The sequence below is a fragment of the Podarcis tiliguerta genome (assembly GCF_965153285.1).
Source record: "Podarcis tiliguerta genome assembly, chromosome: 5".
NCBI lineage: Eukaryota > Metazoa > Chordata > Lepidosauria > Squamata > Lacertidae > Podarcis > Podarcis tiliguerta.
The window spans coordinates 21,532,566-21,662,434 of NC_139538.1; the positions used below are offsets into that span (position 1 = coordinate 21,532,566).

Sequence of the window (129,869 nt, forward strand, 5' to 3'; positions counted from 1 at the left end):
CAAATCATTAGCTCCTTACAGTGGTACCTCTGGTTAAGAACTTAATTCGTTCTGGAGGCCCATTCTTAACCTGAAACTGTTCTTAACCTGAGGTACCACTAATAGGGCCTCCCGCTGCAGCTGTGCTGCCATCACACAATTTCTGTTTTCATCCTGAAGCAAAGTTCTTAACCCGAGGTACTATTTCTGGGTTAGCAGAGTCTGTTACCTGAAGCATCTGTAATCTGAAGTGTCTGTAACCCGAGGTACCACTGCATACAGTAAGAATATATCTCTGATCATATGAGCAAGCCATCAGCTTAGATGAAACTTGTCCCACTCTGCCTTAACACACCAGGAATGTTTCTGATATGGACAATTTGCTTTAAGGAAGAATAGCAACTCTGCTTTCAAGAGACCAGTTTATCAAGCTTTCTTCCTGATTTGTTTGTGCAAAAAAACATTTCAGGGAACTCCTATGACACCAGCTCTTTATGGAGCAATTGTTTTGATATGTTTATAGGAAGATTGTACAACATCACACCAAGCAGTTATTTCCTCTGTCCCTACTTCTGTGTAAGGATTGCAGTGCAACCCATGCACGCCCCCCAAAAACACCACCCCAGGGCAAGTATATGGTAGTGCTAGCAATGAACTACAACTGAAGGGGGGGGAATGGGCTTCATTCAGGGGCAGAGTGTCTCTGGCAACCCTCCAGGTTTCTCCAATTTGTCCTCTCCCCAGGCTACACCTCCTTGGATGTTTTTGCTTGACTGGAATGTGTTCTTCGGCTGTACTAATGCCGCTTGCTCAACAACTTTTTTGTCAGGATGGTAAAGGACCCCTGGGTGGTTAAGTCCAGTCAAAGGCAACTATGGGGTTGCGGCACTCATCTTGCTTCAGGCCAAGGGAGCCAGCATTTGTCCACAGACAGCTTTCCGGGCCATGTGGCCAACATGACTAAACCACTTCTGCCACAACTGATGGGAACCATAGCGCACAGAAACGCTGTTTACCTTCCCACCGCAGTGGTACCTATCTATCTATTTGCACTGGTGTGCTTTTGAACTGCTAGGTAGGCAGGAGCTGGGACACAGCAACGGGAGCTCACTCCACAGGGATTTGAACCGCCGACCTTCTGATCAGCAAGCCCAAGAGTCTCAGTGGTTTAGACCACAGTACCACCTGCATCCCAGATGTAACCCAGAAAGGTAGGACTGACGTCCGTTGTTCCCCCTACACCACTAGTATGTCACCCTCAGCTACGAAAGCTTCACCTCTCCTGGCTGAAATAAACAACTGGAATCCAGTTAATCTGAGGCATATTCTGCTACCCAATGATAACCCTTAGGATCCTTTGCACAAGCAAGGGCTAACCTGTTCCTGGATAGCTACAAAATGTCTGCCACTAAAGACAAGGGCAATTTTGCCTAAGTGATAGTAAGAACTGCATTGCTATTTTCACACCAGATCACCTTCCTGCTACTGCAGCTCCTCAAGTGCCCCATTTATCACTTTAGTTATGCTCACAGGACCATAAATAAACGCCCCTCGTTTAATTTACAGAGCCTAGTGGAGAGCAAGGCATTTCTAAAGGGAGGCCTCCATATTTCAAGCTGACCTCAAACCTGACTCGTTTCCTGGAATGGGTAGGTGGCGACGCAGATTTTCCACAGGATGATTTACTTCTCAAATTGTTAATCTGAAGGTGGGCCTCTTTCCTTGGTGATATTTCAAATAAAAGAGTGTCAGGGAAAGTGCATGTCAGGGAATCAGGAGGGCAAACTGCAAAATTAATATGGCCTGCATATTTTGTCAGAGTTGGGCCACAGTCAGCAGTCTGGAGCAAGTCAGGAGCCAAGAACTGGGAGTCAACAGGTTCTCACACATTGTCATGGGCCAAGAGTCAGCTTCACCTGCTTAACAGCAGCCTGAAGGTGGAGAAGGTGAAGTGACTCCACCTGCATCTGATCAGCCTTCACAGAGGAGAAGGTACTGATGAGAACCAGCTGGCTCTTGCCTTCTTAAACAGAGCTCTCAGCAGCAGTCTGATGCTGGAAACAACGCCTGTAGTTCCTTGTCCTACCTTGCTGCTTCCTGTTGAACCCTCGGCTCTGCAATCATCTGGGTCCCCTGATCTCTGTACTGTCAGACTTCATATGTGGATTCTGCTCTCAAGCAAGAGTTCCTCAGAGACTCCTAGCCTCTGCTTGTTCAGCAACAGAACTGAGACGGGGCTACGACACACAGGGCTCTTCCAGACTAGCCCTTGTCCTGCTGCTTCTCCCTGAGGAAACCCAATCTTTGCTGCTGAATCAGAGCAAACATCCACCAGGGTTTCTCCAGATTGACATTGCTTCGCTAAAGAGCAGGTTTTCCCAGGGAAGGTGGCAGGGCAAGGGCAAAACCACTTAGACCTGTGCTTTCTAGACGCAGGACAGGCAGAAGTGTGGACAAGCCCACAATGTTTATCTTCTAAGCTACAGGACAACCTTGCTGACAGCTATTGGATAGAGCGTAGAAGAATTGCTGTTTGGGGGAAGGGCTGTAGCTCAGTGGTAGAACATCTCCTTCATGTGCAGAAGGTCCCAGTAAAGCTGGGTATGTATGCCCCTTGTCCGTGTCCCTGGTCAGCTTCTGCCAGTCAATGTAGACAGTAGATGGACCAATGGTCTGCCTGATTCTGTTTTGCCAATGTTTTTAGTGCTTGTGAAAGAGTAAGGGCTTTTGCAAAGGCATGGTAATAAACTTCCATTGTTCCAACTCCCCTTCTCAAAGGTAAAGGCAGGGATATCAAGAACCCTTTCCCTTTGTTTAACAAAAGAAGTGCTAAAAATATGTGCCATGGCCTGCAGCAGACTTCTTGAAGGACAGACAAATTAACCCTTTGTGGCTGCATGATTGCCAACCCATCATCATAGCAGAAAAATGCCATCGTTTCCAGGAAAGGGATCTTGTGTCCAAACCATTGTGCTAAATAATGTTTCTCATTTTGGTGCTCTGGTCTTTGAAGCTGCTTTGTGTAGTTCTTCATGCCTCCCATTCGATTTCTGGCAAGTATGGCTTTGTTCCCCCTCCAAGGCTTCCAGTCAGAGGTAGGAGGAAGGGGGTGGAAAAATCAATGTTGCATGAATCACACGCTGCATTGTAGAGATTTACTTCAGAATTGCTCCTTTTGTTTAATAACATATTGCCCGCATGCAGTGCCGATGCCAGGCTGTTTTGCACCATAGGCATCTGCCTTCCCCCCAAAAATTGTTGATTTCAATTTTCAAAAGCAAATGTCTCACAGTAAAAAATGAAAGGCAATCCTAATGGGGGGGAAAGGGGGGGGAGTTGTAATGTACTATTTACTTCAAAAGTGATAAAATTCTTCAAAATATTAAAAATAAAAGTAAAATATTATCAGGAAACAATCTCATCATCAATAATAATAATTTATTATTTATACCCCGCCCATCTGGCTGGGTTTCCCCAGCGACTCTGGATGGCTCCCAACAGAATATTAAAAACACAATAAAACATCAAACATTAAAAACTTCCCTATAAGCTATAACAAAATCTAATCTGTATAAAACTCTGCCCCTCAATGGTCAGCTCTGAGTCCTAGGCATCTGCCTAGTTGGCCTAATGATAGCACTGGCTCTGCCTGCATGATATTGGTGGTTGGTGGAAGTTCAGTACATAGAGAGTTGTCTCTGTATGGCTGTGCTTCTCAAAAGCCTAAAAACCTGAAGTCCCACATAAAAATTGCAGGGAGTCATCCTACAGGTTGGCACGCCTCAGTTTCAGCCAAAGTGTTTTTCTAGGATGCTGCCTGCACTTTAGACTAACAGCCCCATCGCTCTCCGAGAAGAGAAGGCATGTTTGCCGTGACATTATCCACACAAAGCCTTGGCTGAACGTTGAACCCTGTAATAAACAGCAGCCCTGCTCAATAAATCTCTTGATGGCCCATGGAATTAGAGAACTAGAGTAAGCTCATTAAAGCCACTCAGTTGATTATGACAGCAATTTACAGTATGTTGTGCTGGGGCTCCCGGTGGACCTCCTGCACTTTGCTGAAAGGACAATGCAATCAGTTGCAACACAGGCAGTTGAAAGAGGGGAGGAGAAAGTGGTGGATTTCTTCATGAAGCTGGTGGGGAGAGCGCGGAGTAGATTAATGCTTTGCACAGATCAGTAAATCCAGCAAACTGTTTCCTGCAAAACGTCCAGATCTTTGCTGCATGTGAAGGTGGTCAGCTCCGCTCTGCATTGCTCATGTGAAAACAAATTATTAGGTTTCAATTAAAAGATTGCACTGGGGTTTAAGTTCCCTGGTGGATGACTTGCGGCTTTTCCAGCTTGTAACACTGCTCTGATTTAGTGCTGGGCACCTGGCAAATGAAGCCTAGCTCCTTGCAAAGACCTGGCAATGGCCTTTAAGTGGGGACCATTCATGCCCCTTCCAGTAAATCCTACAAAGGTGAAAAACTGCCTTATTTTGAAATAATAGTAATTATTATTATTATTATTATTATTATTATTATTATTATTATTATTAAATTATTTTTACCCTGCCCATCTGGCTGGGTTTCCCCAGCCACTCTGGGCGGCTCCCAACAGAACATTAAAAACACAATAAAATATCAAAACTTCCCTAAACAGGGCTGCCTTCAGATGTCTTCTAAAAGTCAAACAGTTGTTTATTTCCTTGACATCTGAAGGGAGGGCGTTCCACAGGGCGGGTGCCACTAGTGAGAAGGCCCTCTGCCTGGTTCCCTGTAATCTCACTTCGTGCAGTGAGGGAACCGCCAGAAGGCCCTCGGTGCTGGACCTCAGTGTCCGGGCTGAACAATGGGGATGGAGACACTCCTTTGAGTCAGACAAATGGTCCATCTAGCTCAATATTGCCTACACCAACTGGCAGCAGCTCTCCAGGATTTCAGACACAGGTCCCTCCCAGTCCTGCCTAGAGATGCTGGGGATTGAACCTGAGACCTTTTACATACCAAACTTGAGCTCTGGCATTGAGCCACAAACTTTCCCCTGGTGCATCTGCAGTGCAAGTCTAGCCTTGTGTTTCTGAACATAGTTCCTCCCATAGCCAGTGTATTGGATTGGTGGCGGCTCAGGTGTGATGGACAGTCATCCTCATGGAGACCCAGTAACCAATCAAGGCTGGGCAGGGTGTCATCCAACCAATCAGGAATGGATGCAAAGTTAAAAGTTGGTACCCAACAGTTAAACTTTCAGATAGGGCTTAGATAGAGCCTGGAAAGGGATTAGCTGAGTGGTTAGGAATTTGCTAGGTAGAGCAACAGTGATTATTACCCTGAGGGGAAGGAAAAGATCCTAGAAAGGGCTGGGTGTGTCTTTCTAGATTATTAGAACAAATAGTCATTTTCGGAGAAGCTCAGAAACTGGTTAAGAGTGAAAGTTTTAAGTAGAATTCTCAATTCTTTCTATAAAGTGGTTTTGACTGAAACAAAGTGGTGTGCCTCATCACAGAAACCATTAAGTTTTAACTCTCATTCATAAAAATCCAGTTTTGTTTACCATGTGCCAAACATTGATCCTCTGGTTGAGGAATAAGGGGTCATAGGTTTTCATGGAAGATAAGGCTCTGAATGGTTACCAGCCATGACAGCTTTGTTCCACCTGCACTGCTGGAGGCAGCCATGCCCCCGAATACCAGTTGCTGGAAATCGCAACTGGGTAGAGTGCTCTTGCACTCAGTTCCTGCTTATGTGCTTCCCCATGGCATTTGGTTGGCCACTGCAAAAACAGGACACTGGGCGAGATGGGCCATTGAGTCTAGCAGACTCTCTATGTTCTTTGATACAGTTGACGCAGTTCAATAATATAACCCTTCCTGAAGTGTCTTTGTGGAAATGCCCATTGCCCTTAAAATATGCCTCTGTGCACACAATGGGAGACATGAATGCCATTTGGAGGAAGTCCTTGGGTGTTTGAGGAAAGTCTGGAAAAGTTCCAGACATGCATTTGCATGTCACTCAAAACTCATTCTGCCAGAATGCTCCTGGGAGCAGCATCCCACCAGCCCAGAGTCACTGCTGTCCTTTGCCAAAGTTCTGCCGAGAACAAGTGTCACGTTGCTGGGTGCATCTGAGGTCAAGAAACAGAACACCGCCTCCTGAGGCTATAGAGCACCATCAGCAGATTTCCCCTGAGTGCCTATAAGACACAGGGCCAAAACAGATGCTCACCCATATGCACTGAAACATGTTAAACCTGACCAGGCAATTTTCTTTAATGAAGTTTTGCAAACGAAAAGTCTTCATTTTGTGCCTGTTCTACAAGCCAACTTACCCATCTCTCATGTGATCATTTATTAGTGGAATTAAAGGGGGGAATTTGCAAAACATCTCACTGATTTTCCCCCCTAAAACGTGATTCCAATGCAAGTAATGCATACAAACCAGCAACACACATTTTACCTCTGCAGGTGCTCTTCGTCTGCTCTGTAAGACCAGAGCAGACCCTTCCTTGCTTGAAGGAAAATATTATGCTATCCCCCTCCACACACATTTCAAAGGTGAGAAGCTGGCTCGATCGTCTGCTGAATCTTACTCCATTACTGGCAATGAGATAGTTTCTCCTTCCATCTGAGGGCAGCAGATTAGCTGTGGGGGTGCAGAACTGGCCACATGGCATTAGAAATGGAAGAGAAATGTGTTTAAAGGTGAGCTTCCCTGATTTCCACTTTCTGATTCAATGCACAAACCAAAACTCAGCCATCCTTCCAATTTTTCACACCTCTGAATTTTGCAAAGCAGTTTCCCAGCCAAGTAGGGCATATAAAGATGCATGTACCCAGGTAAAGTGTACATTAAAAAAATGCAGATGTTCAGAAAATAATGTACAAAAATGCATTATGTTAGGGGAAATTGCTTGCACTTTGTAAATTAGGAGAAAATGGCACTAAAATGCAGGTAAAATTTTCATGAGGAACTTTCCCTGCCACTGCCCCAAAAAGCACGAGCTGATGCAGAAATGTGGAGAACTTAAAAGACTGAAAAAACAAGATGTTGAGAGAAAGTGAACCTGGGCGGTTTGTCCATGGCTAATGTGGACTGCAGTTTCCTATGTGTCTGGGTATATCCAATCAAAGAGTGGTCAGCTCACAGGGTCTGTATGCTTGGGGACCTTATTCCCATTGGCCCATCTAGCTCACTTACTATGCCTCAGATAGTGACTGATGGACCTCCAGGTGTTGGTGGGCTACAACCCCCATCATCCTTGACCGTTACCAATGCCCCCTGGGGCAGATAGATGCCCACAACATCTGGAGGGCTTCAAGCTCCCTAGCCCTAGTCTTCTTTGACTGGCAGAGGTTCTCCAGGATTTCAGGCAGGGAACCTTTCGCAGCCCTGCCTGAAGATGCCAGAGATTGGACCTAGGACTTTCTGCATGCAAAGCATGTATTCTGCTGCTGAGCTACAGCCCTGTAGCCTACAGATCCTGCAAGGCATGCACATGTGAACAGCTCATATGCCCGTATGTACAGTCCAATCATGCCATGGGGTGGGGACACCATGCACAATTCCTGTCCTCTGACTATGTGTCAAATGCATGTGCATGAAGAACATCTTCACAAGGCCAACAAAACATGGCTTTAAAGGCTGGTGATGGAAGGCACAGTCATGAGGTCTCAAGGGCTGCATCATTTAACTGGGCCTCATCTGGTGAGATGGTTAATGCAGAAACAATGCAGAAATCCCTGTTCTGCATTGTTTTGGTTCTGGAGGTAGCTGCCACGGCTTTTTGGCAAGCTCTGGAAAACAGAATGCTTCCCAGGCAAAATGCACGTGGACATGAACATAGTCCCAGCTGCCAGACAATTTGCTCCTTCTGATGAAACCATTGCAGAAAACAACCTTTACAAACAAATCAATATTGGTTTCCCTCTCTCTGAATAACTTGGCTCAACGAAGAGCAGAGGTGTATACAACGCAAGGCACATAAGGTACAAAGCATACCAGGCTGTTAGAGGTCTCAGTAAACACTGCCTCTGTTCCCTGTAATAACACCAACAGTAACAGAAATAAACGGAGCTGGGAAAACAGGCAGGGAATACTACCTCCATACCGCTGGAGAGCCAATGCTAGGGATGATGGAATGCTCCAGTCCAGCCAAAGCAGTGCTGTTATTACAACTCACTACCCTATTTTGGCTGTTTCTGCAAAAGTCTCCCAGCAACATTCCTCAGTAAATCTACCCCTCCCTCAGCAGTGGAGAGCACTGTGGGGTGGAGCTGCCCTCCCAACGATGGTGTCAGTCCTGCTTACCTGGACAGGGCTGAGGCTGGGGGGGGGGGTATAACAAAGTTGGAGCTACACTGTTGCATTGATGGGAGCTGCAGGTTGGCAGCAGCACACCCAGTGGTGTAGCCATGGAGTCCTGAGCCCACTGCCATCCCAGCTTAATTGAACCCAGGTAAGCAGCAGCATCACTGGCCTTAGGAGGGTGGCTCTGTGGCTCTGCCAAAACCCTCTCTCTTTTTAGAGCAGTACATTTATCCCCATATTTTCTAAAATGCATCTTGAACGATAAGTCATTTTGCACAATCAGTTTTGGGGAAATTCTTCTACTAGCTCATTTTCTTTAGTCATCAAGGGGTCAGCTGCAACAAGCACAGATTTCTTGGCCTGCTCATACTGGAAGCCCATGCATTTGGTGAGCATGGCAACCAATTTACCTAATTAGGAACATAGGAAGCTGCCTTATACTGAGTCAGACGACTGGTCTATCTAACTCAGTACTGTCCACATGGACTGGCAGTGGCTCTCCAGGGCTTCAGACCAGAGTCTCTCTCCTAGTCCAACCTGAGATGCCAGGGATTGAATTTAGGACCTTCTACATGCAGGACAGGTGTTCCTCTGCTGAGCTTTGGTCCTTTCCTATAGTTTGCTTTGTGCATCTTCAGGAAGAGCAGCGGCTCTGTGATAGTACATGGAAAGCTAATGCAATGGTGGCCAACTTGGTACCTTCCAGAAGTTTTGGACTACAACTCCCATCAGTCCCAGCCAGCATGGCCACTGGGCAGGAATGATGGGAGCTGTAGTCCATAACATCTGGAGGACACCATGTTGGCTACCTCTAGACTAAAGCAATTTTAGGCTGTATTAAAAGCGCCATAGTTCCTAGGTCGTGAGAAACAATCATGCCACTTTGTTCCGCACTAATTAGATCGCCTCCCCGTAACCATAAAATAGCATGAAGCAAGTTGTAAATAATTTGATTTATTGGAAAATATCAGAGGCACTCTCATGCAGTTAGTCGATACTATGCTGAGAGGGTTGGTTTTTACATGGAAAAGTCACTGATTGCATGGTTTTGAATGGCTGGCCTATTATAGGTAGAATCATAGGGGCTGGATCCTAGGAACCATGAGTCTTCCCGTCTTCTCCTTCCTGCTGCCTCCTCCATAAACACACACACCAGAAAGCCTCTCCGGAGAGAAGGAACCCTCCTGAACTACGTAGCTGGGGAGGCTGCAGCCGCTGGTGGTGGTGAGCACCTGTGGCCCCTTCCCTTGTGTGAGCAGAAATTTCTTTCCGCTTGCAGAGGGTTGGATCCAAGATATTATATGTCGTTGAGAAAATACAAAGCTCCTCCTGTTATTTTCTCAGCAAGCAATCAGCTATGCTTTATTTGTGCTATTATTCCCCAACAAGCAGAAGGGGGGGGGGGGACTTTGGTAAGGCATCTTCTTTCTCTCAGCATAGAGATGGGAAAACGTGTGCAAATAAACTAGTGGAACTGGTGACAGGCGAAAGCTTTCAAAGTTCTAATCTTCAAGAACCGTAGAGACAGTAGTGTTGTTAACTTCACTGGTGCACGAGGCAGAAGTTGGCGGTGCGCTCTTGTCGTTGGTGGCCGCTCTTCCGCCTACGATTTCTTCTGTGTTTCTTAAAGGTTTCAGCAAGATAATGTAACATTTCGGCACAAATATGCAGCCCAGCAAACCAAAGCTGGAAGCCAGGATGGCGAAGATCTCCACGGCCACTTTGAACTTCCCTCGTGTGCTTAAATAAGCAGGCACAAATGATATCCATACGATGAAGAAGACTAACATCCCGAAGGTGACGAACTTGGCTTCGTTAAAGTTATTGGGCAGCTTGCGAGCCACAAAGGCCGTGAGGAAGCTCAGGATAGCGAGGAAGACGTCAAAGCCAAACATGACACACAAGTACAGGATGGAGCCTTCGTTGCATTCGTAAATGATTTTTGTGATGGAGAACTGGGTGTTCTTGTACATGCGAGGAGGATTCAGTATCAGGTAGGCACAGACGATGCCCACTTGGGTAAGGACAGAGTTGAGGACAATGATCTTTTGGCAAATCGGCTTCACCAACATCCGCGCTTTCTCAGCAACCTTTGAGTTCATGGCCAGCTGCGTCAGGCAGAGTGTCACTGTCTTTCCCAGGACGCAAGACAGGCAGACGGAAAAACCCAAGGCTAAGGTCACCTGCCGGGACATGCAGGACCAGTCTTCTGGCTTACCAATGAAGAGGATAGAAGTCATCAAGGTTCCGACAAGAGAAAACTGAATGAGGAAGCTCAGCTCCCGGTCGTTGGCTTTCACGAGAGCTGTGTTCCTAAACTTGATATATACGCCAGTCACTGACAGGACGACGAGAGCCCCAAACACAGACAGCGCAATCAATGTCATCCCTAAAGCATCTTCGTAAGCCAAGTACTCCACCTCCTTAAGCACACATTTATTTCTCTCGTTGTTGGACCAGTAATCTTCCTCACAGCCTGTGCATTCCCTTGCATCTGGAGAAGAAAGAAACTAATTGTTTTAATAAACTAATTGTTTTTTAAAACGAATTGTTTTAAAAAATGCCATAGGGGAGCCTCAAGCCCTCTTCAGACCTCTCTCTCTATCTGGCTCTTGGAATTCTCCCAGGCCACCCCCCTCTCTGCCCCTGCTTCACACCCTAAGCCTGAGTGGAATGTGCCCTCTACTAATGCCTGGATAGCTCAGTTGGTTAGAGCGTGGTGCTGATAATGCCAAGGTTGCAGGTTTGATCCCTAATATACCGTATGTGGTTCTAAGGTGACCTGCAGCAGTTTAATATCTAGAACTATAACAGCCATTCTCAACCTTGGTTTCCCCACACATTGTTGGACTACAACGCTCATCATCTCATCATGACCACCAGTCCTGCTGGCTAGGGAAGATGGGAGTTATAGTTCAACAATGTCTGGGGACCCAAGTTTGAGAAAGGTCGACCTATAACATTAATAGTGCGGTTCTATACATATATACTCAGAAATCAGCCTATCTCCAAGAAGTTAGAGAAACTGCTTGCGTCTAGCACTGCCTTTATGAAAGCATTCCCTCCTGCAGCAAATGTGTGCACCATCGAAAACACCAGGGGTGTTTTAGGCATACTTGGAGTAAGCCCACTTAAATCAATGAACTTACGACCATTTGTTTGAAGGGGTCCAATCTGATTACGACAGTTGGATCTCACCCAAGGATTTCCCCTCTTCAGAACTATTGTTTCTTCCCCCACTCCAATATACACATTCTAGCAGATGCAATTCAATCAATTGACAAAAGCACCTTTGATTCGTTGTCCAGGATTTCCTTAACTGTGCAACAACCCAATTTATTTCTTTAAGCAAGCATAAATGTATTTTAAAGAAAAGCATAATGCCATCACCATCAACTTTTCTGGTGCCAGCCATGGCCCTCGCCCCCTTTCAGGAAAAAAAATGATTTAAAGTGTCTGCAATAAATTAAGATCAAAGGATAAGGGGGGAAATAATTCAAAACATTAAATGTAAGTGTGTGTGTGTGTGTTCAAAAAGAAATCCAAAAGAAAGAGCTCTATTGCCTAATTAGAAGTCCTCCCCCCGTGATCCTTTCCATTTCTTCAGCTCAGAGTTTCCATGTAATTAAAGTACACAGTACTGTTCTATTGAGCACTAAAACATGAATGAAAGGTGTGGATGCACACTTGGCAGCTGTTGGTGCTAGTGCCTTAATCGTGCTCGTGCAGGCATTCAGTACTCAAGTACAAAAAAGGCCAATGAGAAGTGGACCTCAGATATTCTCTTGCCAAATGACAAACTTCCTTTATTCACTGTCCTCTCAATCTGTCCTATTCAATCTTCAGCTCATACTCTCTTCCTCCCTATTCCAATGAAGCCTCAGAAGAAAAAAGGAAGGAAAGAGAAACTACAACTGTAGTGGAATATAGGATTCCAGTTTGATCCAATGCAAGACTTGGACTTGAGTTAATTTTCAGCTCTCTAGAGTCTACACCAAGGATGGGGAGCCATTCCCCCCCCCAAAAAAAAGGCTGTTAGACTTCAGCTTCCACCAGCCCCAGCCAGCATGGCCAATGCTGAGGGATGGTGGTGGTCCATTGACATCTAAAAGGTCTCAGGTTCCCCATCCTGGGTCTAGACAAATGTCCTCTTTCCCCCCATTGGCTAAAATGCTGATAGGCATCCATACCTGTTATATTACTGATCTGTCCTTCAGCACACCTTATACAATCATAACAGCATGAGGGCTTTCCTTGCAGGATCCCCTTCCGATAACCAGGTTGGCAGTTCAGATTGCATGTGGAGCGTGGACGCTGAAAGGCACAGAAAAGACCTGTTATTTCTCCTATGTATCTGTTTTTGCCATGCAACAAGGAGGTGACTATTGTGGCTGTTATATTTCCCCCTCCTCTTGGAATGATGTTAGGCCTTTCGTGGAGATACAAAATGGCAGACTGCCCACAACAGTTGCTGCTAATGCTGAAATCTTTGACGGTGGGGGGAGGGAGGAAATGAGAAGTCATGCTGGTGCCATTGCTAATGGACACCCTCAACAAACTGTTGGGGGATTTCTCCTGCCCTTGGAGAATCCCTCAGGATACAAAAATGGTGGAGAACTTGGGAGGCCATTTTTATTCAGCTACAATCACATCCATGTGTCCCGAGTTCATTAGGTGCCTAGCAATGCACCTGACTGAGAGCCTTGTTAGGTAGCTCTCAAGGAGATTCTCAACCAGGAACATTGCTAGGCACCTTTTGGACCTGAGACACAGGTCCATGAGACAAAAGTGCCAATTAATACATATCAGTAAAGGTAAAGGTACCCCTGACCATTGGGTCCAGTCGTCCACAACTCTGGGGTTGCGGCGCTCATCTCGCTCTATAGGCTGAGGGAGCCGGTGTTTGTCTGCAGACAGCTTCCAGATCATGTGGCCAGCATGACTAAGCCGCTTCTGGCGAACTAGAGCAGTGCACAGAAACGCCGTTTACCTTCCTGCCAGAGTGGTACCTATTTATCTACTTGCACTTTGATGTGCTTTTGAACTGCTAGGTGGGCAGGAGCTGGGACCAAACAATGGGAGCTCACCTCGTTGCATGGATTCGAACCGCCGACCTTCTGATCGGCAAGTCCTAGGCTCAGTGGTTTAGAACACAGCACCACCCACATCCCTAATACATATTGGTACCATTGAACAAATTTAAATGGTGGGTAGTTGTGTGGTCTCATTGGCATTGCACCTTGCAGCGAGCCCAGTTGTCTTGTGAGCAATGATGATAATAATAATAATAATAATAATAATAATAATAATAATAATAATAAAGGAAGGGTGCAGTAGATTCATGGCTCGGGCCCGTGGGTCACCCTTTACCACCACCCCTGCTCTCTGCAAGACTTTAGAGCAGCAGCTAAGTATGATAAGTAGTAATATATCCAATATATGTGCACAGTCAAGTTCTGCAAGGCAGTTTGGATTGGGAAATATAGAAATCTGCTTTATGTTGACTAGGGTTGCCATATGTCCTCTTTTTTCAGGACATGTCCTCCTTTCCAGGATAAAAATTTCTGTCTGGGTGGATTTTTTAGATTTGGCAAAATGTCTCAGATCTAAGGCACCCAGCTAAGCTAGTCTGCAGCAGAGAATCACAACAGAGCAGCATCTTAACTAGTTACACACTGTATAAATCCCGTCTCTTGTGGCTGAACTAAAAGGACACTGGCTCAGCTACAAGATCTTGGAGGAGGAGTCTGGGAGGGCAAGAGTTAACATCCCCCTGCCCTTAAGTAGAGTCTCGTACATGTTAAACAGTTTAATAAATTGTTCTGTTCACAAAATTGTGAGCATATTTACATTCACAAAGATGTGAATATGAGCCCAAATACTTTCATGTGGCAAGTGAGGGAGCAATATGTATTATTATTATTATGTTGTTGTTGTTGAACGCTTAGAACATTGCTACTAGAATATATAACAGCTTCTATAGCCTACATATGGTAGGGGTATTTAAAATTAGAGCCGTCAAAGCGATCCATAGTTAAAAGTGGAAGTTGGCAAATGTGTTCCCTTTCTTGCTCTTCAAAATATGGCAACCCTAATACTGAGTCAAACCATTGGCCCAGCTAAACTCAGTTTTGTCTGCACTGGCAAAAAGAAGAATGGCAGGTGAAAACGTTTGTATATGCAGAACTCGCAAAATTGACAGGGAGAATTCGGAACGAAACAACACACCAGTTCAGTTAAGAATGGGATAATTACAGAGCACAGTGGTACCTCGGTTTGAGAACAGTCCTGTTTACGAATGATTCTGTTTAAGAACTCTGCAAAACCGGAAGTAGTGTCCCGGTTTGAGAACTTTACCTCGGTCTAAGAATGGAATCCGAATGGTGGAAGGGCACCGGCAGCAGGAGGTCTCATTAGAGAAAGCACTCCTCCTCGGTTTAAGAACGTTATTGGTTTAAGAATGGACTTCCGGAATGGATTAAGTTCGTAAACTGAGGTACCACTGTAAACTTAATAGAACATTGTTCCCATATGAAACCTTTAACATGCTTTGACTCACTCTTGCAATATAATATGGTATAAAGAAAACAGTCAATATATCTTAAGTTAATTGTTATAACAAATGCAGGTGTTGAGAAAATGAGGGACCCACGCTGAGAGAGATGGAAGTCTTAAAGGATGGAAGAACCTTATTTTATGTACAGTGTTACCTCGGGTTACATACGCTTCAGGTTACATTCGCTTCAGGTTACAAACTCCGCTAACCCAGAAATAGTGCTTCAGGTTAAGAACTTTGCTTCAGGTTGAGAACAGAAATCGTGCTCTGGCGGCATGGCGGCAGCAGGAGGCCCCATTAGCTAAAGTGGTGCTTCAGGTTAAGAGCAGTTTCAGGTTAAGAACGGACCTCCGGAAAGAATTAAGTACTTAACCCGAGGTACCACTGTACATGTAACATTTATTTCATAGTAACATTTTACTTTTTATATAATGTATTTTTGTTAACAGATGGGTGGTATATTTTCTTTTTAATTTTGTCATATATATATATATATATATATATATATATATATATATATGGTGGGGGGAAGTTTTGTCCACACTGGCAGCATTGCCAACACCAAAACCAGGGCTTGAACCTGACACCTTCATCATGCAAAGCAGGTGCTCTACCACTGAGCTATGGTACGTCCAACAAAATGTGTGTGTGTGTTTGCTTGTGTAGACACTTGAAAAGCCTATTCAAAGGAGGTGTGGAAAGAGGGCATTATGTCTCCATCGGAGACATTATGGGACTTTTATAGCCAGAATCTTCCAGAGCAAGATAACAAGTCATTGCAGGCTCCTTGTTGCTGCAGATGCCACAAGAACAAGCCCTAACATGACACTTCCTCACTTGTGGTTTGAAAACAGTAGCCAGAATCTATAGCATTGTGGTGTTAATCTAGAAGGAAAGGGCATGTGAAGAGTCCTGAGAGTAGAATGAAGTGTGTTTTATCAAGGGACACAAATAGATGTGACACTGGTGATGGAAGATCTGTCGGTGAATTTACTGCAGTTGTTTTTAATTGAAATAGCAGCTGGAGGGGGGGGGGGAGAGAATCACACAGGGACAGTGATGGCCTGCTGGTGTTTGCCCTTCTTCTCCAGGCTGTTTTCCGAATGAACATCCTGGCCCCAGCTGCTATTTGCCCCCTGGAGAAGGAAACTCAGAGGTAACCACAGGTTTTCTGAAAATCTCACACAATCCGCTCACGGACTTCCAGCTGTCAGGCCCTGTTGCACATGCAACTTTGGCTGTCCTGCAAAGTGCACAGGCAGTGCTGGGCTCTGGATTTCCAGCAACAGCAGTGAAAATGAGCCCCACAGCTAGCATGGGATGTGAGCCTGGATCCAAACCCAATATTGTGCGTACTAGGTAGGATTGAGCCCCTTTTATTCTTGTTCCTCAAAGAGCAATTGTTAGACTTGTTTTTAAATTACTACAAACAGCCAGATTGATTATAACAAACTTTACAAACAGACAGACAGACAAACAAAAAGAGACAGGTGGAAATCCCACCAGTTGCCACATGGACTCTCAAGGGAAATCATATAAATTCTTCTGAAATTCACTTTATGTCCATTGGGGTTGTCAATCTTAGAAGGAAATATGAGAAAACCACTGAAGATGTGAAAAGTCTATAAACTACTGTATGGAACCATACATATAAGAATAGTATGGTCAAGGGAATAAACAACTATCTGACTTTTGGAAGACATCCGAAGGCAGCTCTGTTTAGGGAAGTTTTTAATGTTTGGTGTTTCATCGTGTTTTTACTATTCTGTTGGGAGGTGCCCAGAGTGGCTGGGTGGGGTGCCCAGATGGGTGGGGTACAAATAATAAATTATTATTATTATTATTATTATTATTATCATCATCATCATCATCATCATCATCATTATTCCTGTGAAATTTGTGTGAGTTGTAGTAGCATGGATGGGTAAACTAGAACAGTGGTCCACAAACTTTAATGGCCCACCACCTTCTTGGTTCCATAAGGTCATTCCCAGTGCCCCCTACTGTATAAAAAACATTATTCAGAATAGTGATTTGTATGACCCAATAAAGAAGATAACACATTATAACAGTTAATTTCACATTTAACATATTTGAAATCCAATTAAAACGATTTAGCTTAATTAATTCAACCAAAGTGATGAACTTCATCCACTGATACCAGCTTTCCCCCTGCCACCCACTTGCTTCTTAGCAACCCCCCTCCCAAGTAATTCCACACCCCCAGGGGGTGGCACCACCCATTTTGGAAATGACTGAACTAGAGGAAGGCATAGAAAATGAAATTCACTTACTGCTCCTGCTGGATTATTCCAAAATATTGAGTCGTTCTGGATATGAAAGTCCATATCGTTTTCCGTCGTCATGTTAAATGTTCCAACAGGCACAAAGGCAACTTCGCCATTCTCACCTTTTTGCCAGTTTAGAATGTCATATGAAGTATACACATCTCCCTTATCATCTATGTGTACGTCCTCTCCAAGAACCGAAAATATCATTTTATTCTTCATGTAGTACATTAGCTACAAAGCAGGAGACAAAAGTAAGGATGTGTCAAACTGACATCCAGACTGGACGACTGTAATGCTCTGAGCAAGGAGCTTCCCTTTATAGGTAGGCTGAACACTTCAACTTCTGTAAAATCCAGGCTCCAGAATTCTTGGATATGTGTGCCTGTCGGATGGGCAGGCGAGTAGGGTTCGAATCAGTGGCCCTGTGGTTACCAATTCATTTCCAGGCTCAGTTTCAAATAATAGTACTAACTTCTACTGTTTTGAAAGGGACACGGGTGGCGCTGTGGGTTAAACCACAGAGCCTAGGACTTGCCGATCACAAGGTCGGCAGTTCCAATCCCCACAATGGGGTGAGCTCCCGTTGCTCGGTCCCTGCTCCTGCCAACCTAGCAGTTCAAAAGCATGTCAAAGTGCAAGTAGATAAATAGGTACCGCTCCGGCGGGAAGGTAAAACAGCGTTTCTGTGCGATGCTCTGGTTCTTCAGAAGCGGCTTAGTCATGCTGGCCACATGACCCGGAAGCTGTACACCGGCTCCCTTGGCCAATAAAGCCCAGAGCCCAGCTCGTTGCTTTGCATTCCCCACCCAGCACACAAGCGCCAGCATCCCAGTGGCAGGATGTCCCTGTGACCCAGCCCACTAGGTAGGGGCTGGACACGTCACGTGACCTGCCATGTGACATGCCCCCGCAATGGGGGGGGGGCAAGTCTTCGCCCTTGTTTGTTGCTGAGCCATTAAGTCATTGTGCAAATGGGACACTTTCCTTGAATACAGTCCTTAATCTATGAATGACGCCTTCTGTGTCCCAGGCAATATTACTCGCTTGCTTTCTATGTTCTTATTAGGTTTGGTTTGCACAAACCTTTTAATGCCACCTCTTGTCTTTGTAGAAATGTATGAGATTTATTAGTCGACAAATGCCTGCAAAGGATTCTGGGGTCCGTTCTAAAGACCATGCTTTGTTTTCATGGGAAATGGCTTTGTGCATTTGATTGTGTTTGTGTGTTTGTACAGTGGTACCTCAGGTTACAAACACCTCGGGTTACAAACACTTTGGGTTACAGACTCCGGAAGTAGTACCTCGGGTTAAGAACTTTACCTCAGGATGAGAACAAAAATTGTGCGGCAGCAGGAGGCCCCATTAGCTAAAGTGGTACCTCAGGTTAAGAACAGTTTCAGGTTAAGAACGGACCTCCGGAACGAATTAAGTTCGTAACCAGAGGTACCACTATATGTATGCATGTATGTATGTATGTAGAGATGAGGGATATATTCAGTTCAGTTTACAATTAAAAGTGAACCTGCCTAATTTGCACTTTCTGAAACAGTACCCAAACTGAAACACAGTAGTCACACTAAAACGCTAGTGATTTTTCACAAGGACTTTAAAAAAATATACAAACTACTACAGAAATATGGAGAATGCAACAATTCTCTTTTGTCATGCAGAACATCTTATACAGAAGGTCTTGTACAGAAGATTTTGATTCTCCTGTATCCACAAGAGTTTTCTTTTGCCTGGCAGTGCACTATGGAGTGGACTGTTAAAGGTGCGCCAATTCTGCTGCCTCTCTGCTTGCTTGAAGGGGAGTCCAGATTTCAGGAAGGATGGGGCTTGCAATACCAGCTAAGAGTGTTTATTTATGCTTGAAGAACAGCAGCCTACTATATGAGGCACCTGAGAACATCTATTCCTGCAATAGCATTTCAGAGAAGTCACAGCCTTTGAGTCCAATGTGGATTTACGTGGAGGGATGCAAAATTCGGGACGCGGGTGGCGCTGTGAGTTAAACCACAGAGCCTGGAACTTGCTGATCAGAAGGTCGGCGGTTCAAATCCCCATGATGGGGTGAGCTCCTGTTGCTCGGTCCCTGCTCCTGCCAACCTAGCAGTTCGAAAGCACGAAGTGCAAGTAGATAAACAGGTACCGCTCCGGCGGGAAGGTAAACGGCGTTCTCGTGTGCTGCTCTGGTTCACCAGAAGCAGCTTAGTCATGCTGGCCACATGACCCGGAAGCTGTACGCCGGCTCCCTCGGCCAATAAAGCAAGATGAGCGCCGCAACCCCAGAGTCGGTCACGACTGGACCTAATGGTCAGGGGTCCCTTTACCTTTACCTTTATGCAAAATTCAGTGAGATTTCTCATGCGACATGTGTCCATTGGTTTCCTGGTGCTAGAATGTCTGTGTCATCAACAACTGCTTTTCGTGAATGGCTACACTTAATAATGCTGCCTGCATTTTTCTGCATTTATTTCCTTCTGATCTGTAACTCAGGATAATACTGACTAAGTGGACGGTAGTCTACAAAAGCTTATGCTATAATAATTTAATGTTCTACAAGAGTTTTCATTGTTTTAACTGCAGCAAGTCCAAAGGTGTACATCAATTTATTCAAACAGTAGCTGTCAGCGGGTCAACTTTGGAAAACATTTGGGGGGTGAATTGTAAGGTTCCCCCAAAGAGAATGGGGGTCAAAAGAGGGGAGCATTATATTGGTAAGAGGACCCAAAAGAATGTTATACATTTATATTATCTTAGCAAAACTTACAACAGCGGTGGACATGTGGGAATGTGGCTCAGTTCTGGGAGAAAATATTTGTCCAAATAAAAGCAATTACTGGACAAAATGTCTCTAAATGTCCAGGGCTGGGTCTCCTTAATCTTTTCAAGAGAGACAATATTAACTTACAGTCTAAACCTTTAATCAGTTATCTTCTACTAGAAGCCAGGCTCATAATAATGAGATACTAGAAGAATTTAAGGGGGTGTTTCATGGACAAATTGGTACAACAAAGTATGGCGAATAGCACTTGTGGGAAAACTAAACAATAAAATAAAATTTGCACAAGGCCTGAAGCATGAATACTACAGTTGTACCTTGGGTTAAGAACTTAATTCGTTCTGGAGGTCCGTTCTTAACCTGAAACTGTTCTTAACCTGAAGCACCACTTTAGCTAATGGGGCCTCCCGCTGCCGCTGCGCTGCTGCTGCACAATTTCTGTTTTCATCCTGCAGCAAATTCTTAACCTGAGGTACTATTTCTGGGTTAGCAGAGTCGGTAACCTGAAGCGTCTGTAACCTGAAGCATCTGTAACCTGAGGTACCACTGTACTTGGGGATTGAATGGCAGCTTCATTATGTATATGGCTAAAAACACATACATAAATGCCCCTACATTATAAAAAAAATTGGTTAACTTAAACTGTTTATCGGCTTCTGTGTAAATTGTAGTCTGGGAATAATAACTTATGTTATTTGATTGTTCTTTTGTATGTATTGCTTAAACACCAGCTTCTGGGTTAGGATGAATTATGTTATTATGTATATGTATGTTGTTGTTATATGTCTGAAATAAATTAATAAATTGGTGCCTACCTGCCAGGGCTCAAACTCATCTATCTTGGTACAGTCAGGGCCGGATGAAAATGGTCCATGTCCTGGTTCACAGGTGCGTAATTGCTCAAGGCCATAAGCAACAGCATATACAGCCTTGTAGACATTATAAGTTATCCTAAGTTCTGAAACATCCAGGTAGGTATTGTTAAGTTCTGCAAGATTCTCCTTTCCTGTGCACAAAACATCCGAAGCAAAATTGACTCTGTTCTCATGGCCAGTTACATTTTTTCTGTTGTCTGTGTTATACGATATGTTGGCATTCGGCCAAGTGCAGTTGAACGCAGACTGCCAAAATTCAATTGCCATGTCATCCTCAGGATCTTCACCTGGACGTACGTCGAGAAGAAATTCTTTGAGGCCTGGTATGTCACCCTTTCGTACACCAAAACCAATAGCCCCACCAAGGAGGGGGAAATATTCAGGCCTAGCGATTAAGGCTGATGTGACCCATGCTTCACTTGCTATCCAGGTTTTACTACTGATGTTGCTAACCATCATCTCTTCCAGTAAAGGATGGAAGTCAATATCAGATGAGTAGACCACAATTACCGTAGCAGTGCTGTTTTTTATAGTTTCGACAACTTTTTTTAGCTTTTCCCTGGAGTAAATTTTGGGGATTGTTTCTGAGAAAGCAATACAGGTATAGGTGTTCTCCACTTTTTCTTTAAAAGCCTTGACGCCGTATTTGCCATAATCGTCGTCAGCTGCTATTGTGCCTATCCATCTCCAGCCGAAATGGTGAACTAAGTCCGCCATTCCCTTAGACTGTACAGCGTCGCTTGGAATAGTGCGAAGATAGGTAGGGAACTGGTACTTATCAGAGAGAAGTAAAGAAGAGGAGGCGTAGCCAACCTAAAAGAAAAAGAGAGAAAAACAAGCAAGGTTGAGGCAAATGTTGCTGTCCCGTGCGCTACTGTTTTCTCTCAGCTGTTTGCTACTACTGGACATCTCTGTTGACTGAGAGCAATGGAGGCTAACAGGAGGAACTACAGTTCATTAGTAGAATGTGATTTGCATGCAAGACATGTCAAGTGCAGTTCACGTCATCTCCAGTTTAAAGGACATCAGGTAGCAGATTATGGGAAATACCTCTGCCTTAGACCCTGGAGTATCATTGCCAGTCAGAGTAGACAACACTGATATAAAGGGACAAATAGTGTTCTCTTCCTATGACCAAGTGGCTAAGGACCAGGAACTGAAGGAGCAGCAGAAAGGTCAGTAAGAGGTGGGCAGGGGTAAGGGAAACTATCATACATGTATTATCAAGTCTAGGAGGGCACTGGGAAGACAGACTGCTTGAGCCAAAGAAGGGCCAAAGAAACAGCAGGGTGATGGGAAATAACCCCACACTTCAAGTAGCTGGTTCTTGTTGAAACGAAGGAGTATGGACAGAAGAAGACTGATTTTGCTAGGATCTGTCAGGATGCCATCTAGCTTCCTTTAGACAGACACTTTGATTCAGATTCTTGCCTGTAATCAACACTGCCTCCAGAATTATCTTAACCAGGTCCTACTTCCAAAAGCTGGCCTTGCCCCTCCTTATGAGATTTTTCACCAGTGCTCCAACCTGACTTTGATCCCTGAAACTAATATTTTCTAACTTTATGTTCACAATTACAGACGACAGGGGAACTCCTGGTACAGGGGGGGGGGGGTAATAGCTTTGATGCACAGGAAACTGAGTTGGTGCTATATAAACCTTCTAAAGGGCAAGAAACTACAAGAAGGGAAGCAGCTCAAGGGAATGACTCATGGTTTCAATTGTCCCAATACTAATGCACAGAGTATGGGAAACAAGCAAGAAGAATTTTAATCTTAATACAGGATGGCAAATATGACTTAACAGACATTACTAAAACCTGGTAGGATGAGACTCATGATTGTAATGTAGAAATTGAGGGGTATAACCTGTTCAAAAGGAATAGACAAAACAGGAAGAGTGGAGGAATATTATATTTAAAGGATGTGTCCATTTATGAAGAGATCCATGACCTGGAGCTTGGAAAGCAGATTGAGAGTATATGGGCAAAAATTGTAGGAGAAATAAACAACAGTGAACCTACTGTGGGTGTCTGATACAGACCTCCAAGCCAGAGTGAAGACTTGGATGATGCCTTCCTAGGACAGACTACCAAATCTTCAAAAGGAGAGATATACTATTTATGGGAGACTTCAACTACTCCAATATCTATTGAAACAAACTCTGCCAAGAATGTAAGGTCCAACAAATTCCTCCATTGCCTCACTCACAATTTCATTTCCCAGAAAGTGGAAGGAGCAACAAGAGGATCATCTATCTTGGGTCTAGTTCTCACCAACAGGGAGGAACTGATTGACAAAGTGAAAGTACTGGGAACCTTGGGAGGAAGCGATCATGTCCTCCTGGGTTTCATTGTACACAGGCAAGGGAAAGATGAGTGTAGTCACACATGCACTCTGGACTTTAAAAAGACTGATTTCAAAAAGCTTAAGGAAATACTGGGTGAGATTCCATGGTCAGAAATACTCAAAGAGAGGGGAGTCCAAGATGGATGGGATTTTCTTAAACTTTCTACTGAAGGCACAAATACAGGTGGTTCCAACAAGAAATTGAAGTGGGAGGCATCTAAAGAAACCAATGTGGCTGCAAAAAGAGCTTACAGATGAGCTGAGATTTAAGAAGGGCATGTATAAGAAATGCAAAAAAAAAAAGAGGAAAATGTGAAGGAAAATGATACAACAGTTGCAGGAAGGTCAAGTGGGCCACAGCTCAGGCCTGCAAAAGAGATTTTTCCACAAAACAGTTCATAATAGCAAAGCAAATTAGAACTCAAAAGAAGAAAGCATTACTTCAACTCTTTTGTAGAGGGATGAGACTTGCTCCTCTGTACTTGTTTGTTTAGTAGTCGTGATTTTTGTAACTCAAGCTCAGAATGTACCGGCTTGTATTTCATAGTATTTGTATGGACTTTGCTCAGTATGTCGAATGGCAAAAATCTGCCACCCCATTCCTTGCAGAATGCAGAATGCATCGTGCAGACTGTTGCCACATGGGTTGAGAACTGACCAACCCATTCACCCTCAAGCCAAGACTCAGCCATGGGCAATTTAGAGAAATGGACCAATGAGCTAGAATGGAAGGCAAGGTAAAGAAGCTGGAGAGGCAGGACTCGCTGGCAGTTCTAATACATTGCTATTTTCCATATAACACCTTTCAAAACTTCCAGAGAGAGGGAATGTGGTTTGTTCTGGAGAATAAAGACTCCATTCCTGGCTCTGCTGCTCATGTTTTCCGTATATGAAGGATTGGGAGATTGTGGCCTTCCAGATGTTGTTGGACTCAAACTCCCAACATCCCTTACCATCAACCATGCTTACTGCGGCTGAAGGGCATTGCAATCCTGGAAAGCCATAATTTCCCCTTCCCTACAACATGTCCTTCTGATGTCAGAAGAGGACCTTCTGTTGGTTTTTTACAGTAAAAACATTATAGTGGCGGGAAACCCTGAGAGCCACATTTCCTTCTGCACAACCTTCCAGGGGCCACATGTTGGGCAGGGCCACAGGCCACAGTCAGTAGAGCAACAAATACAATTTTTACCTTGGTACAATAGGCTAGTTTCTACACACTCACACATCCCTCTCTGTCCATCTGTCCATCAGACAAGCAAGAAGCATGACCAGAGTTCAAGGACACAGTCCAGCCAGGCAGAAATACGCAAGGAAGGTAAGAAGCAAAGCTAGTGGTGGGTGTGGCCTGGGACAGGGGGTGTGGCCTGGAGAGAGTCCCAAGTGCCAGATATAGAGGCCTAGAGGGAGGCATTCAGCCCCTGGGCCTGAGGTTCTGCACCCCCGCTTTCCAGGATTCATGATACCTGAGGGAAATAGTAAAGCCCGAGGATTCTTGAGGATGCAATGGAAAGAGTCGATCCACCAGCTCCAACGACTGCTGCTAGAGGAGCACCGGTGCTGCATCGGAACACAGGGGTTGTTTCATTCTGCCCAGTGAGGAAAGCCAAGGAGTTCTCAACCGTCTTGGACATTGTATAGCATGTGTCGTAGATCTGGTAACCCAGCTTGATGCCTGGCAGAAGATCCTCATCCTTGTTTATGACGTTTATGGCGTGTATCATGGCTTTGACCCAGCGGTAACCCCGGAAATTAAACCTGCAAAGAAGAAGAATATGAAGGCATGCAGGACTTTCTCTGAAAGAAAAGAAAAATACTAAAAGGAAAGCTGCATCCTCCACATTCACCAGAGGTTGTTCATACTGGTGAGTACTGCGGTAGAAGAAGCAACCTCCACAAATGGGGCCAGAATGGGGTGAGGTGGAAGAAGGCTCCCAGCAAGTACCGTATTTTTTGCTCTATAAGACTCACTTTTTCCCTCCTAAAAAGTAAGGGGAAATGTGTGTGCGTCTTATGGAGCGAATGCAGGCTGCGCAGCTATCCCAGAAGCCAGAACAGCAAGAGGGATTGCTGCTTTCACAGCGCAGTGATCCCTCTTGCTGTTCTGACTTCTGAGATTCAGAATATTTTTTTCTTGTTTTCCTCCTCCAAAAACTAGGTGTGTCTTGTGATCTGGTGCGTCTTATAGAGCGAAAAATACGGTAATTGCCCACTCCCATTGCTGAACCCCATGGTTACTTCAAGGATAAGCACTTTCTGCATACAAATTGTAGCAAATCACTGAATCATGTGTTCCAGGGATGGGGAACTGTGGCCTTCAGGATGTTGTTGAACTACAACACCCAACATCTCAGGCCATTGGACAAGCTGGCTAGGGCTAATAGGTGTTGGAGTCCATCCCTGCTATGCTGGCACTTAAAACCAGGCTGAAATCCTAAGCATCCTTACTCAGAAGTTCACTTCATCGAAATCAAGACGATTCATTTAAGAGAAAGTATCTTTATAGAGGGACGCGGGTGGCGCTGTGGTCTAAACCACAGAGCCTAGGGCTTGCCAATCAGAAGGTCAGCAGTTTGAATCCCTGCAACTGAGTGAGCTCCCGTTGCTGTGTCCCAACTCCTGCCAACCTAGCAGTTCGAAAGCATGTCAAAGTGCAAGTAGATAAATAGGTACTGCTCCGGCGGGAAGGTAAACGGCATTTCTGTGTGCTGGTTCGCCAGAAGCAGCTTAGTCATGCTGGCCACATGACCACTGTCTGCGGACAAACGTCGTTTCCCTCACCCAGTAAAGCGAGATGAGCACCACAACCCCAGAGTCGTCTGCAGCTGGACTTAACGGTCAGGGGTCCCTTTACCTTTTATATTTATAGAATAGGAGCATTAATGTGAAATACAGTACACTGATTTCTCTACTCCATAAATCTAATCAACTAAACCCAATCAACTAAAATTCATTTAACCAAATGATAGTCCTATTTCTCAGCATGTAGCAAAGTAAGCCAGGACTATTACTCCATGTTGCAGATGTGTGCTGAGGCGAGGCTTTAACCATTGAGACCTTGCTCATGCATAATTCTAACCACTACGTTACACCAGCTCTCACCTACATCTTTAGGTTTCTTCATGCTGGTGCATAGAGTCTATGCCATAGACACACTGCATCTTTAAAGCCTATTCAAAGCCTGTTCTTTCTCTCAAAGAATTCTGGGCCCTGTAGTTTAACCCCACCCCAGTTACAATTCCCTAAGCCTTAACAAACTACAGTTACCAGAATTCTTTGAGAGAAAGAATGTGCTCTGAATGTGCTTTAAAGGTATAGTGCAATTCTTCCCAAATTTGGGCGGGGGGGGGCACTGTCTCCTTGGTTCCATAAATTCATCCCCAGTGCCCCCCTAGCCTATAAAAAGCATTATTCTGAATAGCAGTTTGCACGACCCACTAAGGAAGATAATAATATAATAATATTCCAACAATAGGTAAAGGATAAAGGGACCCCTGATCATTAGATCCAGTCGTGACTGACTCTGGGGTTGCGGTGCTCATCTCGCTTTATTGGCCGAGGGAGCCGGCATACAGCTTCCGGGTCATGTGGCCAGCATGACTAAGCTGCTTCTGGCGAACCAGAACAGCGCACGGAAACGCTGTTTACCTTCCCACCAGAGTGGTACCTATTTATCTACTTGCACTTTGATGTGCTTTCGAACTGCTAGGTTGGCAGGAGAAGGGACCGAGCTCACCCCGTCGTGGGGATTTGAACCGCCGACCTTCTGATCGGCAAATCCTAGGCTCTGTGGTTTATCCCACAGCGCCACCCGCGTTGCATATTTATTCCAATGAAAAGTATTGAGAGTAATTAATTCAACAACATTGATGAACTTGGTCCAGCAATACCAGCTTTTCAAAATCTGGTAGTCAGTCCACTTTGACAACCACTGATATAAGCGCATACATTGCCCGAATGTAAAAGAGAAGAAACAGGCAGTTTTCCATTTGATTAGCTCCACCCTCAACTGCATGTGCTTTTGCTTCCTGTGCCTGATGGGCTTTTGCTTGAACCCTCTGCAAGCTTATAAAGGATGGTTTCTGTTTTTTGTAGGTGGATGTATTAGTTCTAGTTTTTGAAATAGTATGACTTGTTCAGGGCCAAGAGTAAACAACATCAAAACACTTCCTTTATCACCCTCCTATTCTCTAGATTAACATCATTTGGGGAAACTCAGGGAAAATATAACACTTCCATTATTCTTCAGGCCTTGCGTTAAGAGGCTTTCAGGCTGTAATAGAGGGAGGGGATTGTCGAGTTTTTGTATGAGAATGTACAACACAGTTCTCATACACCAGAGTCCCATTCACACCATAAATTTGATGATAAACAGTCAAGGCTTCCACAAAAGGATCTTGGGAGCTGAAGTTTGTTAAGGGTGCTGAGAGTTTTTATGAGATCCCCATTCACCTCAAAGAGCTGCAATTCCCAGAGCTCCCTGGGAAGAGGGATTGATTGTTACACCACTCTGGGAATGTGGCCTAAAGGGGTGAAGGAGATCATCCGGATCCATTTTGCCTCCCTGTTTCATTTATAGAACCAAAGAATTTGAAGTGTAGGTGGGCTCCCACAAAGCAAGACACAGTGATAACAGCAAGAACATTTATTGAACTAACAGAACAGGACAGGACCACGGGCCAAAGCAACTGCTTATATACATTTCTGGAGGCCTGGGCCACTCCCACTCACAACGTGATTGGCTGTCTAAACTGCCAAGCTGTGAATCATAACTCAGGGTTTAAGGGCCAGTGGCAGAGGCCCAAATCCTATAAGGCTCTGTGATTGGATATCATGTATTGAATCAGAACACAGGGGATCAGAATCGTTAGTCCAGACTCAAGTTCAGGCAAACACAGACCACTGAATAACAAAACTGTAGAGTGGGAAGGGACCACAAGGGTCATCTAGGCCAATGCCAGAATCTTTTGCCCTACGTGGGGCTTGACCCCATGATCGTGAGATTAAGAGTCTCATGCTCTACCAACTGATCTCCATGTAATCTTGGAATACCAGTACTTTGAGATGTAGAATGTCTTGCCAAGTGAGATGTGTCAGGTCTAGGGATGGAGAAGAAATTCAGTTTTGTATTTTAATGTGAACCTATCTGTCAGAGCTGGCTCCTGGTCCCAGCTCACAGAGGACCAACGCTAGCCGGTAGTAATGTACAAAAGTCTTTATTGAAGTACAGTTTCCATTTTCAAGCCGCAGCGCCCCAGCTCTACGTCTAGGGTTTAGACCGGCGAAGCTCCATCTGAATCTCCGCCCCCTGTACACCAGTTTAAGACTCTAGCCTTACTCCACCTCTTCCGTCTCTCCTTTCTCCTCTGGGTCCTGCTACCCCCCGGGGTTCCTTCCTTCCTGGACTCTTCCGACGCAGACGTTGACCCCCCTGACTCCTCCCTCTCTCTTCGGCGGGCTTTAGGACCTGGCTCCCTATCCGGGCTGCCCACCGTGCCGCCCTCCTGTACATTTGAACTTGGCGCGCGCGCGCAGCCTTCAACCTTCCTTTTGACCGTTTCCTCGCTCCCCGACGGAGGCGTGGTCAATCCTCCCTCATGTTCTCCCGCTGGCAGCGCGCCGCCTGATCCCGATGCCTGGGACTCCTCCCCCCTACTGCACTCTGGTGTGGACGCTGGTCCGGATTTCCAACTGCTGCTCTCTGAGTCCCCTCTGGCCCCTTCTTCCTGGGGTGTCCCCCTAGGCACCCCCCTTGCCCTGACCATGGGGGCCCCTTTCTGTGAATCATCCGATTCACTGGAAAGACTCAGAGACCTCGGACCGCTGTCATCGCTGACATGTCCTTCGGACTCCTCCCCCTCGCTCTCCATTTCCTCCCTTCCCTGTGCCTCTGCTCCTGAACCCCTGACACTATCTAATTTGCAATTCCCAAAATATTATGTGTACTGAAACACAGCTATCCTGTGTTTCACAGCTTGCTAAATTTTGCGGTGTGGTATGCCAACAAAACAGTAGGTATGAAAATGCATGTTTTAGGAGAATGTATGCATAAAAATAAGGGACATGGGTGGCGCTGTGGGTTAAACCACAGAGCCTAGGACTTCCTGATCAGAAGGTCGGTGGTTCGAATCCCCGCAACGGGGTGAGCTCCCATTGTTCAGTCCCTGCTCCTGCCCACCTAGCAGTTTGAAAGCACGTCAAAGTGCAAGTAGATAAATAGGTACCGCTCTGACGGGAAGGTAAACGGCGTTTCCGTATGCTGCTCTGGTTCACCAGAAGCGGCTTAGTCATGCTGGCCACATGACCCGGAAGCTGTACACCGGCTCCCTCGGCCGATAAAGCAAGATGAGCGCCGCAACCCCAGAGTCAGACACGACTGGACCTAATGGTCAGGGGTCCATTTACCTTTAATGTGCATAAAAATGCGTATGTTAGTAGAAATGTATTATATTGACAGGATCTGGCAAATACATGTATAGTAGGCAGAACTGCATGCAAAATTAGGAGAAATTAGGAGAACTTGGGACTTTCTGAAAGCAAAGCAGATCCTCTGCCACTGATCTATGGCCCTTCCCCGGAGCCCCCCAAAAAATGCTTGGAAGGAAACAAGGAGTGGATTTTCATGTGAAAGGAGTTTGTGTTTGACTCTAGGAACGACTATCACAAATTCCTGAGCTTGAGTATGAATAAGTTCACCTGACTGAAACACTGTTTCTACCTGGTTCTGGCAGGTGGACCTTAGAATTCTAGCAAAAAAAAACCCAACATAGAGTAGTATGACCCACTGAAAGTAATGACCATGTCCAAGATAGGTCTACTCTGACTAAAACATAGCCAAATACCATCCATAGATCTCATAGGGCTGATGTCTCCCTTTCTGTCCCTGTGCTAAGACTTCCATAATACAGTGGTACCTCGGGTTACATATGCTTCAGGTTACATACGCTTCAGGTTACAGACTCCACTAACCCAGAAATAGTACTTCGGGTTAAGAACTTTGCTTCAGGATGAGAACAGAAATCGTGCTCCGGCGTTGCAGCGGCAGCAGGAGGCCCCATTAGCTAAAGTGGTGCTTCAGGTTAAGAACAGTTTCAGGTTAAGAACAAACCTCCAGAACGAATTAGTAAGTACTTAACCCAAGGTACTGCTGTAGTACTGATTAAATACCTTCTACCTATTGTTTAGCAGCTAAAGAATTCCCAGAAGAGAGCAAGAAGCAAACCTACGACTCTCTTCCAGTTTACATAGCAGTTGGTAGAAAGGTCAGCTGTATCCCTGCTTTGTATTCCGAGTGCATACCCCACGATCTGGCAATGCATTCCAGTACGTGGTATTACTCCCAGTGAGATGGCTGCGATTCCTAACTATCATTGATGCCAGATACTTTATTGTTACAGAAACCACAGTGAATTCTTTTGTCACTTGCCAGCATTCACCCTGGACCAATAAAAACGAGAGAGAGAGAGAGAGAGAGAGAGAGAGAGAGAGAGAGAGAGAAATACTTTCCCCAATTAAGTCTCAAAGGATTGGTGGAAAGTGGTTTGCCAGCCTCAGAAAAGAAAAACATTTATTGGATTAATTGTATCACTTACAGTAAGTACTTATACACTCTTGTTTTGGTTATTTTCCCTCTTTCTTTTCACATTTCCTTTCTTTCACATTATTTTTTCACTGAAAACATATTATTTATGTTTTCCCTGAAAACATGTGTGTGTGTGTGTGTGTGTGTGCTAACTATAGAGCAGGTGGGAGAATGTATCACTGCCTGTACAACCCCCCTGCCAATATCTTCTCCCACATGCACTGCAGATATTGAGATACACACACACACACCAATTCACTCCCCACAAAGGGCAAGTGAAGTTTTAAAGCTTCCCTTAAGCCTTTAATATTTCTAATGTCACCATTTTTCTTGTAACTATTTTTCAGTGCCGTATCTCTACCTTCTAATCCATTCCCTCATGGAACTAATCAGTGATTACAATTAATTAAATGAGCTTTATTTGAAACAGCTGCTCAGAAATCCATTGGCACCAGCAGGGCTGGGCTGCTGCGGAAACTCACGTTTGCAAAGCTAAGCAAATGCTGGTTACTAAAAGGAGGGTGTCCACATTTTTGCAGGAACTCCTTCCCCCAGTACCAGCCATTGTGGTGGTGGGGTGAAGGAGAAATTCAATGTGAACCTAACAAATCTGTACTTTCCAAAACAATATTCATACCAAAACACAACTATTATTCAAAATTCACACTTCCCTGAATTTTGCAGTGCCGTTCTCCAGTAAAGTCCTGTATAGGAGTAACATTTGAGAACATTACATAGGGAAAATCATGATGCAAAAATTGGCATGTGAAAAAAGAGATAGAGGCAGAACTCTTCTACCCAGCACAGGTGGAATCTCAGGTGTTCGCTGAAAGTTAAAGCTCTAAATAGCCTTGGACCCCAGGACATTGTGAATTGTCTTTAACACCTCTGTGATTAAGTCCCTCTTCTGACTAGAGCAGGGGTCAGCAACCTTTTTCAGCTGTGGGCCAGTCCACCATCCCTCAGACCATGTGGTGGGCCGGACTATATTGGGGGGAGGAATGAATGAATTCCTATGCCCCACAAATAACCCAGAGATGCATTTTAAATAAAAGGACACATTCTACTCATGTAAAAACATGCTGATTCCCGGACAGTCCGCGGGCCGGATTGAGAAGGCGATTGGGCTGCATCCGGCCCCCAGGCCTTAGATTGTCTACCCCTGGATTAGAGGATTGTGGGGCAACTTTCTCCAGGTAAGTGATGCTAGCAGATTGTGCTTGTAAGAAATGAGTTAATATCTGATTGATTTTCCTTTTTGCCACAAGCAGAAGAAAAACAAACAAACCAAACTTGGTTAAGAGACAGCATTTTCCATTACACATAATTATAGAACCTCATGGCAATAAATAAATACAGTTCATATTATAGATAAATGTGATGGATAGGTAAATGTGGGAGGGGAGTTATTGTTTTGTTTTTGTTTTAACTACAGTGGTACCTTGGTTCTTGAACGGCTTAGTTGTTGAAGAAATCAGCTCCCAAACGCTGCAAACCCAGAAGTAAGTGTTCCGGTTTGCAAACGTTTTTTTGAAGCCGAATGTCCGACATGACTTCCGCTTGAGTGCAGAAAATTCCTGCAGCCTACTGGAAGCCGTGCCTTAGTTTTCGAACTGTTTCGGGAGTGGGATAGACTCCCAGAACGGATTAGGTTTGAGAACCAAGATGTTTGTTGTTTAGTCGTTTAGTCGTCTCCGACTCTTCGTTACCACTGTATTTATTTTGTGCTTTTATTTTGTGTTTTTATCTTGTGAACCGCCCTGAGATCTTCGGATGAAGGGTAGTATGTAAATTTAAACACCAACAACAGCAGCAGCTATAGCCCTATGCTGTTTTGTTGCGACAGATTCAGACTGGTAGATTACACATATACAAAGTGCATATACCGGTATATTACATTACATCTACTACATATTTTAGAAAGTTTGTTTTGTTTGCTACGCATTTGCATGCCTCTTAAGTTATCATAACCAGATTTGTTTTTCAGATCAAGGAGCTGGTTCTCATCTATGTTTGGATATATTTGGATGCCATTTTGAATCAAGATGGCTGACAGAACCTATCAAAACAGTACCAATTTGAACCAATGTTTTGAAAAACCACATTGGTGGGGGGTTGGGGCAGGCGTTCCTAGAATTCCCAAGCAATGCCATGCACAGTGCTGTTGGCATATAATAACAGACAGAATGAAGTCTGAATGAGATGGGGAAACGCTGATGTGGCAGAATGGATGGTAGACTCCCTGCCAATTAGAAATCATCAGGGAGAAAGTTTCCATTCCAGCTTTCCCTACACTGTCTCAGTGCTCTATTTGGCATATAGAAACCATTTTGTCATATAAGCATGACATAAATGAATGAATGAACAATTTGCATGGAGTTCTTTAAGGTTGGGGAAGGCCATTCCAAAATGCATATTTCCCCCCACCAGCAGTCTGAAGTGGTGTAATCCTTTCTACCCACTCAGCACTGTACCTCCTCAGTCCACTCCAGGGACAGACTCCAACTAAGTTCATTGTCAGGGACTGGCTGGACAAGGAGGAGTGGTGGAAGGCCCCAGCCAGGGAACCCCCAAGGGAAATCCCAGGGGAGGAAGGCTCAGAACCCAGGAATTGGTGGCGAGACACTGAGGAGAGGTCAGAGGGAGAGGATTGGGAGAGGGTGCTAGATACCGAAGGGCAACAGTGACAGGAATTGCACATGACACACAGCATGTGATGCTTGTGTGACATCACACACATCCGCCACATGCCAGACCCCCTCAATCTTGGGGGACAACACAGCGCCTCAGCCTACCATGGAGGAAGCATCTCCTAATGTCCAGACAGAGTCTGCTTTCTTGTTAGTTCTATATCCTCTGTAGAATGCTTGCTGCACCATCTGATATCCCTGCTGCTATGTGAAGACACGGTCACTCTTGCAACAGTAATAATAATAATAATACCAATTTGAGGACCCTCCGGCATGTAAGAAGAAGAGATGGCTGGACCAGACTAGTGGCCCATCTAATCTAGTTTCCTGTTCCCACAGTGGCCAACCAGATGCCTGTGGGAATTCTGCAAGCAGGATCTGACCACACGAGCACAACAGCATGCTCTCCCAAATCTCCTCCAGAGGGTCAGGATGACCCCCAGAACAGTGCACATGGGAGGAGAGGGCTGATTGTTTCATTTATGCATTTATGCTTGCACTAATGGAGCCATATCCTTAGTGCTATGGCAAATCCAACCCTGTGATCTTTATTTCACAATAACCCTCATCCCCGGAACCTGCATGCCAGGTAGCATGAGAGAAGCATTGCTCCTTATGGTGTGAACCCTCATCCCACTGTAGGCTCTGTCCTCAGCAGTGATGGCTCAATGCTTTGGCGGGCAAGATGCCCTCAATGGGCTCTGCTCCATGAGTTCAGCCCACCTCTTTCCTGCCCCCAGAGGGCAAGACTAAAAGCAAATGGGTGGAAACTGCAGAGAAGCAAGTTATGGCAAAACAACACCCTAATGGAGAGAGGTGTTTGACAGCGGAACAGTCTCCCTCGGGAGGTGGTGGGCTCTGCTTCGCTGGTATTTACTGAAGCAAAGGATGGGTGGCCATCCCTTTGATATGCTGCCAACCAAGCAGGAAAACCACTTCGGATAAACTGCCTCCTGACGCCTGGCCTTTGCTCGTAGTTTATAACTTCAAAATACCTTCCATATCTGATTAGGGGCATGGGATGCTGTTTTGCAATGAGTCAGCTCAATGACTCTAGCACTGGGTTTCCCAAATCTGGGTCTCCAGCTGTCTGTGGACTACCATTCCCATCACCCATGACCACTGGTCCTGATCTAGCATCAGCTCTCCAGGTTTTCAGGCAGGAAATCTCTCCTAGCCCTCCCTGGAGATGACTGGGGATTGAACCTGGAACCTTCTGCTTGCACAACAAAATGCTCTACCTCTGAGCACCGGCCCTTTCCAACAGAGGTGACGGCAGGACAAAAGAAGCAAATGCCTACCCACCTGAGCATCGATACCTGCATTATATATCCCCCTCCCGCCTCTGATGCACTTATTGTCTGTCCCCAGCTTGGGATATTGAGAAAGCCTTTGCCCAGCTATCACCATGAATAACAACACACCCACCCTTGCCTTGCCACAGTTGTTTTTTCAAGCAAGGGAAATGCTACCACGCCATAGCAGAGCATCTTTTTCCATGTGGTCCCAAGCTTCCATCCCCAGCATCTCCCAGCTAGGGCTGGGAGAAAATCCCTTTGTGGAACCTTACAGAGTTCCTGCCAGTCAACTCTGAGCTCGATGGACCGACGGTTCTGACTCTGTATACGGCAAAAACTCTCTGGAGGACTAGAGAAGAGGAGGAAGCCGCTTACCCCTCACATTTTGGCGAATTGGGTGGCGTGCTGGTGGGATCTTCTTCCAGGATGGTCCTGAAATGCATAGGGAACATCCCTCCGATTACGTGCATGGCATCCTCCGCGTTCACGTAGCCGCGCAGATCAAACTTCCCAAGCAGCCGGCACTCTTCTTCTCCCTGCTCCCCAGCTGCGTCTTCTTCCTCGCCTCGGGTGGGCTCAAACACATACAAGGCCTGCACCAGCAGCCCTGTGAGCAGCCAGAACTTTGCACGGGCCATTTTAACTCTGAGCCGCTGGAAGGAAATAATTGCTGTTTCCAAAAAAAAAGAGCAGAGGGTTTTTATGAGGCTCTCACGTGTTGACTGTTCGCCAGCCTATGAAGGAGAATGACTGCTCCCATGAGGATCCACACAGGCGGATTCTCTTTGCTGCGACAGCTGCCAAGGCACAACCTCGTCTACGAAGTACTGGAAGGATAGGAAAGGTTGTTGTGGTTTTTATTACTATTATTTTTAAAAGAACTGCTCCTTCCCCCACTAAGAAAAACGGAGGGACCCACATCTTTTCATGCATTTCCCTTCTCTCATACTGATGCCATTATTTCCCATCTTTTGCTTAGATCTTTAGCGCAGGTGCCTGCGTACAAGGATAAATAAACAATGAAGATTTAAGAATCATTGCTGGATCAGACATGGAGGACACTTAGGCTACATTCACGCCACAGTTTTAAAGCACTATGGTGCCACTTTAAACAGCCATGGCTTCCCCCAAACATTCCTGGGGGAAAGTGTGGGAACCACAACGCTTGTCCATGGCAACGGATACCGTAACACATTAGGGCATGAGGTAGGAAAACTAAGTTCTGCGGGCCAGATCAGGCCAAGTAGCCTTCTGGATCCGGCCCACGGACGGTCCGTAATCACCATGTGGATCGCCAGCATGCATGTTCTTTCCCTCTTCCTCACACAGCGATGGCGGTGCCACCTCCTCCCTCCCTCCTCTTGGCTTCTCCCCGCCCTGCCTAGAGGAGGAAGGGGACTGGGCTTTGTTGGTGCCAGCAGCAGCAGCAGCGCTCAAGCAGCCGCCATTTTAAACAGCCCCTCTCCGGAGCCCTTTCGCACGCCACTCATCGTCCCACTGCCAGCCCCTGCTGTTCGCAAGACACAGGTAAGCAGCCACCGGGGCTCGTGGTGCTTTTGCATCATTCCCCCCCCCCCCCACCAAAAAAAATATAGTCCAGCCCCCCACAAGGTCTGAGGGACAGTGGACCGGCCCCCTGCTGAAAAAGTTTGCTGACCCCTGCATTAGGGTATGAAGGTGCCACAAGCCTCTTTGCTGCAACAGATCAACACAACCTACCCATTTTAAACTCCACAATGGGAGGCTCTTTCCAAGCCTAACTGCTGCACGTGTGCAGAAGCAAGGCAGGCAGATCATGGGCCAGATGTGAACACCCAGTAAGCCACATCTGGCCTCTTGACAGACATTCCCCCTCCCCCCTTTTAAAGCAGCAGCTTTCAGTCATTCTCTTCCCAGGGAGTCTTTTCCAAGTCAGCACCTTTACTGAGGGACCCCAGCATGCTGGAGGTGCATTTTAGAGAAATCTGGGGATATGCTCTTAGGCCCTGTCTCTTTGTCTATGCAGGTGACAGTGGTTTCAACCAAATTAAAGTGAGTTGTGACGAAGACCCCATCTGCGCTGCACATTTAAAGCAGTATTGCACTGCTTTCAACACTCTCATGGCTTCCCCCAAAGAATCCTGGGAACTGTGGTTTATTAAAGGTGCCCTGCCTAGATAGCTCAGCTGGTTTGAGCGTGGTGCTGATAATGCAAAGGTTGCAGGTTTGATCCCTGTATGGGGCCGCTGCCTATTCCTGCATTGCAGGGGGTTGGACTAGATGATCCTCAGGGTCCCTTCCAACTCTACAGTTCTATGCAGGGAGATGCTAGGACACCCTTCTCCTTACACGGCTACAATTCCCAGAGTTCCCTGGGAAGGGCGATTGATTGTTAAACCACTCTGGGAACTGTAGCTCTGTGTAATGCAACAACCATCTTGGCTGAATCTCTACTGTAGGCTTAGAACACTGAAAATATGCAACCTACCTATACTTCTTGCCAAAAATGGGATGGTTATACCATAACACAGAACAACCACCCTGGATTTTGGTACATGTATTGCATACTTTCCAAATGCCCCATTGAATAGTGCTGGGTCTCATGTTGTCATCAAATGATACATCACTCAATGTGGACTTGGTTGCTCTTTGACCCTGCCGTTCACCCTTTGTTGGAACTCTGGTTTACCAATTGAATATTACATTGTCCATTTATGTGCTATGTATTTTAGCAAGATTATGATGTGGGTAAATAATATATCCCTATATGTCAAGGAAGGCCAGAGTACATGGTGGGAGAAATGGCCGCTTCTTGGAAATTGGCAGAAAATGATCAGCTGGAGACCTCACCTATGAGGAAAGGAGGCAAGATTTGTATTTATTTGTTTTTTAGTTGGGGGGACAGGTGTGAAGAGGAGGAAGACATGACTGAGTTTTTAAAAATTACATGTGGAGAAAATGAATGGAGTTTTACCTCACTCTTGCGTAACCAGAGTTCTAGGGTGGTGCATGCTCTGGTTATCTCCCGCTTGGACTACTGCAATGCGCTCTACATGGAGCTACCTTTGAAGGTGACCCAGAAACTACAACTAATCCAGAATGCGAGAGCTAGACTGGTGACTGGGAGCGGCCGCCGAGACTACATAACACCGGTCTTGAAAGACCTACATTGGCTCCCAGTACGTTTCCAAGCACAATTCAAAGTGTTGGTGCTGACCTTTAAAGCCCTAAATGGCCTCGGTCCAGTATATATGAAGGAGCGTCTCCATCTGCATCGTTCTACCCGGACACTGAGGTCCAGCTCTGAGGGCCTTCTGGCGGTTCCCTCACTGCGAAAAGCCAAGTTACAGGGAACCAGGCAGAGGGCCTTCTTGGTAGTGGCGCCCGCCCTGTGGAAACCCCCCTACCAGATGTCAAAGAGAACAACTATCTGACTTTTAGATGACATCTGAAGGCAGCCCTGTTTAGGGAAGCTTTTAATGTTTAATGCATTACTGTATTTTAATATTTTGTTGGAAGCCACCCAGAGTGGCTGGGGAAGCCCAGTCAGATGGGTGGGGTATAAATAATAAATTATTATTACATTATTATAGGGAACCAGGGTTATCTGATGAAGCTGAATAGAAGATCCAGGACAGGCAAGATGAAAGACTTCTTTACTCAGCACAGCCTTGTGCTGTGTGATTCACTTCCACAAGGTGTAGTGATGGCTACCCAACTTAGTCTTTAAAAGGGGGTTAGGCAAATAAATTCATGGAATATAAATCCACCAACACTGGGAGAGGGCTATTGCCCTCATCTTCTGCCGAGACGATGGCCATGGTTAGGAACAAGATGCTACACCAGATGGGCCTTTCATCTGATTCAGCAGGACTTTTCTTATCCTCTTATGACCTATCATACCATGACTACTGGAAGCCAGTGTGGCAAAATGGTTAGAATGTTGGACTAAGACCTGGGAGACCAGAGTTTGAATCCCCACTCAGTCATGAAATTCCCTGAGTGCCTTTGAGGCAGTCACTATCTCCTAGCCTAACCTACCTCACAGGATGAAATGAGAGGATGAAATGAGGAGAACCAAATACACCACCTTGAGATCCTTGGAAGATGGAATATAAATGAATTAAATAAATAGATACTGTGAGGAGTGGGATTTGGTCTCAAGAGTACATAGGCACTGGGCTGAAAGGGTTGGATGATGACCAGAGAGACCTACATTTGAGTTGCTTCTGGTTGGCAATGAATAAGTCGCTTCCTTCTTGTTTGACCTACACAACCAGGTTGTTGTGAGGAGAACATAGTATAAAACTGTATGCCATCCTAAGATCCTCTGGGGCGATGTTTGCTAAAAGCCAATATAAACACCTCACGACTTGTCACTACTTGTCTTTACCTGGTAGCAACAGAAAACACCTGAACCCCAGAAGGTTACGAAATCCAAAATGGGCACCAGGGGAACAGATCCAGTGAAGGCAGAAGTCTTGTTTTCTTTTCTTTTTTCCTCTGCAGTTATGATTCTAAGGGGAAGGTTGATATTCAGGGAGATGTGAGTGTCTAGCTGTGAATTTGACAGGGCCCATTGTATCTCCTTCCTACTCCTCTTTCCTTTTTCCTTCCTCTACCTATTTAAATCTTGTAATTATGTAATTAGGATGTTTGGAAAAAGAAAAAAGCAGAGTTGTGAAATCAAAAGGCTGGAGGCGGAAGTGATGGTTACAATTTTTTTTATTTTAAAAAACCCCGAAAACATCATTCTTCTGTAAAACAATTATTTTTAATATGTACCTATTTGTTCAGTTAGCAGGCTGCAAAAAACCCCAGAGCTGCCATAGTGTAACCAGGGAGTGTGTGGGTGGAAATTCACCTCAGAAGCAGCCTGAACAACCAAGAAATCTTTAATAAAAATACATTTTTTAAAAACCAGGATTGCAAAGTGGGCATTGCAGGTCATCTATATTATACATTTTCATAATCATGTACAGCTTACATGCCTTTCCTTCTAGGAGCTCAAGGCAACATATTTAGTCTCTTTCCTGTGACATTTAATCAGCACAAACACCTTGCAAGGCAGATTAGGCCCAATGTCAACAACAATGTCAACAAGAGTACTGTACCTCACGCTGATAATATGCTGGTTATTAAAAAATTAAAGGATGCAACGTTTAGATATACATGTTTTAAAGGCAGCAGATAAAAAGCTGGAACATCTGCTTCCTCCATGGCTTAATAGAGCTATGACAGCACAGCACTGCAGAGTCTCCTAAGTGCTCTGTGACCTTTTTATCTGAGCTGGTTCCTGAGACAAGGTGAATTGGCTGAAGACTGAGTGCAAATGGGAGATTCAAACTTTGTTGAGTAGACCTCAACCGAACTTTGATGGATTTTCTTTTCTTCTTCTTTTTTTACATATTTTCATCTTCCCTGAATCTCCAGCCTGATTTCATACAATTGCATACACTGCAAATACTGGCAGTGAGCACCAACAGGATTGCAGCTGAAACAGCACCACAGAAAAGCAAAAGTGTTGTATTAACGTAGCAAGCTCAGAGGAACTCTGACGTTTGCAAAAGTACAAAAAAGCCACTTTAAAAAATACTTAAGGGGGGGGGCAACCTTCCCCAAAAGTCCAATGAGGACTAAGCATGCACAGGGGTAACAGAGTGTTTAAAGTCCCTGGGAGGGGACCCTGAGAGGGCGGGGGGTGGGCAATGGAATACCATGCCTGCAAAGAATGACATGTCTTTACTTACCGTTCATACTCTGCATTAAACATTCGCTGATTATGGTGACCTGAACCATTATGGTTTTAAAGTTCTTCATCCATCTTTATTTTATTTGGAGCTAACCATTGAGACTGGACATAATCTGTGTGTCTAGAAATGTTCTTTGCTGTACATTTTTTCCCAGCCTTGCATTCTGAAGTTGTTTCACACAACCAACAGAATACCCAAATACAGTGGTACCTCGGGTTACAAACGCTTCGAGTTACAAACTCCACTAACCTGAAAGTAGTTGCTCCGGGTTGCAAACTTTGCCCCAGGATGAGAACGGAAATCACGCACCAGCGGCGCGGCAGGAGGTTCCATTAGCGAAAGCGCGCCTCAGGTTAAGAACGGTTTTGGGTTAAGAGCGGACCTCCGGAACGAGTTAAGTTTGTAACCTGAGGTACCACTGCACTTGAATATATCATCAGAAACAACGCCTTCCTGCACTTACTGATCTTCTGTTGTTATAATATAAACAAACCCAAAGCTACTCAAGTCAGCAAGTATGCTACTCTTTCTTTAAAACACCAGGTGGCAGTAAAACACTTGACAATAGAGGGAGATGTATGTTTTCACACACAGTTGTCTAGCTCTGCAAAAGTATTCTTAATTTTGTTCATCCCTTTGAAATTACACAAGTCACCTTTATTGCCAGGTATTGGTATGGAAAGGGCTTTTGGTTTAATTTTTCATGCAGGGCAGGCAAAACTTAAGATTTGTGACTCTAGTGCTTTGCATTTAATCACACAACTGTTCCTTCCACAGCAGGCTTGTCCAGGATGAAAATAAGGCGGCCTCTATGTTACAAAAGGGACGCGGGTGACGCTGTGGGTTAAACCACAGAGCCTAGGACTTGCTGATCAGAAGGTCGGCGGTTCAAATCCCCGCAACGTTGCTCGGTCCCTGCTCCTGCCAACCTAGCAGTTCAAAAGCACATCAAAGTGCTAGTAGATAAATAGGAACCGCTCCGGCGGGAAGGTAAACGGCGTTTCCGTGCGCTGCTCTGGTTCACCAGAAGCAGCTTAGTAATGCTGGCCACATGACTCGGAAGCTGTCTGCGGACAAATGCCAGCTCCCTCGGCCCTTAGAGCGAGATGAGCGCCGCAACCCCAGAGTCGGTCACAACTGGACCTAATGGTCAGGGGTACCTTTACCTTTATGCTACAAAAACAGCGGCCCCCATTACAGCTGGCATGCAATAAAAGCTTGTCATTTCCCGATTCCCTCTCCTCTGCTTCAGGTGAAACCATTTTTCCCGCAGCACAAAGTGAGGGAGCACCAAGCACCCAGCCAACTCTCACCTGAACCGCTTTCCCAGGCCTGTTTTGTTACCATGTTAGGCAGTGACAGTGTGTTGGGGAATATATAAGAGATAATGGTCCACTAAGAATGTGCAAGTTCGTAGGAGTCCCAGAATGGCACTTTTTGAAGGCGCGGTTCATTTTCTGAACACGTACAAAGACAAGAAAATGTTTACACACAAAAACCAAGCCACTGCAAAATATCATATGCAGATATTTATATTTAAAGCAACAATTCCATTTTCTAATACTAATTATTTTCCAGCTTACTTCCTGAGAAAATGACAAGAATTGCAAGAAACACTGAAAATCTCTTGCTGTGGCTTAGAATTAATTTACTTCCAAGCTTTGTGCAAAATATAAGCCCTTATAAGGGCATGGGTATCCGTGCGACAACAGGAGCGCTTATCGGACTTTCTCCTCAATGTGACTCAAGAGGAAGCAAAGTTAAGTAAGAGTTCGGCATCCTACAAGGATCCTTGAAGCAAGCTTTATATACAAGTCTTGTAGCTCCCAATCATCTAGCGACACAAGCATTTTAACATTCTGATCAAGCATGGCGACTTGAAAGCACGTCCCATTGATTTTAATGGTCTTTACTACTAAGTAAGTTTAGAAACGCAGCCTTGAGGAGGCATTCTGTGGTCAAAAATAAAAAGCGGAACCTGCAACATTCCTGTAATTTTTTGGACAGCATCTAAAACAACACCAAGAAGAGGAATATAACCTTGTTAGTTTCTGTTTCTCACTGTGCAGCTGCTGGGAGTCACAGGACTCTGTTTACATTCCAGAGACCTTACAGTCTCACGGGAAAGGGAGACGGGATGTGACGTTAGTGGTTTCCGGTTTCCTTTGTTCAGTTGCTCTCTGCTTTCATAGAGAGGATGTCTTTTCTGTTCTGCGTAGTTTAGAAATAAAACTCTTTACAATGTAGCCAAACCTCTCGTCTCTTCCCTGTGCTGGGAACCCTGCTGGATAGAATGTGCTTGAGGCCTTATCAAAGGCTCAGGTAATTAAACACGTCAGGGGCAATTTCAAAGGCTCAGCTCAGAGGAAGATGAGGCCTTATCGGCTTGGCCGGCGTTCCGACAAACCTTCCACTAACCTACTCCCTAGGATCCTACCTTACATCTGGAAGTGCATTGCTAACACATATAGTAAAAAGAGAATAACAGTAATATTGGCTATCACTTCCTGCATGTTATTCAGTCCTATATTCCAGATAACCTCGTTTCGCACTCTGAAGTCGCTAACAGTCTTGGACCAATGGGAATTTTGCGAGAGTGCTGAGGTCACCAGTCACAAAATGGCTGCCACTTTGTGAGGCGTTACACAACATTAGAAATAATGTGCACATCGTTGCTTCCCCTTCCCATCCCCTAGGCCTCCTATTTACCATGGGGAGTCAGCTATGTCCTGCTGGTTCTGCTTATGGAGATAAAAAGGCCCAAGAACCCCATTTTTCCCCAATGGCAAGGCCTAGGTTGCCATCATTACCGACTTACCTGGGAGTAAGCCTCATTAACAACAAACCTGTTGATGAAGTAGACATGCATACCATTGATCTGTATAGTTAACCATACAGAGTTAGCTGAACATCAGCTCCTGCACAGCAAAAGACACATCTAAAATATGGGTTTTGGCTGGATGGTGAACAAGGTTATGCTTACATCATTCATATGAAAAAGGGTATTTAAATCCATTCCAGGATGCACAGAATTAACACAGGAGTAGACTACAACTCCCATCATCCCTAGCTAGCAAGACCAGTGTTCAGGGATCATGGGAAATGTAGTCAGAAAACAACTGGAGACCCAAGTTTGGGAAACACTTGCTCTAAAACAATTTTTTTAAAAAATCTATTCGCTCTTGCATTTCCAGTCTGACCTTGCCAGCAGACCAGTCTGTATTAAGTGATATGTCTCATAGGAAGGGTGCTTGAGCCTGGGATTCTGGACTAGGCTGCAAAATACTTAGGTCACATTTTGAAGCTCCAGACACCTGATGACTTCTCTCCGCTTCTTGTCCTACCATAGTTTGTTTCCGTGATACTCCTCTGCTTACCCAGAAGAGCCAACTGTTATCCACAGCAGGCCTCAATCATTTAGGGAACAAATTCCAAAGTGGGGAGTTAAGGATTGGAATGAGTGTCTTTAAAATAATAATAATCACACAAGTATCCAAATGGGTAACTTTTATTTGTGGATAAAAATTAAGGCTCACAGTACTTATCATTTACAAGCAGAAAATGTTTTCTTTCTTTAAAAAAACGAGAATGCTAGGAATTATTTCCCTATACAAATTCCTTTGAATACGTTGACATGTCTCACTGAAGGACTAGAGAGGGGTAAACAAACTGAACAAGAGCAACTGCATTCATAAGCTACATTCCCTTCTGGACCACAAGAAGACGACAATCTGTGTTTCTCCATCCGGCTGAGATTACATGAATGAACACGATGAAATACATTCAAGGACTGGAAGGATGGCATTGAAGCTACATTCCACTTCCCTCACAAACTAACTGTGTGGTTTTTAAAAAAAATAAAAGTAAGAAATACCCTGCTCCATACAATACTGGAATCTGGATTCAGATTTAACAAATCACTCATGATGCAATGCCTCTTACACATGTGTTTGCTTCTGGCTGCAATGTTAATCTTCTTAATAAAGTTTGCCAAACTCCCATTTTCTTCACGAATCTTTTTTAAAAAAACAAAACAAGCTTATAAAGTTATAGCCCAGAGCTTAAACATATACATTTGTTAAGATGGAAATCCTATAATTTGACTATCTGTGCATCTAACATAGTGAACATGGACACAAAATACTCTTAGCTCCAGCTGCAAAGGTTACCGTCAGTAGACACACCACTCAGTTAAAACTTCTGGCTCTTATGAATGGAACCATGCATTATATATACCGTATTTTTTGCTCTATAAGACTCACTTTTTCCCTCCTAAAAGGTAAGGAAAAATGTGTGTGCGTCTTATGGAGCGAATGCAGGCTACACAGCTATCCCAGAAGCCAGAACAGCAAGAGGGATTGCTTTCACTGCATAGCGATCCCTCTTGCTGTTCTGGCTTCTGAGATTCAGAATATTTTTTTTCTTGTTTTCCTCCTCCAAAAACTAGGTGCGTCTTATGATCTGGTGCGTCTTATAGAGCGAAAAATACGGTACCTCATTTCTCTAGCCTGGACCATAACTATAATAGGGTTACATATTATATGTTGAACATTAGCCTTTTTTTAAAAAAAAAAAGGACATTTAAAATGGGCAAGTAAACGTCAATGTCAAAGCACAGCAATAGCTCTAGGAACACCCCCCAGCTATGAACCCAACTGTCTAGGAGGCATCTGAATAAGAGTTCCCACCACGCAAGAGCCATGAGGCTTGCAAGTGATCATTACATTATACTCTCATGTGCCATAATCTCACCAGCAGGCATAAAGAGGACTTCCTAGTAGAGTTTGCTAAGAAAACACTTTGGTCTGGATTGCACTTCTGCTCAACTTGACCACACCCATTCCCAAACACGACTATACAGGAAAGCACTTCTGTTGCACACCCTGGGTTTGGATGAAACGGGGCAAACAGATTTGCAAATCATCTGCCATGGATGCTTCACAGCTGAGATTCCTGCATTGCAAGGCATTGGTGAGGCAAGTTAGCATAGCAAGAGAACCACCAGCTCATCCCAGTCCTCCAAATGCCAGGTACACCTGCCCTATCATAATAATGGTTTTATAGCGAGTACCTTTTGCTTCAGACGAAGCTATGTGGCTCAATACCCACACATATTGAAAACCACCCAGCTTCTGATCCTTACCCAAACCAGAGCCGAGAGGTTAACTCTATTTACCGTATTTTTTGCTCTATAAGACGCACCTAGTTTTAGAGGAGAACAAAAAAATATATCTCTCCCTCTCTGCGCAGCACCTCTCCAGCGAAGCGGGAGGAGAAACGGGCGCTGCATAGCTTCCCCTCTCTGTGCAGTGCCTCTCCAGCGAAGTGAAGTCAAAACAGCAAGAGGGATCGCTGCACAGCAATCCCTCTTGCTGTTCTGGCTTCTGGGATAACAGCGCAGCCTGCATTCACTCCATAAGACGCACACACATTTCCCCTTACTTTTTAGAGCGAAAAATATGGTACCCTTCTGACTTATTGGTGGTTTATTTCTCAAGAAATGCACAAACTAATTTATATCTAGATTGGCCCTGCTGCCTCCAAAACCCAATCACATACAAATCAGTACATTTTAGAAGAAAAGGAGTTTGGATTTGATATCCCGCTTTATCAGTACCCTAAGGAGTCTCAAAGCAGCTAACAATCTCCTTTCCCTTCCCACAACAAACGCTCTGTGAGGTGAGTGAGGCTGAGAGACTTCAGAGAAGTGTGACTGGCCCAAGGTCACCCAGCAGCTGCATGTGGAGGAGTGGAGACACGAACCCAGTTCACCAGATTATGAGACTACCACTCTTAACCACAACACCACACTGGCTTGGAAAGGAGTACACAGAGAGCAATTATTCCCCCTTGCTTTTCCAAAGCAGCCTCATATAAAATATAAGCCCAACGGTATGAATGATAGTTTGGCATAAAGACAAAGACAAAAACTGAGAAAGGGCAGATAAGATTTTGATGGCTGCAAGGTGGATCGTTCCTCCCTTTGATTTTGCCTGAACCACAAGATGCATTTCCAACTGTATACATAATTCATGTTTGGCTCCCTTGTAACTGATTTAATGTACATTAAATATAGATATCACTGCACGGTGGGGGAAATGTATGCTTTTACATTTTTAAACAAAACTTGCTTTAAAAAGCATTATGGAAGAGGGACAGGAGAGCAAAGGGGGGGAGACACAGTCATTATTTGAGTGCCAGGTGTTATTGTTGCCTTAAAAGTCAACACTTATTGCCATGGGCTTAATACTCCAAACGATATGGAACAGGAATTCATACAGTACGCAGCAAAACAAATTATACATTGATTCCACAACTCAACAATACCTACTACTCCATTTGGCAAAATATTTATTTATAATAAATCTGTTTCAAAAGCAGTTGTTGGTCGCTTTCCCGCCCCGCCCCCCCCAAACCCATTATTTTAATAGGCTCCGACATTGGTTTTGGTAAATGTAAATAAACGGTCTCTTTTTACACAGTATACAAAAGAAAATGAAAATAAAAAATAAAAAGAGACATTGAAATGACGTAACAGTAGAAACAGTCAGTAAGACCCAAAAAAAGGCAAAGCAATATGAATCTATCTGCACGTAGGCAACACTGCCCTAATTATTTACCCGTACGTATCCTCAGCCCACTTACCTTGCTCCCCGCCCCCCCCGCCCCCAACATCATTCTTAATTTGCAGATTATGCTCCAGGAAAGGGGGGCGGGGAGAGAGAATCACATATGATGTAGCAGCAGCTCCAGCGACTCTGTTTCACAGTACTGCATGTCAACACTGGGAATGGTTTCTGATATAATTTAAAACTGCATACAGTACTTTCATACAAGGAGGGGGAGGGAATAATTATTCCCACTCAGTTGTTCCTGGTGGTTTTGAAGTCAAGTCATACATCACCCGGGAGATGCCAGGAATCTTCTTAATCTCTGCCACCATCTTCAACACAACCTGCGTTTATTTAGGAACAAAACAAAGTGAGAAGAGCGGTTAAGTAGACAGGCTCCCTGGTCTGAATGAGGGATAAATCGGGGCTGTAATGTAAGGCACAGGGTATTCATTCGACTACTTTACACAACTGTCTAGAAAGGAGTAGGAATGAAGTTTTAAAATATAGCCTGGTATTATTTTGTTTGCAAAAAAACAAAAACAAAAAATCAGGCAAACATTTTGGAGAGGAAGCTCATACACTTACTACAGTCATAGCTTGGAAATAGAACGGAATCCGTTCTGGAAGTCCGTTCGACTTCCAAAACATTCGGAAACCAAAGCGCGGCTTCTGGTTGGTTGCAGGAAGCTTCTGCAGCCAATCAGAAGCCCTGTCGGACGTTTGGGTTCCAAAAAATGTTTGCAAACCAGAACACTCACTTTCCGGGTTTGCGGTGTGTGGGAGCCAAAACATTAGACTTGCAAGGCATTCGGGATACAAGGTACAACTGTCCAGCACAGGCTTGGGCGATGTACTGATACATCGCCCAGGAGCAGTTTGAGGGCCAGAGCACACATTTATTTCTGTGCTACAAAAACGAACTTTTAAACTATTTTGAATAAAGGAACAAGCACAGTTTCCATATTAGCAAAGAAAGAAAAGGCAGTTCCGAATGATTATTCTGAAAGTTTTACCTCTTCTGGTATCTCATTGCCGGGAGTCGCTGCAATACCCGTCATGAAATCACTAGTGATGAAGGTCCGAATGACCACAGATCTTTGACAGGAAGGCTGCTTCTGAAGGGGGTCTCGGTCAAAATGCAACGGTGTCAAGATGACTGGCATCTGGCTGATTTTTCCGGCATAACCTTGGCATAAGAAAGTAAGAATATTGCAATTCACAAACCGTTATATGGACCGAGAGAGCCGGCGTAGTGTAATGATTAGAGCAAATCGTCAGGAATGACTAAAGTTGTGGTTGAACAACACCCAGAGGTTGGCAGGTCCCCCATCCCTCAATTACATTGCTGGACTAGGACTTGGGAGACCAGAATTCCTACTCCCGATTCAGTCGTGGAGCTCATTGGGTAGTCTTGGGCCAATCACTAGCTTGGCCTAATCTATGTCACAGGGTTGTTGTCAGGATAAAATAGGGGGAGGGAGCTCATTTTGCCATCCTGAGCAGCTCTAAGGAAGGGCAGGATACAAACGAAAACAAAGAGCAGCATAAAGACAGACTGTACTCTATGGTACAATTCAGAAACTGCTCTTGGTTAAGAGCTGCATGCATCAAATTCCATTGGTACCTCGGCTTACATACGCTTCAGGTTACATACGCTTCAGGTTACAGACTCCGCTAACCCAGAAATAGTGCTTCAGGTTAAGAACTTTGCTTCAGGATGAGAACAGAAATTGTGCTCCGGCGGCGCAGCAGCAGCAGGAGGCCCCATTAGTTAAAGTGGTGCTTCAGATTAAGAACAGTTTCAGGTTAAGTACGGACCTCCGGAACGAATTAAGTACTTAACCCGAGGTACCACTGTAGTTTCTTTTAAAACTTTCGTGTGATGCACTTTCGTGTGATTCAGTTTATTGTCTTGCACCAAAATCTGGGTTGCTTGACAAATTCTGAACTGTTAAGTGGTCTTTGCCAATGGCGACTCAAGGGCAGCAGACCTCTTAGCAATTAACTAAGCAATGACCTTCCACTGAACAAATGCACATACTAACCAGACTCCCTGAGAATATTATGAGCCTCAAAATCAGCTTGCCGCAATGTGCTGAGGACTCCTGTTGTCAGGAAAGTGGGAGTAACGTCTGTGGGAGGTTCTTTGACAGGTGGGCCAAACACATAGACCACTCTACGGAGGGAAGAAAATGAAGCGTTGGAGTGTGTGGTATATTGCAAACTGAATAATGCAAGCACTTCGCTGGCTAGGGCCAAAAGGAGTTTCCGTCCCCAACTTCTTGTGCCAGGTTAGGGAAAGATGAGCAATAAACTACCAGAATAGCAGACAGTATTATAAATTCTGGCTTTGTCCAACCATGTAAAACTTCGGTGCACAGTGCCTTTAATTCCCACAGGCAGAAGTTCAATCATTTATTTAAAAAGCCAGGTATCCCGTTTGGAAAACGTTAACATTCAGAATATGTGCAGTCTTTTTATTCCAATACTAAAGGCAAAAGTTTGCTTCCTTCCCTTACTTTAAAAGCCCCCACTGTTAAGAGCACTCATGCCTGCAGCACTTGACACTTAGCTTTTCAGTATACAGTGGCACCTTGGTTTTCGAACGAATTACCATATTTTTCGCTCTATAAGACGCACCAGACCACAAGACGCACCTAGTTTTTGGAGGAGGAAAACAAGAAAAAAAAAATTCTGAATCTCAGAAGCCAGAACAGCAAGAGGGATCGCTGCGCAGTGAAAGCAGCAATCCCTCTTGCTGTTCTGGTTTCTGGGATAGCTGCGCAGCCTGCATTCGCTCCATAAGACGCACACACATTTCCCCTTACTTTTTAGGAGGGAAAAAGAGAGTCTTATAGAGCAAAAAATATGGTATTTTCTCTTTTTGAATCGAGTGGAATGCTTCTTTAAAAAGCAAGGCTTTACTCTGAGTCTGTAGTATGAAGAGCATTTTAGCTCCTGTGCCCTGTAACTGACACATACAATACTCAGATCCACCTAGAAGGGTGCCTGCCATCTTCATGAGATAAGCTTACAGAGCCTTTATTGCTTGTGAATTGCTGCTGGCCTCGCTTTGATGGTCTCTGGCCTACAAGTTTCAAGATACCAAAAGCTTTTGACGTGGCTTCTCTCTCTTAAGGTCAACCTTTTCATCTCTCCCATCAATTCACTCTGACACTAACAGTGCAATCCTAGGCATGTATTCAAAGGGACACACTCAGCGTAGCAGCTCATGCAAGCCTACGTGTGCTTACACAGAAGTAAGCGCCGCTAAACAGAGTGGGGCTTACTTCTGAGTCAAGGCAATTCTGTCATAAATGTTATGACTATGCCGAAGTACAATTTTATTTGATAAATGTGTTGCAACTGGTGAATTTAATGTGGTTAAAGCAATAAAATAAGTCTAGGTTTGATAAGAAGGTATTGCATATGTACTTCGATTCCCAGCAATCCTAAAACAAGATCCCCGCCCCGCTGGCTTCAAAATTTCCAAAAGTTTTACATCTCCAATTTATAATAAGCACTCAAGAAAGGCAGTAGCATATTCTTCTATACGGTAGTTTCGTTTTTACTTCTTGTGTGTAAGTTAAAAGTTTACCAAAGCAATAATGTAAGCAAACAACAAAATCAGCAGCAGCTGTATTTTTTTTAATACTGCAGATATATACCGGTTTATGTTGTGACACATGCGGGGGATGAGTCTTGATAGGAACATAAGGGACTCCCAGTGTGGAGCATCTTTGCTGGAGATCCCACATACATAGCTGTAGGAGCGGCAATCACCCTGCAAAGCAGCAAAACAAAATCGACAGCTGAAACATTTGCATTAGCTGAAACCTCATCGAGTTCTTTCCTTGCAACAAGTTATATACCGTTTGACACTCCAGTTTGCACACTGCTGTGTATGGAGATGTGGGGAAAGAGGTACGGTAAAGGTAAAGGTACCCCTGCCCGTACGGGCCAGTCTTGACAGACTCTAGGGTTGTGGGCCCATCTCACTCAAAGAGGCCGGGGGCCAGCGCTGTCCGAAGACACTTCCGGGTCACGTGGCCAGCGTGACAACGCTGCTCTGGCGAGCCAGAGCCGCACACGGAAACGCCGTTTACCTTCCCGCTAGTAAGCGGTCCCTATTTATCTACTTGACAGACTCTAGGGTTGTGGGCCCATCTCACTCAAAGAGGCCGGGGGCCAGCGCTGTCCGAAGACACTTCCGGGTTACGTGGCCAGCGTGACAACGCTGCTCTGGCGAGCCAGAGCCGCACACGGAAATGCCGTTTACCTTCCCGCTAGTAAGCGGTCCCTATTTATCTACTTGCACCCGAGAGTGCTTTCGAACTGCTAGGTTGGCAGGCGCTGGGACCAAACAACGGGAGCGCACCCCGCCGCAGGGATTCGAACCGCCAACCTTTCGATCGGCAAGCCCTAGGTGCTGAGGCTTTAACCCACAGCGCCACCCGCGTCCCTTGGGGAAAGAGGTACAAAGGATTAAATTAGCAACAATTAATTCAGAAAAGCTTACTTGAAATGCCTGATGAAATTATGCCTTCCCAAAATGCCTTAAATTCAATGGGGGGTGGTCCTACCTGATGTCAGCCAAGGGGCAGCTTCACAGAACCAGGCACAGAATGCTGAATATGCACAGATTCTGGCAGATATGAGCCTTGCATCTCGGTCATGGAGGACCACTAATCATGACTCCCCTGAACACTTCCAGGATCAGACAGGAATTATAAAGCATCAAGTGGTCTGTACCCTGGACCCAAGTTAAGGGCCTTGCAACAAGGACTAGTAAGGTAGAGCTGAGCGATATCCCGTTTTAAACATTGTGATATACCTATACAGTGGTACCTCGGTTTAAGAACAGTCCTGTTTACGAACGATTCAGTTTACGAACTCCGCAAAACCGGAAGTAGTGTCCTGGTTTGCAAACTTTACCTTGGTTTACGAACGGAATCTGAACAGTGGAAGGGCACCGGCGGCGGGAGGCCTCATTAGGGAAAGTGCGCCTCGGTTTAAGAATGGTTTCGGTTTAAGAACGGACTTCCAGAACAGATTAAGCTCGTAAACCGAGGTACCCCTGTATCATGATGTCTGAAAGAAGGATGCAACTATGTAGAGGCAAACGGAGTACTGGCAGCTGCTACTACTTAGGGGTCTAAAACTGATGCATTTTTACTTACCTTTAACTGTTGTTGTTTTATAGTAATAAGCAACAGGAAGCAGGAGCCACGAGAGAAGTGATAGCCGGCTTCGCGGTTTCCCCCATATTGGAATTTTTTACATAGTGCGTGCGCATGCGCGCGCACACACACACACTGTGATTCTCGATATATTGCCAAATCATACATTATGAAACTGTTATCATGATGCAGACTTCAAACCAATTTTGGACGATGTATTGATATATCACCCTGCCTACTGGTAGCACATGGGTAGCCAGTACAGTCGTACCTCAGAAGTCAAATGAAATCCATTCCAGAAGTCCGTTCAACTTCCAAAACAACTGGGAACAAAGGCGCGGCTTGTGACTGGCTGCAGGAACCTGACGGACGTTTGGGTTCCAAAGAACCAGAACACTCACAAGTAACATGAGGTATGACTGTACAAGCTTTTAAGCACCAGAGGTCTGGGCTTGTGAAAGCCCATCCTCATCAACTCTAGCTTGTGGCATCTTAAATCAGGCAGAGCATCCAGGCCAAGCCCAAGTGTTCCACACATGGTTCATTGCAATGGTCAAATTGCCAATCTAGGAATCACCAGGGTGAGGCAAGACCGTTTCAAGGATGTAGCTGGCGAAAGGCACTCCTAGCCACTTGAGCTTCTAAGCAACTAAGATGAATCCAAGCACATGAATCCCTGAACCGCAAGCCCCTTCTTTCAGAGGGATTGTGACTCTGTCCAGAACAGACAACTGGCCTATCTCCCAGAGCCAATAAAGCTACAATGCACGCAGTTCTGAGCCTTTAATTGGCTTTGTGTCTGACAGGGGCCTGAACTGCCCCAGGAAAGCAGAACTGGTTTGTTTGTTTACTTATTTACTGAAAAGCATTTCTCAACCCCAACGTATTTAAAGTATCTCTAAGTGGCATAGAAAAATAGAAGAAGAAGAAGAAGAAGAAGAAGAAGAAGAAGAAGAAGAAGAAGAAGAAGAAGAAGACAGTATAAGGAGGACTTTAAAACGAGTCTTATAAAAGCAGAACAGGTTAAAGCAGAATTTTGTCTGCAGTGAGCAAATTGGTAGGAATATACGTATGAGCCTCCAGCTGCTGCTTCTCCGACGGAAGCCTGAACCTGATGGAATACAGTGTGAGTGATGCTATTTAATCTTAAGAATGCTTCAGTATTTCCAGGCCTTACCAAAGCGACCATTCAGACATTTAGAGGCTGTCACATATATTTTTTAAAAAATAGCTCTTCCATTGCTTAATCCCAATCCATTTTGGACGTACTCTATTTTGGCTCCAGAAACGCTAAATTTGTTACCTGCAAGTTTTACGTATGATTACCACAGCGTCAACGCACTCACCTGTACTCCTACAGTTTTGATTGGCAGCAGAAAGGCATTCAACGAATGTAGACTTGTGATTTGCATCAGTTTCTCCTGGTCTTCCTCAGTTGTACACGCTTTGACCCTCTGCAACAGAGTGTGAGGCTGGACAGCAAAGGGGAAAAGTCCAATCAAAACACCTGAGATTATTACTCAGCTACGTCTCACTGGAAGCTAGTGTTTTGCATAGAGGCAGAAGTTGGAAAATAAGGGGTTCTTCAACAAAAAGGCCAGGAGTGTGGCTAGACCAGTGCTGCCATATCATGTTAGTTTAAGGTCCAATCAGATTTCTTATTTCTAAACCACCCAGCATCTACTACACATAGTACAAATATATAATCCATGGGTAGGCAGACTAAGGCCCGGGGGCCAGATGAGACCCAATCGCCTTCTAAATCTAGCCCGTGGACGGTCCTGGAATCAGTGTGTTTTTACATGAGCAGAATGTGTGCTTTTATTTGAAATTCATCTCTGGGTTATTTGTGGGGCATAGGAATTTGTTCATTTTTATTTTTATTTTCAAAATATATTCCGGCCCCCCACAAGGTCTGAGAGACCTTGCTTAAAAAGTTTGCTAACCCCTGAATCAGAGGCATTCCCAGCTGGAAGCACTTGGCTACTCCTGTGCTAAATGCAAGATAACACGGTGCTTTTCAAATGCTGTTGGATTCCGACTCCAACCAATCCAGCCAGCATAGCCAATGGCAAGGAATGCTGGGAGTTGTAGTCCCAGCAACACTGGGGGGGCACCATGCTAGCTACATCTGATATAACTAATACAAAAGAGGTTGGGGAAGGGAACCCGTGTTAAATTGCTAGGCTATGAAGGATCAGAAGATAAGGGTAGAAACCAAGACAGAACACACAAAATGGGGAGCGGAGGGGATTCATCTCGAGAACTTTCTTGAAGGAAGAAAAGACACTGCAGGGCCTACTCTGCAAACAATGGCTTACTGACAGGGAAAACCAGCATAATCTGATGGGAAACACAGGAAGGGAAGGTGAGGCTATGGAGCAGGAGGGATAGGAAGAAAGTGCACTAGAAAGAACAATGTCTTGAGGGTTCTTTGGCAAGTGGCTTAAGGAAATTGAAATAAAGGGATAATTAAGCCAAGCTTCTCTATCAAAGTGGCTTGTCATAATCCACATAGGAATTTATACCCTTCAATTCTAGTCGCAATAATTACCTTTTTAACACTCGCAGAAAAGTCTGCTATGATTTTCAAAATGTTGTTCGTTTCAGGGAAGTCTTTGCAAACATACGGTTCTTCGGCACATATTACCCTAATTGCAAGGCCAGGACCTGAAAAAAACAGTATTGGAACAGCACCGTGGAATCGGTTACCAACATATAAGTGGCAAGTTGTATTTCAGCAATGCTACATACATGACTGCGCTTATGAGTGTTTAGGCCATGCTGCCATTTATCTGCAACGCGCTTGGCTTGCATATGCAAAAGCAGCAGTGAGGTCTGAAGCACTATTTACTCTTATTGTGAGGCTTCACCTGAAAAAAAGAAAAGGGCTGTATGCTCACTCCTGCTCCCAGCTCCATGTGCTACTTCCTTGATCTCCCTTGCCCTATATTTGGCTTCCGTTTCTCCTCCCCACCAAATAGCCCAAACCCCTTCGCATTCTTCAGCTGAAAGGCAAGCTTGGAATAGTTTACTCTGCATTGTTTGGAAAGACGATCATGTAGTGAATCCTGCAAGACCTGCTCCCTGCTTGCCTGGCTTATTTTCACCTGGCTTGGGAGGCCAGGGCCTTGACTGTTTCTGCAGTTCAGGATGGCTACAGATTGTGTGGGGAGGGCATTGTCTAAGGCAGGCAAAGGCAAACTCAACCCTCCAGATGTTTCGGGACTACAACTCCCATCATCCCTGACCACTGGTCCTGTTAGCTAGGGATGATGGGAGTTGTAATCCCAAAACATCTGGAAAGCAGAGTTTGCCTATGCCTGGTCTAAGGGCTGTTGCTGGGGTCAAGATTTAGCTTTGGAGATGTTATTATTTTTGCTGTTAACTAGGTTTTCTGTTTATGGTTTAATTATCAGTGGCTTGTTAAATTTCATTGCTCATTTAATAAGAGGAGGCGTTTCCCTAAGTTTATTGCTCGTGACCATTTAAACTTTGTGACGCCTTGCAACTGTTAGTGATTCGGGTTAACCTTTTAATGTTGTGAGACCCGCTGAGCACCGTTGAATTATGGAAAGGCAGCATACAAATACGCCGTGTTGGAATTGCATACATATTCAGTAAAAATTAGTTTTTAAAAAGATTCCACTTAAAGCTGTGCAGGCTTTTGACTACAATAGAGTTTCTATTGCAAAGTTTTGACACTGTCTATAGTCTGTCAGTTAGGCTCCAACCACAGTATACACACTTCCATGAACAGAAAATCTTTCCTTTTGCAGAAGGGCACCGGTGGATCCACTTCTTGGTGAATTCTGCTAATGCGATGATGCCCTGGGCAGCATCAAGGATCACCATGGTTGAGCAGGGGGTCCACCATCAAGAGCCCCCTGGGAGATAGACTTACTGAGAGAGGAGGCCCCTGTGAAGGGTGTGTTGCTCAAAGTTCCCTCAAAACCTGGAACAGAAACCACCTGTACCTGGGAATGGGTGTCTTGAGACCAGCTCTTCCGGCAGACCCAGTTCTCTCCCAAGCACTCTCACTTCGTCCTTATGGAAATCTTTCAGTGGTTCTATTACCTTCCCCTGCAATGGAAAACAGCGCATTTCGCATTCGGGCCCTCTCTTTGGAGTAATACAGAACTAATGAGAAAACAAATCCAATACAACGATGCCGCTATACAACTGGGACTATAATTTAAACCTCGCTTCTCCCACCCCAATGAAATCGCCGCAGGAGCCAAAGCAACAGGGAAGTGATTCAAAGCACTTAGTAGGGAGGGCTGAGAAACTGCTGCGATAAGGCATAAACGTATTCCGTAAAATTAATGCAGTCTAGCTGTTTTTGGTCTCCTGGTGACTAAACCAGAACAAATTCTGATTTATATCATAGACTGGATCTGAAAGGGTTGTTCTGTTTATCCAGTATAAAAATCTCTTTGTAAGTTGTCCTGTATACAAATACCCATGAGACGTTGGGTTAGTATTGGGGGTGGGAGAAGGCCTTTATACATGATAGGACCACCACCAATTTCTAAAAGCGTTACTTGAAAATACTGCCTAAAATGCTCAACGCTACATACAAAGCCATGAAGGAAATGCAACAGGTCTTGTGTTGCTTACCACAGTCAACCGGCCCATCTGAACAATTAGACGTAACTTTCTATTTACCTCTTCCCTCAGCTTTCTGATGAGCTCTGTGTCGTTGTGATGAGTCTTGATGACTTCTGCTTTGCCACTGGCAACCACAGAAGCACTTTCAATGAGGTCGGGCCTCAACGTTCCCTGAGCTAGGAAGACCTCTTCCGGTTTCAGGTTCATTTCTCCAATAACTTCATTAGCAATCTATGGGGTTTGGGGGTGGGAGAAGAGGAGAGAGAAGCGGAGAAGATGCTTCCCTGTAATCAAGTCCTCAAATTTTATTACAAGGCTTCATTTTTCCTTGAGAACTGCAGCCCTCTCTGCATGATAAGGAGATATTCATGCTCCGTGCCTTCCACTTAGTAGGAAGCATAAATTTAATTTAACAATGTTTATCCATCCCCTATTATTGTTAATGTAACAACTGATTTTACCAAAGCTATGAACTCTAACACTGGGAAGAAACAATGAACTGTATGACAATGTAGCCTTCTTCATATTTTTTCAACTGTAGATATTACACTATTACAACGTACTAAATGTATTGTTTCTGTTGGCACAACAATAAGTGTTATGTGAGTGTGTGTTTGTGTTTGAGATTAATGTTTGGCATTGTACACACTGTGTTTCTACCACAGTTTTTTTCACCATGCAAGCTGTTAGCAAAAATGCATTCGTTATTTTTTAGCCAAGCTAGCAATAAATAAACTCTTAAGAGTCTGTGCCAGCTGCTGCAGCAACCTCTTTCTAATGATGCAAGCATTCCCTTTATAGCTATTTGTGAATTAAGTGTCAGGGTTAGAGAATAAGTGCTTTAAGGGCTGGCTGGCCCTGCCAGTACAGAATTACAACATGGTCATTCTGAACATACACAAAATGCAAAGGACAGTGGGTAACCTCTACTGGACAAAAGGATGGGTTCTACTTTAAAGCCTATTACATTTCATCTATATTAAAAGCTGGGCTCCAGTTATAGGTACTCTGTTGAGGAAGAAGAAGAAGAGCTTGGATTTGATATCCCGCCTTTCACTCCCTTTAAGGAGTCTCAAAGTGGCTAACATTCTCCTTTCCCTTCCTCCCCCACAACAAACACTCTGTGAGGTGAGTGGGGCTGAGATACTTCAAAGTAGTGTGACTGGCCCAAGGTCACCCAGCAGCTGCATGTGGAGAAGCGGAGACGAAAACCCGGTTCCCCAGATTACGAGACTACCGCTCTTAACCACTACACCACACTGGCTGCAGCCCTTGATAATTCAACTACTTCCACCATTTCAGTGATCTTCCTGGCTATTCCAGAGCTGTGGAACTTGCTTGAAAAAAAGGAAAACAACACCTCTCAAGCCAGTAAGGCTCAATCTTGTTATTCCTATTCGGATCTCCTTACAAATCTATACCACAGACCCAAACTGACTGGAAACATCTGGCTGAAACATCTGGAGCTACCACCAATTCATTTAACCAGAGGCCTCTAGTCCAAGGATAAAGTGAAATAAGGACGTATTAAAATAAGAACAGTATATTCTAACTAGCCATTACACTTGAAATATATCCTAAAGGAGGTAACCCAAGGTCTTCATAATGAGATGGAGGTTGACCCTTTGGGGTGTAATATCACTGCGACGATGTCTCGGTCATGCTACGAGCACATCTCTGAACAAGAATGCATCCCAAAAATGTTGGGAACTGCTGAATTAACAGAAAAGAGGCTTTTTCAGCTCCATGTCTAGAGATTGTAATTTGGAAGCAAAATGCCCAAATCAGCTAATGGGCGCGCGCGCGCACACACACACACACAGCTAGCAAATGTAAAACTTTAAAACTGTGAAAATCCAACATCCTCCTCTTGAAAACTAGGGCAGGGGGAAAGGGTACATTTGAAGTTTCTCCCTAAATTCTAGAACAGATACCTTCACAAAGGTGTCACCAATAATTTTGCGTTTTTCCTCGGGACTTGTTGTCATATTCAGTGTTTTGCTAATCCTTTTTCGTGGAGTTCTGTCTTCCTCGGAGATGGGCAGAGTTGTTGTGCCATTGTAGAACGAATGAGCTGCATTTACCACTGAAGAAACAGACAAGGTTTGCTATTAAGAAAAACTCTGAAATGATATGAGAACTCACATGCTCAGATATTCCCTTACCCATGTCCAATTAAAACATCTTTCCCCCCTAACAAAACATTTCCTTTACTTCCTCCCCTGCCAAGTTATACTATAACAGGCATAAACCAACTCGGCCCTCCAGATGTTTTGAGACTACGATTCCCATCATCCCTGGCCACTGGTCCTGTTAGATAGGGATGATGGGAGTTGTAGTCCCAAAACATCTGGAGGGCCGAGTTTGCCTATGCCTGTACTATAGCTTTATCAAGTTGTGGGGGGGCAGATCAGTTTAAACACAGGGTACTAAAGAAAAAAACAATTTGGCAACTAAACTGTAGAATCTAAAAACATTCTGAACACTGGCTTTTACAGACTCTTGTTTATTGGCATAATAAAAGGCAAAACTGTAAACTGCAGCCAGTCATTACCCACAAGACAGAGAAATGAGAGTAATCTTTCTTCCATGACAGTGTGAAAGTAATCCCAAAAGATGACAAGAAGAGGAGGTTTGTTATATTATCGTTACTATTGACACGACACTTTAAAAAGCAACAGAACCAGGAGACAGATCCCTGCTCTGCAAACCTTACAATAAAGACACGGGAGAATCGGAGATTACAGGCAAGGAGTATTGACAACATCTGGTCTGGGCGCTGAGGGACTACCTCACAAAGTCTGTGTCGTTCTTGCTTCCAGACTCGGCCATTAACCAAGAGGAGGCATTTTCCGAGAACAAACGTCTATCCTAACTCGGAGCCACTGAAGAATACATTAAACCAAACATTTCATGGGAAAATATGGCTAATAATAATAATAATTTATTATTTATACCCCACCTATCTGGTTGGGTTTCCCCAGCCACTCTGGGCGGCTCCCAACAGAATATTAAAAACACAATAAAACATCAAACATTAAAAACTTCCGGTGTCTTCTAAATGTCAGGTAGTTGTTTATTTCCTTGACATCTGATGGGAGGGCATTCCACAGGGCGGGCGCCACTGCCGAGAAGGCCCTCTGCCTGGTTCCCTGCAACCTCACTTTGCACAGTGAAGGAACCGCCAGAAGGCCCTCAGCACTGGACCTCCATGTCTAGGCAAAACGATGGGGGTGGAGACTCTCCTTCAGGTATCCTGGGCTGAGGCCATTTAGGGCCTTAAAGGTCAGCACCAACACTTTGAACTGTGCTCGGAAACATACTGGGAGCCAAAGTAGGTCTTGCAGGACTGGTGTTACATGGTATCTGCGGCTGTGAAAAGGGGTGGGGGGTGGGGAGTAAGGGAAAGTTGGAGCCACACAGGCATTCTAGGGGAAGTTTATGGGGCAGAAAGGGAACGTGGGTGAGCCTGAAAACAGGAGAAGGGATAGCTTCTAACATCGTGCCAAGAGAACTTTTATTTCTAATCAGCAGACTGTCCTGTTGGTTTGAAGTTCCAGCAGATGTTTTCCAAGAAAAATAAAATCCTAAATTGGGGTGCACTCCCAGAGTCATTGGATGAGAGGTCCCATCATTCCTGGCCATTGGGCATGCTGAATGGGACAAATGGGAGTTGGAGTCCAACAATGTTTGGAAGGCACCATGTTGGCTAGCTATAGCTGCAGAAGAATCTGCATTTTCTGGGCTACAGACACTGAAAAGCAGTTAATGATCTGAAACAAATTACCGTATTTTTCGTTCTATAGGACACACATTCTCCCCTCCAAAAATTAAGGGGATATGTGTGTGCGTCCTATAGAGCGAATGCAGGCTGCGCCGCTAAGCCCAAAGCCAGAACAGGAAGACGGAGCACTGCGGAGCGCTCGGTCTCGCTGTTCTAGCTTGGGGATGGCTGTGCGCAAAGCCTCTCCAGGGCAGCGGGGTGCCTTCACCCCGCTGTCCTGCAGAGGCTAGCAAGGCTGTTCCCAAGCCAGAACAGCGAGACGGAGGGCTCTGTCTCGCTCTTCTAGCTTGGGGATGGCTGTGCGCAAAGCCTCTGCAGGGCAGCGGGGCGCTGCGGTCCAAAGGCTTCAGGGATCTTTGAGGCTGGCGGTGGGGGAAAACAGCGCTTCCCCCCACCGCCAGCCCCACAAGCTCTGGTGAATGTACCTTGAACACACCTTGTTTTAGAGGGGGAGAACAAGAAAAAAAAAATTTCCCTGTTCTCCCCCTCCTATGGTCCGGTGCGTCCTATGGTCCGGTGCGTCCAATGCAGCGAAAAATACGGTAATGTTAAAACTAACTAACTGACAAATGGAGAAACTAGGATTATGGAAAGAAACCAGAACTTCAGGGGCTTTTTTTCCATTTTTTGTATTTGTGAAGAAGGGAGTGCTGTTGTACCTTTGACTTGAATTCCCAACTTTTTGAGTGCTTCTTCCACAGACTGGCTTTCCCTCTTGCGCATAAATCCATTATCTATGTGCACTGCTATCACCTGGTCTTGATTTAAAGCACGGTTCAGTAAAGCTGTACACACTGTTGAGTCCACGCCTCCACTGAGTAAAACCTGCAAGGGTTGATGGGGGCAGGGTGAGAATCATTAAAATGAATTTCAATAAACAGAAAAATGCCTTCATCTGCACACTGAAGTTCATTTGCTTTACTACCTTTCCATAGTTTACTGAAGTATCAAAGCCACAGTACACCAAACATGGTAGGATAGCATCCCACCCTTTTTGTAAAAAATGACATAGGCTAAAGCAGCCTTTGCTGACCTGATGCCCTCCAGGTGTTTTTGACTACAACTCCCATCAGCTCCGGCCAGCACAGGGGGCTGATGGGAGTTGTAGTCCAAAACATCCAAAAGGCACCAGGCTGGTAAAGGCTGGGCTGAACCATGGAAACAGGAAGCAGTAAGTTGCATCATAAGCAACTGCTATTCTTATGAAGAGGAATGAGCATTGAAATCAAACTTTCAAAATCTTACCAGGACTTTTGACGAGCCGACTTTTTCTTTTATGTCTCGAATGCACTCCAGTTCTCTGTTTTGAACGGTGAAGGTGCCGCTGCAGCCGGCAATATCGTAAAGGAAGTTTTTCAACATTGCTTTTCCGTTCACTGTTAGGCTAACTTCAGGATGGAACTGGGCTCCGTACAGTTTTTTAGATTCATTTGCTATAGCTTGGGGTGTGAAAAGAAAAGAAAAGTCAGAACACTTAAGAATCACATCAATATGGACAAGAAACCCTTTATATTTGGGTAAAGGGACCCCTGACCATTAGGTCCAGTCGTGACCGACTCTGGGGTTGCGGTGCTCATCTCGCTCTATAGGCCAAGGGAGCTGGCATTTGTCCGCAGACAGTTTCCGGGTCATGTGGCCAGCACGACTAAGCCGCTTCTGGTGAACCAGAGCAGCACACGGAAACGCCGTTTACCTTCCCGCTGGAGTGGTACCTATTTATCTACTTGCACTTTGACGTGCTTTCGAACTGCTAGGTTGGCAGGAGGATATTTGGGTAGTGAATTGCAAATCAACAATAAAACTAACCAGAGGGAAGTATTTGTTAAAGTATGGTTAAATTTTGTATCTACCACCATCTTTCCTGGGGAAATCTAAGCATATACTATTGTTACGCTGTGTGTAAATGAACATTATTACTATTATTATTACTATTATTATTATTATTATTAACCTATTAGTCACTTTTTTGACAAAGTTAACACAAAGCAACTTACAACAATAAAGAACGAATACATTAAAATCAGTATAAAAACAAAAGAGAAAAATCTAAAACATATAGCAGAGAATTCAGCTATGTGAGGCGTAAATGTGGTTAATCTGAGGTAAGGAAACAAACAGTATATGCTGAACAAAATACCAGAATAAGACTTTCTTTTTGTAGTAAGGATTGCTCTTGGCTTACTGATCAAGATTCAAGTGAAATAAACCCTTGTCTGGACATAACACTGAGTCAGGAATCATGGCTTGCTCCCCACGCATGATAGCAGGCAGGCTCAGAACCACCCAAATTATCCTGAATGCACCAAACCATCAACTGTGATTGCCCATGGTGTGACCTGGGTCAAAGCTGTTTCCCACATGAATTCCTTTGCAAGGTGATCACAACACTGTGGTATCCAAACTTCTCTAATTTAAAATACTATTTAAAAAATTAACTCCATGCAATTTATCACTGAATACTAAGATGACGGCCACACTTTTCTGTTTCAATTGGACCTTGCCAATACACATTTTTAAATTCTTAAGCTTTGCTAGGAATCCAAGATGCAAAATGCTTGCCATTTAAATGTACAGATATGGGAGATTCCTAAGTTGCACTAGACTCACTGAACTCAATGGACTTAAGTCTGTTGAGTTCAATGGGTTCATTCTCAGTATGGCTAATGTTGGATATCACCCCTTAGCTTTGCATTGTTTTTGTTCCACATTTTGCTTGACAGGTTCTTTATGAGCCAATCAATGGTTAACAATGAGGAAAATACAAACCTGCTATAACATTTCCAGACTGTGCAACAACCTTGAATCCATCTGCTACTTTATCTACACTATCTCCATGAGTGAGGAGCACAATCTCGTCCTTCTGAAGTCCCCTAAGTAAAAACAGGAAAAAACACAATCACCAAAACAATGCATATTATTATTATTATTTAAAGCCCTTAATGCAAAATTAAGTATACAATAGTTCTATTTATTTATTCCACCAATTTTCCCATATTTCTTCAAAACGGTTCAGAAGGAACAGATTACCTTATTTTTCGCCCCATAGGACGCACTTTTCCCCCTCCAAAAATGAAGGGGAAATGTGTGTGCGTCCTATGGGGCGAATGCAGGCTTTCGTTGAAGCCTGGAGAGCGAGTGGGGTTGGTCGCACCGACCCCTCTCGCTCTCCAGGCTTCGCGCGGCTGTCCGCAAGGCACGGGAGCCCGGCACTGGGCTCCCGCGGCTTGCAGAGAGTTGCCTGCATGCCGAAGGCTGGGCGCGCTGAGCTCAACGCGCCCAGACTTCGCGCGGCTCTCTGCAAGGCACGGGAGCCCAGCGCCGGGCTCCCGCAGCTTGCAGAGAGTTGCCTGTTCTAGGGCTGGGGTCGGGGTCAGGGGAAGCTCGGGCTTCCCCCGCACTTGGCGGGGAAATAATTTTTTTCCCCTTTATTTCCCCCCCAAAAAACTAGTTGCGCCTTATGGGACGGTACGTCCTATAGGGCGAAAAATACAGTATGTCCAGAGCAGAGTACCATATTTTTCTGTGTATAAGACGCTCCCCATGTATAAGGCGCCCCCTGTTTTGGGGGACTCAAATTGAAGAATACGGGGGAAGATGGCTCACCCACACACGGCGAAAATTCCGCCCCTTGTCTGTCCCCTCGCCGGTAGAAGCTGCCAATTGCTCGCCCAATTGCCGCAGCGTCAGCCAATCAACACCAGCCCTTGACGCAGCAACCAATAACACGCCCAACAGCCGCTGACAGCTGCAGCAGCAACCAATCAAATGTCCACCCTATGCACTATCCCTGTATAAGACGACCCTCACTTTTCAGCATAATTTTTAAAGGAAAAACCTAGTCTTATACACAGAAAAGTACGATAATTGGGGAGGAGCACAGGGGGCTGCAGGAGGAGGAGAGGAGGGGTAAGTCCTTGTCCTGCTGGTGAAACGCTGAATTCAACCTACACGTTTCCATTAAAAACTGCCCTTGATAAACTTCAAGGCTGTCCCACAAATTAGCTTCCCCTTCCAGCATCTGCATACCTGAACAGTGAACATGTGTTATCCAGTGTAATGCTGAAGACTCCATCTTCTCTGACATCTTTTTTGTGTACCGTGCCTCCAAACACCTTATTCATCATCTGACAAAATGAGAAAAAGTCAATGAGCTCCCCCAATCCAGTCCTACCATCAACAACACTGGGCTCCCCTCCCCCTTTGCACCAGCATCAACACACACAAAATTAGCCAGGGATCAGGCAACTCATTCAGCATGATGGAAACCCATGTTGTTGTTGTTTAGTCGTTCAGTCGTGTCCGACTCTTCGTGACCCCATGGACCAGAGCACGCCAGGCACTCCTGTCTTCCACTGCCACCCGCAGTTTGGTCAGATTCATGTTTGTAGCTTCGAGAACACTGTCTAACCATCTCGTCCTCTGTCGTCCCCTTCTCCTTGTGCCCTCCATCTTTCCCAACATCAGGGTCTTTTCCAGTGAGTCTTCTCTTCTCATGAGGTGGCCAAAGTATTAGAGCCTCAGCTTCAGGATCTGTCCTTCCAGTGAGCACTCAGGGCTGATTTCCTTAAGAATGGATGCGTTTGATCTTCTTGCAGTCCATGGGACTCTCAAGAGTCTCCTCCAGCACCATAATTCAAAAGCGTCAATTCTTCAGCGATCAGCCTTCTTTATGGTCCAGCTCTTGGAAACCCATAGCCAGCAACAAAGCCGCAGCTAATTTGGATATTAAAATTCAACACTGCAAGTAATTTCCATGGGATTTGTAATCCAGCCTCTCTTAATGTTTGCCTGCACTGCTCCCCTCTACACCACTATACAGCAATAGACTGCTTCTCATTTTGTTTTATTTTTAATTCCAAAGGATTCCTACTAGCTACTAAATTATGGAGAATGCTATGGAGGGGAAAGAGAAGGTTTATTAGCTGCTTCTGCCTTTCTTCGGGTATCTAGCTTGCATTAAAAGTACAAATATAAAGAGTTACCAACAACATACGTGCTCAATTGTGGGAGAAAAATAAGCCAGGTTTAATAAGATATTGTTGCTTTGCGGGGTTTCCCAAAATGGTCAATAATGATCCCCTGGGGTCAATGGGCTGTGTGGAGGGGATGAATAAAAACCTAGAGGTGGAAAGGGGCCTGGGTGGAAAAGGGTTTTTTGCAAGGCATAGGGCACTAATTTGGAAACTGGAAGTAGGAAGCACAAGCCACAGAAATGAAAGGTTTATCTACTTGCACTTTTTGGCATGCTTTTGAACTGCTAAGTTGGCAGGAGTGAGCACATATTCAATATTTGTTGTTGTTTTATTGTTTGCAAAACCATTTCTAATAAAAACATGATTATTTACACACCTAAAAGAATCCTCTGCAGAGTCTAATAAGCAGTTTGAAGGTTGGAGGTGTGAAAACTGCTTCAAGCTACAATCACAAAAAAACATCTACTGGATAACCGCATCTCGTGTCACTGGATAGCCACCGAACCCAGTTTCAATTGCTTGTAAATGCTTAGGCCTTAATCTCACTGACAGCTGAACTGGCTCACCTGTCCTTGGATTATACTGCTCAAGGCTAAAGCTCAGAACGCATTGCTCCTCTATTCTTCCAATTCCCTATACATGGAAGAACATCTACTGTTCTGTGCTCAGGGTCTGGATCAGGCTTCCTTAGCCTCGGCCCTCCAGATGTTTTTGGCCTACAACTCCCATGATCCCTAGCTAGCAGGACCAGTGGTCAGGGATGATGGGAACTGTAGTCCCAAAACTTCTGGAGGGCCGAGGTTGGGGAAGCCTGGTCTGGATTTTCCTGGATGGAACGGCAATCATGTAAGTCCCTATCTGGAGTCAGAGTGCTATAACCTTAAAACAGATTTGTCACCTAATAATAACATTATAATAATTTATTATTTATACCCTGCCCATCTGGCTGGGTTTCCCCAGCCACTCTGGCCAGCTTCCAACAAAACACTAAAATACAATAACCTATTAAACATTAAAAGCTTCCCTAAACAGGGCTGCCTTCAGGTGTCTTCTAAAAGTTTGGTAGTTATTTTTCTCTTTGACATCTGGTGGGAGGGTGTTCCACAGGGTGGTGCCACTACTGAGAAGGCCCTCTGCCTGGTTCCCATTAACTTGGCTTCTCGCAGCGAGGGAACCGCCAGAAGGCCCTCGGAGCTGGACCTCAGTGTCTGGGCAGAACGTTGGGAGGTGGAGACGCTCCTTCAGGTATACTGGACCAAGGCCGTTTAGGGCTTTAAAGGTCAGCACCAACACTTTGAATTGTGCTCAGAAACGTACTGGGAGTTATATGGTCTCGCTGGTGTTATATGGTCTCGGTGGCCGCTCCCAGTCACCAATCTAGCTGCCACATTCTGGATTAGTGGTAGTTTCTGGGTCACCTTCAAAGGTAGCCCCACGTAGAGCGCATTGCAGTAGTCCAAGTGAGAGATAAGTAGAGCATGCACCACTCTGGCAACAGTCTGTGGGCAGGTAGGGTCTTAGCCTGCGTACCAGGTGGAGCTGATAAACATGTGCCCCAGACACAGAATTGACCTGCGCCTCCATGGACAGCTGTGAGTCCATAATGACTCCCAGGCTGCACACCTGGTCCTTCTGGGGCACACTTACCACATTTAGGACCAGAGAGTCCTCCACACCCGCCCGTCCCGTCCCCCCCAAAAAGTACTTCTGCCTTGTCAGGATTCAACTTCAACCTGTTAGCCACCATCCATCCTCCAACCGCCTCCAGACACTCACACAGGACCTTCACTGCCTAATCTACTGTTTGCGAGAACTAGGCGCCATTAATGGGTGCGTTCAGGCAGGGGTGTGTGTCCAAACCATCATAAAAGTGATCTAGGTGCACGGCCCTTCAGGATAGCTCAGTTGGTTAGATCATGGTGCTGATGATGTGAAGCTTGCAAGTTTGATCCCCTGTATGAACTAGATGATCCTCAGGGTCTCTTCCAACTCTACAATTCTATGATTCTATGTCTGCACTGGACATATGGAAACATGCAAGGCACTGCTATTCCTGGTTTCCAGCTCCTTTAGTGATATGTATTACTAAAGCACTAGAGTATCTGCTTTTTTATTACAGTGTTCATACAGATGGGGGGAAAGCCATTCATTATTCCTTCAGCATCGCATCATAGCAGAAGATTATCCGTTCCACTCAACCAGTGGGGCCAATGTTTCTATCTTGGATTACAGCCTTCGCCAACGACAGACTACTCCTTGTGCGTATAAGCATGACTATTTCAGCGAGCAATCTGAAAACTTGCTTTATTATTATTTCTCACTATAGTGTATTTGATCTCTCACAAAGCCTTGCTATTTGAGGGAGTTCTGTTTTGACACGGCATTCATCGCGCTTGACTGTTTCCACATTGTTGCAGCAAACTTTTAAACAGCGGTATTTGATTTCACAGAGACGAGCAGACCCCGTACACAGTCTTTTGCAAGCTCACTCAGGCTCAGTCATGAGGCTGGTGTTGTTGTTCCTGGATTTGCGCACTAATGCGCTGCAGTACAACACCGAGATAGTCCCACTTCCTGGCACAACACATACTTTCGAATCTGTAGAGGCAGAAACCAGCTTTTGCTTCCCCAAATTTAGCCAGGGCTTTCCAATGATTTCTGGGGTTTAGACTTCACCCTTAAATAGAACGCAGGACCTGCCCATCTCGTTCAGATCAAAGGCTTATCAAATCCAGCAATACTCACAGCGGCAAAGCAGATGGCTATGGAGTGCAATACAGTGGTACCTCGGTTTACGAACAGTCCTGTTTATGAACTATTTGGTTTACGAACTCCGCAAAACCAGAAGTAGTCTCTCGGTTTGCGAACTTCACCTCGGTCTACGAACGGAAGTTGAATGGTAGAAGGGAACCGGAGGTGGGAGGCCTCATTAGGGAAAGTGCGTCTCAGTTTAAGAACAGAATTGGTTTAGGAACGGACTTCAGGAACGGATTAAGTTCGTAAACCGAGGTACCACTGTGTAGCCCTAACCCAAACAGGTTCCATATCACTTACTTCCGATGTAGAAAAATGAACTGTATAAAATACTTCCTTTTCAAAAAGAGAAACAGAGCCACAGTGGACCTCTCAGCCTCATTCGTGCTGCTCTCACAGAAAGCTGGACTTCCCTCGCTGACACCCTTAGGCTCAGCCCCTGCTCTATATTTCACGATTCATTAAATTTTTCCCACTAGACCCATCCTGCAGGGCACGTGGTTGGGTAAACCACAACGGTTCTCATGGTCTTGCCAGTTCCGATTGCTCTTTTCCCATTTGCTTTAGAAGTTCATGCTCATTTTAATGTATGCAATTCTCCTGGCTCTCGGTCGTCCCCCTGGCCTTTCTAAGTTCGGATTTACCTCTTTCCTCAGCTGTTCCTTCTTCTGTGCTCTTGTTCCTGGCCATTTCAGGACCTATATTCCAGAAGATCTCTTTCTCTCTTCTTGATTCTTGTATTCAAACCTTCTTCCTCCGTGGCAACTCATTCTGCTGGTCACAACTTAGGCCTTGTCACTCCTTCACGCCACTCCAATTTTCGCTCCAGCTAAGGTATGTCAGATCTAGCCTTTCCAAACGTCATCCTTTCATAGCTACCTATTCTAACAAACTCCCTGTTCTATTTTATGTTGATTATTGCAATCATTTGCTTACTGTTTCTTCCTACCCCTCCACTTAAACCTATTATCTCTATTCTCAACACTTCCCCAAGTGCTTCATTTTCTTCTCTTCATGCTTTAATCGCGTTGCATCCCTCTTAAGGGTTCTCTCCACTGGTTTCCGCTATTGAACCGAGACTGCCGTTGACTTCCAAGCCTCTTCACGGTCTTGGCCTGTTATCATCTTAGTTGTTTTCTCTCTATTCTCCTTCTTGGTCTCACCATTCATCAGATACTAATCTTCTTACTAAGCTTCCACTCTCCGTTGTGCTATTCCTTGTCTTGTGTATTCTCTCTCACGACCCCTTCGGGCACGGAAATCTCTCTCTTGAAATATTTGGCAGCCTTGCTCTTTGTCCTCATTTAATAAATTATTAAAACACACTTTTTCTCTCTCTCTTTGGCATTTCATTCTTGATAACGTCCTGCTTTGATGCATTTGTCTTCTTATCATCAGGGCTTATTTTCTGCCCTCTTAACTTTTTGCTGTTGTTTTGTTTTTTTGCAACATTTCCCTCCAAACCACCTCTCATATTGTTATCTGGATTGGGGGCCTATAGAGCAGGCTCCCAATATTCACGTTCAGGACTTCGTATATCTAAAGCGCTTATTTTTTATAAGTAAACCTAAGGTCTGTGCATGTAAAGTTCTCACAGTGCCTTAATGAGAGCCCCCAGATTAATTTGCGTAAATGCTAAATATCAAAGCAAACTTAAATACCAATACAAGCCCATTTAATATAACTGACAGGCCACAGCCATCCTTGTTTTTAAAATTATGCATGTTTTCCCCTCAATAGTGATGGCCTCAAAAGGCTCATGAATCACCACACAGCAGGCTTCTGTACACTTTGAACAACAGATGTGCTTGCAAAAGCCTTGTATCCATGCATAGATTGCACCTGGGACTGCACTGAGCATGATATGCAAGGAATTAATACACAACCATTTCTCAATTTTTTTCAAAAGGGTCCTTATCTGCATCTGCTTAAATCAACTTCAAACATAATTTTCATGCATTGTGCAGCTATGCACCACACACAAAAGCCAGCAATTTGCTCTTAACGGAGCTACAAAAACATACAGCCATAAAATGATATTTGCACCTGCATGCCATAGCAGATTCCAAGAACTGGTTTGCCTATCGTAAATATTGCTGGGTCGAACCAGGGAGCATCTTCTGCATAAACTGAATTTGGTCCTCCAGATATGATAATAGCCCTGCAAAAGAAACAGGTATTTTTTAAAAAAAATAAAGAAGTAAAGATTGATTTTTGGAACTAAACCACTTTAATAAAAATTCCATTTTGATACCTACTTTCAAAAACAAAAACAAAAAACCTTTATAAAGAAAGTTGTGGCATCCTGATCTATAAAATGAGCAAGCTGTGCTTTACTGGAACAGTGAATTCTCAAGGCTGACATTAAAAATACTTTTTTTAAAAAAGATGTTCATTAGTGCAGCTTTTAAAAAATTAGAAGCAAATAAGAACCACCCTGTAGTTAGATTTCTGCCTTTCTAAATTTCAGCATCCAGCAAAAACAAAAATTATGCTATATGCCAATGACCCACATCTCCTAGTTTAAAGGTTAAGGGGTATTTTTGATTCAAGACTCTGCGGCTTCTTTGTTAATTCTTACAAACAATAATTCTTATAGGTGTTGTGAAAACTGTTTTTAAAAACACCCTGTAGTTTATTAGCATTTTCACAGTATTATACAACAGTATAGTCCCTTATTTGTGCAGATGATTGGTGGCTTCGTCGATGTGTGTGCGTTTGGCTCTTGCGGCCCTGCGGGTGAGCGATTTATGGCACCCCCCCTCAAAAAAAACAAAAACCAAGTCTGGGGAATCCCCTCCGTAAAAAAGCTCAAAAACTCTGGACAATCTCCCCCTCATTTTCTCAATTTTTAGTCCCAAAAAAGAGGGGGCGTCTTATACCCGGGGTGTGTTATACATTGAAAATTACGGTATTTTCCACTTAAATATATATATCTCAAAGTAATTTAAAACCAAAGTTTTAAAAATATACAATAAAAATCACATAGTTAGAAACAGATTTACCGTATTTTTCCATCTTTAAGACGCCCCCATATATTAGACACCCCCTATTCTGGGGGACTCCAATTTAAGAAAATGGGGGGGGGGATCTATCCATGTAGAAGACACCCCCAAATTTTGGACATTATTTTTTAGGGGAAAAACCTAGTCTTATACACGGAAAAATACGGTAGCTGTACAAGAACACAGGTGTTGCCTAAAAGCCCAGGGAAACAAAATTGTATTTGCCAAATGGCAGGGTTGACCCTCAGGACAGCATACCATAAACGTGTGTGTGTGTGTGTGTGTGTGTGTGTGTGTGTCCCTGTGAGGGAGGTTAGGCCCTATGTCACCCAGTGAGTTACATGGCTGAGTGGGGATTCAAACTCTGGTCTCCCATGTGTAACACTGTTACATGACACTAGCTGAGCATTCATTTTGTACACTGATGGCACAAAGGGGCATTCTCAGCAGCTATTTTAGAACAGCAAATCGTCCTATCTCTGGAAAATCTCCAGAACCGAATCCTAAATATTATCTAGAAATACTTAAAAGACCGGAAAGGATACTATATATCTAAAAGCTACCAAAAAGAGTTCACTAATGTAGTAAAAACTTGGAAAACTAGCTCTTTGTAAAAGTTTTACATAGGAAGCCAATCTACAGAACGCTTTCCACTGTATTAATGATTTATTTTTTTTAGATTTCTGGAAATTACGGAACACTTTGTTAACCAAGTTGACTTTAAACGCCTGGAAATAAGTGAGGAGAAGAACTATCGTTCTGATATCGAACTTCAGCGTTGCAATAGGCACTTTATTTGTAGGCTTGGGCAAACTTTTCAGCTGAAGCCTTTTTGGCTTGAGGCTCTTTTTTAACGCTCTTTTCTTTTTCTTAGGGGTCGACAATACAAACAGCAAAGTTTTTTTGTGGACAGCACCACTACAGCATGTGTGAACACAGAAGGGTGGGGATGTTACATATTCAAATATTCTCCCCCTTGTGTTGCAGCAGGGGAAGGAAATCTCCCTCTGCTATGCAGATTTTTTATTTTAAAAGAATCCTGTCAAGGGAAAGAGTTAACTTAGCATCCTCACGGGCCAACTTCAAAGCATGCAACCTGATGGACTTTAAGCCACTTGATCCTTTGATTGCACAAATTGGCCCTTAGAGCCTTAAGGAGGTGCCCTAATTACTTAAGGCACTTCCTGAATGCTCTAAGCCTATTCCTACCTCCCGAGAGTCTCTGTTAAAGAAACATATAGGTTTTAAGGGGCGGGAGAATTGTGGTACATTTCTTCTGGGACAGAAGCCGTTCAGATGGGCAGTGGGGGTGTACCATTCGCGTGTACCATCACTAAGATTCCTGCTCAGCTCAAAGTTTTACACTTAAAATAGGTTTCTTGGGATAAGGATGGGCTACAACTAAGCTGAGCAGATAGGCAACTAATCGGTTTGTTTTTAATGTGGGAATTTGTAATCAATCTGCGAGCGCCATTTGCTGGATTTCTGAACCAAAGTCCCTGTGCCGTTCATACAAACTATGAATGTTCAGACAGACCATTATTATGTCTACTGTCATCTACAAAAATAAGCAGAAGTGAAGCGGGGGGGGGGGGTGGAGAGAGAGAGAGAATAATCACCCAAGTTTTTTCACTGGAATGCGGAAACGGAGTGTGTGTTTTATACAGCTTCAGCTCAAGGAAATCACAAGCTGTTTATTTGACTTTGTAACAAAAATGGAAAAGTAATATTCCCTGAGGAGAATCGGCATACAGAGGGGGCATTTTCTTCTGTGGATTGAGCTGAAGTTGTGAATGTTTCTGTTGTCACAATCTTTCCAAAGGAAAACAGGCATGTTTTAGAGCAAGACGCAGGCAATCTATGCATCAGGCAAAGAATAATCTGAACAGGAAATTTAGAGAAGACAGTGTTGTCATGGGAAGCCCATTATCTTATGCAGGAACAGATTCCTTGCAAACCTTTGCTCCTGTTGTGAAGACAGACTATCTAGAGAGGAGCTGGGTGTTTCAAACAAGAATGGAAAGGAAGTGGGAGGAAGGAGTATGTGGTTGTTATCCTGCCACATCCCACTACCCCTGGTTTATAGCATCCTAACCCACTTCATGATCACTTCAGGAACTCATGGAACTGGCTGGATTTCCAGACCTCTCTGGGAGGACATTTATGAGGATTACTTTCCTGTTGACAGCCTTGTTGAACTATGAAATGGCCGCACATCATCTACCCGTTCAACTCCTGCCACTCACTCTGTTGACAGAGGCTCCCTCCTTCCATTTAACAGAAGACAGAGCTCTGGTTTTAAACAAAAAAACAAGCAACCAGCTGCAACAATAGCATTTAAAGACTGTGCCACAGAACTGGTAGGTTTAGGAAAACAAGTGTGTACCTGTTGTCTCTGCTGCTACTGCGTCTTTAACATTCTGATAAGAAAAGCTTTTTATGGGGAGGTAAATGGACTTGAAATCTAGGAGGTTTAAGCTGTTACCTTCTGCATTCAATCCTACAAGCATGTTTGAATTCATTCCCAGTGGCAAATCCTAGAGGTGGCTAACCTGCAGACCTTTATTTGTTGGACTCCCAAACCTCATCAGCTCTAGCCAGCATATTCAATACTCAGAGATTATGTGAGTTGTAGACCAGCAACACCCGGGGGACCAAAAGTTAGCCACCACTGGTTTTATCTTAGGCACTAAAATAATATTTTCCTATGGCTGCTGTACCACTCATCTGATTTTTACCAGTAATGCTTGCTTTGACATTGACTGGGTGCCATTTCTCCTGTGAATCTTGTTAGGCCACAATTGTGGCACTGGAAGTTCTAAGTCAAGGTTGCTTCCACCATCCTTGGCCACTGGCTGGGGCTGATGGGAGTTGGAGTCCAACAGCGTCTGTAGGGCCACAGGTGAGCTGCCCCTGGTCTAAGTGTGTGACTGTTCAAAGCAATTGCTTGCTCCTCAACTGAAAGGTCCAGAGGGTGCAATAAGCAAATTGCTTGTTGTCTTTACCCCTCATCTCTCTATTAAGGAATCCTGATGGATTCCACCTTAATACTACTGGGGGAGAAACAGCAGAAAGGTTTCAAGTGAGCTTGTCCTCAGCACACTGATAATACCCAACTTGATCTTTCTGTTCCATTCAGCCCTTACTTCCCACAATCACAGTGTCTCAGTAGAGGGAAAGCAGGTCTTCTGATCTGAAATGGGTCAAGCCAGGAATCCCACCACTGAATTTGAATCTGACCCAGTGTTTGCCATATGTGAAGAAGAAGAAGAAGAAGAAGAAGAAGAGGAGGAGGAGGAGGAGGAGGAGGAGGAGGAGGAGTTTGGACTTGATATCCCACCTTTCACTCCCCTTAAGGAGTCTCAAAGCAGCTAACAATCTCCTTTCCCTTCCTGCCCCACAACAAACACTCTGTGAGGTGAGTGAGGCTGAGAGACTTCAGAGAAGTGTGACTAGCCCAAGGTCACCCAGCAGCTGCATGTGGAGGAGCGGGGAAGCGAACCTGGTTCACCAGATTATGAGTCCATCGCTCCTAACCACTACACCATGCTGGTGCTTCCAGGATGCTGACATTCCAGGATGGTCCTTGATGGGTTGGCTATCCAAATCCCCTCCCTCTCAAGTCTAGAACGCTTTCAGAAGGATTTTGCATGTGTTTTAACATCTGATATGTCGAGTGTCTGATCCAACCTGCATTTGCTTTAAAAGGGGGGGGGGGGGCAGTATGTTGTATGGTCTGTATCATCTCACAATATTCCTGGCAACTGAATGACTAAATGCCCCCTCTATGGAACACTCCCTAAACATAGGAGAAACATAGGTTATAGTGAAGGTTCTAGAGTAGACTTCTATCCTATACTGGTCTTCTGCCTGGCAAGGGGAGCATTCAAACATTCAATCCTACATCTCCACCCTCTAATGCAGTGACGGCCAAATTTAGCCCTCCAGCTGTTTTGGGACTACAGCTCCCATCATCCCTAGCTAACAGGACCAGTGGTCAGGGATCATGAGAACTGTAGTCCCAAAAGAGCTGGAGGTCCAAATTTGGAGAAGAAACCATGTACATTTTCCTCAGTACACCCCTCACTAGGTGTTCCAAAATGATGTTCCAAAGCTAATATCAGAAAATTGATTTGACAGTCAAGTTACTCGTTCTAAAGAAAAGCACCGTGCAAGTCCTCCTTCTGGCTTCCCAGAAGAAGTTCAGAACTTAAAAGGTAAAACACAAAACAGAACAAATCTTACCGGAATCCCTGTTCTTTGATGGCAAAGGCAGGTGTTTCCAAAGGGAATATCTCCGACTGGACAAACAGTTCTCTGACTCGGCGATCTATGACTTTCCCATACTGCGCCCCAGCATCAAGTATCACTACAGCTCCATCGTAGCGGCAGAGACCATCCTTGAGATCTTCTCCAGCATTCTCCAACTGTGAACATGATTTACATAAACACTTTTATCACTCGGATTATCAGCGCAGAGCAAGAACAGAAAATTAAACTACTTTTTAAATGAGAAGTAAGTAGCTAAGTTAATTATTTAAGACACTTGCAAGCTCTTGCTTTGGGAAGTCTCTTGGAATAATTAAGAATGCATGGGATTTTTTTTAATAAAAAAACAACAACCCCCCTAGACTGTAGCATTATATGCAATAAATAGAAAATTTAGGAGAAACACGTTGCATTAGTCAAGTTTAACAGATACTATTTGTTAATGAATATAGATGCAATGTTGGTCATTTTGCACCCCTTCCTAGGGCTCTAATCCTTCCTTCCTTTTTTGCCATTGCTTCTGCTAGAAGCAGCATCTAGCAATTGGCAACACTTTTATGGGAAAGGGTCACCCAAGAGGAGGCCTGTAACAGCCACTCAGCTTGAGCGAAAACGTACTTTCAGGTGAACAGGATGGGAAGATTTTAGAAATGAGATGAGACTGCATCCCTAATCAGGCTAAGGATGTGTCACAATAAATTACTAGCACTAGCTGCAGAGACAGATGGGCTAATAAAATGCATATTTTAGCAACCTTTGTGGATGTATCTGGAAGCGTAGCTTAGAGATTCAGGTGGTATAGGATGTGAAATTGTTTATAATTGTTATAAATATATGTGTGTGTGTGTATGAAATTGTGCAATTGTTTTTATTGTGAAGCTGCTTTGAGGTATTTCAAGGGAAGCGACTGATAGATGGATATAATAATAATAATAAATTTTTATTTTTTATATCCCACCCTCCCCAGCCGAAGACAGGCTCAGGGCGGCTAACAACAATAAAATAATACAACATTCTAAAATCATTTCATTATAAAATTAATTCAAATCAAATTGATGGCAACCATTGGGCTAGAGTTCTATGAAGATTGCCAAAGGAGGGAGTCAGGCTGTGCCCTGGCCAAAGGCTTGGTGGAACAGCTCTGTCTTGCAGGCTCTGCGGAAAGATGTCAAGTCCCACAGGGCCCTAGTCTCTTGTGACAGAGCGTTCCACCAAATCGGAGCCACAGCCGAAAAAGTTCTGGCTCTGGTTGAGGCCAGCCTAACCTCTCTGTGGCCTGGGACCTTCAAGGTGTTTTTGTTTGAAGATTGTAAGTTCCTCTGTGGGACATACCAGGAGAGGTGGTCCCGTAGGTACGAAGGTCCTAGGCCGCATAGGGCTTTAAAGGTAAGTATAAAGGCAAATATAAATAAATGAATTGCACTCATGAAGGGAATAAATGGAGCTACTTCCATACAAATAGGTCTGCCGACTCCATATTACTCTCCTTCACAGTATGAACTGGAATGACTTATGCATTAGGGCTTCAAAACTGGTTTGAAGTCCATATTGTGATATCAGTTTCATCATTTCTGACCTGGCAATATATCACGAATCATGACATGTGTGTGTGCTATGCGAAAACCACAATGAGGGGAAAACCGTGAAGCCGGTCAATGCTTCTCTCAATTCCTGAAGCCCCTGTTAACACAGCTGTCCTCTGCTCCATGCAGTGGGCAGCAAATCACAAAAGCAGTCACTGGCAAAAATCAGGATGCAGGGAAAACTGTGAAGCCAGTCATTGCCTCTACACAGCTCCATCCGTATTTCAGACATTGTGATATATCAGTATAACACAATATTTAGCTGGTGATATATCAGAATGTTGAAAACCAGATTTTGCGCAGCCCTGACACACGCTTTAGTAATTTTAAGAGTCTGACCGCAATCAGAAGAAAACTCACAGACAGAACACTTCCTTTATACTGTACAAAATTAATTGTATGTCATTTGTGAATAATAATAATAAATTTTATTTATACCCCGTCGTCCCCGGCCAGAGCCGGGCTCAGGGCGGCTAACACCAATAAAAAAATCACAGTAAAAACATAAGGGGGGGGGACAATTTAAAATACAGGTTAATATGCAATTTAAAATGCAGCCTCATTTTAAAGTAGCCGATAAATCAAGACCATAAGGGCAGGGAAACATAAGGGTCAGACTGAGTCCAAACCAAAGGCCAGGCGGAACAGCTCTGTCTTGCAGGTCCTGTGGAAAGATGTCAAGTCCCGCAGGGCCCTAGTCTCTTGTGACAGAGCATTCCACCACGTTGGGGCCAGTGCTGAAAAGGCCCTGGCCCTAGTTGAAACCAATCTAACCTCCAAAGTGTCATTTGTGGACCTCAAGGTCCTCCGCAGGGCATACCAGAGGTGGTCCTGTAAGCAATCATTCTTGATTTAAGAAATCGAGGCTGCTATGCATCATTCCACGCATGCTCTTAAGGAAGAGGTACGGAATGGGTACATTAAAATACTGCAGTCAGTCATGTGTCGCATGCATCTCACTCTAATCAAATTGATTTTATAAGAGTGCAACTGGATACAAGATTACAGATTTCGACTGGGTGTTAAGGCAATCTTGTAACGTGTGTGTGACTATAACTGCCAAATGCAAAAGTAACAGAGGATTAAATATAGCAATATCCTCGGGGTTTAGAGGTTTGCAGCGTTTATGTACTACATCTGTTTTCAAAACAAAATACAAAAGGCTCTTCTGCCATACAAGCACAAATGGAACATTTCAGGGGGGTGCATTGGGCAAAGCTTGTTTTTCTACTTCCGTTTACATTCCTTTCCCCTAATAAAGTAGCACTAACGGTGGCTGACAATATTCCAGAAACTTTTATTTCCTCTCCGTTCTCCCTTCTACTCTCCTCCTTCCCCACTTGTGGTCTCCCTCTTGCACGGGACATGGGTGGCACTATGGTCTAAACCGCTTGCCGATCAGAAGGTCGGCGGTTCAAATCCACACGACGGTGGTGAGCTCTCGTTGCTCGGTCCCTGCTCCTGCCCACCTAGCAGTTCAAAAACATGCCAGTGCAAGTAGATAAATAGGTACCACTGTGGCAGGAAGGTAAACGGCGTTTCCGTGAGCTCTGGCTTCCATCATAATGTTCTGTTGTGCCAGAAGCAGTTTAGTCCTGCTGGCCACATGACCTGGAAAGCTCTCTGTGGACAAACACCAACTCCCTCGGCCTGAAAGCGAGATGAGCGCCACACCCCATAGTCGCCTTTGACATCCAGGGGTCCTTTTCTTTTTACCATCCTCTTGCATGCTAACTATGGTTAACATCACAACTTAAGCAAACTGAACTCTAACATAGGTAGTTCTGAACTTTGAAGCCACTGAATTCAGATTCTGGGTAAAACAAACTATGGCTAGGGTTCAATTTTAGCAAGGGCTCTATTTTTATACTTTGTTGTTTCAACTTTTATTTGTGAACTGCCCAGATAACTTTTTAATGGGTTGTACAGAATTGCTGTAAACACACACACAAGAAGAGGAGGAGGAAGAGGAGGAGGAGGAGAAGAGACCAAGGAGTATACCTGATCTCTTTGCCACGATTGGCAAAATGCAAAGTGAGCCATGACAGAACACCAGTGTTATATCAACTGGAGGCACATGACCAAACTTTAACTAGATTTTTTTGCCACTGAATTATTAGAGAAAGGAAATCCCTGCTGTCCTGCCATTAAGTGCCACTTTTCACCTAGCCATTAAGGAGATGAGAATTGTGGAATTTTTTTTTTAAAAAAAATATGGAAGCACACTTGAGTGCTCTCCCAATTCTCCACCATCCTCTGTACCCCTGGCTTGAAGGTTAAAGTCACAGCTTGAACATTCCTGCGCTTGATGTCATATACAGTACTGTATGATGTCAGGCCCAGGACGGTGGCTACAGTTTACCAAAAACTGCCTGATGGGCCAATCTCCGAGGCCTGGCAGGCCTAATTAGCTTGTGAGCCAGAGGTTCTCCCCTGCAATTAAGGTTTAGTATTTATTTAGTGTTTATTTATTAAACTTCATCCAAGGATCGCAAGGTGGTTTACAGTATAAAACCACAAAAAATAATAATGTAACAACAATCAAAATAATACACACACCCCGGCCACACACAGTTGAAAAGGCCATAGAAGGTCTGGCTGAAGAGGAATGTGTTTGCCCAAGGATGTGTAATGAAGGCACCAGGCGAGCCTTCCTGGGGAGAGCATTCCACAAACAGGGAGCCACCACAGAAACAGCCCATTGTCCATGGAGGGAGAACAAAGGAACAAAACTTTTAAGTCTCATAAAGGCAAACTGCTTTCAGGATGTCAATACCATGGGTTGTATTTGCCATGCACTGGAGTTAAGGAAAGTTGCCTATTGCTCAGGCTGATTGAACGGTGAATGGTTAAGTCATGTCATAATACAGGGGTTGGCAAACTACGGCCCCTGGGCAGGATCAGGCCCACCCAGGTCCTAAATCTGGCCCACGCCGTGAAGCCAGAACCTGCCGCGAAGCTAAGACTCCTGGCAATAGCAACGGGAGGAAGAGGCCAAGCGGCGGCGGCTCTGCCAATCAAACACTGCTCCTACTTTACCTCAGCGCGGTGTGGGGACATCTCTGCCAATCAAAAGCCGCAACTGGTTTGATTGGCAGAGCCTCCGCCACTCAGCCTCTTCCACCGCCACCACCACCCTGGCGCTCCTGTGGGCCAGAGAGTGAAGTGGACAAGCTCGCTCTGCCTACCCGCTTCACGAGAAGAAGAAGCAATGGTGGTGATGGTGGCAGCAGCCCCTGGGAAAGTAAGCACAGCGCCTTCTTTCTCTAGGTGGGGAGGATGCTCATTTCACGCCAACACCGCCAGCCCTTCGGCGAATGAGGCAGGCGGCAAACCAAGAAGGTGGCTGGGGCTGGCGTGGGTGAGGAGGAGGACTACTTGTCCCCCTTGCAGTGTGCATAGGAATAGGTAGGTAGGTAGGTAGATAGATAAGATAGTCCGGCCCTCCACAAGGTCTGAGGGACAGTGGACCGGCCCCCTGCGGAAAAAGTTTGCTGACCCCTGTCATAATACCATCATGTGGATTCACTCTAAGTGAATGCAGAGTACTGTGGTCAGTAGCTGCAATAGTAGGATTCTACATGGCACATAGTTTCGAATACAACTGAAATTAGATAAAAGGGAAATCATTAACAAGCTAAGAACATTTGAATTGAAAAACTTCATTCAGGAAAGAAGGCTGTGACGGGAGACAAGGGAGGTCAGAATAAAATTACAATAGGCCCTTTTCTTCCCTTTTCAAGATATCAGATTGTGTAGATTAATTCAAATCACAAGCGTCCGCGCTGAAATAAATCATCTCATTCATGAGAAGTCTGCAGTTATCTGTGACTGATCAACCAAACAAACCAATTACATGATGAAATATTTTTTTTAAGTCATCTCATGATTTGCTTTACTGGCAGTTTCCTGTGCCAGTTCTAGAGATCATGAACACCCCAAATTGAAACAAAGATGAGAGCCCAATCCTATATTAGCCTACCCTGCAAAAGGAACCCCTTCTTTGCTCTAATGTCAAAACACTCAAAACACCAGGACTGGTGTAGCAAAAGTCATTGACATTACTGGTGGGTGGGTGGAATGTGCGGCATGCGCATGCTAACTAGCTATGTAAGTAGCTGGGAAAGGAAGAAGGGAAATAAAGGCATCAAATAAATATAAATCAAATCTATACGCCTTAACTTGCCCCTATACTATGGAATTTCCTCCCCAGAAAGGCACATCTGGTGCCTTCATTGTACAGTTTTCATCATAGGCTTCCTTTACTCTGGCTTTTTGACACCTAAGATATATATATATATTAGGACCCAGCTTCGTCTTCTGATTCTAGATTGTTTTAACTGGTTTTAATGTTGCATTTTTACATCTCTGTAATCCACCCTAGGTACTTACAGAGAAGGATGGATGGGAATTATCATATTCACCACCATCCAAGATTATTTTGCACTGAAAAATGAGTATCACAAGTAATTTTAAATGCCATTTGACCAGGTGATGTTAAAAAAGCTTTTGCTGGCAGACACGAAAGCCCAAGTAAAAAGTGCAATTTCTACATAATATCAACCACAGGGCTAAAGGTTGATTTGGACCTTCCGACCACAACATTCTCAGAATCAGCATACTTAGGGATAATTAACAATTTAAGGCAAACAGATTCCCAGCATTAAATGAAGTCCGTTCGACATGCTTGACACATACGCTCAGTCATCTCAATTCAGAGAGCTGTTCTGAGTTCACAGATGCCAATGTTCATACAGAATTCTCCCCCTGCCCTTTTGTTTCTAAGTTGAGAAACTTAGCGGTGGACATGGAAGGTCGTCCATACAGGAGCAATTCTCTGTATCTAATGCATCTTCCCACAGCCCATCTGCCACATTCACTTTTTACAAGGCAAATCCACTGGTTACATCGTGTGGAGAACATTTCTTATACTTTCCCTAGTGACAGCTATGTGTTTAACTTATCACGATGACTGTTAGTTGTCAAACCTCGTACCTGACAAGGCTTGGTCATAACAAACGTCCCCAACGTGGAACTGGCAAGAGGAAGTAATTGGGAAATTGATTCAAAGATGAATGCGGAAAGGGGTGGGGGCTCAGTCTGACAAAATCATAACGTTCAAGTTCCCCAAAAAGAGCAGCAGTACCCACTCACCCACCTATGAGCACAGACTCCCAGGAAGCTACAGCTGATCAAGGATAATTCAGTTTCCCTAACACAAGGGAGGGGGAGAGAACAGTCTGTCTTCATCTGCACACATTATACAAGGCTTCCCTAATCTGGTACCCTCCAGATCTCTTGGACTGCAGCTCCTGTCAGCCTTAGGCAGCATGGTCAGTGCTCAAGGATGCTAGGGCTTGTAGCCATGTCAAACTGGCACCAGAACTGCCACTGAGTTTGTGATTTGGATGTTATGACAGGGATGAGGAACTGTGACCCTCACAGCTACTGTTGTGATTCCAGCTCCACAGTCACAGCCAGCTTCACCAATGGTCCCAGAAGTTGGAAGTTGTAGTCTGACAGCATCTGTTAGGTACCAGGCTAGGGAACGGCTATATTATATACCACATGGGTACCCACTTTCCATAGCCACAAAGAGGAAACTGTGGAGGCATCATGGAGAAAGCTAAACTGCTACCTGAAACCATCTAGAAAGACATACCCCCTAGAAAAGTTTTGAAAGAAGGGGGACAGTCCCCTAGCATTCTAATTGGATAACCCAGTGTTGTCAGTGAACACAGCAGCCTTATAAAAGATGCCATAGAGAACACCTTGCTCATCGTTCCTCCTGCCAGAAAGCATTTAGAAAACTCCAGTATTACCAGGCATATGCAGCTAACAGCAAACAAGCTTTCTAAAATGTTATACACATGCATGTTTTTAAAAGGGAGGGCAGGCTGCATTCCTGTGCAAAGTGAGTTACACAACCCCCATTGACTTCAATGGGTTCACAAAACCCTGCACAGAATCAGGCTGAAACAAAGGCAAAAATCGTCAGAAGATTTGTGCAACAAGGAGTTCAAAGCTTCCTTATGAAGAGACTGGAGAGAAATCTACTAATATAACAGGTTCATAGTCTGGGAAAACTTTCTGAAAACTGAACACTTTCACAGCTCAGGCTGCAAAGGTTTTTTGTGTTGCGACCTGTATACACTTAAGAACTGGAAGTGCAAAGAAAAAGTAGCCGAATCTTCTGCGGAGAAATGAGAAAACAGAGCAGAATTACTAAGAACATGTCCAATAAAAATGCTACGGTTGACACAGTTGGTGTTAGCTGGTTGTGCGCTGCATATTCTGATCACTCTCACTCTTATTCATACATGCTTATTTCACTCATTCACCCCCACATTGCAAAATTAGGTGGGTTACATCAGCTAGGCAGCCACTGTTCTCTACCATACAAAATGACCCACCAGATCAGAATACTGCAAGTCTATAAAGGCAAGCAAGGCATTTACAAGAAGGCAATGCCAGCCTCTGGAACAAATGCTCACTGGGGTAATCTATCAAGAACATGCAACACCTTTGTTAAGAGTGTGGTGAAGTTTGCTGGGACTCAGGTAAGTCCTTTAAGTTTTTGCACCAGTTCTCTGGAATTCTCTTGTCTCAAAACAGTGTTCGAAATTAGCCAGGTGCATTTTGCACCTGGCTCTCGACCACTTGCGACCAAGTGAAGGTGCCTGGGCACCAGGATGGTGCCTGTTATCTCCACCATCTGAAGAGGCATGCCTGGGGATCCTTGGATCTGGACTGTTTTCACACATTAACACCCCATCCTGTAGAATTCTATCTGTTATATTTTATCTGCACAGTCAGAAAATGAATTTCTGGAACCAAAATGCTTTTTCTGTGCAGCCTGAGCAGCAGGAAAAGAAAGAGAGGTTGGAATAGGCCAATATTTATGTGGACTGTCCCTGGATCAAGTTGCTTTTCTTCTTTAAGTTCTCAAAGCTCTTAGCCTAGCTCAAGGTTACCATCTGAACTAGCCAGATGTTTAACTGAGAATCAATCACAGTCTGTCCATCTAAGACTTTAGAACTGTCTTGCCCCAAAATAGCAACTAGACGTTTTGCCAACTGTAACCCCGGTTTAAGGATCCATTTGGCACCTAGCTTATCTCATAGAACAGGGTATATCATAGAATCATGGAGTCTATGGAAGGGAACCTAAGGATCATCTAGTCCAACCCCCTGCAATACAGGAATATGCTGCTCTCCCTTATGGGATTAAACCGGCAACCTTGGAGGTTGTCAGCACCACGCACTAACCAACTGAGCTACGTCTTATTCATCTTGAGTTTCCAACACTGCCTCAAAAGTGAAGCAACTTCCAACACTGTGCTGTTTTTTTTAATCTGTTTTCTTTACTCCTGTGCTTTCTCAAACCAGTCTATTTTATTTCTGTTACTTTTAATGTTTCTTGATCTTCATAAAATCATAGGACCGTAGAGCTGGAACCAGGTCATTTAGCAATGGGTTTTATATTTCTATTTCTGCACACTGCTTGGGCATTCTCTGGGCACTTTATAAATTATGAAATAAACGATGTCTCTTCCATACCATTAATGCCTTTAATCTGAAACATTTGCTCAGTGGTAGAGCATCTGCTTTGCATGCAGAAAGTCCCAGGTAGGCTTGGGAGCATCTCCAGGTAGGCCCTGGAGAGAGACCCATGTCTGAAATCCTGCAGACCTGGTGTGTGCAATACTGAACTAGCAGGACCAATGGTTTAATTCAGTGTAAGGAAACTTGCTACACTCCCCTTCCCCAGATTATTTGAAGAGCCAGAAAAGGGAATTCCAAGGGAAAGAGATTGTGCCCATTTGATTCAGTCTAGACAGGATAGACAAATAGGATTTTGGCTATTTCCCCCCACCATCTAGTAGCATATTACCAGTCTAGTAACGTCTCTGCTACTAAATCAAATGTACAAAGTTTTCTCTAACAGGAAAAAAGGCCATGAGGTCTGACTCAACAGACATAAGCCATTCCAATCCACTTATGTCCCTGCTTATTATTTATTAAATGTACACATCATTAGCATCCTCTGAAATAGCCTAATATTGGAGCGCATCATTCCTCGGTCTGCTTGGTAAAATGTAAACTTTATTGCTTTTGAATAAATTCTAGCTTTGCCATCTATACAGAACTTCAAAGTTCTGAAAACTCTTATTTGGGAATTAGGGTTGCATTCGAGACACAGACTTGTAACATATTTGCTGTATCAAAAAGGGGGGAAGTGTTGCTTTCAAGTTAAGTCTGGGGTGCCCTGGGGAACAACCATCAGACAACATAGAAGCAATTTGGGCATACGAGTGAAACTTTCCAAAGGTGAACCCGGAGAGTTGTCTCCACCCCACCCCTGACCCATGCTCAACAAGGAAGGAAAGAGCAATTCCTCCAAGACTTCTTACCGTGCCAGTATTAAAACTTCAAAACGTCCCTGTTCTCAAAGTTTCTCAGACGGGTTAGACACACTTTACAGACAAGCATGCACTCAAAAGTAAGTGTGTGTGTGTGAGAGAGAGAGAGTGTGTGTGTGTGTGTGTGTTGTGCAAAGCCTTTGACCATCCCCATAAGCAGAGTTTAAGGGGTGTTAGAACTTACAGGCAACTGTAAAAGTACGAGGATGCAGTAAAAAAAGTATTATTTTTTTGCCGTGGCAGAGCCCACCACACTTCTTAAACACTGTTTCCGTCAGGTAACAAATGCCCACACACAAATCCTCATCTAAAAGGGGGTTAACTGCCCCATAACAAGCAGGGGAGGGGGGGTAACTGCCCCATAACAAGCAGCTGACATTGCTTAGGCTTATGGATGGAAGAGGTCTTTCGAAAAGAATCAGACTTGAGCAAAAGTTCTTTATCTCTCCTACCCCCCCCCAAATAATAATAATAATACAGCCCGCTCTGCCAGTGGCATAGGAGGTGATTACCTTCCTTTGACCAGTAATAGGGGTGCGTGGGTGGGGGGCAAGAAAAGAAAGAGAAAGTGGGGGGGGCTCGTTCTGCCAGGCAAGGAGGCAGCAGCCGCAGGAGCAAAAACAGCCCATGTGGGGCAAGTGGCAGCGGGAACGCGCCTGGAGGGGAAGGGGAGGGACTACCGCGGACTTTGGGGGCCGGGCGCTCGGCGAGCTCCTTCCTTCCCGGGTGCCCGCGCTGGGGGAAGCGGGTGCCAGCCACCCTCCCTTCCTCTTCCTCCCCTCCCCCCGCGCCTTTTCTCCCCATGTGCCCGGCGTGAAGCAAAAGGGGGACGCCGCGCAAATGGAGAGGGAGAGGGGTGTCGTTTCCTGAAGAGGCGAAGCTCCGTGGGGGTGTTTTGCTTGGGTGGGTGGGGGGCCACCCTAGAAGGAGGTGGAAGCCGCGCGGGGAGCCGGGCTCGCCCTTCGCCCCAGATGGCTCCCGCCTCCGGCACGACGCGCCGCCGCCGCCACACACAAAGCCCCCCGGAGGAAGCTCGCCCGGCAGGGCCGGCGGAAGGCGGAGGGGCCGCGGCGCCGCTCTCCCTTCCCCGCCTGCCTCGCTCGCTCTTCCCCCTTCGCCTCCCCGTCCCTCCCGCCGCCGGCGCCGCGGCACTGACCTTGGCGTCTCCATTGCACACAGCCATAGAGCCGGCCGGGGTTGGAAACGCCGGAGGCTTGGAGGGGGACGAGCTGCTGCGCGCCCGGGTCCGTGTGCGCACAGCCGCCGCCGCTGCCCGAGGGAGAGGGCGCCGGGAAGCAGCGCGCAACGAGGCGGGCGGGAAGGAGGACGAGGCTACCGAGGGGCCGCCGCTCTTGCTGCTGCTGCCGCCGCTGTGCTGCCTCTCCGCGGCCGAGATGAGCTAATCCTGCCCGCCCGCCCCGCCAGGACGCGCCGCCCGCGAGGAGGAGCCCGGCGCCCCGCGGACCGCCTTCTTCGGCGCCGGGCGGGAGAAGAAGGGCAGGAGCGAGAGCGGCGCGCCGAGCCGAGCCCGCCCACTGGCGGACGGAGAAGGCGCGGGGAGGCCGCCGGGGGAAGGGAACGCAATGCTATCCATTTATAGAAAGAGGGAGACTCGCCCGTGGGCTGTCCGCGCGGCTCGAGGAATAAAGGCTGGCATGAAAAGAGGGAAATGCAGGTTTTGGAGTTTGGGGTTTTTTTGCCCCGCTTAGAGGGCCGCGATCCTCGGCACGCTTTTTTTACCCGAGGGTAAATGCAGCCAGTTGCAGTTGCGCCCGGCCGGAGGGAAAACGGGAAGAGGGAGTTCCTACCCAAAGTCTCGAGGCATGTAAAGGGTTAAAAAAATATGTCACGGCATCAGCTTTGCAGAGTCCGCGAAAGCCATGCCACCAAAAAATTGTCTTTGGGGTGTCTCGATCTTTTTGTAAACCGCTTTGATGGGTTGGGTTTTGATGATGATGACAATATTTGTAACCCGCCCATCTGACTGGGTTGCACCCGCCACTTTTTAGCAGTCAAGCGGTGTATAAATGTTATGCAGTAAATAAATAAGATGCTCCCTGCATAGCAGGGGTGAGGAAGCTGAGATCATCCGAGTTGCTGCTGGACTTAGACTCCCTTCAGACCCGGTGGTCACAGATGATGGGAATTGTAGTTCCAGAGGGTCTTCAGCCTTTGATGTGCTGCTTAAGGCAACTAACCGAATGGCCAGATTTCCTGCCTCCTTCCACCATCCTATGAGGGTTTACCCAAACTTGGGTCGCCAGCTGTTTTTTGGACTACAGCTCCACTGGACCTGCTGGCTAGGGATGATGGGACTTGTAGTCCAAAAACAGCTAGAGACCTAAGTTTGGGAAAGCCTACATAGATCAACTAAATTTTGTTTTGAAGGTGCCGCAAATGGGGCAGGAGTCAGGGTATAAATATAAAAAAAAATTATTTTACATCTACTTTAGCTTAAAAACGTAAAAAATTGTCCCCCTGTCTTGTGATTACCTCACTAGGAACCTGCTTATGAACCTGAATGTACATTGGCCACAGGCTTCATCCCAGGATGTGTCTGAGGCAAGTACGTAGTCCTCAAGAAATCTGAAGCAAAAGGGAAGCAGGGTTCTTGATCAAACATTACTAATTTATTTATTGCATTTATATGCCACCTTTTTTTCTTTTTTATATATAATTTTTATTAAATTTCCTGTTTTACAATATAGATTATTCATTTAAACAACCTTAATGTATCAGTGACTTCCCTTCTTCTCTTTCCATGGTTCATTTTGCATAACAAATCCCTACATATTTTACATAAATTACTAAACTATTCAGTATTGCATTATTACATCCATCAAAACTTACTTATTACATCCATCAAAACTTACTGTTGAATTTATCTTAATGCTGCCAGCCTTTTCAGCTATATACAACGGTTTCCCATATATTCAGTAAACATTTTCCAATCTTCTTTAAACATATGTTCTTCTTGTTCTCTTATTCTGTATGTTAGGTCTGTAAGTTGCACATATTCCATCAGTTTAAGTTGTCACTCTTCTTTGGTTGGGACCTAGCTCATTTTCCATTTTGGGACTAACAAAACACAGGCTGCAGTAGTGGCATACATAAATAACCTTTTTTGACACCTGGGAATTTCCGTCTGAATTATCCCCAACAAAAAAGACTGGTTGTTTGTTTTTTTGGGAAGTGCTTTGAAACATTTTTTTTTCAATTCATTATAAATTATTTCCCAATAGTCTTTTACCCTTTTACAGGTCCACCACATATGAAAGAACGTACCCTCAACCCCATTGCATCTCTAGCACTTATCTGATTCAGTGTTAAATACCATCTGTAAATCATTTTCAAGTAGTTCTCCGTCATATATGCCACCTTTTTCTGCAAGGAGCTCAAGGTGGCATACATGCTGTAACCCTGATTTAATCCCCACAACAAACCTGTGAGGTAGGTTAGGCTGAGAGTCAGTGACTGGCCCAAGGTGAGCCGAGTGTGGATTTGAATCACGGTCTCCCAGCTAATAATCAGACACTCTAACCACTACGAAATGAAAACTGCCATACTATCCCCTAAATTTGGCGCTGTGGTCTAAACCACTAAGCCTAGGGCTTGCCGATTGGAAGGTCGGTGGTTCAAATCCCCGCCACGAGGTGAGCTCCCATTGCTCGGTCCCTGCTCCTGCCAATCTAGCAGTTCAAAAGCACACCAGTGCAAGTAGATAAATAGGGACTGCTCTGGCGGGAAAGTAAACGGTGTTTCCATGCACTGCTCTGGTTCGCCAGAAGCGGCTTAGTCATGCTGGCCACATGACCCAGAAGCTGTATGCCGGCTCCCTTGGCCAATAAAGCGAGATGAGCGCCGCAACCCTAGAGTCGTCCGCGACTGGACCTAACGGTCAGGGGTCCCTTTACCTTTTACCATGGGAAGGGGTCTATGTGTGTTGTACCTCTGCTCTGAAATCTCTGCTCCAGGGAGTGGAATGAAATATAGTACCTTGGATGCTATCCACTTGAAAAAGAAAAAGGAAAACATTTTTGCTGGCACCAAGACAGGGGTAAACTGCCCCACTCCCACGTTGTTCCCCAAGAGCAGCAGATTAGGCTTTGGGTCTGCAGAGGCAGAAGTAACAAGAGATCTGAGGTGGCATAATGGACAGTACCACTTCAGACTGCAGGTGGTGGTGGGTGCCTTTCAGGATTGCTGCCTTGCATCAAAGAATAATAATTCCTCCCCTTCAAGTCCCAAATGAGTACAGCTGGGAACACTCTGAGCCAGACCTCCTTTTGCAAGTGTGCGTGGTGTTTTTTTAAGGAAACATTTTAAAGGGCCATCCCCGCCTGCAAAATGAAATGGCACACTCAGCTCTGCCATGCATCAGAATTCTTCCACCTCACAATAGCTCTGTTTTCACCTTTGTTATGTATTCTGAGAGTAGGAGCAGGACCCTGCTGGCTGGCCTGCCTCCCTGGTCTCCACATGTTGAGATGAAGGCGACAACAGGCACTATTGTGCACAAATAGTACCTGGTGCAATAACCCTCTTCATGTGTTATCATAGAATCATAGAGTTGGAAGAGACCACAAGGGCCATCGAGTCCAACCCCCTGCCAAGCAGGAAACACCATCAGACCACTCCTGACATATGGTTGTCAAGCCTCTGCTTAAAGACCTCCAAAGAAGGAGACTCCACCACACTCCTTGGCAGCAAATTCCACTGTCGAACAGCTCTTACTGTCAGGAAGTTCTTCCTAATGTTTAGGTGGAATCTTCTTTCTTGTAGTTTGGATCCATTGCTCCGTGTCCGCTTCTCTGGAGCAGCAGAAAACAACCTTTCTCCCTCCTCTATGTGACATCCTTTTATATATTTGAACATGGCTATCACATCACCCCTTAACCTCCTCTTCTCCAGGCTAAACATGCCCAGTTCCCTTAGCCGTTCCATTATGAAGGGGCAGGCAGCAGCATTGAGAGGCCTAGCTCTGCCCTTTCCTGGTCATTTGGGTTACCCTCAATTTGCAGTGATTGCCTCTACATGAGGCACCTTAGAAACCTGGAAAATCAATGTTCAGGGAGCCTCCACGAGTGCTGAAGGCCCGCCCCCCACCCCTCCACTTCAGACCAGACCACAAGTTTAGGGCAAGGGCAGAGTAAGCGTGCTTTTCCTTGCTGCCCACCTCATGTGTTTGGTTTACTCTGAATCATAACACCCAAGGAGGGCTTGTGTGCATTCAATCATACACATGTGGAACCCTTTCTCATCACCACTTGAATGTTTGGAGCTTGTAGGTGAGGACAGGGGCTACAATCTCTGTCTCCACATACAGTGGTACCTCAGGTTACATACGCTTCAGGCTATATACGCTTCAGGTTACATACGCTTCAGGTTACATACGCTTCAGGTTACAGACTACGCTAACCCAGAAATAGTACCTCGGGTTAAGAACTTTGCTTCAGGATGAGAACAGAAATCGCGCAGTGGCAGCAGGAGGCCCCATTAGCTAAAGTGGTGCTTCAGGTTAAGAACAGTTTCAGGTTAAGAACGGACCTCCGGAACGAATCAAATACTTAACCCGACGTACCACTGTACTAACTGAACGTGTAGACCAGGGGTGACTAACTTTTTAATTGGCTCAGGGGCCAAAACCGCCTAGGGGCCGCATGGCAGTGGTAGGTGTGGCCAGCCACCCCACACTATCATGTCCACCACACAAGCTCACACACCCCTTATCAGCTAAATGAGGGCTATCTCCAAACATAAAATGACCAATCTGCATCAAACTCTACTCATAAAATGATCCCCCTGCAATTTGCATTCCCCACTCCCAACTTGGTGCTATGTCTGCTTTAATTCTTTGCCTTTCCAAAATTGAGGGGTAGAGGTCTTGGGGTGAGAAACCTTTGCTTGGGGAGGTGGGGGGCTGGACCAGGCCCTCTGAAACTGGGAGTTAGCCTTCATCTCACTTCTCACAGGGGAGCTAACACTGCATATGAAGTCTTCTTTTCTACCAGAGAATGGAATTGGGTCCTCTAACATCTATGGTCCTGTCTAGGTCAAGGAAAGGAAGCCGGGCTGCTCTGGAATCAGCCCACAAAACACCTGTTTCTAACTTTTCTGTTTGTTTTCCCTATGATAGGAGTTGCACCCTGCTCACTGCAATGGTTCTCAGCATTGTCACATTATTTGAGTGGCAGCTCTGCAAAGACAGCTGCTGAGGGTGGTGAAGCAAGGCCACTCAAAACCAGACAGGAAGCAAGACTTTGCCATCTTCCTTTTCCAGTGGCTGCCCTTCACTAACCTGGCACCTTCTCGATATTTTGGACTACAGCCCCCATCAGCCTCAGCCAGTCGGACTGTTCTGGCTGGGGCTGATGGGAACTGTAGTCCAAGACATTTAGAAGATGCCACATTGGTGAAGATTGCCTTAAAAAGAGCTCTTCTCCCGGCCTAGGATGCCCCTCAGAACCAGCATAGGGCCTGGAAAACACCCTTGGAACACCTTTACAACTTCACTCCATACCTTCATAGATCCAACCCTTCTTGTCCACACCAAAATTTGAGCCACGGTTCAAGGGGCTTTTGGGTGATCATTTATTTCCTTTATTTTGCAATCAGGTCTGGCACAAAGCATTTTGCTGCCTGAGGTGAAGGGCAACATACTCAACAATTTCATATACAGAAAGAAGCTGGATTGACAGTTAAATCTAATTTCAACACTGGTTGAAACACATCTTCCACAACATCTGAAGGCAGTGGGCTAGCATAGTGGGTGGATGCCAGGCCATGCAGCGCAAACACAACTCTGCCCTTCAACATTTTGCCCACACTCCCCATCCTCCATCATCTGCCACCTGAGGCAGCTGCCTCAGTCTGCTTAACAAAAGGGCCAACCACGTCTGCAATATTCTTAAGGGTTTTTAACTCCTCCTTGTTAAGGCTGAAATACACTGTACACTGATATTTTCAATGGATGAAAATCATTCAGATTTTGGTTTAGCCGAGTCCTCAGGTTCACTTTAAGTACACAAATGGCTTTGGCTTTGTTACGTTAGTTTGATGTTTAGCAAACTGAAAGTTCAAGCTGGATTAATTGGCAAGTCAACAGCTGAAGTTCAAGGTTGGTGGATTAGATGGTTTTGCATGCAATCAGACTTTGCAAAAGAGCTGACCTTGCCAAAAGCAAATCAGACATTTTAGCGGCAGCCCTGAAAAGACTTTCAGTCCCTTAAATCTCAAGTGGACCCACGAGGCTTCAATACCACTGTTGTTGAGTGCTTTCAGCACTTGTGACCAAGTCTACCTAAATCTTCTGAATGCTTTTGGCTACTTCCATAAGAGTCCCTTACATCTTCCCCCCAATTCAAAAAAATAAAAGTATCTGTGTGTGGTTATTGTTACACCAAACCATGTTCGGATGTTACTGTTTTCATCTCTCAATCTGCAATCCTAAGTATACTTTCTTAAAACTAATTTCCATAAGGAAATCAATTAGATTTATTTTCAAGCAAGTCTGAAACTCTTTGAATGCGTACGTAGGAATATGTTTACTTCGTATTTGAACAGAAACATAAGAATTATTGAGCTAAAACAATGTGCTCCTTTTCATATTGAAAAAGAAAACCACACTGAGTTCACCGGGGCAGGCCCAAGACATATTGCTGCCTGAGGCAAAACAGAAAATGGCACAGCCCACAGGAATTGTAGTTTGCTAAAGGTGCTGCTTTAGAGCAGACTTCCTCATCCTCGGCCCTCCAGATGTTTTGAGACCACAATTCCCATCATCCCTGACCACAGGTCCTGCTAGCTAGGGATCATGGGAGTTGTAGGCCAAAAACATCTGGGGGGCCGAGGTTGAGGAAGCCTGCTTTAGAGCATGGATAGAGAATATCAGGCTCAGAGACCAACAACAGACCTCTAAGCTGCTCTGCTGGGACTCAGGCCACCCTCTCTCCATTCCTGCTTTGCACCCTCCTTGAGTGCCTTTGACTGATGGTGAGGGGAGAGACTCCATCAGGCAAGGCCTCCTTCCACCTGCCTTGCCCCACCCTCTAGTCTCTGCTTCTCAATTTGTATAGTATTATTTTATGTACTGTGGCTTGCCGTTGTTTTATTGCTTATAGTTTAGAAATTATTTATTGTAACTGTTGAGTGGATTTTATATGTCATTATTATTTAATACTATTCTAATGATTGTTGAATGTGACTTTTTGATGTAGGTTGCCTATTTTAAAGTTATGTTTTACTATCACATTTTTGTATTGCATTAGATTGTTATAAGATGTACATGTTTTGTTTCTTCAGCTTGTAAACCGCCTTGAGTATTGTAAGATAGAAAGACGGTATACAAATTAAAAATGGTGGTGATGATGATGACTGAAAGCAGGAAAGCCAGGGTTGCAAAATGGGGAAGGAAAACGGGGGAGCCAGAGGGGTAAAACGGAGAATGAAAATGCAGCAGGGAGAGGAGAAGGAAAGTAGGAAAGCCACAGGGACAAGATGGAGGACAAGAGTGGCAGGGTGAGAGAAAGCCAGGGGAACAAAAAGGAGAACGATAAAGGAGGGTGCTTTCCTGCCAAAACTGCTCCGGGGAGAGGGAGGAGGCATTGCCGCTGCAAACAAGCAAGCAGGCAGCAGGGTGGCACAGTACCCAGATGCAAATTTGCTGCCCCACCCAGAGTGTGTCAAGGCAGGAATTGGGAGTAGGTCAGCAATAACTCACAAGGAGTCAGTGAAGTTAACTCTCTGTTTAAAGAAACAAATACAGCTAAGGCCTAGTGAGTATAGCAACTCTTCCCAGTAGGTCTTGTACCAATGAGACAGTTGCGAGGACTGAAGGTCCCCACCTTCCCACAGCTCTCTAGGTTTCTCCCCACCCTAGGTCTTTCCCAAGTAACCTGAGGCTCCTTCTTCTTGCCTGTCTCTGCTCTGCCCTCTTCATACCTCTGAAGGTTCAGGGAGACTGAGGGGGGGAAAGCTGGTTGCAGCAGGAAGGGGAGACACCCCCCTGGCTTCTTCACCATCTCGACTCACCTCTGCCCCTTGGCCCACCTCCTCTCCAGCCTCCACTTTTGCCTCTGATTCTGGGCTGCTCTCTGCCACAACCTCTTCCTGCTCACTAAAGCAGGCATAGGCAAACTTGGCCCTCCAGATGCTTTGGGACTACAACTCCCATCATCCCTAGCTAACAAGACCAGTGGTCAGGGATGATGGGGATTGTAGCCCCAAAACATCTGGAGGGCCAAGTTTGCCTGTGTCTGCACTCAAGCCTGTTGCCTCTTCAGCTAACACCATCTCCTCCCAGTCTGCTCCTTCTCTCTCCAAGCACACATTGCCGTCCCACCACCAACCCCCTGGCTCTGAGCCTTCTTCCCCTGGGAGCTCCCTTGGGGGTTCCCCAGTTGGGGCCTCCCACCACCCCTCTTCAGCCAACCAGTCCATGACAAGTGCCGCTTGAGGCAGCTGACTCAGAAAGCCTCATGGTAGTGCCGGCTCTATTACAATGCAGTACAGTCATACCTTGGGTTACAGATGCTTCAGGTTGCATTTTTTCGGGCTGCAGACCACCAAAACCCAGAAGTACTGGAACGGGTTACTTCTGGGTTTCGGTGGTCGCGCTTTGCGCACACATAGACACACCGAATCGCAACCTATGTATGCGCAGACGCACCAGAGCGGGTTGTGGATGCTGCGGGTTGCGAACGTGCATCCCACATGGATCACGTTTACAACCCAATCGTCCATTGTATTAAAAATGGTTTTAAATGACTTGGCACAAAGGGATCTCTCCTGCCCATTTAAGGTGCTTTCGCCTGAAAAGGTGAACAAGCAGAAACCTAGCTAACCAGGGCAAATTCAGTTTGAAAGTTTCCTGACAAAATCCTCTATCCCTCCTAACAGTGATACTACTGCAGCTTACCTGGATGGGGCTGGGGTGTGGCAAGGGGATGGTGAGGTCCGGGGTGCACTGGTGCGCCACTGCTGCCAATCTGATGTTTCATGCAATGTGATGCTACAGCCCCAACCTTGTTGCTGATCTACTCTGCCCTGCCCAGGTAAGCTGCAGTGTCACCAGTGTTAAGAGGGTAGCTGAATGATTCTGCCCAGTCCTACTGGCCACTACTGATTTTGCCCTAAGCTCCCAGCTGTGTATCTGTTTCTAAGCCCTTGGTTTTTGAATGCAACCTAAAGGAAAGATAGGTACAATTTCTCTCCCTCTTTAATTCTCCTTTTCAAATTGCATTTCCCCCCATTCCCCTCCACCTCCTCTGAAGCTGAACTGCACAACCATAACATAACCCTGCTTTCTCTCTCTGTTCCTTGAAAGGCTTCAACAGTCCATCAGTTAATTGCTTCTTTTAATATATTCTTCCAATAAACCCTCATTTGTAGAAAAGCTCTGATTTCATCTCCATTGCTCTCCTGAATACATTGCACGGGCGCTCTGCTGTCTAGTCTAAACAATCCAGAGTTACTCACACTTGACTCCTTTTGTGTTATGCCAGTGTTTTGATTCCCGGTTCTGCTCAACCAGCCAGATAACAGCCTGTCCTCTAGCAGAACAGAGCAAGGGTCGTGGTGGAAAATGGTCTCTTTAGATGTGATTCATCTTCATTCATTATTCCCTGAAGAAGAATAAACAGTCTGCAGATGTGCTTGGAGATTTTGTTTTGAAGGTGGACGAACAGGCAATGCCACGCCATATATCAGGGATGCTGGTTCCCTCAGCCTCTCTTGGATAAACACCATTTTGCTTATCCATGCTTCATTCGTTTTCCACTGCCACCAATTCACTCTGAACGTTTTCAAAAACCTCCTAGCACCTGGTACAGAAGGCTTAAGTGTGAGAGCTGGACACCAACACTAAAAACAGGATAAACCTTAAACTGAGGTTGTTGATTTATTAAAGGAATACTGTGTACTATGCACTGTGAGTAAACTGCTCCTGTGCCTGAGAAAATGGTCGGGATGGGGTTGCACGCCCCCTGATTTTTGCAGTCTGTGGTGCTGCTTCTGAATCCAGCTCTGTCACTGGAGACTCAGGTAGCTTCAATGGCTAGATTTGCCAGCTGCAGCTTGTTTAACAGCTATGGCCATTCTTGGATGGGGAAAGCCTTGCCATGGTACTTTATGCATTCGTTACTTCAAGACTGGAGGGCTGCCCTGTGTGGGGCTTTCCTTATGCATGATCTGGGAGCTGCGGTTAATGCAGAATGCTGCAGCACGATTGCTGACAGGAGTGAGGCCTTGTCATCATATAACACATATGTTCAGAGATCTGCACTCGTTGCTGATTTGCTACCAAGCCAGGATCAAAGCGTTTTTATTAGTACAGTGGGTGCTCAGGTTGCGAATGTGATCCATGCGGGATGCATGTTCGCAACCCGCAGCATTTGCAACCCGTGCCTGCGCTCTCGCGTGTTGCGATTTGGTGCTTCTGCACATGTGCAAAGCGCGATTTAGCGCTTCTGTGCATGCACGACCGCCGAAACCCGGAAGTAACCCGTTCCGGTACTTCCGGTTTTCGGCAGTCTGCAACCTGAAAAAACGCAACTTGAAGCGGCTGTAACCCGAGGTATGACTGTAACAACTTGGGACCAATTACCTTGCTCCACATGTGCCTGCTCAACTACTTCGATCAGCGGAATTGGCCCACATAACACCCATTCCGCATTTCAAGAACTTGAACATTTAGTGTGGCAGTGCCTGCACTTTGGAACCCCTTGCCTGTTGAGATCAAGCAGGCGCCTTCACTGTACTCTTTTCAGCACCTGCTAAAAACATATTTGCTTAGGCAAGCCTACGCAGATGCTTAGAAAGTTGTGGTTTTTTAAATCCGTTTCAGCATTTTAACTTTTGTGTGCTTTAAAGTACGGTTGTGATTTTTTTTTCTTTGAGGGTTTTTAACAGTCAAGCCATGTACAAATTTTATGAAATGGGACAATGGCACCTGGCTGTTAACCAGAAGGTTGGTGGTTCGAGCCCAGCCAGGGACAGCTGTGAGCAGGATTCCTGAATTGCAGGAGGTTGGACTAGATGACTCTGAGGGCCCCTTCCAACGCCACAATTCTATGATTCGATGACCCAAAACACAGTTTCTGAAGTGGCTTGCCAAATTAACCCCAGCCAAATACATCCACAATCCAGCCCAGCAATTGGGGTCAATCTGTCTCTGAACCCAGAAATGTCCTCTGGTAGTACCTCTGGCTGCTTGGATAGTTTCGCTTGTGGAAACTGGCTCCCTTCCTCTGATCTTCACCAGACAAGTATTAACAACATACTGGGTATTAATATTCAGGTTTCTGGTTTCTCTGGTTTCTGCCCTCCCCCCCCCCCGCACCTCCCTCACCCCTCCAAATCCCCAACTGCCTATCCTCAATTTACTCTGTTAATTCCCAACAGACTAGAACGTCCAGCCCATCAGAGCTGGCAGTCACCCAGACCAATTTCAAATGAATTTACCTGCTTAATAAATTTTCACCCTTCTCTCCGCTCAGAACTACTGCCAACCATGCTTGCAACATCACAACAGTACAAGGCCTCGAACTTTGACCGTCACGGAATACAGCATTTCTCCACAGTATCAGCTGGTGAATCCAAAAGCGCTGAGACAAGGCCATGTGCCCATTCCATTTACGTATACCTATTCTCTCTCACGCAAACAGGCACTTCTGAAGCCCTGCATACCTACTGTCGGAGTCTTGTCCTAAATGCAGCGCCAATCTGACCCAAAACAAAGCAGCATCGTAGAATGTACAGTTGGAAGGGACTCTGAGGGTCATCTAGTCCAACCCCCTGCAATGCAGGAATCTCGACTAAAGCATCCATGGCGGATGGCTATACAGCCATCATTCATATGGTACTGAATGTGTCAGTAGGAGAGAAAGGAGCAATCCTGCAAAGTTTTGTTCAAACCTGAGAATCATATCCAAGCCGAACGTCTGTCAAACGAGGCTGTTGCATTCGCCCCCCCCCCCAGTAAATGGTCCGAGGAAGAAAAATATTTATTCTTTTCCTTGAATTGAAATGTCTGCTAATTTTTTTTTCATATTATGCACGCAGATATGTCTATAGTGTCTTATGGGAAGGACAGCTGTATAGCAGAATGATCTCTCATAAGTGGCATGTCTGTCCTTTCTAATGCTACAAACTAGAGAGACTAAAGACAGAGAGGTTAGCAAAAGAAAAATGAAAAGAATGAAGCTGGCAACTGCTTTATACTTGCATTAACCCACACACCAAAACATCCCCTCCAAAACGCTATTATGCATATTATATGAACTGAGAGACTTAGTACCCAGTCATAACACATTTAGAAAGACAAATGTGGTGATTTTACCCCGAGAAATTTAAATAATTCCCTTCTTTTACAAAGTGCTCTGTAATTAATCCCCTGTCATCTGCAGGAGATGGGTCGTTATCCAAGTTATCTTGATTCATTGACTAAGATCCATTTCGTGTAGTTTTACAAAGGTAAATTTAATTAGAATTGTCATTTTGCAGCATTCTTCCTCTTCGTCAAGCTCCAGCATGAATCCAGCCGCTTTTCTTGTACTCTACTGTCAGGGCAATAATAGCTGATGAAGGTTCAGGTGAAGGGGAGATGATGTTGCCAACATTATAACATCTCCAGCTCCCAAAAGAAAACAAAGCCCAAGGATCTGGGCTTAGGGAGGGGAGGAAATGAACATAAAAAACCCCAAAACCATAAGAGGCTGTTGAATCAGGCCCATCTATGAGATACACACATGACATGAGCACCATGGCACTTTCCCAGTTTATCCCAGTTTGAGAGCCAGTGTGGTGTAGTGGTTAAGAGCGGTAGACTTGTAATCTGGTGAACTGGGTTCGTGTCTCCGCTCCTCCACATGCAGCTGCTGGGTGACCTTGGGCTAGTCACACTTCTCTGAAGTCTCTCAGCCCCACTCACCTCACAGAGTGTTTGTTGTGGGGGAGGAAGGGAAAGGAGAATGTTAGCCGCTTTGAGACTCCTTCGGGTAGTGATAAAGCGGGATATCAAATCCAAACTCTTCTTATCCTTCCCAGCCTGATGGGAAACAAAGCAATATGACTTCCCCAAAACTTACCCACTTGCAAGCAAAATTGAAAGCGGGATCCTGTATAATCACCCCATACCATGATGAGCACAAACCATCATGAATCCACAATAAAAAAAGGATGCCTAGAGGGCCCTTTATGGGACGCGGGTGGCGCTGTGGGTAAAAGCCTCAGTGCCTAGGGCTTGCCGATCGAAAGGTCGGCGGTTCGAATCCCCGCGGCGGGGTGCGCTCCCGTTGTTCGGTCCCAGCGCCTGCCAACCTAGCAGTTCGAAAGCACTCCCGGGTGCAAGTAGATAAATAGGGACCGCTTACTAGCGGGAAGGTAAACGGCGTTCCGTGTGCTGCGCTGGCTCGCCAGAGCAGCGATGTCACGCTGGCCACGTGACCCGGAAGTGTCTCTGGACAGCGCTGGCCCCCGGCCTCTTGAGTGAGATGGGCGCACAACCCTAGAGTCTGTCAAGACTGGCCCGTACGGGCAGGAGTACCTTTACCTTTACCTTAGAGGGCCCTTTATAGTAAATGTTTGGGGGATTAAAGGTTTTTCATCCTGCGCTGTGTAAACTCTCCTTGTAGTTTCATGTTCTGCTCACTAGAGGTTGCTAGCGGTTGTTGTTTTTTCAAAGAGATGAAAGCACATTTATAACAAATATTGGTAGACCAATTGATTTTTTTTCTAGATGTGAATATGAACAAAAAGTCCATCAAGAAAAAAGCAGCAACAGCTCTGGAACCCCATTTAAGGCTGTAGTCCTGTCCTACACAGGGTTACTTGGGAGTAAGTCCTACCGTACACAGTGGATCTTATTTCTGGGTAGATATGTACAGGATTACTCACCTGGGACTTAACATTTGGTCAGAGACACGATGTTTGTCACAGTAGCAGATCCCATTCCTTCACATTAATATTTTCTGCAAATAGAAGGCATGCAAATAGTCTGGAGATATCTAGTGTACACTGCATGATTCACTGAAAATACACAGGCACACATCCTCTATCTAACAAAATGAAATGGGGGGGGGGGGTGGAATATATGCAGGAGAGTTATCTCAGAACTCTCTTTACCATGACTTTGTTCCACTTCAGAAATCACACCCTTTCTGCTCAGTTTAGATTAGAACAGCTTTCTTTGTAGAATCATATTCTTAGCTGGTTTATGCAGGGCTCAATCTAGTTTGTAACATAAACTATCTGATAAGCTTCTAGCACAAATTGATAGCAGGACTGGGCTGCACTATTGTTAAACACACAGTTTTATACATGTTTTCTATTCCAATCTTGAAATTTCTGCTGTGGCCAAGAGACTTCTTTTCTGCTGGTTGCTTTAAACTTTTGCACATATTGGTTTGTGTATTGCAGGCATAGGCAAACTCGGCCCTCCAGATGTTTTGGGACTACAACTCCCATCATCCCTGACCACTGGTCCTGTTAGCTAGGGATGATGGGAGTTGCAGTCCCAAAACATCTGGAGGCCCGAGTTTGCCTATGCCTGGTGTATTGGGTTGGATTCAGACTTATTTTCAGAGGAAGCCTAGGCACATCTACTCAGAGGTTTTACAGAATCCAATGAGGCTTACTCACAAGCAAGTATGCATCAGATTGCATCTTAAGTTGCACTTAGGTCTCATTGCAATCCATGCAATTAAGTTAAAGGTAAAGGGACTCCTGACCGTCAGGTCCAGTCGTGGATGGCTCTGGGGTTGTAGCGCTCATCTCACTTTACTGGCTGAGGGAGCCGGCATACAGTTTCCGGGTCATGTGGCCAGCACAACTAAGCCGCTTCTGGCGAACCAGAGCAGCGCACAGAACTGCAATTAAGTTAGTCATTGCTTAATTTAAGTCCCATTGATAGTCAAAGTCTAAACATGTCTCCTTGGAAGGTTATGTTTCCCTCATTGAGCAGCAGCGGCATGTCACAATACAATGTTTTCATTCCACAGTTCAGTTGCTGTTGGGTTCCCACGGGAAAGGGAGACTGGATGTGACGTACACTGGTTTCCTGTTTCCTTTGTTCTGTCATTTCTTTGTCGAGAGTTGCTCTCTGCTCTCACAGAGGCAAGATGTACATTTGTGTGTTTTTGGTATAGCGAAATAAAATAGCAATGTAGCCATACCTGCTTATCCTTTCATTGCGGACTACGAGATTACACTCTGCTGGGCTCAGGACGACATGAGCCATATCAGCTCCAGATGGGCCGGAGCTGAATAAACTAAAAATCTACTCAGAGGTTTTACAGAATCCAATGAGGCTTACTCACAAGCAAGTATGCATCAGATTGCAGCTTAAGTTGCACTTAGGTCTCACTGCAATCCATGCAATTAAGTTAGGTAAAGGTAAAGGGACCCCTGACCATTAGGTCCAGTCGTGGCCGACTCTGGGGTTGAGGCGCTCATCTCGCTTTATTGGCCGAGGGAGCCGGCGTACAGCGTCTGGGTCATGCGGCCAGCATGACTAAGCCGCTTCTGGTGAACCAGAGCAGCACACGGAAACGCCGTTTACCTTCCTGCTGGAGCAGTACCTATTTATCTACTTGAACTTTGACAGGCTTTCGAACTGCTAGGTGGGCAGGAGCTGGGAGTTAGTCATTTCTTAATTTTAAGTCCCATTGATAGTTCAAGTCTAAACATGTCTCCTTGGAAGTAAGCCATCTTGACTTCATAGGGCTTAGGCATAGGCAAGTGGGTTTAGGATTGCAGCCTGACATACCGGTAATTAAGTTATGTGCTGTGAACAGTCTTCCTGCTTTTACAGTGGTGCCCCGCAAGACGAATGCCTCGCAAGACGGAAAACCCACTAGACGAAAGGGTTTTCCGTTTTGGAGGTGCTTCGCAGGACGAATTTGCTATGGGCTTGCTTCGCAAGACGAAAATGTCTTGCGATTCCTGGGGGTTTTTTTTCGCTCCCCACCCCCTTTTTCTAAGGCACTAAGCTGCTAATAGCCTTTTAGCAGCTAATCCGCTAATCCCTTAAGCCTTTAATAGCCGCTAATAGCCGCTAAACCGCTAATAGCGCTAATCCGCTAATGGGCTTGCTTCCGAAGACGAAAAAACCGCTAGACGAAGAGACTCGCGGAACGGATTCTTTTTGTCTTGCGAGGCACCACTGTAGTTTTGTTCCGATTGCATTTACTCGAACTGTATGTTACCGCACTACAGATTGCTATGCTCTATTGCTAATCTTTCTTTTCTCTTTTATTGTTTTTATTCATTTCTTACAGGGTTCCTTGTGACAGGGAAGAGTAGGGGAAGAAGCTCCTTGTAGGTGCACATTCTCTAGCCAAAGACTGGGACCAACTTTGGCCTTTCCTTTGCCACGATGTTCTTCCCAATAAGGAGAGGATGCTACCGTCTGATAGTCCCCTGGCTAGCAGCAGAGGGCAGATTGTCCTACAGGCTCAGAGCCAATAATAAGCTAACATACATTTGCAAGTTGGGTAGGGTGGCCAGGTAGAAAGGAGGGCCAGGGCTCAATGCCTTTAAGCATCACACAGGCGTTGAGGTTTGTGCTCTTACCATCAAGTGACAAGTTGCTGCTGCCCAAACCCCCTTCTTCTGCACACGTGTCAGAAGTAATAGTCAACAAAGTCATAGAATCATAGAATTGAAAGGGACCAGACCCCCCTCCCTGCAATGCAGGAATCTTTAGCCCAACATGGGGCTCAAACCCACGACCCTAAGATTAAGGGTCTCATGCTCTAACAACAGGGCTACCTCAGCGTCAGGAGCCTTGCCCTCTTTTCCATCTGGTCCCCTGAACGGTGCACTTACGCTTGACCCTACTAGGTTACAGACATTTTCTGATCACAGATAAAACATTCATTTTCCAACTTCTAAGTAGAGGCAGGGGGTTAAGATCTGCCTGGAGTGTGGACAAAGCAAAATCAGCAGGAAAGCCAAAGGCAAGTGCAAAATAACACGCACAGTGCTGAAAGGGCCTTGCAAAGATCTGTTTTTTCAGCTGTGTAGGTTGTAGTTCTAACCCAGGAGTCAGCAAACTTTTTCAGCAGGGGGCCGGTCCACTGTCCCTTGTGGGGTGCCGGACTATATTTGGGGGAGGGGAATGAATTAATTCCTATGCCCCACAAATAACCCAGAGATGCATTTTAAATAAAAGGGCACATTCTACTCATGCAAAAACATGCTGATTCCTGGACTGTCTGTGGGCCAGATTTAGAAGGCGATTGGGCCGGATCCAGCCCCCGGGCCTTAGTTTGCCTACCCATGTTCTAACCAGTACAGTGGTACTTAATTTGATCCGGAGGTCCGTTCTTAACCTGAAACTGTTCTTAACCTGAAGCACCACTTTAGCTAATGGGGCCTCCTGCCGCCGCCGGAGCACGATTTCTGTTCTCATCCTGAAGCAAAGTTCTTAACCCGAAGTACTATTTCTGGGTTAGTGAAGTCTGTAACCTGAAGCGTAAGCAACCCGAAGCGTATGCAACCCGAGATACTACTGTATTTAAAACACCACTGGGCACCTCTAGAACATTGATTTTTCAACCAGGGACCCTGAGTGCTGCCCACACAGCAAGGAACTGAGTGATTCAAGAAGAGAGCAATTGCTTGGGGAATTGAGTGATGACTTTACTCTCCCTGTGCCTGACTTTGATATTCTGCTCTGATTTTAATCCATGGACATCTAGCTTGATACACAAAGCTATGAATCACTTACTCCAGAGCAGTCTTGGAATTATCCCACTAGCATTCAAGGAAACAATTGCATACGATACTGGCATGATCCAGACTATTGGTTCAGATCCACTCTGTACATTTTAAGCATATTGCTTCCCACAAAGAATCACAGAGCTACAATTCCCAGCACCCTTAACCAACTACAATTCTTGGGATTCTTCGGAGGAAGCCAAAAACAACAGAGAATTACAAAACCAACCTTGGTTGCATAGAGAGGCAACCAAGTTCAGTCCTTGGTCTGGGTTTCCAGTCGAAAGGACCACAAATGTTCCTAAAACATTTTGCAAGGCTGTCACCTTTCACATTCAAACACTGCTCGCAATGTTCCTGCAGGAGCCAGCCCAAAACCTGAGATCACATCAGAGGCCCTTCTTTCTATACCACCACATTCAACCAAGGGACTCAACATAGAGTCTTTTTAGTGGTGGCTCCTGCCTTTGAACATCCCTCCCCAGAGATGCTTTCCTGGTGCCAACTTTGTTGTCTTTTGAGCAGGAGGCAAAAAACTTATCTGCAGTTTGTTTTATCACACATAGGGTTTTAACTGCTGCTGCTGTTCTATTGCTTAATGCAATAAACATTTTAAGGTGTTGGGTTTAATTACCAGCTGCTCTGACATCCCTTTTGGTTTCCATCCTCGTCTCAGACACTGGCATAAAATAGGAGAGCACAAAATAAAATAGTGCCACAGCAATGATTATTAGTATCAAATGCCAGCAATGAACACATTTCTAAACCAATCTTCTCAATAGGGCTCCCAACACTAGTTTGGCTGATCAATACAGAAACAAAAAATAAAACTGCAATATTGCTTTATTGAAACAATAGAGCGAGCTTCTGAGACTTCCTAAGGGATATGGTTCTGTAAATTTAGCACTTTCAGCAAGGTAATTGTGTCGTCTCATATTTATCAATTGACAGAACTTATTTATTTATTTATTTATTTTAAAGCTTAAACATGAAGAGAAAACCCAGGAAAAGCTTTGGGTAAAATAGAAAAATTAAACACGTTTGTTCCATTTTACAAGTCAGCTATTTTTAATCATGAAATGGTCCAGCCGTTTTGTTCTGTTCTTCATTATGACTAACAGCTGTTTCAAAAGCAAACCTATTTTGTGTGTACCAGTGCCTCAATTTACAGCACATTATAAAGGAAAAAAAAACAAACAGTCAAGAAATATTCCAACATATACATTATACTTCTGTTTCCACTCTCTATTACAGTCAAAGGAATTGGTTTCACAGAGTTCCTGGCCATTACTTATATGTTTCACACTTAAATCAATTTGTCATCCATTTGAGCAATATTTTAGTTTTTTTCATAAACAAGTATGCAACAAGTATGTACATCTACAAATCCTTTGTAGATTAACTTGCTTTATATATCGTTTGTATCGAGCAAATAGTATTAGCCTTCTTTTAAAAAAGGCAATATTTTATTATTCAATACTTCTACAGTCATCTCTGATGAACCTTTGAAGATATAAAAAGAATATTCTCCAAACTATGAACTTTATAGCCAATAGAAAACCCAGAAAACAACAGCTTAAGCTTTGTAAATCTAATCAGAACTGAAGACAGCATCACAGAGTGCAGATGAGAGTTCAAGTGGTAGTTATCAAATAATACTTTTATCACAACTCAGCATATCTCCCCCCCCCCTTGACAATTTCTCCTTTCACATGACGTGATTATTGCTATAGAAAACATTTTCTTGTGAACCTTATATACAAGTGAGAAGATGTGTTCCACCTTTTGTGAGGTAATTGTACTTGATTGCCATGAATGAGCAAAATTGCTGTCAGGGAATCACTAATTATCCTGAAAATGGGAAGCAATTTTATGCCAAGAGTATCACGTTATTATTTACTCCAATTAAGGGAACACCATATAGAACGTTAATTAGACCTTTTCCCCAATTTACATCATTTGTAGCTTGCACCTGAAATTATATCAAGCAGCATAATTTACCTCTCAAATAATGCAGATAGCCTTCAATAACTACAGGTCTCATTTTGTTCTCATTTAGTACAATTCAGATAAGTGAAAGGTAAATGCTTAACCTATAGCAACTCCACAGACTCTGCTATCTCGGGTGCAGGCACAACTCAGGATATGCTTCCAAATCTATAGGAATTCCCTCTGCAAAATCACATCGGTGATGAGTGTCCAAGAATTCAACACAACAAGTTTAATACAAATGTGTTTAAGTGCAAAAAGTAATGCTGAGCACTTCTTTCATTCTCGGAGTATGCTGAAATTTCTTTTAATGTTTCTCGTTTTTTAGGAAAGTTTTAGTTCAAGCTTTGCTATTGATTCTGGGTTTTAGTTTAATTAGCCATTCACAACATTTACTCTACAGCATCAGACATTTGTTTAAATGCATAGCCTTTATTTTTCTTGGCACCCTGTATAAACAGTAATACAGAACTGGAAAACATAAAAAGCCTCACTGGCTAATGTCCTGTGCATGTTCTGCAAGCCAGACACCTTTTTTCTAGAAGTATCCCCTCCCTAACATTGTCTAGAGACAGTTAATAAACGTTCTCTGTTAACAGGCTTTTCATTTATGCGGTGGCAAACCAAAAATAAATGGAAATGATAAATACAAGTTTTAGCCACTAAATATCCTCTCATAAACTATCACATATAGTATTAAAGTAGCATCATTTTATTCGTCCCACCTAGCCAATAGGGATGGATCAAAATTAAGGCAAACAAAATCAGTTTATTGTAAACAATGAATGAAAACTAAAAGTACTTAGTGAGAGCGCCAAGGATTTTTCATTCAAGTAAACAGGTCTGATTATTCATATGAACAGAACTACAAGATATTAATACAACAATATCACCATGTTACAATATGCCCAGGGCGGGGGGTGGGGACTAGAGTGTCTTAAACCCTATGAAGTTTACTAACAGACCCAAAACCCAGCCAACACCATGCCTTCAACATCAGCTTGATCTATAGAAATCAACAGGTGCAACTCTTTGCTGTTAGAGATCAGCATTATCACCTAACAAATGCCTGCAAATCAAGCTGCTTTTAAAGGCGCAGGAGGGACCAATAAAAATGTCATCCCTATATTCTACCAACCAAATCTAAATGAAGTTACTGGAGCTCAACCAACAGAACACACAAACAACCTGCAATCTCAGCACATACTGCCTACCTGCAGAACATATTAAACAAGTGGCCACAGGGAAGCAATGTGTAACCCAATTTCCTGCCAAAGTCACTAGTTAAATATGTTTAAACTGGATGTTATCTAGTTTAGGTCCATGAATTCAATCAGAGTATTGCTGATTTAACTAGTTTATTAATATCATTGATAGGCTGCAATCTTAAAATCCAATTGGGAGCAGTCCAGGAGTTCTCCCTATTATTGTAAAAACAAACAGCTGGCTATAAATATAGTTTTAAGGTTGCAGAAGGATCCCTGAAATCCACAAACTACTTAAACAGCTATAAATCTAAGTACTGGGATCTTAAGGTGTTGGCAATTTCGGTTATACATTGCTTAACAATGGGTCACTTTGTTCTTCAGAAGGAGAGGAATATAGATCAAGGGCAGACTAAGAATGTTTTTCTCTCTGTTGATTTTAAAACCTCTTCCAACCCTATGATCCTAACTCTGTTTCCCTGGAAGTAGGTCCCACTAATTTCAGTGGCATTTACTCCCAAGTAAGTGTGCTTAAGAGTTGTGTAAACTTCCTTCTCAAACAGGCTTAACATTTATTTACACTCAGAAAAGAGCTTTAAAAGAAAAACAGTACACCGTAAATCACAGATTCACTTGGAATCAAGAATTAATATCCATTTCAGAAAGAATTGACCTCTTGAAATAACCAGTAAAACTGAGACAGCATCAAGAGTATGACACTAGCCTGCCACACCTTTTGAAGGTATTTTAATATCATGAGAGATGTACAAAATACATCCAACAACATACTATAACAGTGCCCCCTTCTTATGTGATATACATTGTATTGTACATCCTTAAGGCACTAAAGAGAAGATTCCCTCTTAATAATGAGAATTGCAAAAATCGCGTTACCAGTTGTAGGAGATTCCAGGCAGCAGCCAGGAATGATTGAATGACTTACATTAGAACGATATGAATGTCCTAAAAAAATGAAAGCACAGACAATCCATCACCATTTCTTTTCAAAAGGCATCACATCTTTTGCCTAGTCCTCTTTGGGCCTCATAAAAGAAAAAAAACAGCAATTCTTGAGAAACAGCGTATTTGCTTTTTCAAGCAAGCTGAATTCACTGGCCTTATATGTGCCCCTAATCTTTTGGAAGCCCGTTCTTCAGTACTAGTCAATATGCCTGCCTACCACTCTACCAGGTGTGATCAACCTAAGTGCCTAGCCAGCTGCTTCTCTCATACAAATGCTGTCCTGAAGAAACCACTTCTATTAGCAAATCAAGTGCCTTGAAATCAAGTGTGCACATTAAAAGAAAAGAAAAAAGCTAAATTTTCACCATTATAAAAATATTCCTCTTATAAATCTTTAAAGCTTGTAGAAGCCAGGAAAATACATTTGAGAGAATGTTTTGGTACTCATTGTTTTCTCCCATAAAGCGTAGTTATGGTCAGCAATTCAAAGGGGCTGCGGAAAATGTAACAGATTGATTGTTCTCTCTACAGCTTATTTTACCATATACATTCAACGTTTACATTTAAATCAAAATGTTATGGTTTCATAAAAGTTTTGTTTAGAGATAATGTTAAAGAAATCAATCAGAAGACAAAAGGCAGACGCTGCAAGTTAGCACAACAGCTCTGTAATTTTAAAGTGCTGTTTCGAGTATGATTATTCATTTTTAACTTAAGGAAATGTTGTTGGTGTGTGTGCTTTTTTAACTGATCCATATACTACTTTCCTGGCTTGGCTTTTTGGAAAGTCATTTGGCATAAAATGGCCATTTCCCCCCTACATTTATTCTTTTGTGTACTCATTATGGGATAAAACCATAACAACTTTTGACAGTGTTTTCCTATGAGCTGGTTCTCCTGCATTTCCATGAAGATGCCCTCTCGTTCTGCAGCTTTTTGAATTTGGGACCGAGAAACAACCACCAAACAAATCCCAAAGCCACGCATATTAGGGATTCCACGTAATAACCATCCAAGGTAATAATACAAGATCCACCTTCTTTTGTACAAAGCTGCAAGAGAGAATGGGAGAAGGGCGTCAAAAAATGTTATACGGATATATGTATTAACAGAATAAGTTAAAATGCATTGATGAAGCATTCCAGATGAACACACTGCTTTTATCCTTAAAAATATAGTATGTTGGGTGATATCTGACTACGTGGTACCCCCACTAAAATCCGTGGATGTTACCAAGTCCATTGATTGCAATGGGTCTGCTCAGAGTATGACTAACTTTGGTTACCACCCGTTAATAATAATTTTGTATTACAGGTAACTCGCAACTTGTGTACATTTAAATTGTGCGGATTTGGCTTTACATACTTGGCAAAAAAACCATTAAAAAAAAAAATAAGAAGGGGGTGGGCATCTAGGGGGAAAAAGACTTTTTTCCCAGATGCCCATCCCCTTTTTAATTAAAAGTCTATACTTTTGTAGGGAGTAATGCAGCTGCCTTAAGCTTCATAATGCCCCATCAGTGCTGCCTACTGGAAGAAGAGAATCGAAGCATGTGGGTTGTAGCCAAAGCTGAAGCAAGACTTATTCTTTCAAGATGATCTTATACAGTGGACACTTGGGTTGCGAACATGATCTGTGTGGGAAGCATGTTCACAACCCGCAACGTCCACAACCCGCAGCGTCACGTCTGCGCGGGTCGCGATTCAGCACTTCTGCACATGTGCGAAGCGCAATTTAGCGCTTCTGCCCATGTGCCAAAATCCAGTAGTAACCTGTTCTGGTACTTCCAGGTTTGGCGTGGTACGCAACCTGAAATCGCGCAACCCGAAGCGTCTGTAACCTGAGGTAAGACTCTACAGTGGTACTTCGGGTTACATACGCTTCAGGTTACAGACTCCGCTAACCCAGAAATAGTACCTTAGGTTAAGAACTTTGCTTCAGGATGAGAACAGAAATCGTGCTCTGGCGGTGCGGCAGCAGCGAGAGGCCCCATTAGCTAAAGTGGTCTTCAGGTTAAGAACAGTTTCAGGTTAAGAATGGACTTCCAGAATGAATTAAGTTATTAACCCAAGGTAGCACTGTACAAGCATTCTGGAAAAGTCTTACAACTTTGCTATCATACTAATATGTGGCTAAACTCACACTGTTCAAACTCCTTAAGGTGAATAAAGCGAAGGTGTTGCATAACTAACACAGGAAGTGCAAATTTTCTCACTTAATATTAAAGGGAAAAAGCTATTCCTAAGATGCTTTTTAAATGGGGGAAAATATCAGTATATAGAAAGTAGTGTTACTGCATCAAGACTAGTGTTGGAATGAAAGCGTCTCTTATAAGAAACTTACTTCTGCAGCAGCTGCAGTCCCGCAGTTCTGTCCTTGAGCTCCGACACACTCCTTCACTGTAAGTGGATCCACAAGCCAAAGAGCTACTGTTGCCGGCCAGTTTCCTCCCAAATTCGACACTGTGTTAAGTAGCGTCATGTACGTTCCGCCTATGAGTGGGTCACTAACTTTGGCATTGAAAGCCATTATAGCAACATACATGCTGTACAGCGTAACCTGGGGGAAAGGCAGATGAACACAAAGAGAATTACGCAAGAGAACAGCTTCAAGTAGCAACTGCTATTTTAGTGAAATGTCTTATGGAACACTGTGGAGCTGCCGTTTAACATGAAATGTAGTCAAAAGGGGCCAGCTGTTGAGAGCTCCTAGCGTCTTGGAAGACCAAAGATTCCCACTTTTACATATCTTGTAGGAAGAAACAAAAACAGTGTTTTTGCAACAAAATAACACTCCAACACAAGATTTCAGTAAGGAAAACACTTACATAGTGCGGTGGAAGAGCTGGGGGAAAATTCACGTCTGGCAATCTGTATACTCCTAGGCTTGGTTTGGTCAGAATACAGTTTACACTTCCAGAGTTAATGCTAAACACATTACTTCTGGTAAATGAGCCACCACAGCTGCCAGAGAGCTGTGATAATGTATGTCCCTGGCTTTATAAACTTATCTACCCATGTAATACCTGAAACTAAAGGGGCACATTGGTTGACAGATGTAAAACATACTGGCATTATTTTCAGCTCTCCTACCCCACTATATTTTACATGGAAAAGAAAGAAACTGGTCCATCCTTCTCTAGTACTAACAGTATCAGTAAAGACTTGAAGGTAGCAGACAAATGTGTTTTAGGAAATTGAATATACCTTAAGTGGTAACAAAGCCTAAGCTCAATACATTCTTCATATATACCGTATTTTCTGCTCTATAAGACGCACCTTTTCCCTGCTAAAAAGTAAGGGGAAATGCATGCGCGCCTTATGGAGCGAATGCAGGCTGCGCGGCTAAGCCAGAACAGCAAGAGGGAGCACGGCGCAGCAGTCCCTCTAGCTGTTCTGGCTTCTGGGATACCCCTCGAAGCCTCCGCAGGGCAGTGGGATGAAGGCTCCCCGCTGCCCTGCGGAGGCTTCGAGCAGCTATCCCTGGCTTTTGCGGGCAGCTCTGTCCCTTCTCCCACCTCCTGCAAAAGCCAGGGATAGATGCGCTCCCTTTAAAGAGCGGACGGCTCTTGCGGGAGGTGGGGGAAGTGACAGAGCACGCGACTGTCTCTTCCCCCACCTCCCGCAAAAGCCCCCAAGAGTCGCACTCCCTTTAAAGAGCCACGCGGCTCTTGGGGGCTTTTCCCCGAGGAGGGAGAAGGGCAGCCCGTCAGAGCCTGGGATGCATACAGGATCTGCTCAGCACTCCCTTTAAATACCGTATTTTTCGCTCTATAGGACGCACTTTTTCCCCTCCAAAAATGAAGGGGAAATGTGTGTGCGTCCTATGGAGCGAATGCAGGCTTTCGCTGAAGCCTGGAGAGCGAGAGGGGTCTGTGCGCACCGACCCCTCTCGCTCTCCAGGCTTCAGGAAGCTATCTGCAAGCCCTGGGAGCCCGCGGGAGTCCCCCCCGGGCTCCCCCGGCTTGCACAGAGCTGCCTGCACCCCGAAGCCCGGGAGCGCTGAGCAGTCGCACCGGGGCTTCGGGTAGCTGTGCGCAAGCCACGGGAGGGCTCCCCCGGCTTGCGCAGAGCTGTCTCTAATCCCGAAGCCCCGGCACGCTGAGCAGTCGCGCTGGGCTTCGGGTAGCTGTGCGCAAGCCGCGGGAGTGCTCCCCCGGCTTGCGCAGAGCTGTCTCTTATCCCGAAGCCCCGGCGCGCTTGGGTAGCTCTCGGCAAGGCGCGGGAGCCCGGCGCTGGGCTCCAGCGGCTTGCGGAGAGTTGCCTGCAAACTGAAGTCTGGGTGCGCTGAGCTCAGCGCGCCCAGGCTTGGCGCAGCTCTCCGCAAGGCGTGGGAGCCCGGTGCTGGGCTCCCGCGGCTTGCGGAGAGTTGCCTGTTCTGTGGGCTGGGGTTGGGGGAAGCTCGAGCTTCCCCCGCCCCAGCCCCGCGCCTGGGGGGGAAATAAATTTTTTTTCCTTTATTCCCCCCCCAAAAAACTAGGTGTGCCTTGATTCCACGGCGACGCGCCGGTCCTGGAAGCCGGAGGAGGAACAGAAGGGTCTCCTTCTGTTCCTTCTCCAGCTTCACTGAAGGGCGCTGTGCCTTCTCCCTCTCTGTGCAGCGCCTCTCCTGTCAGGGACTGCCGCTGCACACAGAGAGAGAAGGTGCAGTGCCCCTTCAGCGACGCGTCTGTCCTGGCTTCTGCCTTAGCCCTGCGCAGCCTCTTTGGGCAGGGGGAGCCTTCATCCCGCTGTCCTAAAGAGGCTTGGCGTGGTTATCCCAGAAGCCAGAACAGCCACACGGTATCCCAGAAGCCAGATCCCTCTTGCTCTTCTGGCTTCTGGGGTTCAGAATAATTTTTTCTTGTTTTCCGCCTCCCAAAACTAGGTGCGCCCTATGGTCCGGAGCGCCCTATGGTGTGGAAAATACAGTAATTTTTTTTCTTGCATTCCCCCTCTAAAAACTCGGTGCGTCTTATGGAGCGAAAAATACGGTATATATCAAAGCCTTGTATCTACACAGACTACTCAAGCACACACACAGAGAGCAACTTATTACCTGATGCAAAGCATAACTCAGAAGCAATATAATATAGTAATAGATGGGAAATCCTCCTTCGTATTTTACTTTGGGAGTCCACCAAACCAAGAAAGCAAATTCCAACCCAAACAGTAACCTGTAGGGAAAAGATAAAGGGAAACACCTTGAATACCCCAAACTCCTCATCATGTCTGCATTAAACCAATACGAGCTAGGAAGGCAACCCAAAATTTTTGACAAGGGGTAGACCTGAGGCATGGCAGAGTCAGAATATGAGCCAGTGGTGATTCACTGGCCAGTTTCTGGTGGGCTACCTAACAGATGCAGATTTTGAAGAATGCTTATCTAGATGAACCTTGGGTTGATTCAGTAATGCACCTTAAACAAGGTGTGCTTTGCACATGACAATAAGCAACTGTGCAAATGTGCCGGCTTGCACACACTTTGCTCCTCCCTGGGCCTTTTAACATCAGCAGATGGCAGCTAAATCAAGGTTTTGCTTACCAAATCATGGTTAAGATGTCTCCCCCTTGACCATGATCTGAACTTGGTCAAGTAGATTTTGGGAATTCTAGTTAAAAAGAGGCAGGCCATACAAGACTGAAATCAGCCCCTTTGATACTAAGCTGCCTAACCTTGGGGTAGTCAACATGGTCCCCTCTAGATGGGCACTCCAAGGCCCATCAGCCTCAGCCAGCCACTGATGAGGGGCGATGGAGGGGTTCCAGTTCAAAGTATATGGAGAATACTATGTTGGCTACTCCTATATAACCCATTGTTTCCCATCCATATAAGCTGGAAGGAAATGAGTGATCCATGAGACACATTCTGTGGTCTTCATGGAAATGAAAGGCCCCCAAATGCCACAAAAGATAAAACAATAAACACACCTAAAAACAATTCCTATACAGATGCAGACTGGGAAATATCTCTGCTTAAAAGACTTGTTGAAAGAGGAAGGTCTTCAGCAGGTGTCAAAATGTCTACAGAGGCGGCACCTATCTAATATTTAGCAGGAGGGCATTACAAATGGCATGTGGCACAACACTTAAGGCCCAGTTTCAACATCACACAGAATGCAGACATCCCTATAAGATGGTATCTGCAGGATGCCTTCTCCTGCAGAGCATAGTAACTCATTGGGTATCTAAAGACTGATTTAGGTATCCTGATTCCAAGCTGCCCAGGGTTTTATACATCAGAACCAATACCTTGAACTTAGCCTTGTCCATAGGGGGGGAAATCATCTAATGAAAGCTAAGTGTGGAAAAGAAAACACTAGTTCTGACACAAGTGGAATTTTAACCAAGCACAGCTCTTGTAAAGGAATTCAGCAAAGCTACAGCATTTCATTATAAATTGCGTAGCGAACAAGAGCGGGGGATTTCGAACCAATAACCACGGCAAAGCTTTCCAAGTAAAAGCCCAACATGCACATCTCATTGCTTTTAATGGTTACAAAATTATAATTTCACATTAACAGAGTTGTGTATTATCAGGTTTAACTATCAAGAGGCTTTTTACCTGAAAGGCATAGCTTTGTAAAATGTGTTCAGGGGCTGTGGACCTGCTGTGTATTTGCTGATAATCAGAGGCAATATGATCTGCAGTGGAACCATTGGAACAGCAAGAAGAGCCAAGTGTTCTTTAGGTACTCCTTCTTCTACCAGTTTGAGGCCTGTGACTGCATCCGCTGCAGAGAATCCGATCTGCAACATAAAAACCTTTTACAATCTTACACACATACAACAAGGTTTTTCTGCTGTACTAATATGTAGTAACTTATTCATGGTCACCCATCCCTGGACTTTCTGAAACTTGATCCAGATCCAAGCTCCCAACACTGTGGTCCAGAATAGCAAATCAGTATTTAAGAAGAAGACCATGAAAGGGAACTTGTGGTCCTGCAGACAACTCAATTCATCCCTGATCATTGGTCATGTTGACTGAGGTTTATGGGAGTTGGCACCCAACGATTCCACAGGTTCTCAACCCCACCTTTGGCTTAGACCAGTGGTTCCCAAACATTTTTTTCCCATGGACCACTTGAAAACTGCTGAGTGTCTTGCAGACCACTTAATGATTTTTCTGCTCACTACAGCAATTGTAATGCACTGTACTGGGTGATGTATGATTTTAATTGTATTTTTATTGCTCCTTTTTCTCTTATATTGTTCAGTTATTGAATGCAGATAGTAATAAAATAGAATGCAATATAAGAAATAAAAAGAAACAATCAAAATGCAGCTAAAAATCAATATTACATGCCACATACTACCTGAATGAAGCTTGCAGACCACAGGTGGTTCATGGACCAGTTTGGGAATCACTAGCTTAGACAAATTAAATTGTGCCCCTCCGCTTATAGAACATTACGCAAAACCCATGGACATTTAGACATTATGCAAAATCCATGGTTTGCTTTTTTGCCTGAGCCTGTGTCAGTTAATAAACCATGGTTTGTGGTGGGCCATCAAAGTAGAGTATGAAACCTTGATTTGAGATTGCAGCTTCTTGAACAATTGGAATCATTCCAACATTTGACAGGAAGCAACACAGCTGATAGCCATATCAGGGCAAATATGGGAGATTATACAAAAATAATTACAGTGGTACCTTGGGTTACAAACTTAATTTGTTCCGGAGGTCCGTTCTTAACCCAAAACCATTCTTAACCTGAGATGCGCTTTTACCAATGGGGCCTCCCGCTGCCGCTGCGCGATTTCTGTTTTCATCCTGGGGCAAAGTTCGCAACCCGGAGCAACTACGGTTAGCGGAGTTTGTAACCCAAGGTACCACTGTATTGGATCAATAATTTTGCAGTGCTAGCATGGCTTCATAAATATAGCTCATGTTACAATGGAAAGAGGCAGTGTTTACATTAAACAAGTAGGAACTGCAAAAAAATGTTACAGTGTGAATGACTCTTGTCCAGGGTTCCAGTGGTCTAATAATACCTTCTTTCGGGCTATTTAACGGAGCTTCCCCTTGCATGCCAATACTTCCCTCTTTCAGCTATGATAGTCACTGAGAAACAATCCTGTTGGCTCTCAGGAGCGGAATTTGTTTTTAGAACAAACTCGTTCAACAACTGTTTTTTTAATCCAGCTTCCTGGCAGAGAGGCTTCGGTAGCGTATTGTTTATGCAGTCTTGCAAATTACAAAAAGTTTTAAAGGAAGAACCCTAGGAAAAGCTGAATGATCGTGCTATAGTTTACTAAGCTGAGACATGCTCAAGCCTTCTGCCTGTGAGTTTTGTTGCTGTGCTACCAATTCCCTCCCTGGCATGCTGCAATATGCCACAATGCCAGCAATTAACCAGAGTTAAATCAGAACCAGAAAGGGGGGAGGAGCTGTGGTGACTAGGTTCAGAACAAAGAACTTGAAACTGTAGTAATCGTGTTTTTTTCTGATTCAGACGTAAGAGGAAATTATGGTTAATTGAGGACTTCTAGGATCCATTGCAGCACAATATGGGGCCATCGTCATAATCCTCTTTTATATCCCTGCTGATTAGGTTAAGATATGACTGCTCAATTGCAGCCATCAGGGAGCCAATGACAATGGCTCTGTTCCTCTCTCAACTGTCTGCATTCAATGAGCTCTCAATCAAAGAAAGAGCAGCCCTCTGGAGACTGAGCATGAGGCTCCCTCTTTCCCCTCCCATGTCAGAGAATGGTGTAGAAAAATACAAAAAAGTAACAGCACAGTCAGCATTACAGAGCTAACAAGGCTCATGTTCTCTGTTAGCAGAAGAAGAAAACAAAAGTGGGAGCTTGCCATCCCCTGGAATGCCAATTCTGAAGAGTCCAATAGTTTAAACACCTCAACCACTGAGAAATGCAATCTTGTTGTCATTTCATTGGAACTCCCTGCCTATTGACATCAGTGGTTTTGACACTAGCTGAAAGCATTTTTGTTTAGGCAAGCTTATCCAGACATGCAGAAGGTTGACATGTATTTTAATCTGGTTCATTCCTTCTCAATTTATTCCCACGTCAACCCTGTAAAGTAGGTTAGGCTGAGAGGTAGCAACTGCCAGAGGGTCACTCAGTGAGCTTCATGGCCATGTGGGGATTTGAACTCTATTCTCCCAGATCCCAGATCTCCCAGAACCATTCCACCACATTGGCTTCCCCCTCTGCACACAAAGTAATGTCTGTATAGGGCTTCCAATCTATTGCTCCTACAGAAAGTGCATACTTAAGATGACACACATATTGCTTTGTATCAACTCAGCTACAATGCTATCTCATAACTTACACGGTTCAGGACCACAATACCTTAAGGACCACCTCTCCCCATATATAAGGGTGCTTGTCCTTCTCTATGTCCCCACTCCTGAGAGGTTCAGAGACTTACAACATGAGAATGGGCCTTTTCTGTGATGGTTCCCTCAACTGTGAAACACTCTCCCCACAGAGGCTCACCTGGTGCCAGCATTACATGTCTTTAGGTGCCAGGTGAAAACATTCCTCTTTACCAGGGTGTTTGGCCATTAAACAATCTGCAGCAGAGGGGACGGACTGTTATCATGATTATTTTATTGTTATGCTGTCTGTTATTATGTTCAGTATTATGCTTTTATTATTATGCTCCATAAATTATGTTCTTAATCTTGTACACCACCCTGGGATCTTTGGTTAAAGGGTGGTATATAAATCAAATAAATAAATAGCTAGCTAGCTAGCAATAGTAGCTCTCTTCTCAATTAATATGTTTTCTGGCATAGTAGCTCATAAGACTGGCATATAGGTCCATGAATAACAGGAACTTATAAAAATGAGGCACATTCCCAAATGATAATAGCAAATCATGTACTCACTTTTGCTGTTAAAATCAGGGCACAAAATGTAAGGACTGCTGGCATTTTTACTATTGAGAAGAGCAGCTTGTACGTATCCATGATGCCTTTTGTTTCTTCTTTTGATGGGTGTCTTTCCCTATCTTCTTTTTTCAAGAGTGCGACCAAGGTGGTAGTGATTAAGAAAACAGCACCCCAGTAAAATAGGAAATCTGAAGGGGAAATGAAACCTTTTCCATTATGAAGACACTTGATGCTAATAACATACTATTTAAAACCAACACTAAGACTAGCTGCAACCTTCATAAAAAATTAACATACCGTCCAGTAAGAAAAATAGATTTCACAAAACCAATTACTGGTAATTTATGATGGATTATTAGCTCATCCAAATAAATAAGGGGCTCCACAGGAGCAAGCAGTCTACATAGTGCGGCCTTAATCTTTACCAGAAGAAAAGATGTCAGATTAATCCCTGTAGGAATGGATTTGGAGACCACAATGTGAATAACGTAATTAAGTTAAGAATAATGAAATTTAAGAACTCATTTAAGCAAATACTCTTATCCCCAACCTCAAGAACCCTACTTAACAAACTGGAAGCATTGTGATAAATTAAAACATGCATGCAGAAAGCAAGATATAAAAGTAGCCAGTCTGAAATCACTGGGACCTCTGTTGCCTCTTTGTTGTGTCTATCTGATATAACACTAGCCCATAACTTCCATACAGACGCTCTTGTTGTCAAGATCAGTAGAGGGGTCCTCCTTGGTAGTTCCACTGCCCTCAAAAGTTCAAGCAGGGTGCTGTGGAAGAGGGAATTCTTTGTGGTAGTTCCTAGGTTGTGGAATTCCCTCCCCACAGAAGTACATCTGGCACCTTCATTATATTATATATATTGTATTATTCACTTTTTTTCAGAAACATACACAATTACCAACATATGCTAAAGACACACCTTTTTGCTCTGGCAACTGAGACCTATTCCTGTGACTACAATTGCTTCTAAACTGTTTTTAATACCATATGATCACACCTTACATTTCAATTGCGTGATTTCAACCTTATGCAGAACCTTATGGTGGCAGGAAAGTAGATGTGTGAAAGTAATGCCTCTCTTCCCATTACTGAAGACAGTTCTGAAAAAACTAGATTTGACAGGTCTTTACCAATTCTGCTTTTAGTTGTAAACCTATACTATAACTCAGGCCTGTCCAACAGGTTGATCACGATCTACCGGTCGATCGCGGGACGCCTACGGTCATCCCTTGTTGATCGCAGGCTCCTGATCCCCCCCCCTAAAAAAAAAGAATGGAAAAAAGCTAAACAACTTTGGCTCCCCCTCCCCACAAAAATCTCAACAACTCTGGTCAATCTGATGGGTAGATCTCTGCCAGTTTGTTATAGTGTGAGTAGATGGCAGTCTCTTGGAAGTTGGATGTGCCTGCTATAATTGTTCATTTTGCTTTGGGTCTTTTCGCCATAGGTATCTCTCATTACCTCTCATTATTATTAATGTTAGCAACATGGATGAGGACCACTAGCTTAGTTTGGCTTATTAATTAATTAAGATGACACGGCAGCTCCATTTTCAAGCAACGTAATCTGGGCAAAATGTGTAAATGCAGAATTGCTATCTAGCATGACCCAGCAAATGCCAAAACTTCTGTAAGATAACACTGCATTTTCACTAAGTGTGCTAATATAGCAGCATGTGTTCTTCCAGGTTTCACACACACACACACACTTTTTAACGAAAGAGTGTATCAAGATCAGACAGTTCCTAAACAAATGTGAACCTTCAAAGTTGGGCAGCTGATATAGCAATCTGGAATAGCAAATCCACACAGGTACTGTAATTCTTTTTGCAGTTCTATAAGAGGGGTGTAAATGAAATGTTCCACGGTAGACTAATCCATCACCACTTCTTACCACACTACACATGAACAACTGTCAACCTGAAGAGGACACAGAAGCTTGGGGGGGGGGAGAGATAAAAGGGGCTCTCGGAAAGATCTGCATCATTACATTCATTTCAAAAATTTATACCTGAAAGTGTTACAATTCCTCTGGGTTGAGGCTGAAACCGCAAATACTTGTTGCAGAAGGAGGCTGATTCCAGGGCCAAGAACAAGACATTTCCCAAGAAGTAGCCAGCTGTCTGTCCCACAGAGTTACAAGTGGAAGCATAGCCCACATTCTCCCGAGACAACATAGTCAATGCCCAGCCATCTACAGCTATGTCCTGAGTGGCTGCCAGAAACTCAAACAAGAAGAAGGTCACTGTAAGGGCCACCACATCTGGGCTTTTGCCATCCTCCTCCCCAAGCAAAGAGTCCACCTGCCTGGAAAGGTATATCATAAAAAGCCCCAAGGTGTACTGAGTGGGCACAAGCCACGACTTGCGCCGGCCAAAGCTCTTGAAGTACACGGCATCCACCAGGGGGGCCCACAGCAGCTTCAAGCTGAAAGGCCAGAAGACGAAGCTGAAGAAAGCCTGGTCCGTGTAGCTGACGTTCTTGCTTTGCAAGATGAGCGGGATGCTGCCCGCCAGCCCCAGCGGGATGCCCTGCAGCACGTAGAGGAAGAGGAGCAGTAAGATGCTGCCCAGCTCCGCTCGGTAGCCCCGGGGTGTCCCCAGCGGCGTGACGCTCGGCTCTTGGAGAAGCGCCTCTCGGTCATCTCCCACTTCGGCGCGGCCATCTCCGCAGAAGTCCGGGGGCGGGAGCTCCCTCTTTAGCATATCCGAGTTCTGATAGGAGCCCGGCCGGCGCTGCCGGCTGCTGTCTTTGTAGGAGATGGTGGGGGACATGTCGCACACGTAGTCCAGCGCCGTCGTCCTCGGGACCGGGGAGCCTTTCCCCCGCCGCGGCGGCAGCAGGGCAGCTCAAGGGAGGCTTCCAGCTCCGCCCCGCCTGGAACAGGGGCCCGGCCTTCCCTCCTCCGCCTCCCACCTGGGCCTAACCAGCTCCAGGTCAGAGGGGTCCCCTCACACCCGCTGGAAGGACGGAGAAGTCGAGGACGCTTCAGGCTCGTCAGCTGGAAGTCACGGGCCTCCTCGCGGAGCTTCCCCACCAAAACAAAGCAGTAGCTTCTTCCTCGTCGACAAAAAACCAATTTCCCTTCTCCCGTCCCCCAAAGGTCCGTTAGGAAGCAAGGAAGGGAAATAAATTCCTGCCCACCCCCACCCCACTTTCTACCCGGCACGGTCCGACGCGTCCAAGTTCCCCGGCTGGAAACACAACCCGGCTCGCAAAGGTACCGCCAAGGCAGCCGAAGAGCTCTGAGCAGCCGTGGTCCTATCTGACTGGAGGTTCTGGCGAGCTACGTCACCGGGAAGCCATCCTATCAAGGGGAAGAGGGAAGAAGAAGGGATAGGGAAAGAACTATAGAGCCGGCTCGATGGAAGGGCAGGGCAGAGAGGCGGAAAAAGATCCGTGAAGGGTAGAGCGGCTTTTCGGAGGCCGGAAGTGAAGAGCCGCGTGCTTTCTTTGAGCGGCTGCAGGGGTTGCGTTGCACTGTGTGCGCCTGCTTCAAACCGAGAGTCTGTTAAGTTTTGCAACTGATACCTCACTGATACCTGCAAATACCTAACCATTAACCCTAACCATGCCTCCCCAAGAAATAAGTTCTGTGAAGTGCCATTGCCCTTCCCTCTTCTGGCATATAGGTGTATAGGGCCGTAGCTGGCTTACCTGGGAGCAACCAGGTAAATTCAGTAGTTCTGAGAAGACATGGTTAGCTAGGGTTGCCCGCCTCTCCTGTGCTGTCCCATATTCCAATGCAAAATGCTACGTCCTGTATTGATACAGTTTTGTATTGCAGGTTTCTGCCAAAGGATCCTCTCTTAAATGCATGTGTTTGGAAGGACGTGTGAAACATGGGCTCAGCCAGGATTTTTGTTAGGGGGTGCAGAAGCACAGTTTAGTATTTTTATTGATATCTCTTGATTTAGGGGAGGACAACTCCCCACGCCCATGGTGTGAAAGGTCATATTTAAGCTCTGGTTAGCCTAGCTCAGACACGTGTTACAAATCCATGCGTGTGTTGACAATAGGCTGCAACAGATTGGTAATGGGTTGCTTTGAAGTCGCTTTATTATTATTATTATTATTATTATTATTATTATTATTATTTATATACCGCCCTATACACAGGGGTCTCAGGGCGGTTCACAGAATAAAATCAAGATATAAAACCACAAAATACATAATAAAAACAACAACAACACTTTAGCACCAGATACAAAAATAAAAATCGCTCCCCCCTCCCACTATATATAAAGGCGGCAACCCTAGTTAGGACTGCGCTGTAAACAGTTTACGGCAAACCACGAAGGGGAAGCTAGGAAAAAGAAGGAAGAACACCGGCGTCGACTGAATCTTTTTTATTGCAGCGGCAGCGGCAGCAGCAATGAAGGCGCGACTCCTGCAAGTGTCCGGCAAGCGGCGCTGCGCCCTGGTGCGCGCGGAAGCCCGAGGAAAGGAAGGCGCAGGCAGTGGCGGCGCCTGGTCAGCCATGGCGGGGCAGCGAGGCGGGGAGCCGGCGAATTACGTCTCTCGCCTCTCGGCATGGGCGGACGAGCACCTCACCCTCGTCCGGGTAGGAGCAGTGGCGAGGGAGGGAGCCGGTTGGCGCCTCGGCAAGGCGCGCTTGCTTGCCTTCGCCCTTAGGTCTTTGGGGATAGGCTGAAACGAAAAGAGGTCAGAACGGCGACGACCAAGACAATAAATGGGCACACTGAATCTCTGCAGCCCGGGATCCTTGCTGCTTCTCCAAAGATGTCGTGGCCGCGCACCATCGTTGGGGATGGGCACTAAGCATATGCTCAAAGGCGCTCTTTCCCTTTTTGATTGCGTGCCCTGGAGGCACGGGAACAGGTTCTGGTTTGTAGCTCTGCTGCGCCAGGCTATAACAGGGACCCGGGTGCGAATGGAGGGAGGAACATGGGAGTCCCCTCTTTGGCCTATTTTGGTTCCGCCTTTGCTCACATGCACGATTTGCTTCACTGGCTGAGGGGAAAACGGGGGGTACATCTGGTCCTCCTTGTGAGGGAAGGGTTTGATTTCGTGGAGTCAAACGATGTTCAAAGATGTTAGGAAATACTAACTTGTAAACGTGTTCTTCCTTCAAAGTATAAAGTGGGTTTTGTCATGTGGGGCAAAGAGGGGTTGGGGAACGGGGGTGATACAGACTTGGGAAATAGTTCTGGAGACAAGAACTGAATGCCACAGCCACCAGGTCTGTAAAAAAGGTAAAGGACCCCTGACAGTTAAGTCCACGTTTACCTTCCCGCCAGAGCGGTACCAATTTATCTACTTGCACTCTGACGTGCCTGCCGACCTTCCGATCTGTAAGCCCTAGACCAGGCTTCCTCAAACTCAGACCTCCAGATTTTTTGGCCTACAACTCCCATGATCCCTAGCTAGCAGGACCAGTGGTCAGGGATGATGGGAACTGTAGTCTCAAAACATCTGGAGGGCCAAGTCTGAGGAAGCCTGCCCTAGAGTCAGTGGTTTAGACCCCAGCGCCACCCGTGTCCTTACCAGGTCTGTAGCCCTGATCTAAATTGTGCTTGCATTTACACTTTTAAAAGACCTTCCCTGTGGCTGCAATTACACTTTAAAAAGACCACAGGAGATTTAGGCTTTATTTGGTTTAATTTAAAAAAATAATCTGTTCAATTAATTAAGGCAACTTTTTAACTGTTCAAAATATTTTTAATTGATTAATTGTCTAAACTGGAGGTTTACACCACATCAACTGGAATCAAGGGGTCTCAAGAGGGAAATTCTTCAGGGGTGCAAGGTCTTGAATACTTGTTGTCTTTTTTCCTCAGACAAAACACATTTTAAGGATATGGCAGCACATATATCACAACCGTTTTGAAAAATGTTTTTAGCTTCAAGGCTGAAGTTCTAAAAGCTATTGCAGTAAAGATATTTTTTGCTTGGTTGAAACAAAAGCAATACAGTCGGAGCTTGGGTTACAGATGCTTCAGGTTACAGACTCCGTTAACCCAGAAATAGTACCTCGGGTTAAGAACTTTACCTCAGGATGAGAACAGAAATCACACGGCGGCGGCACAGTGGCAGCGGGAGGCCCCATTAGCTAATGTGGTATCTCAGGTTAACTACAGTTTCACGTTAAGAACGGACCTCTAGAATGAATTAAGTTCTTAACCTGAGGTACCACTGTAGCTATTTATGAATTCTCAGACTAATTGCACTCTATGCACCGAAGGAAGTCGGTTTATGAGGCTTGCTCCCTAACAGGCATGTTTAGAATGGATTGAAGTATGCAAGTATGCAAATATCAGGAGATCAAGAAATCTAGGGCAATAGATCTAGCACTAATGATCAGGAAAAGTCCGAGCATAAAGGTGTGTTAAAAATAAAATTAAAAAGATGGAAGCTTGCTACTATCCATGCTTCCCAGAATACTCATATGAAAATTTATGTACATGCCGTAAATAAAATTTAGAGGCTTAATCTATTGCAATTCATTTCACGCCTTGCCCAAATCTCTCACTAGCAGAGATTTGGGCAAGGCGTGAACAGCAGCAAAGGCTTGCATAGACCCATATAAAGCTGGCTGCATAAGGAGAGGAGGTGTGGAAGAGTATCTGTTGCTATTCACACTCTGGAGAGAGAGGAAGTTGGAAGTGAAAGTGGTTGAGGTTCAAAATAATGAGTGTGTGTGTGTGTTCCTTCTTACCAGAGGCTATTCTGGGAGTCAGATGGGAGACCTCTGGGTTCTGCTGGGCTACCTGCAGAACCTGGATCAAAACCAGTGAACAAAAATCATCAAAATAGATTTTCAATATGTCATATTTTCTAAGATTGGCTCATTTGTGATGGGCAACAGTTTCAGAATGGCAACATCTCTGAGCAAATTCGATATGTCAATCATTTGTAGTTTAGTGTGCACAATGCTATGATGACCACGTTCAAAATATGTTCCTAAGCATATTTTCTCATAACCCAAAGATGTTTCAGTAGTGGTTCCTTGCCATCCTGGAAACAAGTGAGAAGTGGGGTGCCACAGAGTTCTGTCAGGGTTGAAACTGGATATGCTTAGCCTAGAGAAGAGGCAGAGATGATATGATAGCCATCTTCAAGCATCTGAAAGGTCATCACATAGAAGAGGGATCAAACTTGTTTTCTGCTGTTCCAGAGGGTAGGATTCAAACCAATGGATTCAAGTTGCAAGAAAAAAATTCCATCTAAATGTTAGGAAGGAATTTCTGATGATCAGAACTGCTTTGAGAGTGGAATAGATTTCCTTGGAAGGTGGTGGACTCTCGTTCATTGGAGGTTTTTAAGCAGAGGTTGAGTGGCCATCTGCCAGGCATTCTTTAGCTGTGATTCCCGAATTGCTGGGGTTAAACTAGATGACCTTTGGAGTGCCAAGTATTTTAATGAGGTTTGGGGTTGCAGTTACTTGCATTTTAGCACAATCCCATGCATATTTACTCCAAAGTAAGGGACGCGGGTGGCGCTGTGGGTAAAAGCCTCAGCGCCTAGGGCTTGCCGATTGAAAGGTCGGCGGTTCGAATCCCCGCAGCGGGGTGCGCTCCCGTTGTTCGGTCCCAGCGCCTGCCAACCTAGCAGTTCGAAAGCACTCCCGGGTGCAAGTAGATAAATAGGGACCGCTTACTAGTGGGAAGGTAAACGGTGTTTCCGTGTGCTGCGCTGGCTCGCCAGAGCAGCCATGTCACGCTGGCCACGTGACCTGGAAGTGTCTCCGGACAGCGCTGGCCCCCGGCCTCTTTGAGTGAGATGGGCGCACAACCCTAGAGTCTGTCAAGACTGGCCCGTACGGGCAGGGGTACCTTTACCTTTACCTTTAAGCTCTACTCTAAAGCTGCTTTGAGGTTTGTTTGCTTTTTACTACCAAGTGGTATATAAATTTTATGGAGCGGGTAATACAATCCCAAGAGTAAGCCATGTGGAATTAAATAATACTTACTTCTGAATAGGCCCAGTTAGGATTGTGCTGCTCAGCAGATGCCCAAAAACAATTATAAATTTTGTATCATTTACTTTACTTTTATTTATTTAACTTTTTCTTTAAATAATGGATTGCTTAGAGAAAACTAAATCTGAGATCCCTTTGTAAACTTAGTTTTGTTGTTGCTGTCTAGATTAACCGAAACCTAAGTCAGAAAACCTTTCTGACACATAACTGTGGCTGCTCTCAGATATGTATTTTTTGTTTTCCTCTTTATAACGATAGCATGCTCTGGCTTCAGTTAAATGAAAGTCATGCAGTGGAGACTTAAACAATTTATGAAATAATTTATTATGTTGTTTTCTGCAGAACATCAGCACGGGAATGGCGATAGCTGGAGTAATTTTACTTGCAAAGAGTGTAAAGTTGGTAAGTTATGTATTGAATTTAATAATGTTTATGAGTTGCCTGAAGCGGTTAGGTGCTGCACATAGCACAAGTTCAATAATGAGCAGTAATTGCTTGCTGATCTGTAATTTTTAGCCAAAGTCTATTATTGTAATTGAGCCTTTTCAATCTGAAGTGTACTTTTAGCAGAATATTTAGATCTCTAGCCTGCTTGATCCCCAGAGTAAGCTGAAATTTGAAAACACAAGCAGATTTGCTTGTTTTCTAACTGGAATGAATATAAAATAAATTACTCCCTGTTAAAATGGTGGTTTTATCTACTCAGGGCCAATTGAAATGAAGAGGACTTAAGAGTCCTTCCCAGAACTGTCAAGCTTTGTTGATTTTTCACTCTTAGGACTTTAAAAGGTTTAAATGCCTGGGGACCAACATATCTTAAGCAGTATCTCTCCATATATCAGTCCACATAATCATTGAGATCCTTCAGGGAGTGTTGTAATTGCCAACTAGGTAAGCTTGGCTGATGCATGGAACAGGGGCTTGTCACTCATGGCCCCTCCTCTACAAGAAGACCTGTCAAAGCCCATCACCACTTGTTCTTAGAAACAAGACTTTGGGGGTCTCATTTAACATATTTAATTATACTTAACGGTGCACCACATTTTGGCTGTTCAGTTTGTTGTGAAAAGACGACATCCAGCTGCTCCAGTTTCTCAGTTAATAGAAATGGCCTAGAATATATAAATACAGGCATGAAATATCAGTTTGCCTTAACCTAGGAATTATTTTTTGTTAGGGGAGGGGTCATACCTCTGGCGAGAAATACATTGCGTTCCTTCTGGGGTAGTTTGCCACCTTTGATCTCCACCCTGCTCTCACTTGTAGCTCTATAGAAACGCTGGCCTAAACTATTGTAAGGGTTTCTAAGGGGTTGCTCGTGCGTAAGCAGGTACCTATCTCCCTGGCTGGGTGCAAACACCTCGCTGGGCTGCCAAAGTGAACCTCATCTGTCCGGACCGCCACTCACCCGTGGCTGACTCAGTCGCTGGCAGAATCCGTGAGTGGGCGTTTCTTAAACTTCTTCCAGCAAAGAAGCTCTTTGACGCCTAGTCTCCGCCTACCCTCTCTGCGCGAGGGCAACGCCTACCCTCACGCAGGGAGGGCGTGGGCAACGGAGGACACCTACTCTCCCCGCTGGTCCCTGGCAAGGAGTCATGGGACCGCCTCGCCGATTCCCCCATCTGCCCCCCTTCTCCACTGGTGCTACGCTGATTCTCTTCCCCAGAAGATGGGCTGCTTCTCCCGATCCCTGGACGCTCTCTGGAATCCCTCTGGTTTTTGCGCTCTCCCTCCAGTACTGATGGCAGTTCCCTGACAACTATTTACCCCCCACCTATTTCAGAATTAGAAAAGAGTATTAGCCCTTTTGGCTTAAAAAAAAGGCAGTCTGAACAAAACTCCTGGTCTCTCTTAATGAATGCCTCGCTAAACAACAAAACAAAACCCTTCTGGAAACTGGTCTCCGGTTTCCTGAGCAATAGCTCCCCAGCCCCATCGGTGCCATTCCAGCTCAGGTATGGGAGAACCATTTTAGAAATATATTCATGGAAAATTCAAATCTCCCCACCAGTTTTTATGATGAAGATTCGGCAGAACTGTCACTGCTCCCACAATGGAGCCCAGTTACAGTGGAAGAAGTCTATACATTAATTGGGAACCTGAAGAGTGGTAAGGCCCTGGGAAATGACTTTATCTCAGCTGAATTGATCATATCAAATCAGCACTGGTGGGCTCCTCTTCTGGTGGCACTTTTTACGATAGTAAATAACTCGGGCAAAGTACCGTCTAGCTGGAAGCATGCAATAGTAGTCCCAATCTTTAAGAGAGGCCAGCCAAACATGCCTTCTAATTATAAGCCAATCAGTCTGCTTTCAACTATAGGAAAGCTGTACGCCCGCTTTCTCTGAAACAAACTGACAACTTTTCCAAATGACTATAATATCCTATGTGAAACTCAGGCAGCTTTCCATGAAAACCACTCAACATCAGACCACTGTCTAATGCTGTCCCTCCTAGCCGAGAAGTACACCAGACCTCTACAGGGAAAACTTTGTGGCCTTTATGGACCTGAAATCTGCCTTTGGCTCCATCCCCAGATTCCAACTATGGTCCAAATTACATCTAGTACTGAAGGATAAATGTCTCCTATATCTTATAAAAGCCCTGTACTGTGGAAGCAATTAGCAGGTTAGGTGTGGGTTGCAGGGTCAGCTTTCAGACTGTATTGAGATGGACAGTGGAGTGAGACAGGGATGCATTTTGGCCCCTACTTTGGTCAGTTTGTTTCTGAATGACGTAGAGGCAAGCTTAATGGACCCTGATGGCCATCTTCTAAAAATAGGGACGAGAAAGACCCCTCTCTTGTTGTATGCGGATGACGCAGCCATGCTCTCCCGAACCTAGGGCTTCTATTTCATCATTCCAAGTCCTGGAAACATCATTGGTAAACCGCCTATCAAAAGGCAGAGGTAAGCAAACTGGCTATACTATTCTTTTATACAAGGAGAGGCCATTATGTTCCATCAGCCATTAAGGTATTTAATGCAACATCTGTCTCTCAACTCCTCTATGCCTCAAATGTCTGGTTCAATGGCTCATTCTCCAGGTTCGATGGCTTCCACGTAAAGTTTCTCCGGTCCCTCCTACAAGTTCCAAATTGTGTTCCAAATGCAATACTATTTTCAGAAACAGGTGAATGTCCTCTATCAACTAAAGCATGGTGGGCTGCCCTGAGATACTGGCTCAAGATCTCAGTCTTTGGCCTAGGGAAGGGGTTACTTCCATACCTAAACAATGAGTTTACCAGCTCATGGATGAAAATTATGGTTAGAAAAGCCTCTTCGATTGGTATTCCACCTTCTCTCCTGTACCATCTGGGCTTTGATTCTGCCCTGGAATCTCTGAGGCAAAGGCTCTGGGACATATCACATAGTGATCTCCGATCTCAATCTCATGTTATCTGTGGCCCATTAGCAGTAGGAATTCACTATGGGTTCGAGTTCCAGACACCTGCATATCTTAGAAATTTGTCTGTACCAACATATCAGCATCTTTTCACCAAAGCCAGATTAAATGCATTCCCATCAGAAGTGTTAAACGGCGGACTGAGAGGTATCCCTTATCAAGAT

At 44.9% G+C, this 129,869-nt stretch overlaps 4 protein-coding genes across 8 annotated transcripts in view; 1 reads left to right on the forward strand and 3 right to left on the reverse strand.

Annotated features, from left to right (window-relative positions):
- Positions 1 to 9,208: 9,208 nt before the first annotated feature.
- Positions 9,209 to 36,748, reverse strand: LOC310678587 (vomeronasal type-2 receptor 1-like). 3 transcript variants are annotated; one of them, XM_083442661.1, is made up of 7 exons: positions 36,615 to 36,748; positions 35,072 to 35,523; positions 24,593 to 24,884; positions 20,718 to 21,590; positions 17,124 to 17,351; positions 12,464 to 12,587; positions 9,209 to 10,767 (listed from the first exon to the last, which is right to left on the reverse strand). In XM_083442661.1, the coding sequence occupies exons 2-7, from the start codon at positions 35,332 to 35,334 to the stop codon at positions 9,776 to 9,778; spliced, it is 2,772 nt and encodes a 923-aa protein (XP_083298787.1). In that variant the 5' UTR covers positions 35,335 to 35,523; positions 36,615 to 36,748; the 3' UTR covers positions 9,209 to 9,775. The 3 variants fall into 3 exon arrangements, with proteins under 3 accessions (XP_083298787.1, XP_083298786.1, XP_083298788.1); XM_083442660.1 differs by lacking the exon at positions 36,615 to 36,748 and having other exon boundaries at positions 35,072 to 35,927; XM_083442662.1 differs by lacking the exons at positions 35,072 to 35,523; positions 36,615 to 36,748 and adding an exon at positions 26,229 to 26,368.
- Positions 36,749 to 46,762: 10,014 nt separating this feature from the next.
- Positions 46,763 to 89,764, reverse strand: GMPS (guanine monophosphate synthase). Of its 2 annotated transcripts, none has more exons than XM_083442744.1 (16): positions 89,620 to 89,764; positions 75,595 to 75,776; positions 70,391 to 70,505; positions 64,644 to 64,741; positions 63,384 to 63,487; positions 61,863 to 62,056; positions 61,277 to 61,442; positions 58,768 to 58,919; positions 56,891 to 57,064; positions 56,200 to 56,305; positions 54,777 to 54,892; positions 53,569 to 53,694; positions 50,711 to 50,826; positions 49,088 to 49,218; positions 48,056 to 48,228; positions 46,763 to 47,383 (listed from the first exon to the last, which is right to left on the reverse strand). In XM_083442744.1, exons 1-16 carry the CDS (start codon positions 89,656 to 89,658, stop codon positions 47,282 to 47,284), a joined length of 2,094 nt encoding a protein of 697 aa, XP_083298870.1. In that variant the 5' UTR covers positions 89,659 to 89,764; the 3' UTR covers positions 46,763 to 47,281. The 2 variants fall into 2 exon arrangements, with proteins under 2 accessions (XP_083298870.1, XP_083298871.1); XM_083442745.1 differs by lacking the exon at positions 89,620 to 89,764 and adding an exon at positions 86,780 to 87,103.
- A 15,401-nt stretch (positions 89,765 to 105,165) lies between these two features.
- On the reverse strand, positions 105,166 to 121,642 carry SLC33A1 (solute carrier family 33 member 1). Its single transcript, XM_083442788.1, has 6 exons — positions 120,370 to 121,642; positions 118,342 to 118,532; positions 115,041 to 115,225; positions 113,535 to 113,652; positions 110,841 to 111,056; positions 105,166 to 109,549 (listed from the first exon to the last, which is right to left on the reverse strand). The coding sequence occupies exons 1-6, from the start codon at positions 121,130 to 121,132 to the stop codon at positions 109,379 to 109,381; spliced, it is 1,644 nt and encodes a 547-aa protein (XP_083298914.1). The 5' UTR covers positions 121,133 to 121,642; the 3' UTR covers positions 105,166 to 109,378.
- Positions 121,643 to 122,712: 1,070 nt separating this feature from the next.
- LOC310678686 (protein C3orf33) overlaps positions 122,713 to 129,869 on the forward strand; it is a 17,060-nt gene continuing 9,903 nt past the window's right edge. For both annotated transcript variants that reach the window (XM_083443023.1, XM_083443024.1), the window contains exons 1-2: positions 122,713 to 122,922; positions 126,643 to 126,702. In XM_083443023.1, coding sequence (XP_083299149.1) covers positions 122,734 to 122,922; positions 126,643 to 126,702 — 249 coding nt within the window. In that variant the 5' untranslated portion in view covers positions 122,713 to 122,733. The remainder of the gene's footprint in view (positions 122,923 to 126,642; positions 126,703 to 129,869) is intronic.

What these genes read in the sequence shown, in the direction of transcription:
- LOC310678587 (XM_083442661.1), bottom strand. Translation starts at nt 35,334, where the DNA reads ATGGCCCGTGCAAAGTTCTGGCTGCTCACAGGGCTGCTGGTGCAGGCC. An exon ending in GGAATAATCCAGCAGGAGCA is followed by an intron (nt 12,588 to 17,123) that starts GTAAGTGAATTT and finishes TGTGCCTTTCAG; the next exon opens with CGTCCACGCTCCACATGCAA. An exon ending in ACAGATCAGTAATATAACAG is followed by an intron (nt 10,768 to 12,463) that starts GTATGGATGCCT and finishes TTTCTTCTCCAG; the next exon opens with ATGCAAGGGAATGCACAGGC.
- SLC33A1 (XM_083442788.1), bottom strand. Translation starts at nt 121,132, where the DNA reads ATGTCCCCCACCATCTCCTACAAAGACAGCAGCCGGCAGCGCCGGCCG. An exon ending in AGGAATTGTAACACTTTCAG is followed by an intron (nt 118,533 to 120,369) that starts GTATAAATTTTT and finishes TTTCCCCTTCAG; the next exon opens with ATTTCCTATTTTACTGGGGT. An exon ending in TACAAAGCTATGCCTTTCAG is followed by an intron (nt 113,653 to 115,040) that starts GTAAAAAGCCTC and finishes TTTTCCCTACAG; the next exon opens with GTTACTGTTTGGGTTGGAAT.
- GMPS (XM_083442744.1), bottom strand. Translation starts at nt 89,658, where the DNA reads ATGTTTTCCTTTTTCTTTTTCAAGTGGATAGCATCCAAG. An exon ending in GAATCTGCTATGGCATGCAG is followed by an intron (nt 64,742 to 70,390) that starts GTGCAAATATCA and finishes TCATTTTGTCAG; the next exon opens with ATGATGAATAAGGTGTTTGG. An exon ending in AACACATGTTCACTGTTCAG is followed by an intron (nt 63,488 to 64,643) that starts GTATGCAGATGC and finishes GTTTTTACTTAG; the next exon opens with GGGACTTCAGAAGGACGAGA.